General features: G+C 43.3%; 9 protein-coding genes and 1 pseudogene across 11 annotated transcripts; 6 read left to right on the top strand and 4 right to left on the bottom strand.

Annotated features, from left to right (window-relative positions):
- The first annotated feature begins 2,829 nt into the window (after positions 1 to 2,829).
- LOC123783571 (T-cell surface glycoprotein CD1a-like) lies at positions 2,830 to 6,193 on the top strand (annotated as a pseudogene). Its single transcript, XR_015726414.1, has 6 exons — positions 2,830 to 2,982; positions 3,386 to 3,652; positions 4,322 to 4,600; positions 4,799 to 5,076; positions 5,403 to 5,493; positions 5,641 to 6,193. The product of XR_015726414.1 is annotated as a T-cell surface glycoprotein CD1a-like (transcript).
- Positions 6,194 to 20,634: 14,441 nt separating this feature from the next.
- On the top strand, positions 20,635 to 25,368 carry LOC123783702 (T-cell surface glycoprotein CD1c-like). Its single transcript, XM_087855426.1, has 7 exons — positions 20,635 to 20,716; positions 20,929 to 21,078; positions 21,546 to 21,812; positions 22,486 to 22,764; positions 22,978 to 23,256; positions 23,604 to 23,694; positions 23,839 to 25,368. The coding sequence occupies exons 2-7, from the start codon at positions 21,018 to 21,020 to the stop codon at positions 23,858 to 23,860; spliced, it is 999 nt and encodes a 332-aa protein (XP_087711552.1). The 5' UTR covers positions 20,635 to 20,716; positions 20,929 to 21,017; the 3' UTR covers positions 23,861 to 25,368.
- Positions 25,369 to 33,461: 8,093 nt separating this feature from the next.
- On the top strand, positions 33,462 to 40,138 carry LOC123783349 (T-cell surface glycoprotein CD1b-like). Of its 2 annotated transcripts, XR_015721577.1 has the most exons (7): positions 33,462 to 33,618; positions 33,869 to 34,135; positions 34,753 to 35,031; positions 35,247 to 35,525; positions 35,825 to 35,918; positions 36,579 to 36,672; positions 37,451 to 40,138. XR_015721577.1 is itself a non-coding variant. In XM_045784039.2 (6 exons), exons 1-6 carry the CDS (start codon positions 33,558 to 33,560, stop codon positions 36,598 to 36,600), a joined length of 1,002 nt encoding a protein of 333 aa, XP_045639995.2. In that variant the 5' UTR covers positions 33,462 to 33,557; the 3' UTR covers positions 36,601 to 36,944. The 2 variants fall into 2 exon arrangements, 1 of the variants encoding a protein (XP_045639995.2); XM_045784039.2 differs by lacking the exon at positions 37,451 to 40,138 and having other exon boundaries at positions 36,579 to 36,944.
- Positions 40,139 to 52,467: 12,329 nt separating this feature from the next.
- On the top strand, positions 52,468 to 55,911 carry LOC123783272 (T-cell surface glycoprotein CD1e, membrane-associated-like). Its single transcript, XM_045783911.2, has 6 exons — positions 52,468 to 52,610; positions 52,918 to 53,214; positions 53,816 to 54,094; positions 54,304 to 54,582; positions 54,961 to 55,057; positions 55,170 to 55,911. The coding sequence occupies exons 1-6, from the start codon at positions 52,481 to 52,483 to the stop codon at positions 55,342 to 55,344; spliced, it is 1,257 nt and encodes a 418-aa protein (XP_045639867.2). The 5' UTR covers positions 52,468 to 52,480; the 3' UTR covers positions 55,345 to 55,911.
- A 9,845-nt stretch (positions 55,912 to 65,756) lies between these two features.
- Positions 65,757 to 66,704, bottom strand: LOC123783213 (olfactory receptor 10T2). Its single transcript, XM_045783783.2, has one exon. The coding sequence runs from the start codon at positions 66,702 to 66,704 to the stop codon at positions 65,757 to 65,759; it is 948 nt and encodes a 315-aa protein (XP_045639739.1).
- A 16,462-nt stretch (positions 66,705 to 83,166) lies between these two features.
- LOC123783501 (olfactory receptor 10K2-like) lies at positions 83,167 to 84,111 on the bottom strand. Its single transcript, XM_045784272.2, has one exon. The coding sequence runs from the start codon at positions 84,109 to 84,111 to the stop codon at positions 83,167 to 83,169; it is 945 nt and encodes a 314-aa protein (XP_045640228.1).
- A 13,470-nt stretch (positions 84,112 to 97,581) lies between these two features.
- On the bottom strand, positions 97,582 to 98,526 carry LOC123783723 (olfactory receptor 10T2-like). The gene has a single exon (XM_045784650.2). It carries the CDS (start codon positions 98,524 to 98,526, stop codon positions 97,582 to 97,584), a length of 945 nt encoding a protein of 314 aa, XP_045640606.2.
- A 12,609-nt stretch (positions 98,527 to 111,135) lies between these two features.
- Positions 111,136 to 112,077, top strand: LOC123783721 (olfactory receptor 10K1-like). Its single transcript, XM_045784649.2, has one exon. It carries the CDS (start codon positions 111,136 to 111,138, stop codon positions 112,075 to 112,077), a length of 942 nt encoding a protein of 313 aa, XP_045640605.2.
- A 13,150-nt stretch (positions 112,078 to 125,227) lies between these two features.
- LOC123783710 (olfactory receptor 10T2-like) lies at positions 125,228 to 126,172 on the bottom strand. Its single transcript, XM_045784632.2, has one exon. It carries the CDS (start codon positions 126,170 to 126,172, stop codon positions 125,228 to 125,230), a length of 945 nt encoding a protein of 314 aa, XP_045640588.1.
- Positions 126,173 to 138,781: 12,609 nt separating this feature from the next.
- On the top strand, positions 138,782 to 139,723 carry LOC148110564 (olfactory receptor 10K1-like). Its single transcript, XM_087866301.1, has one exon. It carries the CDS (start codon positions 138,782 to 138,784, stop codon positions 139,721 to 139,723), a length of 942 nt encoding a protein of 313 aa, XP_087722427.1.
- The last annotated feature ends 3,375 nt before the right edge of the window (positions 139,724 to 143,098 follow it).

Consider the following 143,098-nt stretch of genomic DNA (forward strand, 5'->3'; position numbering starts at 1 on the left):
AATGTTCATAGCAGCAATGTCCACAATAGCCAAACTGTGGAAGGAGCCGAGATGCCCTTCAAGAGATGAATGGATAAAGAAGATGTGGTTCATATATACAATGGAATATTACTCAGCCATCAGAAAGGATGAATACTCATGATTTGCCTCAACATGGTTGGAACTGGAGGGGATTATGCTAAATGAAATAAGTCAAGCAAACAACGAGCATTACCATATGGTCACTCAAATTTGGAACATAATGAATAACGTGGACGGCCACAGAGGACAGGAGGGAAAACTGAATGGGAAGAAATCAGAGTGGGAGACAAACCATGAAAGACTCTGGACTCCAGGAAACAAAGTTTGGGTGAGGATTACAGAGGGGAGGGGGTGGTCGGTATTAAGGAGGGTACGTGGTGTGATGAGCACTGGGTGTTATACATAACTAACGAATCATTGAACGCTACATCAAAAACCAATGTTGTACTATATGTTAGCTAACTGAACACAATAAAAAATAATAGTAATAATAAAAATAAAAAAATAAAGGTTATGCTGTGGAAAAAGAGAGAGAGAGTACAGGCAGTAAAGTCTCTGACCGCAGCCACAGCAACATTTTTCCAGATTGTCGCCAGAGGCAAGGGAAACAAAAAACAAAAATAAATTGGTGGGAGTACATTAAATAAAGTGCATCTGTACAGCAAAGGAAACAAGCTACAAAACTGAAGGACAATCACTGAATGTGAGTAGATATTTCCCAGTAACATATTTGCTAAAGGGTAAGTATCCAAACTATATAAAGAACTTGGACGACTCAACACCAAGAGAACAAATAATCCAATTAAAAAATGGGTAGAACACATGAGTAGACATTTCTCTAAAGAAGACATGCAGATGGCCAACAGACACAGGAAAAAATGCTCAACATCACTCACCATCAGGGAAATGCAAATCCAAACCACAGTGAGATATCAGCTCACACCTGTCACATTGGCTAAATTCAAAAACACACAGGAAACAAGTGTTGTAGAGGAAGTGGCGTAGAGGGAACTCCTGTACACTTGGTGGGAATGCAAACTGGTGTGGCCATGATGGAAAGCAGTATGGAGGTTCCTCAAAAAATTAGAATCAGAATTATCCTATGATCCAGTAATTCTACTACTGGATATTTACCCGAATAATGTGAAAACACTAAATGAAAGGAAACATGCACCCCAATGTTTACTGCAGCATTATTTACATTAGTCAATGTACGGAAGGAACCCAAGGAGTCCATAGATACATGAACACAGAAGAAAAGATGTGGTATGTACATTCAATGGAATATTACTCAGCCATAAAAATGACGGCAATCTTGCCAACTGCAACAACATGGATGGAGCTAGAGGGTATGATGGTAAGTGAAATAGAGAAAGAAAAGGACCATACGATTTCTTTGTATGTGGAATTTAAGAAACAAACAAAAGTAACAGAGAAAAAAGTGACAAAGGAAAAAACAGACTCTTGTCTATAGAGAACACACTGCTGGTTCCCAGATGGGAGGTGAGTGGGGGGATGGGGGCAATAGGTGAAGGGGTTAGCATTACACTCATATTGACGAGTACTGAGTAGTGCATAGAATTGCTGAATTCCTAAACTGTATGCCTGAAAGTAACATAACATTGTATGTTAACTCTCCTGAATCTTAAAATAAACAAACCAAACAAAGAAAAAGTAATTCAGAACAATAAAAATGTGTAGTTCTTGGGTTATGTGTTTTTCTTCTCTCAAAGCTCCTTGCATACAGTGATTGCTCTGCAAACACTGTATTTTCACGAGTGTAGCATGGTGCTTGCATCCAGGCAGGTGCTAGGTGACTGGTGAATGAATATATATTAATGCAAGTCTGAATGAAGGGAGGTATTCTGCAGATGTTTCAATGTCCTGTGGTCTCTGTGATGGCTACTTGTTCCCCCCTAAGAATCATGGTGAACTGGTGGTTGCTGATACTGTTACACAAGCAATCATGGGGGAATCTGGAGAAGCAAATAGGACAACGGTTGAAAAGAAACCCATGAGGCCAAAATGGTGCCTTGGTCCAGGCCAAGTCTCTAAACGTTACTTAATCCCTAACCTAACTACAGTTCCCATCTCCCCCTGAAATGTTCACCTGTCCCTTAAGAATTGTCTGGTCAGCCCCAGTGAGGCGATCTGTCACATGGGCCCTCTCCATCCCCAAGGAGGGGAGGTCATCTGCATGATAACACCCCTGCTCTCCCAATTAAGGAAGGTGACCTTCCCTGAAACAGTCCTTTCTCTTCTTTTGCCAAATCCCCTGCTATATAATCCTCCCAGCGGCACCACTCCTCAGAACTCCCCTCTGCCCGCAAGACAGGATGCTGCCTGATTGTTGAATCGCTTAACAAAACCAATTCGATCTTCAAATTTACCTGGTTGATTTTGGTTTTTAACACAAGCAGGGAGAAGTCAGAATGTGAATGAGCTGGGGTGGGTGTGAGATGGGGAAGGAAATACCTGGGGGGTGTCACAAGGGCAGGAGGGACAGAGTGACAGCAGGTCCTGGGCTGGGTGCTAGAAGCCACGTGTTTTCATGGGTTACTGTCTGGATGAGAAGAAAATGTAGGAGAGGTAGGGTCATTTTTCATGCCACACGGGACTCATTATGTAGCATTTGAACTAGGGGACAGGGAGCAGAATGCACCGGGAGGACTGACAGGGAGAAATTAGAGGCCAGAGAGGAGAGTCAGGCCAAGAGGGGAAGTGAGAGTCTGAGTAGGTGTCCAGGGTTGAAGGAGGAGCACATTTGCATTGTCGCAGAGACTCAGGGAAGGCTGGTGTGTGGAGGAAGTCAGAAGAGAGGTGCTGTGTGTGGGTAGGTTTGTTAGAAAAGAGGTCAAAGGCTGACTTTGTCGGAGAAAGAGAGAACATCTGCAGATACGATGCTGTTCCTGCAACTTGTGTTGTTCGTGGTTCTCCTCCCAGGTGGTGGCAGTGAAGATGGTGAGACCTCTGGCCCTGCCCAGTGGCTACGGGTGTGTGTGCGTGTGTGTACATGTGTATGTGTCTGTATCTGTTTATGTGTGTCTGTGTGTACATCTCTGTGTGTGTCTGTACGTGTGCATTTTTGTGTCTGTGTGTGTGCACTCATGGTGTGAGTTCCCCAGCGCATAACTGGGGAGACAGAGTGTCAGCCTGGTTCCTTCCTGAGTGCACCCGGCCCCAGGCCCTGTGCTCTTCTGAAGGATGTGTGTGAAGCTCGGGGCTCCAGGGCAGCACATGTCTCCCGAGGCAACTATGGCTTCCCTGTATGCCAGAGTTTGGTTCCCCTCCCTGGCACCTTCTCCAATTCTCTCTCCTTCCCAATGCTCTCCACATCCAACGTTTATCTGTCCTTTTCCCACAGACTTCCAGGAGACAATCACCTTTCGAATCATCCTGACCACATCCTTTTACAACCATTCCTGGACGCAAAATCAAGGCTCAGCTTGGCTGGATGAGCTGCAGACTCATGGCTGGGACAACAAGACTGGTGCTTTCACTTACCTGCAGCCTTGGTCTAAAGGCAACCTCAGCAACGAGGAACTGATGGAAGCAGAAAAGTTATTCTACACGTACTCCATTAGATCTCCTTCAATATATCATAACCATGTCACTGAATGGCAGCTTGAATGTGAGTCCATTTCCCTCTGGGTTGGGCTGTACATGGAGGCATGTGCGTCTCATTGAGTTCCTTCTTTCTCTAGGAAATGAACTCCACTGGCTTCTGAACCTCACCTCTCTCTAGCTGAAAACTGAATCACAGCCATCTGGGCAGGGGGTAGAAGCCAGACCCTGATTCTTGAAAAGCTTCACATGTTCTTCAGCTTTCCACTCCTCTCACTGACCACGGGCTGTGCTCTCATGTCTCCCACGAGTGTTTCCCATGACCACCCCTTTCCCTGGCCTCCAACCAGGCACCCTTGCTCCCTCACTTGTGACTGACCTTGAACTGTACTTTTCTCCCCCATTCAGTCCCATCAGCAATGTCTATGTGTTCCTTGTACCCCACTGCATTCCCCTCACCCTAGATTGTTTTTATGCCAGCTCCCCCGCTGAGTCCTTCCCTATTCTCTGATCACATTGTTCGTGTTTCTCTTCCAACATTTGCTACTTCCTCAATCATTCATCTTTGCCTCTGCCTCCTGCGACCACCCTTGGTCTGAGCCTCCCCTCAAGCCAAACTTTGCTTCATTCCCTCCAATCCCCAACTTTACCCTTCTACTTCCAGCATCCTTGGCTTGCACTCCTCTCATTTCATCTCCTCCACTCCCCCTACTATAATTCAGTATCTCTTCCCCAGATCCCTTCCAGATACAGCTGGTGTTAGGCTGTGATTCCCACTTTGGAGAAGCATCAGTCGGCTTCATGAGGATTGCTTATCAAGGATCAGATCTTGTGAGTTTCCAGAACACATCATGGTGGCCATCTCCAGAGGGAGGAAGTAGGGCTCAGCAGGTCTGCACACTATTCAATCAGTACCATGTGTCCAGCGAAATAGTACACAAACTCCTCACTGACTCCTGCCCCTGGTTCCTCTTGGGTCTTCTCGATGCTGGGAAGGCATATCTCCAGCGACAAGGTCAGTCCTGGTCTCTCCTCCATGAATTCTCTACTCTGCATTCATGAATTTGTACCATTCCCTCTAATTCAGGGTAAGGAAGGAGTCAACAGGGAGAGGGGATAATGGTAACAGGTTTCTTGACGTGGAATGATGCGTCCATCTAAAGTGATGTGAAGATCTACCCTCTCAGTCTGTGAATATCTCCTGTGTCTGCAGTGAGGCCAGAGGCCTGGCTGTCTGCTGGCCCCAGTCCAGGTCCTGGCCGTCTGCTGCTGGTGTGCCACGTCTCTGGCTTCTACCCCAAGCCCGTGTGGGTGATGTGGATGCGGGGTGAGCAGGAGCAGCGGGGCACCCAGCGAGCGACGTCCTGCCCCATGCTGATGGGACGTGGTATCTTCGGGTGATCCTGGAAGTGGAGGCTAAGGAGGTGGCTGGCCTGTCATGCCTGGTGAGACACAGCAGTCTAGGAGGCCAGGACATGGTCCTCTACTGGGGTGAGAAAGAGCTGGGACCCATCTGGGAAAGGGGTGAGTGGTGTTCCAGAGAGCAGGAGAACCAGATGAAAAATGTGGGTTGCTAGACCAAAAGTGACTCAAAAAATCGGTAATCCAAGAAATGGAAGAGCTGAGAGTGAAGTCAAACAGATGTGGGAGGATGTAGAGGGTTGGGTAAAGGGTCCATCTCTGAGGAGGGATGAGAGAAGTGAAAAGAGGAAGGGCAGTTGGTGAGGCAGAGGGTGAGCAGAGCAAGCAGGACCAGGGAGGTGCAGGTCAACCCAGGGTTGTTGGGAAATGACACCGTCTGTGCTCCAAACCCACAGAGCAGCCCCACTCCATGGGCTTCGTTTTCCTGGCGGTGATAGTGTCCTTGGTGCTTCTGGCAGGTCTGGCACTGTGGCTCTGGAAACGCTGGTAAGTCCCTGGAGCCATCTTCCTGTTCTTTCCCATGTGTCTCCCCACCTTTCAGTCTGTCCTCAGCCCTAGTGCTCCCATTGCTCTTTCCTTCTGCAGTCCTCACCGCCACCTGCTGCAGACTGACTCCTCCTCTGTTCCTCCCAGGAAAACACACTGGAGATGTCCATGCACTGACCTCCGTTCTGAGCGAGATCCCAGCAGCCCAGGCTCCAGTACTTACCTAAACCCAGCTCAGTGGTGACGTCCTTGCGGCTGTCTGTGTGCAGCTTTGTCCTTCAGTTCTGCTTAACGATCAGTTGTCAACATAAGCTCTGTGCAATTTAGGGCGATTTGTTGTTCTGACTTGGTTCTGGAACTTAAGTCTCAAAATTTAACTCACGGTAAAATGAAGTCCCAGCACTCCATGGGTCACAGGCATCAGAAGTCACATCCTCTAGCGAGTCCTCCCTGATTCACAAGTAGAAGTAGTGTCTGCCTGGTGAGAATTTCCACCGTCTTTTCCTGTGCTTTGACAATTCTATTCCTGACCCCGGAGCTTGTTTTCCCCTGTTAAGACCCGGCATAGATAGGAAGTGGGCCCGTTAGGACCCTTTTCCCTTCTAATTCTTAGGATTCTTGAGAGCAAAGACCATGTCTTCTTAATATTTGTATACATTGCCAGGGGTCTCACCGACATGAGGAAAATGCCCTTAATAAAAATCTGCATTGAATTCATGCTAAATATATAGGTTTTTCTTCTTCTGTTTCTTCCTGACAGGTTTGTAGTAGTTGAGATGGTTGATGCTCTTCTTGTTAAAGTCTCATCACATGGCCAAGGGAGTCCCCAGTTGCCCTGTCCCTGTTGACATCTCCAGGCTCCTAAGTAGAAACCCGTCTTCTGTGAAGATTTGCATTATTTAGCCACACAAACCTGTTTGTGCATCTGCTGGTCCCAGTATTCTGAGTTCAGTAGAAAGGCAGGACTCGGCCCCTTGATGTGTGTTGGATTCAGGGCAGTAGCAGAGCTCTCCCCCTGGGGCTTTTTAAAAATACAGGGTCTTGGCCTCAGCTGACTTCCTGAATCACAACTTGCATTTTAGCAAAATCAGCAGGGGATTCACAGGTGCGAAGATGTGATGTCAGAGGTAGCAGTGCAGTGTGTCGCTGAAGGGAAAGGGACGCTCTAGGAGAGAGAACAGGGGTGTCGTGGTCAGGAATGAATGGGGTCCGGCAAGGACACTGCATACAGTGCCTTCTGGCTTCCGTGGCTGCCGTGTTACTGTCCTGAGGACATGGAGTCCGTGACAGTGAGCCATTGCTCCCCGGGGGAATTGTGGGGTTGGGTTGCTGGGTGCGTCTGCTCATGACACTTGCCACCTGATGACCACCCAGCCTGGTTTCATGTGTTCCTGTTTAAAGACAGCTTCTTGGGGCGCCTGGGTGGCTCAGTCAGTTAAGCTGCTACTGTCAGCTCAGGTAACGATCTCAGGACCCTGAGATCGAGCTTTAGTCCAGGTCCCTGCTCAGCAGGCAGTCTGCTTCCCCCTCTCTGTTCCCCCTCTGCCCCTCCCCCTGTTTGTGCTCTGTCTCTCTCTTTCTCCCTCTCTCTCAAATAAATAAATAAAATGTTAAAAAAAAATAAAGATAGCTTCTTTAATATGTATGTATTTGTAAATAATTTATTGTATGGAGTATTTCCCCACACTGCAGTACCAGCTCCGAAGTGTGTAACGTTTCCCAGCTTGGCTAACGTGATTGCCAGGGTCTTTGGCTTTCAGCCCCACAGCTATGCTGCCCAAGATGGTTTTAGAGACCAACAAAAAGAAATGGTCACCATCTCATGAATCCAAAAACAAAGCTCCTTTCCCCCTTTTTCTTGGTTTCATTATGGTGTCGTCATAGCCTCCTAGACGTTCCTTTAGCGCTCTCTGGTGTGGCTCCGCACTGATGTCAGGAATGTCCTGTTCCTTTCCCTGGAGGTACTGCACTGTTCATTCATCACCACCAGACTCAGGGCCCACAGCTCTGCATCAGGGGCCCGCGCGAGTGGCTCCTGCACAGGTGTCATGAGGCACACCCCGTCTTCTGTGCTTAGGACACCAGTCAACCCTGCAGCTCTGGGCTTCAGGGCCGTTTTCAACACTGAAATCACCTAGAAAGACCACAGAGGTGCAAAAAATGTGGCACCAAATGGATCATGAAGAGGACACGTGTTTACAATGTGGGGATTAACACAGGAAGGCAGAGGGCACTTGGCCCAACCTTGGTGTGGAACATCTGTGGTTGACTCATGTCAGGCCACTCCACGTGTCCATGACGAGCGGTGAGCGCATGTGTCTGGAGTTCAAATCCACATCAGCAGGCAGCCCGTCAGCACACACAGACTCCGTGATAATGAACATGGACCTTTGTGACTGACGACGCCCACGGCAGTGCGAGTGGAGACGCCACGGCTAGACCTCAGTGACTGTCGGTTTCATTAATTAACTCCACAAACCGTTCTCGGGCTCTGACCTGCAGCAGGGACATCCCGAGTGTCAAGTAGTGGGGACGAAAAGGTCTTCCCTGTCTTTGTAGCTTGAAAATTTGGCTTTCCTGATTGGATTGTGGTTTTCATTGTTGTGTCTAACCAGTTTGCTAGTCAGCAACTTTTTTTTTTTTTTTAAGATTTCATTTATTTGACAGAGAGAGAGAGACAGCCAGCAAGAGAGGAAACAGAAGCAGGGGGAGTGGGAGAGGGAGAAGCAGGCTCATAGCAGAGCAGGGAGTCTGATGCGGGGCTCCATCCCAGGACTCCGGGATCACACCCTGAGCCGAAGGCAGACGCTTAATGACTGAGCCACCCAGGCGCCCCAGTTAGTCAGCAACTTATGTGGGTTGAGCTAGGGGACAGGGACTTAGTTCTTTTTTTTTTTTTTTTTTTTAGGGCTGAGATTGGGGTCCAAGCCTGGAAAATGTCCAGAGGGACCACATGCAGGCTCCTGGCCCTACACATGTGGACATTTCTGGAAAATAACGTTGAGATGGGAGGTGTGGCAAAGATGAAAATATGGGAATGGGAAGAGCAAATCATGGGGACTTCTGCAATCTTCCTGCCTGAATCAGACTGCTTGGCTGTTTCTCTAATTTCCAGTCACCTTGTCATCCTCACATGGCCACCATGTGGATTTTGGTTGGTTGATTCCACCCTCATGTGAAACCTTGGGCTCTGATCAGCCTGAGGACACCAGGAGAAAGAATCCTTGTCAATGAGACAGGTTAAAGGATGGACAGGTAACCTGCAGGTCAGGCCAATCATCAGATAGAGGCCACTTGTATCATTCACAGTGATGGTTCAGGGCCAGGCACCTGCTCCAGGGGGCACAGGTCACATGGAGCCTGATACTTGTGGTCCATGGAAGGGAAAGACATGTTCTCTCTTGTTTTGGATGATAAGGTCAGGGTATGAAGCCTGAAATAAGTACAATCCATTTTCAGCACCAGAGAAGCAAGCCTGAGGATGTAGTCTGCATGCAAGAAGGCAGAATAGCTGGATACATGAAATTTGCCAACAGGGTAGATCCCAAGTGTTCTCACCCAAAGAAAGAAATACAAAAGAAAAGATAAAAGAAGAGCTCCGGATGTGAGGTGGTGGCCGAGTCAACTGGCTTGGTCGTGGGCATCATGTCACCACGTCCACATACACCAAACTTCAGTGGTTACTTCTTTTTATGTTTTTAAAAGAAAATGTCAATTAAAGTGTTCCAACATGTGATGAATGCTACATAAAATATTAATTTTCATGGTTTGCTTCAAATCAAGTTTCTTGACCAATTCTGCATTTTCCTTCCAAAATGCTGCATGCCGTCACTGGAGACACTCAGGTAAGGACGTGAGCGTCAGCATCCTGCACGCCCCATGTGCCCCGGGCTCCCGTGGTTCCTCAGGCCGTCCTCTCTGAGGAGTTGCTGGAAGACTTTCCTCAGGAGGACCTTCGTTCATGTCACGTCACAGGCTCTGCTGCACCTGTTAGAGCCTGTGCGGTCCTGCACGGCCCGTGTTGCCTCCCAGCCTTCCTTCCTGGGCAGCTGGAATGCTGCATGCTGTCCAGAGGCCCAATGTTCATTTGTCACCATACTTCAGTGACGGTGAAAACAGCAGCAACAACAAAACCAAAGCATCAGAAAAGCGAAGGCAGACACACAGACCCACAGAAAGGGCTGGAACTCCACCGACCCTGAGCTCCCCAGTTCCATCGGCCAGTACAATCCCCACGAGGCTTTAGCCCAACAAGGTGGATTTCTATCCTTAGTGACTGGAAGCTGCCCTCTGATGGACGTGGATGTGGCCCATGGGGGACACTGGGCTAATGTCTCTCTTCCTTGGAAGTTTCCTCCTCACTTCCCTCTTCCTTTCCCTGGATTTTTGAAAATATTCTCTATTCCTTTTCTTTGCCTGTATGCTTTTTTCTTCATGTGTCCTCCTCTTGTGACACTCTTAGCCTGTCTTGCGTGTTAACCCTGACATTTGGATCAATCCCTGTCCTGGGTGTTTTCACGGATTTCTAGCAAACACTGGTCAGGCATCGAAGTGCTGGGTCTGCTGCTGGTTAGTGACTGGCAGAAATTCTTCCTCCAAGGTTTTCATAGAGACCAGAGGACAAGCTACACCAGCACATGATACATCGGGAAGTGTCATGGCGATGACAGTTAAATATTCAACATGCAAGAAATTTTCTGTGGAGTTCTTCCTGACCAATACATCCATTCGCTCATCCATATCATCGCGTATTCGGGCTTTCGTATTTGCATGGTAAACATATTCTCTGTGAGTGGTTCCACTGTGTATGGGAGGCAGCTCTGTGTCCAGATTTTGAAGATACAATGAATAATCTCTTCGTCCAAACTTGTTCCTTTTTTGATGTTTGCATTTAATCACGCAGGGGCAAACTTGAGAAATCTTTGTAGATTTTCTGTCCCAGCTTTTGTCTTTGCCAGGTTATTCTCTACAGAATCTCTGAAAACCATTTCTTCCCTTCCCTACAGCAGGCTTCATGAACGCCCACACGGGTGTGGACAGGGCTTTCCTCCCTCCCTGCAAGCATCCCTGTTGGTTTCCGAGATGGTCTCTACCTCAGCCACAGTGGCTCATCTTTAAGGGATGGAAATGTCCCCTGGGAGATCCTCTCATGGAAGGGTCTGGACTATAGTACAGATGGGAGGCCAGTCTGTGATTGGACATGGGAGAAAGGAGAAGCTGAAACGTTAACTTTCTGGACCTGGCAGTTGGAAGGAGGGGCAGGCTTGTCAGCTTCCAGGGGCTGACTGGACGCAGGTGAAAAAGCCATGGCAGCCACTCCCACCCTGCAGATGTGGAAGTTCTGGACATCGTGTCCCCACTCTGTGTCCCTCTCCTGACTGCCGGACATAAAAGTAATGTGATCAAGTTGAAAGGTAAGAGATTTCAAAATGTGAAGTTGTGTTGAATAGTAAAAGTGTGTGAAGCTAGTTAGTATGTGATGCTTTCCTAATTTACTCATTAGATCCTAATTTTGTTACAAACTTGTTAATGGCATGGGAGAGCCATTTTTTAAAAATTTTAGGACATTCAGATGTGACCAGATGGCTACGGTCAGCTTTGTACATGAGAGAAGAGTTAACTCATCATTGCGTGATCACATTTATGAATCTTTTTGTTTACTACCTATAATAATTTCATTATGAATCCTTTAATTTTCAATTATTTTAATTGTTTGTGGTCACCTTAAAAAAATTATTCTCTTACCTCACATGAGAGGAAGTTTACTTGGCCAAGTCCACAGCAAAATGCAGCGTCCGGGGAATTTCTTCATTCTAGAAAGATTAAGAGTGAACTTCAGAGCAAGGACGAGCACCTGCAGTGAAAAAGAAGGGAAAGGACATTTCTTCTCAAGTGAGGGCTGGACACGTCTGCACACAGATGCATGCTTCCTCATTAGCAAGAAAGGAGAAGCCACCGCAGGGCATGTATCAGTACAGTTAGTGTTAGCCTTTTGCGCCGTGAAATCCACTTTCTGTGTGACTTTAGTTTGGGGCTAGGAACACTCATTGGTGAATTTGATCCTTGCTGTGGTCTCTACATTTCAGAAATGACTTGCTTATGCTTTGTCCCCTCTTCTGTGGTGACTTGTAACTTCAGTCCTTCAGTCTTTGTGATGGGATGCAGACCTGGACCGTGACCAAGGCGCGTATCTGGCCTCACACCCATCTGTTTCTGCCTTTGTTCAGTTTTAACTATTCCGGACTTCTAAACAGTGGTCACTAAGGACTGGTTTTCACAGTCCTATTGGCAGGTGTCGCTTTTCCATTGGTAAGCACATCCTCTGTTTTTCTGGCTCAAAATGATAGTGAAGTGACAAGTATTGGGGGGGAATTTACAGCTTCAAAGGCACTAATTTGTAAACAAGACAGACTAAAACCATGAATGAAGATTTTAATTAGGAATCTAGAAAAAGGACTAAATCAGTAAAACTTTAGAAGGTAGAATTCACTTAAAAGCACTAAAAGTTAAAAGAAAAAGCAAAACAAACAAAATAAATGGTAAAAGTGACGGACAACACCAAAGATGGCCTTTTGAGAAAATTAGTAAAAATATAAAACCTCTCGCGGAACTGATCAGAAGAGTAATAAATATGAGAAAGTAGACATGTTACAGAGACGGCGTATAGATTGAGTAAGAACAGGCTATTTATGATTTACACCAACACATTTGTTATAGATAAAATTGTATCTTAAAGGATTCTAGAAGAGGGAGAAAGTCTGAATGCACCACGCTTGCTAAGGAACAGGAGGGAGGGTCAGACTTCCTGCTAGCTGCACAGGGTCCTAGGTACAAACCAGAGGAGCAGGAGGTCATCACACTCCACATGCATCGTTCCAGGCAGAGAAAAGGATAGAAAACAATCGCAACTAATTGTCCAGTGCAAAATCGTCATGACACCAAAGCCAGCAAGGCTTTTTCCAGAAAACAAAACAAAACAAAACAATTATTAAAACAGTGGCTATCTGCCAACCTCATTTATGCATATTTACAGGGAAATTAGGTATATAGACTCAAAATATTTGCAAACAGAAACCAGCACCAGATGAAGTGGGATTTATCCATAGAATGCAAGAACTGTTTACTATTAAAAATCTCTTAATAGAATCACTTACTTTAACAGATTAAGAAAATAAAGCTATATAATCATCTCCAGAGTTACAGAAAAAGAATTTGATGTATTTAAATGTCACCTCTGGTAAAACCTGACCAATGCAGAATAGAGGGAAACGTGGCTGCAAACAGCCTTTATGACACGTATTTGATTCTGAAGGTTGAAAAACATTCCAGTGAATCATGGACAGGATGCCCGCCCACTAGAATCTTCATCCTTCTGTGGAATACTACAAGCCCTTCGTAATCCAGCAAGCAAGGGAAATAAGGAGGCATGAAAATAGAAGTTAAAGAAAAAAAATTATTTGCAGATCATATGATTGTATATAAGAAAATTAAAAATAACCAAAATATTGGGAGTAATAAGAGAGGTCAGGAACTTATCTAGATAAAAATTTAACATGTAAATAAAAATTATAAGGATTTCAAGAGAGTAAGTTATCTTTTTTTTTTTTTTGAGATGATATGATTTCTACCTAGAAACTAGTGTAGTAAAAAGCAAACAATTAGGCCTAACATAAAAATGTAGCAAGTTCTTTTTTTAAAAAAATATTTTATTTATTTGAGAGAGAGAGACAGAGAGTGTGAGCAGAGAGGGGGTAGGAGGAGGGAGAGAGACAAGCAGACACTGCACGGAGCCGGGAGCCCGATGTTGGGCTCGGTCCCAGATCATGACCTGAGCCAAAACCAAGAGTCAGACGCTTAACTGACTGAGCTGCCCACGTGCCCCAAAATGTAGCAAGTTCTTTAGGCACAAAATAAATATTAGAAAATCAACAGCACTTTTTTATACAAGCAACAAGAACAAGTAAGGTAAAATGAGATCCCATTTATAATAGCAACAAAATGTATAAAAGAGCTAAGAATTAGCTAAAGAAAGAATATGCAAGAAGTCTACAGAGAAATTATAAAAACTATTAAAGATCATAAAAATATTTCAAATTAATTGGAGTTATATAGATGGAGTTATTATAAAAAATTATAATTCTCTTTAAATTATTCTATAATTCTGTAAATCCCTAATTAAAATTCCGGTTGGATTTCTGGAGGTACATACTAAGCTTACTTTTTTATATTATATAGAAGAATAGATGACTTCTAAGTCATTTTTGAAAAAGTAGAGCAAAGACTGATTGACAATGGAATAAAGTCATAAATGCAAAAGACAACACTACAAAATTAGTAGCATGTAACAAAGCAGAATATTTTTTATGACCCATTGGTGGGGAATTATTTCTTAAACTAAGTTCCCAGACTGGAAACTGCAGAGCCTTGGAAAGAAATGGCCTGTGGTAGTTGTTCACCCCCCCCCCCAATATATATATACTCCACTCCATTGAAGCAGTGGGGCCTGAGGGGGCTGCGGGGTCCCTCCCCGCCAGCTTCAGGCTCCCAGGGCTTGGTCCCTCCCAGGGCCCTGGAACTAAGTCAGGTCCTGCTGAGCAAGGGTCCTGGGCTCTCCACACTTAGGGAACAGGAATGGGCGTGTCCAGGAGGAATGGGGGCAACGTGGACTGTTCCACTGTTTGGCATATTGTCACTTTGGTGCCACAAAGTGTAAAAAGTGGATGGACTTTTTGGGGGAAAAAATTAAATAAAAAATAAAAGCTGTTGAATTTTACTTTGCAAAATTAAAACTTTCTTATTAACCAAGTATAAACCAAACAAAATTAATGGTGGAAAATTGAGACAGGTATTTGGAATTCTAAAAATAAAGTGGGTCTCTACACAGAGCACTACGGGAAGGTCTTTAAAACGGTGTTCAGTGAGATATGTTGGTGAATGAAGCATAGAGCATGACACCTTTGGTGGAAACCGAAGTTGTACATCCAAGCACCACACCTTCTAAGAACACGTGGAAACAGAAGGACAGCACATCAACAGGAGAATGTGGGGAGCAGCAGGGAATGGGGACGAACACCTGGAAGTTTACAGGGGAAGGCTGTTCAGCCCAAGGGACGACCAGGGCCCACAGACGGAGGAGAATGATTAGTTCAACCTTCCGCACGTCAGATTCTACAGACAAAACACAAAGGAGCAAAACTAACATTGGACAACGTTTTTAAATTAGGTTCCATATGGGGTGCCTGGGTGGCTCGGTCGTTAGGCGTCTGCCTTCGGCTCAGGGCGTGATCCCGGCGTTCTGGGATCGAGCCCCACATCAGGCTCCTCTGCTGGGAGCCTGCTTCTTCCTCTCTCACTCCCCCTGCTTGTGTTCCCTCTCTCGCTGGCTGTCTCTCTCTGTCAAATAAATAAATAAAATCTTTAAAAAAAAATCAGGTTCTATAGAGTGGAGACTGAATTGGGATAATGGATTGCACCATGGATAAAACACGAGGGCAAAGAAACATAAAAATATATAATATTGTATAAAATATTTCCATTTCTAAGCACAGAATCAAAGTATGTGCGACATCAAAACGCTCTGGTTGAAAATGTCAGGGTTTTTGTAATCACCGAAGGCTACAGATTGGGTTAGATTTCTATATTTTGCCTCCGGGTGGCAGTGGAGATAAAAACAAAGCTTCCGTGTTCTTGTTCCTAAAACATTGGAAGCCCCCTGGAATCAAGTGGCTTGGGAACCCATGCTTCAGTTCACAGTAACTTGTTGGCTAGTCATTGACATTACTTACAAAATCATGCATGTAAGATTAAAAGTGTATCAATAATAATACGGGAATAGAATCCAAGAAAATATATGGCTGGTAAAGGAAGATGAAGCCGAGAATGGGGTAAGTTTTAAAAGGCGTCATGATGCCCTAAAGCCTGGCCGTACGTAGGTTGTAAATTACGAGAAGGCTCTGAGGTGACTGAGACAGGGTCTAGCAGGGCCTAGAAAGATACAGACGGGTAAGTCATTCGGAAAAAGTACAGCTCTTCCTGGTCCTCAGGCCACAAAAAAATTTCTCCCATCAGTTCTTAGACGGAAGAAACTATATGGTGCTGTGAACAACGTTCTCGGGAAAGTTTGTTCCATCAGTTTCACGAGTTTCCTAGGCCTGCTTCAGTCTCTTAAATAAAGTAAGGTGATTATATCAGCCTACATGAAAAATAAGAAAGTAAGTCTATACAACACAACAGGATCTGGGCCGGCCATGCCTCTCTCCCACGTTCTGGCAAGCTCAAGGGTTGATTTGACACTCTCTGTAGGAATGAGCATATTGTCTGTGTCAAACTGATCTCATGATTTTTGAGCAGCAGTGACATTTAGACCACAAACTCTAACATACATCTCACCGACCACAATTTTATATTATCTGTTACATGCAGAACAGTAGCCAGGGATTGGCTACAGTTGAGCTGTCGGTGGGATTGGTCACTGGACATTTCTCACGGCTTTTGGAGGTCTACTCCAAGACTGTCACTTGAATCCCAGATTTGCTCCCAGGAAGCTGACGGCATCCAAGGGGAGTACCGAGATTCTTCTTGAGGTCAAATTTTGGTGCTACTCTAAGACAGAGGCACTTGGTGGCCTAATTATGACTCCTTCCGTTCCCAGCGCACGACCAATACTACTTCAGCGAGAATGCCAGATGAGACCTCAGGCAGGAATAGGTATGAGCCCTAATTTGGGTATGAAGTGTCCCTAGAAAACCACCCATGGTCGTTGGGCTTCGAGCAATGTTATTACCAATCACCTTATCCAAGCGAAATTGCTCGCCAACCATATACCCACGTGCGTAAGTGGGCAGATGACTTGTCAAATGGGGCTCCGTGGCAGAGACCAGTGGTTGTCTCCAGAATCTATTTTTCGCTTCCTCTAGAATAAATCAAGCCCCATTTATTAGCTAGGCAGAATCGAAGCTGCCTCCTTAGGCCCCCTGTGAGCTGGTGTGGGTGTGTGTCTGCGGTCTGACCTGTGAATTTAAACTTCAGTGACGTGGAATGGAACCAGGGGCAAGTGGGTGTGCCCAGCCTCCTCCTTTCTCATGTTCTCTGGCTGGATGGTGGCAACCACCTCAGAATACAGGGTGACCTTCAGAATGAGGACCAAGTGTGGTAGAGACCATAACAGGACAAAACAAAGCAAAACAAAACATTCAAACCCCCCCCCACCCGCCGAAACAAAAGAGGAAGCTAGCCACCAAGTCCCCATGCAACAGAATGCCACACCCCCTTCCAGTCTTTTCATGAGAGAGATATGCTATCTTTTTAAAGATAGTGCTAATTTGAATTTTTAATAAAATAAAAGTCAAATGGGTACTTTCAAAAATATCCTTTAAAATGATATCCTTAGCCCTAGTTTGGCACAATATTTTAGTAAAATTAATACCATAAGCAGAATGATATTAGAATCCCAGTTCAATGTACTTAATTCCTTGTAAGTGTCAAAGGATTAAGGGTTTTTTTAAATGAAAAATGAAGTGATGTCAATAAGAAGATGGTCATTGATGCAAACAAGTGGCCATTTTTAAATTTTGACTCTAAATCCTATGATATAAAGTCAGTCTTTGCTTTGCATGGGGGGTGGGACTGTAAAAATTGATACTGCAAGCCTCGCTCTTACAAAAATATCTGGCTTCTGTCTGGCAAAAAACAAACAAACAAACAAAAAAATGTACTGTTTCTACATAACGACACACAGAAATCTAAGGGTCAGGTGATAAGGCAGTGCCTTGGTTCTCAGATCTTAGCCAACGTGATGCTAGGTCTTTGAATGAATGGATGGGGAGCCAGGCAGGAGAGGTGATGAAAGAGGGGAGGTGCTCGGAGCTCAGGGGAAGGGTAAATAGAGAACAATGTGGACACGAGATAGAAAAGTGAGAAATGAGACCCCAGAAAGAGAGAAAGAAAAGGCTCTGTAAGTAAAGATGAGCGCGAACACAGACCAAGTCCGACAATGTTACAGTTGAAGCCAGATTAGAGACCATCGGGTTCTCTCCATCAGACGTGTCGTGGTGGGAAACAGACTAGCAGCAGCAGCGACTTCTGCACATGTCCCTGTGGGGTTTGTCCTGCCCTCTGTGCTGCGGATGGGGGGGGGGAGTGCATTCTGCAGGGGCCTCTGTGGGGTTTGTCCTGCCCTCAGCGCTGCAGATGGGGGGCCGGAGGAAGACACAGAACAGAGGCAGGGCTGGTGCTGGGAGCCAGGAAGGGGAGAATGACCTGAAGGCGTGTTCATGGGGAAATGAAAGGGCCGGTAAAAGGCATGTGGTTGTGGGAGGCAGTGAAATTTCTCAAACAGGGAAGTGGGCGGAGGGTGAGGTTAGGCAGGGAGGGGAGGGCAGAGCAGGGGTGAGACCATGTGAGCTGGGCTCACGGTGGGGAGCTGAGGAGAGCTCTCTTTCTGAGGGGCGAGCATCACCCATGGAGGTGACCTTGGGGGAGGGCCAAGGACGAGGACTTCTGGGCCCCACCGAGGCAGGCAGAGGGAGCCTGGGGAAGGCTGGGGCCTGAGGCAGAGCACTGGGCGCCCCCAGACAGCCCAGACCCTCTCCTCTGGCTGTGCTCTGATCCTAGAAGGCCCTGCCCGTCTCAGATCATCCTTTTGGGACTGTGCGCTTCCGCAGGCGCTCTAACCTCCTTCTCTCCCCCCTGAACACTCAGGAGGGGTTTAGATTGTTCCTCGTGCAAGTAACTGAAATAGTTTCAGCACAAGCCTGATGTGACCAGGTTTACACTTATGTGGCCACTGAGGCAGAGCGCCTAGTAGATGTGGTGGTGGGAGGGCTGCGGGGCCCGCAGGGGACTCGGCTGCCCCGGGTCAGGTCGCCCTCCAGCAGATGCGAATGAGGTCAGAGAGGAAGAGGCAGTTCACGCAGCCGAGGGCGCGGGGAGCAGGCAGGTGACGGCTCCGGGGAACGCAGGTCGCCAGCTTCTGTCTGGGTGACTGGCTGGACACGGCCCTCTTCTGGGCTAAGCTGCACCTGCTCTCCACGTTCCCCTGAGCCGAGTTTCCCCACATACTCCTGCTTCCCTTCTCACTCTGTGTCTTTTCCTGTGGCCACCACACGGATTATCACACATGGGAGTCCAGGAGAGAAACCGGGTGAAAACAGGTCTCCGCGCCTTCTTCCCATGCCCAGAGGGTTGTCCTGGTCTCCTCCGTCCTGGGCAGACTCTGGCGGGTGAGCCCGGCCTGACCCACCCAGTCACCTTCTCTAAGTTCTTGCGGCTCCAAGTCCAGACATTTTGATTTCCAGTGAATCCTCTCTTCCTGGCTTGCAGACAGCTGTCCTCTTGCTGTCTCCTCATGGGACCTTTCCTCGGTGCCCAGGGACGGCGAGAGAGGGAGAGAGAGAGCCCATTCTCTGGTGTCTGTTCTTGTAAGACCCCCCCACCCCCCATTAGGATCTTGTGTAACTGTGATTACTTCTGAGAGGTCGCATCGTGCAAAGAGAACCACACTGTGGTGGGGGGGAGGTTAGGGCTTCAATCTATGCATTTTGGGGGGGGGGGAACACAAGTAATCAGTTTATAAGACTAAGACCACTTCATGGGGAGTTCACTGCCAGCCAAATTACTTGGATTACACACGTAAGGGAAATTCTCTAGAAGCTGCAGAAGCCAAGCTGACAATTTGTCTGATAATCTTATGCGCTCTCTCTCGACCTTATGTGGTTCTGAGCTCAGGAGGGGGAATGGATACTAGTTACCTGGTTCTACAGGCTCTAGAATACTAACCAGTGTGGCTGGGTTGGGCTGCAGTCATAAGTGAACTTGAGAATCTTAGAGGACTGCTCTCTGACACCAGCACACTGCACGCGGCCTCTGTCTCGGGGCTGCCATCCGGAGCAGAGGCTCCCCCAGGGCAGGTGCTGAGCGGCGGGCAGCGGGCCTATGGCAGCCGCAGCACACATTGCACTGCCCGGACCGCGGCGGCCCTGACCGCACAGTGAGGGAGCAGCGGGGCTGCGTGTTTCCTGCGGGGAATGTGTTAATCATACAGCGTGTGTGGGCTGCGGCTTCCTAACAGCAGAGCGGCCGTGGGCAAGAAGTCAGGCCACAGCGGGATCTGGGGCGTGAGCAAGGTCTGCGTGGGGCGGAAACCGTGGATGGTGGTTCTTGGAGGAGTTCGTGGCCCGTAGAAACGGCCCCGTGTCTGTGGCCGTAGTAGAAAGAGCTCGCTGACTGGGACAAACATGAAAGAGAAACGACTGCAAATGGGATTTAAGTAAGTGTGGCTTGTGCTCAGAGAGTTCTAGAAGTTATTAAAGGGCGCTATGATGACGTATGGCTTGGGTCTTTAAAAAATCGGCACTCACGTATTCACACACATTAACCAGTCAGAACCATCACACTCCTCAAACGGGCGACCTACATATCTTCAAACATTAACACATGCCTCTCTTTTTGGACAATGCGTTTTCGTCAGATCACAGCCCTTGCCGTCCGTGAGAACGTTCACAGCCTCCCCTTGCAGGTGTCTCCCGGAAAAGCCGCACCTCCGATCCCCCCCCCCAGTCCCTCGCTGGACACATTGTCCAGCACATCCTCAGGCTGAAAAGCGCAGCCCCCTCCCAAGACTTCAAATAAGGATCACCGCAGGGGCCAGGTGGTCGGAACGCCCCCCTGGAGAATGTTGTTCTTGTGTCCGGGATGCTAGACCCTGAAACGGCGGGTATCACGACGCATTTCAAGTCTCGGTTTAAATACACTTGTCCATCTCTGTATTTTCACATGCCTACTAAGCTACTTGGTACCAAGCATGTGTTGAGGGACTTTCTGGTGAGTGAATATGCAAATTAAACTCAAGAGGAGGGCCTATGCTTTATAGTTTTGGTGGTCCTGCACACTCTGGGGCGGCCACACTTTCATCTCTAAGGACAGTGGCGACCTGGCTGTGGTTTACACAGGTGCTTGGGGAGACAGCAGCAGACCTGCGCACGCACGTTCTCCCATTTAGAGGGGAGCCAGCAACGATCAGGGAAGGAGATCAGCGGAGGGACACGGGGTGAGATGGGAAAGAGGGGGTTTTGAAGATACTGAAAAGGGGAAGAGGAGGATGGAGTGTCCAGACAAGAGGCAGGAGGGGACACTGAAGCAGAGCTGGTGGAGAAACTGGAACTCTGATATGTTAGAACAAGCAGGGCTTGGCGACACTGTGTGGTTTCTATTTGTTGTTGTAAAGGTGAGACTCGAGTCCCTGGGAGGTGCAGAGACCATCCAGTGTCACGCACAACTTCGAGGAGGGCATCAGGCAGAGGGGAGGCTGAGGACAAGGAGAGCAGCTGGAAGCCAGGCAGGAGGAAAGTCTTGGTCGGAGCTCATGGGGAAATGAGAGCACGAGTAGGAGGCTGGAGGTTGGGGGAGCAGCAAACCGGCTTTTGTTTCAATTAGCAGTTGGTGGAAAGCACGGCTTGTTGGTGGAAGAAGGAAGTCAGAACAGAAACACTGAGGGGCAGATTTGCTGAGAAACGTCTGCAAGTGACATGCTGTGTCTGGAGCTTGTCCTGCTGGGTGCTCTTCTCCTGGGGGGTGACAGCGCCGAAGGTAAGAGCTCTGCCGGCTGCCCAGTCCCTGATCCGGGTGGGGTGTTCGCTCCTTTCCCAACACAGACCACAATTCTCCGGTCATCAGACTGCTCACGCCCTGAGGGTTCCTGTCTCTAGGTACGGTTTACTCTTTGAAAGGATGGGGTGAGTATGGGGCCCCAGATGAGGGAAATGCCATCATTAACCTAGTCATAACTTGTCTCTCTCCCTCCCTCCTTCTCTCAATTCCCCTCCCTCTGTCCCTCTCTCTCCCTCTTTCTCTCTCCCTCTCTCTCTCCCTCCCTCTCTCTCTTCCTCTCTCTCTTTCTCTCCCTCCATCCTTCTCTCTCTCTCTCTCTCTCTCTTCCTCCCTCCTTCTCTCTTTCTCTCGTCTCTCTTGTAACTGGTTCACTTTCCATCTCCTCCTTCCTGCTTACCTCTGTTTCCCTTAAACTACCTGACCCTGTACCCCTCCACTACCTACAGCCCCCCAGGAACACATCCTGTTCCACATCATCCAGATCTCATCCTTTGCCAACCAATCCTGGACACAGCATCAGGGCTCAGGCTGGCTGGGTGACGTGCAGACTCATGGCTGGGAGAGTGAGTCTGGCACCATCATTTTCCTGCACACCTGGTCTAAGGGCAACTTCAGCGACGAGGAACTGATAGATCTGGAATTGCTGTTCCGGGTCTACTTCATTGGATTAACTCGGGAGACTCAAGAATATGCCAGTCAACTGCACTTTGGATGTAAGTTCAGTCCACTACATTAAGGGAAGCCCTCAGAAGGTTCTTCTGTTTCTGGGAAACATCCTCATGCCCTTCTGGACCACTGCCTGTGGTTCCTGTCCCACCATAAAAATCTTCATGCATAAACTTCTTGGGGGTCATTCCAGATGTTGACTCCTCAAGATTTCCTACACCCTTGCTTCTTCTGACTCTTTTTCTCTTGTGCATTTCTATCTTTCCCCAGTGGTCTCCCTTCTATGGTAAAACACGGAGACACACAACTGTCCCCCCTCAGTTAAACTATGGTCTCTTCCTCCATTCAGTATCTTCCAAGGTCTATGTCCACAACCCAACAACCATTATGGCCCATGTCATGTGCCCTGGAGAGCTGTATTTGCGGTTCCTTCATAGGGGTTCCTGGGCCCCTGCCCTCACCCTCCAACCTGCAGCTCACCTATCATTTCCCTGACTTCTTCAAGTCAAATTCTTGGTTCTTGGCACATATCACATATCCCTTACAGCCTCTTCCCCATTCCATCAATTCTCTTCCTTATTCCTGATCAAACACATCTTTGGCTTACTCCTACACCCCTATAAAGTCTTCTTGTTCCACTTTTTAATAAAGTTCTTCTATCGTTTTTCTCATTCCCCCCCCCCCCCCACAAATCTGTTTCTCCTTCTTCCTTCTTCCTAGATCCTTTTGAAGTACAGGTGAGAGCTGGCTGTGAGCTACATTCTAGTGACATTGCAGAAAGCTTCCTACAGGCAGCTTATGAAGGGTCACATTTCCTGAGTTTCCAAAACATGTCATGGGTGCCAGCTCCAGAGGGTGACAGCAGAGCCCAGAGTGTGTGTGATCTCATGAACCAATACGAAGGCATCAAGGAAACAGTCCACAGGCTCCTCACAAGCACCTGCCCCCGGTTTGCCTTGGGTCTCTTCGATGCAGCGAGGGTGGATTACGAGAGGCAAGGTTCGTACAGCCCCTTCTTCTAAGATACTTCCATACATGTCTTGCCCCGTCCCACCATCTCTTTCAAAGTTGGGACAAAGAGGAATTCAAGAGGGATAGGGTTTCTGAGGACACGTTTCCTAAAGCAAGGTAATACGTGCATGCTGATGTGGTTAAAGACCCCTGAGCTGTGTGTGAGAGTCCCCATCTGAATACCTCTTATGCCTTCTGCAGTGAGGCCACAGGCCTGGCTGTCCACTGGCCCCAGTCCCGGTCCCGGCCGTCTGCTGCTGGTGTGCCACGTCTCTGGCTTCTACCCCAAGCCCGTGGGGGTGATGTGGATGCGGGGTGAGCAGGAGCAGCGGGGCACCCAGCGAGGCGACGTCCTGCCCCATGCTGATGGCACGTGGTATCTCCGAGTGACCCTGGACGTGGAGGCTAAGAAGGCGGCTGGCCTGTCGTGCCGAGTGAGACACAGCAGTCTAGGAGGCCAGGACATCATTCTCTACTGGGGTGAGTAAGATGGGCGTCTGTAGGTGTGAGAAGGTGGTTCTCGAGCAGAGAGGTTAGGGAAGAGAAGGTTTCCATGATGCCAGAATGAGGTGAACACAATATCAGGAAGGAATGAGTACAAGTGATTTCAAGAATGTAGGGGTGGAACGCGAGGGGCGCTCAGATGTAAGAGGCTTAGGGAGAGATGGGGTGCCCTTCCCTGAGCAGGTGTGAGAACACAGTGACAAGGCTGGTCGAAGATAGCACTCATCCCCAATGCGTATGTTGACATGGGGGGACATCAGTGGACAGAGTAGAACTGGCGGTGGGTAGAAAATGACATCAGTATGTCTCTCCAATACCCACAGGACACCACCTTTCCGTGTACTTGATCCTGTTGGCCGTGACCGTGCCCCTACTTCTTCTGATAGTCCTTGCATTGTGGTTTAAGAAGCGCTGGTGGGTTCTTTGTGTTTCTTCCTCTCTTCCCAGTATCTTATCTCACACTCCAATTTACCTCTCTTAGCTTCTGTCTCCTGACACTCCTCTCAGCCTTACTTGCCACCTCCGACGCACCCAGTATTTCCCATTTCTCTTCCACAGCTCCTATGAGGACATCCCATGAGCTGCCTCACCACGCCTTCCCCAGTGGCCCAGGAGCTAGGACCACAGAGTGACGATACCATTCTTTCTGCCCTCCATTTATTTTTTTTTCTCCTGTTCCCGCTTTATAATCACTTGTTCGCACAGACTAGCTTAGTTCTGTAAGTCTGTATGGAATGCCTTCCTAGTAATGTCTGTCTGTTCAATAGTCCTCCACGTTTGAAGCCCATTCTGATTCCCCTGCTGCGGGGTGTTCCCCAATCCGTAGGTGGGAAGCCCTTCAGCTCGGCTGCACGTGCACCTCACTCTACCCTGCGCGGTCCCTTGGGTCTTTCTTCCCTTTCCAGTGTGCAAGCTCCGTTGAGACAATGGTCCTGACGAAGGTGCGTTTCCTGCGTGTAATTCAGTGAAAGTCAAACCCAAACAAACCATATCCACGTTGGGTTCACCGTCATGTTGATAGGCTTTCTTCGCGGTGCTCATCCCTGACATGGTTGTAGTACTTGAAGGGTTGACGTTTCCCTTCTTGTTCCAGTGTTTCTTCCTTGGCCCGGAGATCCCGCATTCCTTTAACTCCCTCACTTCCTCCCTAATTCTGAAGGAAAAATGCAGCTTTGCTCCTCGCCATACTTACTTTAGAAATACAATGAGCCGACGCTCTCCAACTTATTCTAAACACGAAGAGAGAAACAGCGCGCAGGCCACGTCTGCGGGGCAGGGGGGCAGACGTGTCGCTGAATGGTTAACAAAAAGGAACGAGAGAGCTGGTCCCCAGGATTAGGATGGGATCTAGGCAAGGCATGTATATGGGAAACAGCCCCCCAAAGGGTGGCGCTGTCTCAGACACCCGTCTGGACTTTGTTTCCTTTAAGTTTCATTCACTAATTCAAGTAATACTTGTCAAGCACTGAACACAAGACAGACATACACACTTGTAAACTGGTGGGCGAGGAAATAGTCAGGGCCGTACCCACCGGCCTGGAGGTGCGATGTCTACTTCTTCAGTCTGTCTATGTCCTTTGTACTGGGTACAATATTTTGTTTCTTTTTAGGAATTTGGAATCAACTTTATAGACAGATCATTTAGTTACAATAAAACGCATCTGTTTTAAGTGTGCAGTTCCATTCATTTTGACAAATGAATACACCTGTGTGAGCAAAACCACAATGAAGATACAGCAGATCCCATTACCCAGATTCCCCTGTCCCCACGTGCAGCTAAACCACCAACCGGGCATCCGTGCAACTACCGGGGTGCTTACTGATATGATTAAGCTTAGATTTGTCTTTTCTATATTTGTATTAAAAGGACATAATCTGTATGTACTCTTTGTATCTAGGTATTTTTTTCCCACCTAGCATACGGTTGTTAAGTCATTCCACATTCCTTGTTAATGCTCAATTGAGTCCATGTATGAATATACCACTTTTTTTTTTATTCATCCATTCCTTGATGGTTATTTGTTTTGTTTCTAGTTAGAGGCTCTTCGAATAAAGTTGCTTTGTTGTTTCGTCCCCTGCCTGGACTAATTCTGCGGATTTTGCCTGCCCTGCAGTTTGCCCTACTCACTTTGTTTTTTTACCGAGGAGACAACTGGTATAAAACATATTAGTTCCAGGTCTACAACGTAAATCTTGGGTCTTTGTCTACACTGCAAAGTGGTCCCTGCAAGAAGATCTCTTTCCCTGTTTCCCTCCCACCCTCCCCTCTTCTCTTTCTTCCTCTTTCCCACCTTCCTCCGAGTCACTCCCACCTCTACTTCCTAGACGGGATGCTGCCCAGTTCATGAATGATTCGATGAAGCCAATTACATCTTCAAATTCACTTGGTTGAAATTTGTGTTTTCACAACACCTTAAATGGGCAAGGCTTACACCTTTGGTCGAGGGGACGAGTGTGGATTGGCGCGCACGTTTACCGTTCACGCAGCTTACAAATCTGCCCTGCCTCCTGGTTTGTCTGTGCAGAGCTTCACGTCTGGCCAAGGATGAGCAGGTAACTGTGGGGCGCTGTGCTCTCTGCTTAGTATGCGCACCATCTGCCACACCTCTGGGAGTACGCGAGAGCTCGAGGTCCACCATGGCTCATCTCCCTGACGTCTGTGACACGTTGGTGGCTCTAGTCTTTGCCCCAAGTGGAATTGACCTTTGATTTCGGCCACCGGCTGCTGTCGCTTCCTACAAAGTCCCTGGACATAGGCCCTCTCTGTGGAGTTCCGAACTGGGTCTACCCTTCTGGTGACAGCAAGACTGCGGGTCCTCAGCCTCTGGAGTCCCGGCGCCAGGGGTGGGGCGGGACCAGCCTTGTGTTCGGTCGCCCCGTGGCTCTTGCTGTGAGGTTAAGGCAGCTTTTGAACAAAGTACTTCTCAATCTGTTGCACGCCTTCGGTCATTTTCCAGAATTCTGAAATGGTTTATTCAGAAAATTATGTCCAGGGGCGCCTGGGTGGCGCAGTTATTAAGTGCCTGCCTTCAGCTCGGGGCAGGATCCTGGATCAAGCCCCGCATCAGGCTCCTCCACTGGGAGCCTGCTTCTTCCTCTCCCACTCCCCCTGCTTGTGTTCCCTCTCTCGCTGGCTGTCTCTATCTCTGTCAAATAAATAAATAAAATCTTTAAAAAAAAAAGAAAGAAAATTATGTCCAGTATTATCACTGGTATTTAGGGAAAGAATGTGCTGAACCCCTTACGCAGCCGTTTGGGGTGTCCTGTTCCATGAAGACACTTTGTATCATTATAAATCAAACAAACAAGAGCTTCAGTTCCCGATCATTGAAAGCAAAACCCAACAATACCCGTAACCACTTGATCAAGTTGGGGACAAACCGTTTGTCAGGAGCTATTTCCAGCGACTTTAAAGCATAACAATTTACTTATCTCCAGGGGATATACCCTAGGGTCAGAAAACAATACTTACATTGTTTAAGGTAATCATATTGTTCATGACAGTGCTGGTGTTGTTCTAAGCCTGTCTTGCGTGTATGGTCTAGTGGAATATAGGGTAGAGTATGGGATGAGTGAATACATAATTATATTCATTCATCAGTAACTGGGATTCTCTGTAGGGGGAGAAGAGATTGATGTAAGAAAAATGAATAAAACTGTGGTTCTAGACTTGAAATGAAAGTATAAATATGAACTCATTGCAGTATTCGTTTTTCCTATGTATCAATCTTTTAATGTATAGACATTAAAAATGACAAGCCAGAGAACAGTTTTACATTGACCTAGCGGAGATCATCCGTTACGTATAGCCATGTTAGCAAACCCCATGGCCGGACACAAAATCAGGGCAGGTCCTGCTCGACCCTAACCTCAGACTGAGCTGTCCTACCCCTTTCAGGTAAAATCAGTGCACTGAGTGAGCCAAGCCAAGCTTCTCAGGCCTCCGCTTTGCCTCTTCCTTCTGAGCCAAGAGGAGAGAGCACCAAAGGTCGTGTTATCACCCTGAAGGAGATGGTGAGAGCAGCCCTGGGCGCTTCCTTTACTCCTCGGGGCTCGGTGGCCACAGAATGACTTTAAGAGGCCCCTGTGCATAGAAGTGATTGGCTCCCAGTGCAGGTATTTTGGTCTGAACTGTGAGGTTTACGGCACACACAGAATGGGTGAGTGGTAGGGAACGGCCAGAGAACATTTCAGAGAAATAAAGCAGGAGCTGCCGCCCCAAACATCGTGAAGCAGGGAGTGGCTCAAGCCGAGGTCTTGGCAAAAATACAATCTGTGTGCTGAGGGCCCCCTTCCCATGAAAGCCAAAGGCCCTAGAATAGAAGGCTGGAGAGCCTTTTGTTAATTCCCTGGGTTAAAATGACAGTTAAGCTCATTTTGGGAAAAAGAGAAACACTAACCACCCCTCCAAGCTTTAGTGGCCAACAGGATTCTGGGCTCTGAAGAGTCACAAACACCTATTTTCCCCCAGGATTAGATGCAGTGGCGGCTGCAGGACAGATGTGTTATGGTGGGAAATCCGGGGGCGCCGATGTGAGCGGGGCTCCATGTGAGCGCTAATGGCAGGAGCAGGGCCCAGCGTCGCAGCCCCCACATGGGACAGTCAGGCACAGGACCAGGGTGGGGTGCTGGGGGCGGGTGGTTCTGTGTTCCACGGACAGCAGTATGAAGGGACAGTAAAAAGGTAAGGTAACTCCCAGTGTTTGGAAACATCTCCTCCAGACTGTTAATAAAATCTTAAGAGCTTCAGAGCCTGGGAGGATTGAGAAATTCTAAAGAACTAAGCCAAACAAACAGAAAGAGAAGGTGGAAAGTGTCAAAGACGCGAGAGCTCTTTGTGGCTGTCGCCTGCCCGCCCTGTCCCCAAGTGCACCTTGGCGCTCCCGCAGACTGGGAAGGCGGGGCAGAGACATCCAGACTGCGTCAAGGCCAAGAGGTGCTGCTGGTCCTTCCTGACGCCGCGGACAGCCTGACAAGGTGTGACGATGGTGCCACGGTTTCCGGGGGTCATGCTGCGTTGTCAAGAATTCTACACGAGCGCCCACACGAGCGCCCAATCTGTGCCCGTGAACCGAAAGCCAGTCTGGGCTGTGCTGACCCTGTGACCCTCCTCAATAAAGACATGGTCTCCAACACGTAAAGGAAAGAGCGAAGCGCCTTCGCTGAATTTCTGGAATGGGGGCCTTATGACACGCTGGCTTTTCCCCACACAATGAGGTCCAGCCCTTCCACCTGCCAGGCCCCCCGGGATGATACTCGCTCATCACAGTGGTCTCACTGGTCTGTCTTCCACACACGCTGAGGGGCAACTGTGCCCCCAGATGCTGGCCCCTGGGCTCAGACTTGCCGTGGAGCCACTTGCCCAGCCCCACGGCCACCGACTCCCCTCTGCAGCTTTGTCAAAGTCGGCCAGGTGCTCCGTCTATCTGGGATTCTCCATGATATTTATTCTTTAAAAAACAAGGTTGGCGACTTAAAAAGCCCAGGAACCCAGACTAAGCTGGGTCTCAGTGAGTGGCTTCTGTATCGTATTTTCCCGCTAGGAGGGACCAGAGAGTGTGGGGAAAGGACTGATGTCTAGTTTGGGGCAGGGAGTTTCTGCCGAGTCTGGAACAGCTCTGATGGAGGGCTAGTGAGGAAGGGGCGTTGCAAATTCAGATGCAGGCCGACCTAGAAAGGGGCCCAAGCCTCAGATGGGGCAACGTGAGCCTCAGCAGGAACAATGGCTAGGATAGAGTCAAGCATTTCAAACACGAAGACGTTCGCGCATTTGCAGCAGGAAAAGGAATTCATTGGTCACCTGGGAAGCTATACAGACAATTCGTTCTCTCGAAGACTGGTAAATAAATGGAAAAATCAAGTACTTATTCTGTCTTTGGGTATTTCAGGGTAACGAGATAGTTATTTTAGGAGAATATATCTTTTTAGAAATATTTTGACTAATAAAGAAGGTAGAATACCTTTGTGTATCCCTTGAAGAAATACCAGATTCAGGCCAGTTGGTGTCCAGGTGTGTTCCGGTGTCCCTGGGAGCTCCTGACACCTTTCCAGGGGCTCCCAGAGTTCGAGACTGTTCTTGTAACAATACTACAATGTATTAGTTTTTACTTCTAATACAGTAACTGTCTAAAATTCCAGCCCTCTCGTGTGGCTGAGGGAAGGTAAAGTGGTGCAGCTGCTGAGGAAAATGGTTTGGCAGTTCCTCAAAAAGTTAACCATAGAATTAACCATTTGACCCAGACTTTTCACCTCTAGGTATATCCCCGCGACAACTGAAAACAGGTGTTCAGACAAATATGTGCACCCAGGAACTCACAATAGTGAATAGTGAGTAGGAAGAATCAACCCAAATATCCGTCGGCAGATAAATGACGAGACAAAATGTGGTAGATACATACAGTGGAACATCATTCAGCCATAACAAAGGAAAGAAAAAGTGACACAACGCGGAACCTCAGAACATGGCGCCCCTTGAAAGAACCAGACCCGAAAGAGCTCATGTTAGGTGACTCCAGCTATGACGGGCTCGGAATAGGTCAGTCCGTGGAAACATAAGGAAGATTATCAGTGCATAGGGGATTGGCATGGGGGAGGGATGCAGGTGGCTGACCGCATAAGAGATATGGGATATTCTTTTGGGGCGATAGAGATTTTTTGGAAGTTGTTAGAGCTCGTGGTCGCACAACATTATAATGTACTAAATGCCACCACATTGAACACTATATTTATTTATTTTTTAAAGATTTTGTTTATTTGACACAGAGACACAGTGAGAGAGGGAACACAAGCAGGGGGAGTGGGAGAAGGAGAAGCAGGCTTCCCACGGAGCAGAGAGCCCAATGTGGGGCTCGATCCCAGGACCCCAGGATCATGACCTGAGCCGAAGGCAGACGCTTCAAGACTGAGCCACCCAGGTGCCCCATGAACACTTTAAAATAGTTAATTTTATATTGTGTTTCACCTCGTTAAGAAAACAAATAAGCAATTAGATAGTCACACTACAATGTGAAACTTCAGAGTCTAAGTATAAGATGTTCCACTTTAGAAAAGAATGAAGGAAACATGGAAAATCTTTGGAGAGAAAAAAATTGCCTACAAAGTAATAACAAATAGAATAATAGAGGGGCGCCTGGGTGGCTCAGTCGTTAAGCGTCTGCCTTCGGCTCAGGGCGTGATCCCAGTGTTGTGGGATCGAGCCCCACATCAGGCTCCTCCTCTGGGATCCTGCTTCTTCCTCTCCCACTCCCTCTGCTTGTGTTCCCTTTCTCGCTGGCTGTCTCTCTCTGTCAAATAAATAAATAAAATCTTTAAAAGAAAAAGAATAATAGAAGTTTTCTCTTCAACAGTAGATGCGAGAAAATAAGAAGCTAGAATCTGACACTTGAATTTGAAATTCAGACATACCCGGAGCTCTACCTGCTATAAGGATTGTATGGACCCCGCCATATACACTCCTAATAGACAGACTACAGCAGAAAGCAAAGTAAACCTACAGGAACAAAGTCATGTAAAAAAAAAAAATCAAACCCCCAAAACATACGGTTTGGTTTGAAGACCAATAAGGTAAAAATGCAGTGGGTTTTCCAATCAGTCTGTCTCAGAAGTTTCAACCTGTCTGTGTCCCAGGACCTGGGATGTGGGGTCACTGTCACTGGAAACACTCCCTTATAGCTCAAATTTGAGGTTCTTTCTGACTCGTAAGAATGTGTGGGTCCTGGGCTAAGTTAAGCCAGTCAAGGTTCCTGAGCTTAAAAGGGAGTCTGTGAACTGACTTCCAAGGTTGGGATAGGGTGGGATGGGAGATGGGAATCTGGATGGTGAGGCGGTAGTGCAGAGCTGCTCCAAGTACACACAGTAGGTGCTCAATTAGTACTCGTTGGATAAATGAATGCGTCCATAATAAATAAACAGGTCAAGATACACTTGTCGTTTTTGGATCTGTTGTTAACTTTTATTCTTTGATTAAAATCACAGAATTTGAAAGAAAGCAATACAATGGGCTGCTCGTTGGCGCGATCTCCTCCATCCAGCTTAGGGCCTGCAAGGTGCTGGGACCGCGGCTCGGGCTGCAGGACGCGCACAGTGCGGGCCTCAGGCAGCTGCTGGATGCCAGCTCACCGGGCCGCTGCCTGCACTTTGGTGGAGGGGCCCCTGCTGGCCCCAGGTCTGCAGGAATCTCACGTTTGGCTCCAAGATGTTTATCTTCTTTGCTTTGGGGTAGAATTTGAGGATCTTGGAGGAATCAGAGGTAAATTTTCACCTGTTAATCCTGTTCTGTCTCTTTTTCCCCAGTGAAGGCAGGACCCCGTCTTCTGAGCTTCTCGATTGGAGTAAACTGGGTGTCGCGAGATGTGTGTCCACTCAGGCTCTTGTCTGGGAGGCACGGCCATTTGGGAGAGGAGACTTTATAGCCTGAGCATGGAGTAGCTGTGTCACAACCGAGCTCTGGGTGTGCCTCTTGCATGAACGCCTCAGGTCTGGTTTGCATGGAGCAGGGGTGGTGACAGGGACAGTGTATGTGGTGGTGGGGGGGAGCCCAGAGCACCTGTCAGGTGCCTGGCCCTGACGTGGAGGCTGCAGTTCTCAGTCTCTCCTTGAGTGCGTGCCAGGACACCGTGGGCGCTTATGCTGATGCCCGGGCGTCCTCTCCCAGCCCAGCTGCTCGGCCTCCCCCTGCTGCCACATCGCTCTCGGGGGATATCTGTCCTGGGAGAATTAATCTACTCATTATGCTCCCACACCACGAGGTTTTTAACATTCGTGCATGCCAGCGAATCGGCAGCACACCCAACAGTCTCGGGTGTCCTACCTCAAACTCAAGGCCCACAGAGAAAAGAAAAATGACACCACCAATGGCAAGTCATGTGAAGTCTCCTCTGTCTTTGGCTATGACCCAAAAAGTGAATTAGCTTGTGTGAGGTACTGGATTCCAGGAATATCGTCCTGACTCACATGCTTTGCGATTTTGGACTTTGCAATCATGCTTGGATAAAGGCCACTCTTGGTAGCGTGAGCCATTTATTTCCAGATCGTTACAATCCTCATTTTGCACTTTTTATCTACGTGAATGGATCATCCTAGTGAAAGCTCCTATGCTTGGAGAGTTTTACTACCACCTTCCTGCTAGCTGACATATATATCTATGCAAATTTGTCATGTTTTCCTGATTGGAGAAAATCCAAGGGTTATCTTTACGGCTAACATTGATTAGAGTCCCAATATTTCACGCAGCGATGCTCGCTACGTTGTTACAACGTGCCAAGGGCATTCACAGAGAAGACGGATGGCATCTTAGGACAAACACCTCTGAACTTTGGTGAAAAGTGACAAGCTCCTTGTTCACCTCGTAATCTTTTATCTGGTGTCAGAAAGGCCAAAATATAGATCGAGGTTGGGGATGTTGCAAAAGGAGGAGGGAGGCTCTATTGCTTGTGAACCTTCTACAAAAGGATGTCTCCGGCTGACTCCCCAGGTTCTCCCGGCCTCAAGAAGATTTGTTACTCCAAGCTCCAAAGCTCGAGAGCTACTGAAAAGAAGGTCCTATGCCAGTAGAAAGTGTCATTTTTACCCTCAAAGAATGGCTGTGGTATAAGATAGATTTGCTTGCGTTATACACGGCGGTGTTTATCGCATTTGATTCTGGGGTTTGGACCCGTAGCACTACAGTCCGGGTGGTGTTTGCAATGCTTTGCCTTCCTGTAAGTGCTGGTCAACATACACCCCGCCCCCAAATGAGAATGCGGGTTGGAGGGATGAGACAAGGGGGGTGAGATGAGCATGGAGGACGCTGGGAGTGGTGACGACAGAGGACCAGGGCAGGGAGGCAGGGACAAGGTCGAGCTGGATGGATAAACCAAAAGCTTCCTTCTCGATTAAAGCGAGCTGTAGGAGTCGTGCAACCTTACCCTCTTCTTCAGCTTTGTGGAAGTATGTGCCTGGGGAAGCGACAGGACCCTCCAAAATCACAAAGAGGTTCTTCCAAGGTAGTAAGTAGGGAAGGAACTGGAGACGGAGAAGCAGCTGGAAGCTGGGGAGATAGAATAATTGTTGGAGTCAGGCTGGAGTGGAAATGAGAGGCTGAGAGGCGAATGGGAGGCCCGGGGCTGTGGGCGGTGCAGCTCTCCTCTGCTGGTTGGCTTGTGTGTAACCTGCTTCTCTCAAGCCCCAAATCTCAGACCTGGAGATTGGCCAGCTAGAAGAGAGAGGAAGTCACTGCCGAGCTCTGAGCGGAGCTGCTGACGCTGAGACCTGCAGCGGTTCTGAGGGTCTCCGGGGACATGCTGCTTCTGCTGCTGGCGTTGCCCGCGGTTCTCTGCCCAGGAGGTGGCGGGGAAGAAGGTGGGTGACTGGCCACGCCAGCACAGGGACAGGGTCCAGATAAAGCCACAGAGGATCAGGCTTCCCCAGCACCCCTACCACCCTCCAGAGGTGGGGAGGGGACCTGAGGCCCTGGGGACAAATGTCTCAGGCTTTCTGTTGCTCTCCACACTCTGGGTTCCTTTTTTCTGGATCTTTCCAAGGTTCATTCTCTCATTGCTCCCCGCTTCTCCCTTTCTCCTGACTTTTCCTACCCTTCCGTTACCCACAGCCTTTCAGGGGCCCACGTCCTACCACGCCATTCAGATCTCGTCCTTTATCAACAGCAGCTGGGCCCAGACCCAGGGCTCGGGATGGTTGGGCGACGTGCAGATTCATGGCTGGGACAGCGCTGCGAACAGGGCAGTTTTCCTAAAGCCCTGGTCCAAGGGGAACTTCAGTGATGAGGAGGTGACTGAGCTGGAGGAGCTCATCCAGGTCTACCTCAATGGCTTCGTCCTAGAAGTGCAGGACCATGCCTCGGAGTTCCAGATGGAATGTGAGTCCAGTCCTCCGACGTAGGGAGGCTCTCGCTGACTTTTCTTCCTCCTGCATCAGGCTCCTATGCCTCTGATCTTCCCCCCTCCTTCCTGCATTACCCAGCTGCCCACACACACCCCAGAGCAGTTGCACCCTCTGACTCACACCCCGCAGAGCATTCCAGGTTCTTCCTGCTGTGGGCACTCTCTTGACAGGTGCCCCGCTGTAACGTCTCCTGGGGGGCTCTCTCAAACCCCAAGCAAGAAGCCCCACTTGTCTTCCACGGTGCTTGAGAGCCCTCCTCCTGCAATCGCCTCTTGGAGCCCCCTGCCTGGCCTTCTTCCCAAGGCACTGCTCTTATTCACCCTGGATGGCTGGCCCCCAACCTCCATACTCTGCCCCCCTCTCCCCTCTGCCACATACGTCATCGCAACTGCTTCTCTACCATTAGTGACACGCATGCCTCTCCCTGGTTCTCAGCTTTCTGAAAATTCTCTGGCTGCTGTAAATGAGATTTTGGCTCATCACGTCACACCTCAGACCTTTTGCATCACCCGGATCCCAAATCCACGTTCTCCCCGCATCTCTTTCTTGTTCGCTTCTTAATAACTGCTTGTCCGTCTTCCTTCCATCCAGACCCCTTCGAGATCCAGGGCATAGCAGGCTGTAAGCTGCACTCGGGTGGGGGCACCGTGAGCTTCCTGCGGGGAGCTCTAGGAGGGCTGGACTTTTTGAGTCTCAAGAATTACTCCTGTGTGCCCGCCCCGGAGGGTGGCAGCCGGGCTCAGCGCATCTGTGAGCTCCTAAGTCAGTACAAAGGCATCCAGGATATTGGGGAGAAGCTCCTCTTTGAAACATGCCCTCGGTACCTCCTGGGCGTCCTCGATGCAGGAAAGGCCGAGCTGCAGAGGCAGGGTGAGTCCTGTTCCCCCCTAAGGCTTTTCTGTTTCACTTCCCACCGCTTTCCTTAAATTCAAGAGGAGGAGGTAACTAAGAAGAGAGGGGCTTAATCAATACTTGGGTTTCCAAAGGAGAAGAAGGGGTCACTGTCCAAACTTGTGAGTTTCCAAATCCCTGTGCTCTAGAGTCGAGTCCTAATCTGACACTCTCCCCGCTCCTTCCTCCCCCAGTGAAGCCGGAGGCCTGGCTGTCCGCTGGCCCCAGTCCCGGTCCTGGCCGTCTGCTGCTGGTGTGCCACGTCTCTGGCTTCTACCCCAAGCCTGTGTGGGTGATGTGGATGCGGGGTGAGCAGGAGCAGCCGGGCACCCAGCGAGGCGATGTCCTGCCCCATGCTGATGGGACGTGGTATCTCCGAGTGACCCTGGACGTGGTGGCCTGGGAGGCGGCTGGCCTGTCATGCCGAGTGAGACACAGCAGTCTAGGCGGCCAGGACATGGTCCTCTACTGGGGTGAGAAAGAGCCGGGGCCTGGCTGGGCATGGGGGAGAGGGTCCTCAAGCATAGAGAGAGGCACTGGCCACAGGTGGGGCTTGACAGATGAGAGGAGGGTGGGGGAGGGAGGAGGGGAGGGAAGGAGGGGGAAGAAGGAGGGGATAAAGGGGCAAAAGGGGGAGAGGGGAGGTGGGGAGGGAGGGCCAGAGTTGAGGGCGAGAGACAGAGGGAACAGGAGCAGGTGACCATCACGTGCGCAAAGGAAAATCAGACAATGGGTTTTGAAGTGACATCGTGTTTCCCTCCCCAATTTCCAGGAAACCCAATCTCCATCGGCTTGATACTTTTGGCAATAATAGTGCCCTTCTTGATCCTTTTGATAGGTCTTCTGCTTTGGTTTTTGAAGCGCTGGTGAGTTTTTATTTGTAATCTTCCTTTTTGTCTACCCATCCACTCTTTCTACCATTGTATCAGTTTACATCACATTATCCTCAGTCTTTCCACCAGGCTGTCCCCTTTCTTCCCAACCCCATCTTCTTTATGTAAGTCTATTGTTTAAGTTGTAGTAAACTTACCCTCATAAAGTATAAAACCTCCCGTCTTCGCCATCTTCAAATGCACGTCTTAGAAGTACGAAGGACACTCACATTTCTGTGCAACCAGTTTCTAGAGCTCTTTTCATCTTGAAAAACTCAAACTCTATACACATTGAACAACACCTCCACCGTCGCTGCTCCCCAGGCCCCGGAACCCACCATTCTACGCTCTGTCTTTAGGAATTCGACCACCCTGGGACCTCATATATTTGAAACTTTTAGGAGTTGTCCCTTTGTGACTCAGCACAAGGTCCCTGTGGTTCATCCGTGTGGCCCCATGTGTGCCATCTCCTTTCTTCTCAAGTCTGAGTCATGATATTCTGTTGCACAAACATGACACATTGTTTATCATTCATCTGTCGATGGGCACCTGGGGTTCATTCCATGGTTTGGCTATTTGTGAATAATGTCACTGTGAACATGGGAGCACGAGTATCGATTCTGTAGAGATATTTTTTGCTTATGGTCTTCACAGGTCGTATCAGAGTATCTCATGAACCCTTGCCATGACTCCTCTTCCATTTGGAATAAGCACCCCAGAAGCCCAGAAACTCAAGTCGTCAGCCCTGGTGGGTCGATTGCATCATATTTCATCAAATAATCCCCCTATTTGGTCACATCAGAGTTTCCATAGAATGTAAGATAAATCGCTACTTATAACTAGCAGGAAAATAATAGAAAACCATCAATTTATTAGATGGTATCAATAGTACGATTCACCCTGATCTCCTACACGTGAGATGTGGAAAAGACTGTGTCTTAGAATAAATGAAATATGGTATACAACTTGCTGGTGACATCCCTTTGGTTTCTTATTTTAAAACTTTTTTTCTGCTTCTGCTGAAATGTCATTTGTCAAAGTCAGCTAACTATAATTATGCTGCGATCGTTGCCTTTGCAGAGATGCTGAGCATTTTTAATATGATGTCTCTGTCTCTACTTGGATGACTTTCTAACCCTCGAGACCCAGCTGAGATGCTTCTTCCTCCAGGAAGCCCTCCTTAGTGCTACAGTGGCAGTGACCCTCCCTTGTCTGGCGTCACGCAGAGATCTTCTTCACTCTGTACCCCTGGCAGTGAGCTATTTCGGTTTTCTTCTCCCTTTACTTGTGAGTTCCTTGAGACAAGTGCTTGCTGCGGGTGGATCTTGGGCAAGATCTCTTCTGTGTGTGCGCCTTTGCTCTTTGAAAATGGTCCAAGTGCATATAATTGCCGTGTTGATGGGCTTTTTTCAAAGTTTATAGGCTTTCTTCTCCAGCCCCTTAGTTGATACTCTCGATTTCCTTCTTTCTAAGATATTTCTCACTTACAAAAAAAATACCATGCTCTACTCTTTTCTACCCCGAAGCCATCCAGAGAAAATCACTTGTGTCCGTGCTGTGACTCTAGTCCACCTGCAGACCTTCATCTGGACGGGATCCTGTTCCTCGTGGTTCCAGTGAGAGAGAGGCAGGATGGAGGAGGGGTGATAATGCAGGTGGGCTGTTAAGTATTCACGCAGAAGAATCAAGAGGGCTTTTACAAAATGTCTGTGCTGTAGCAATTCAGTTCTTTTTTATTGACATTTATGTTTAATCATTCTTCTGCTTCCTCCATAGGTTTTCAGAAACCCCATTAAAAAAATTTGAATTCATTTTGATTAAAACAGCAGGAGGAGGAGGGAAACTTTGAGTGTATTTTTTTATAGGAATTTGGGAAGGGAAGTCAGAGCAAGCAGAGATTTTGGAGAAGCCAAACGTACTGGAGGCAGTTTTCCCAACTGGAAATTTGAGGAGAATATGCACTTTAGGGTTGGGGAAGGAGAGGAGATGGCTGAAACATACAGCCTCCTCTCCTGTCAGTACAGCTGGGTACTTCTCCACCTTACCTTAGAGCAGAGGCCCCCTCGGCTACCACCTGGGGCCCGGATGAGGGTGTTTTTTGGAGTGTGGACTATGAATTAGCAGCAGGAAGTGTACCTATGACCTTGCTAGCAACAGAGGTTTTTAGGCCTGCCCTAGACCTACCTATTGAATCAGGAAATCTAGGAATGGGAACCAGAAATCTGTATTTTAAGAAACCTTTCTGCTTATTCTGATATACAATTAAGTGTGAGAAACCCTTGTCTAAAGGTTTCTCAACACTCGCCCTATTGACATTTGGGGCCAGATCCTTCCCTGGTACAGAGGGCTGTCCTGTATGCTGTAGGATTTTGGGCAGCGTCTCACTAGATGCCAGTAACACCTCCCCAGTTTTAGCAACCAAATGCATCTTCAGACATGGCCAAACGTCTCCTATGGGGCAAAATGGACTCCAGATGAGAATCGAGGTCTGAGATAATGAACATAATTTCGATCCCCCTGCTTAGTTAGAATAATCGGTTCATAGTGCCTATGTGACCTAATTTGGTCCACTCTAACTGAAACCCGAGTTTCCATTTGGTGGTTGAGGAAGAAGGTGTTCTCTCTTTGTCTGGATGGTATGATGCCTTCACAGTTCAAAACTGCTATGGAGTTTCATTCTAAAAGTAAAGCTGACCCAGGAATGAAGTTCACAAATAAAACAGAATGATGAGAGACAGGGCCAAAGGCCAGATCAAGCTGTACCTGCAGACTGATCTACCTCTGAGTATCTTAGTTACTGGGATCTAACTTGTTTCATTTTTCCTTTTGAACCAATTGGGCTGAAACTTCAGTTGCTTGAAAATTCTAATATTCCTGTGATCTCTGATGTCTTGCAACAGCTCCTTCATTTTCTCCTTATACTTTTTATTTACTCTCCTTGTCTCCTCCCTTCTCCAAATCATCCCTCCAAGGTGGTTTCTTGGGCTTATGATTTTCCTCTGATTGTCCTTATCCTGGAAAACCTTAATGCACCCATGATTTAATTATTACCTCTGGGTGAACGACCTTCGAAAGCAGATCCTCAGCCTCAAATACGAAGGCTTTCCAACTCTTTTAGAGTGTGTGTGAGTGTACGTGTTTGTGCGATTTCTGCTAATATATAAAAATATGCTTAAAATATTTTCACCTTGTTCCTAGTAGCCATGTTAAATTAACTTAAGTTTAATATTTTATCTGTAGATCCTTTTGGATTTTCTATACATACTCTCCTGACATCTCTAAATATGAAAATTTCAATTGTTTCTTTTCAATCCTCCCATCTTTTATTGCATTCTCTTGCCCAGTTACACTGGCTGTGACCTCCAGTACACTGATGAATAGAATTATTGACAGCTGACATTCTCATCTTCTATTTTTTTGAAGATTTATTTATTTATTTTAGAGAAAGAGAGAGAGAGGGACAGCGTGCGCATGCAGGGGGGAGGGGCAGAGGAAGAGGGGAGACAGAATTCCAGCTCAGCACGGAGTCAGATGTGGGGCTCAATCTCATGACCCTGAGGTCACAACCTGAGCCGAGACCAAGAATCAGACGCTTAACTGACTGCTCTACCCAGGCGCCCCCTCATCTTTTCACTTATATCAGATAAGAATTATTCAGTAGTATCATACATTAAGTATGATAATTGCGGTGTGCTTCATGTTTACTTTTTAAAAATCAGATTGAGGACTTTTTCAAATTTGATAAAAACTTTTTATAGTCATTTTTTAATAGTCATTATTATTATTGATAGTTGTTGAAATTTATTAGGTGCTTATTCCGCATTTCTTGAAATGACAAGATGTTTTGTATCTTCTTTCCCCGGAATGTTAGGATTCACACTTACTGATTCTCAAATGGTAAAGTAAAACTGTGTTTCTGTAAATTATCTTGTCATAATGTACGTATGTGGATTCAGCTTGTTTGTAATACTTTATTCATTTATTTTTTTATAATTTTCTTGTCAGGACTTTTTGCCTCATAAAATGAGTCAGGAAATCTTTTCTCTGTATCTATTCTCAGGGATCTTTTGTGTTATTATTTTTCCCTTAAATTTTTGGTAAAATTTATCATTGAAATCCAATATGTTGTTTTTGTTTTTTTGTTTGTTTGTTTTTTGGTGTGGGAGGGATTTTAAATTTAACTGCTAATTTTTAAAAATACACATTAAAGAAAGGGGGGTAACCAGAAGGAGGGATGAACCATGAGGGACTGTGGACTCTGGGAAACAAACTGAGGGCTTCAGAGGGGAAGGGGGTGGGGGAATGGGATAGACCGGTGATGGGTAGTAAGGAGGGCACGTATTGCATGGTGCACTGGGTGTTATACGCAACATCAGAAACCAGGGATGTACTGTATGGTGACTAACATCATATAATAAAAAAATATTATTATAAAAATAAATAAATAACATAAATTACAAAAAAAATAAAAATAAAAATACATATAGGTTTATTCAAATTGTCTATTTCTTTTTGTGTCAGCTTTGGTAAGTTGTGTTTTTCCAGGATTTATCCAAGCCGTTCAAATGTCCAGTTTCTTATCAGCTTCTTCAGAATATCCTTCTTGTCATTATCATCTTTTTACAAGATCTTCGAAATTTGTTCTCTCTCTGGTTTGTTCCTTCTGTTTCTCATCTCTACAGGGGTTCATCAATTTATAAATTTTTCCAAAAACTAACTTTTGGCTTTGTTGGTTCTATGAACATATCATTTTATTATTTCCCTCCTTCTACCACAGACCCCACAGACGTTGTGGGTTTACTTCCAGGCCACCACAATAAAGGAAGTAGAATCAAGTGAGTCAAATGAATGTTTTTTTTTTTAAAGATTTTATTAATTTATTCAACAGAGAGAGAGACAGCGAGAGAGGGAACACAGGCAGGGGGAGTGGGAGAGGAAGAAGCAGGCTCCCAGTGGAGGAGCCTGATGTGGGGCTCGAACCCAGAACGCTGGGATCACGCCCTGAGCCGAAGGCAGATGCTTAACCACTGTGCCACCCAAGCGCCACCCAAATGAATGTTTTGGCTTCCCTGTGCATATAAAATTACATTTACATTATGCTATAGTCTATTAAGTACACAGGTGCATTATGTCTAAAAAAAATGTACTTACCTTAAATGAAAATATTTTATGGCTAAAAAAGCCAATCATCATCTGAACTTTTAGCAAGTAGTAATCTTGCTGCTGGTGGAGCGTTCATGTTGGGGCCCGCTGACTGATCAGGATGGTGGCTGCCGAAGGCTGGGGTGGCCGTGGCAATTTCTTAAAATGAGACAACAATGCAGTTTGCTGCACCAGTTGACTCTTCCTTTCACAAATGGTTTCCCAGTAGTGTGTTATGCTGTTTGACAGCATTTTACCCACAGTAGCACTTCTCACCAAATGGGAGTCAACCCTCTGAAACCCGGCCACTGTTTTATCAAACAAGTTTATGAAATACTCTAAATTCTTTGTTACCATTTCAAGAACCCTCACGGCATCCTTACTAGGAGTGAATTCCATCTCAAGAAAACGTGTTTTTTGCTCATCCATAACAAGCAACTTCTCATCCATTAGAGTTTTATCATGAGATTGCAGCAATTTAAATATAATAATAATGAAAACACTTGAAATATTGCAAGAATTACCAAAATGTGACACAGAGACACCAAGCGAGCAAATGCTGTTGGAAAAATGACACCGATGGACTTGCTCAACGCGGGATTCCGAAAACCCTTCGATTGTAACATCTGCAATGTCTGCAAAGTGCAATAAAGTGAAACCCCATAAAATGAGGTATTGTCCTTGCATTTAATTTGTCGTTAATAAGGATTCTGATCAACAAATTCCAATGTGTGCGAGAGGGCTTTCCCACACACAAACCCACAAGAGAGTCTCAGACACCAGCGGGGTGTCCTACAATTCAACTCAATTCTGTCTATGTGGAGAGAGATCAGGTCCCACCCATCAGACTTTTTCTTCTGAGTCCTTCTAAGACTGCACATCACACTTGGGATGTCAGTTCCAAGTTCAGGAGGTCACCTGTGTTTCCGACCAGCCAGCTATAGAGGGGAGGTTCCCATGACTTCCTCCCTGGGTTCGATCCATTTGCTAGAGTGGCTCAAAGAACTCAGATAAACGTCTTATTTACTGGATCACCAGTTTACTACAAAGGAATATCACTCAGGAATAGCCAGATGGAAGAAATGCACAGGATGAAGTGTGGCAAGTATCCCAGAGTTCTTCCATGTCCTCTCCAAGTGCACCATTCCCCTGAATCTGCATGTGCTCCCCAACCTGAAAGCACTCCAAACCTGTCTTTATGTGTTTATGGCGGCTTCATTACATAAATATGGCTGATTAAATCATTGGCCACTGGCAATTGATTAAACTTCTAGCCTCTCTCCCCTCTCCTAGGGTCTGGGGCAGTGGGACTGAAAGTTCCAACCCTCCAATCATAGGATTGGCTCCTGGCAACCAGCCCCCATCCTTAGGTGCAATCTAAAAGTCACTTCATTAGCCTAACAATTACTCTTAACACTTAGGAAACTCGAGTGTTTTAAGAGCTCCATGCCAGAAATGGGGATAAAGTCCAAATATATATTTCTTATTATAAATCATAATATTACATTATACTTCTAACTTCTTAATGTAGATGCTTAAGCAATTTATATTCCGTCCTTATTTTCTTATATGTGCGTCTAAGTCTAAAAATTCCCCTTAGGGACGCCCAGGGGGGCTCAGTCAGTTGAGTGTTTGACTCTTGATTTCAGTTCAGGTCATGATCTCAAGGTCTTGGGATCAAGTCCTACATAGGGCTCCAGGCTGAGCATAGACCTGCTTAAGATTCTCTCTCTCCCTCTCCCCCTTTCCCTCCCTGCTCTCTCTCTCTAAAAGAATAAAAATAAAATAATAAAAAAACAAACAAATAAAAAGAATTCCCTTTAAGCATGGACGTAGCTACATATCAGAAAGTTGGATAAGCTGCGTTGAATCTGTGAGTTCAACATATTGTCTCGTCACCATTAGTTATCTAGAATTTATATTTCTGAATTTCCAGACATGGAATAATTTCTGGTTCTACTATCATCATTGATTTTTTTAGTTTAATTCCACTTGTCAAAAAACATTTTGTATGGTTTTAAACTTTTGAAATTTATTCACATAGCTTCATGAACAAATGTGTTGTCATTTTTTAGCTTCTTTGAAGTATAATTGATACATAAAAAAATCACAGATGTTTAATATATATCTTCTTTAGGAAGAAACTGAATATTTTTTAATGTATTAAAAATTTAGTATTATTAAAAATGTATTAAAAATAAAACAACAGGCTGAGGGCTTCAGAGGGGAGGGGGGTGGGGGAATGGGATAGGCTGGTGATGGGTAGTAAGGAGGGCACGTATTGCATGGTGCACTGGGTGTTATACGCAACTAATGAATCATCGAACTTTACATCAAAATCCAGGGATGTAATGTATGGTGACTAACATAATATAATTTAAAAAATTATTATAAAAATAAATAAATAAATAAAACAACACCACTTACCATGAGATCTATCTTCCTAGCATATTTTAGAGTGCACAGTACCATATTGTTCGCTATGGGCAGTAGGTACAGCAGACCTGGAAGACTTATTCATCCTGCAAAATGGAAACTTTAGATCCGCTAAAAACCAATTCCCTATTTCCCCCTTCCCCCAGCCCCACCATTCTATTCTCTGCTTCTATGGGTTTGGATGATTTTAGGAGCTCCATGTAAGTGGAGTCGTGCGGTTTTTGTCCTTCTGTGACGAGTTTATCCCATTCCACGTACTGTCTTCTCGGTTCATCATTGTCACAAACGGCACGATTCCTTCTTCTAAGGCTGAATAATATTCTGTTGTATGTATACACCACGTTTTCTTTATCCATTCATCTGAATAAATGCCACATATGCACTTGAAAAGAATATATATTTTTCTATGAGTAAATTTTTGAGTTCTAAATTTATCAGCTGTGTCTTGTTTATTAAGTGTGTTGTGCAAATCTTATACGTACTTGCTGATTTGCTTTTTGTTTCATTCAGAGATGTATGCTTAAAAAAATCTCTACCATTATTATACATTCGAAACATATTTTCTTTTTATAAACATTTTCCCATTTCTCAGGTTTTGCCTTATAATTTTGAGAATATGGGTCTCGATGTGTATGAGTTCAGAAATGTGCCATCTTTGTGATGTGTTTCTTCCCTCACAGCACTGTGTCCTGGCCTGTGTGGTTACTTTGTCATCACTTAAGTGCTAGCCTTACACCAGCTTCCTTGTGACTAGTGCTGTCATAGTGTATCTTTCCCATTGTTTTAGTTTTCAAATCTCTGCTTACTTACACGCATGGTATTTCTCTTATGAGCACGATACAATATAGTTGTGTTCTATTCAGTTTGACAATCTTTGTCTTTTAGTTAGTCTACTTATTTTCAGGATAATTACTGAGATTTGGGGTTTAAAACTAACATAGACCATCTTCCTACTACTGCTTCCCTCTTTTGTATTCTTTCCCCTCCCTGACTCCCTGCCCATTTTTTGGATTAAGTATTTTTTAAGTTATATCCTCTCCCCATGTAAGCTTGCTGGTTTCATGGTCTCTTATAATTCTTTTATTCGTCATTCAAGAAACATTTACATTCATCTGAAGCTTAACAAATGTATTATAAGTTAGTATTTGACCACTTCATGCTAATGCAATGATCCCAAAACACTTTAACTGTATCTATCCTTCTCCCGACTTACATGCTACAGTTGCCATATATTTTAATTTATTTCACAGAGTAAAGTTAACATTTTAAATAAATTCAGAGTTAAATTTATTTCACACAATAAACATTTATTTTTATTTATTTGCCCTTTGCAGCTCTCAACTTGGCAGTTAGTGTTGGGGGTTAGCAGTGTCAGTTGACCCTATTTGAACCAGGAATTGCAATTATTCAAGTGTGGATTTCAATCTCCATGAAGTCTGCTCTATTTTTTTCTCTTTCTGATTCACTTGCACTCCTACAGTAGAGGACTTCAGAATGTAAGCTGTTAGGGTCTTAAACTAGAGCCTGTGATGTTTACCAGGGCTTCTCTTCCAGTTGGACCCCAAATCCCAGTGTTTGTCTCCTTTAGCTCCCTGACTCTGTGGAACTTTCTGCTCAGCTTCTTGGCCTCTCAGGTGCCACTCTTGGGATTGGCAGGCACCTGTCAGAGAAAAAAATGGCCCCAAATGCTGGCTTTCAACTCTCTGGACTTCTTTCCTTTCCTTGTTGATGGACTTCCCATTTCTCACTGCCTTGAGAGTTCTCAGATGTCTTTAAATAGATATATTTTTCAAAATCTAGGTTTCCCAGCTGTTCTCAGCAGGATAATTTTCCCTAAACAATGTAACTCATCATCACCAGTGTTATTTTAGAAGTCAGTAAAATTGGTTAGGATCATGACCTTGAAAGTACAAAGATTTAGTAATCAGGGAGGCAGATGGAAACTGATTGATCCATGACTTCGGTGCGTTTAGGGGAGATGTTATTGTCCTCAAGCTGCAGAGATCATCAATGATGATGATGATGGTGGTGGTGATGATGGTGATGATGGTCTTAATATTTTTAAAAGATTTTATTTATTTATTTTATTTTAGAGGGGGAGAGGGGCATAAGGGGAGAGAGAGAGAGAATCTCAAGCAGACTTCCCGCTGAGAAGGAAGCCTGATGTGGGCCTTGAGCTCATGACCCTGAGAGCATGACCTGAGCCAAACCAAGAGTCAGGGGCTTAACCAACTGAGTTACACAGATGCCCCAGTCCTAATAATTTTTAAGTGTTTTGTGTGTGCTCTTTTTTTTCACATTCTTTGTTTCTTCCTTACAATAAGCCCATGAGGAATGGAATGTCGCTGTTCTCATGTCACACGTGGCTGCTGTAACTCCCCAAATTTTGCAATTTCTTTGTGCTACATCCACATAGAGCAAGATGGCCTAATAATAGTCGTTTCAATTCTTTTTTTTTTTTTAAGTGACTCTTGGGGAAAAGAAGAACTTACAACACTTTTCATGTAGTATTAGAATAAGGATAAAGACAATTTCAGAGTTTGAATTGCTCTCAACTTGCGGAGCTGGTTTACAGGAAAAGTTAAGGCAATGGATAACAGAGACAGGAATGGTCACTGACATGGGTAGGAGCGGAGGTGATAGTAGGTCTTAAAAATCTTAGTAAAACCCAAAGTATAAAATAAATATGCACAAGCCCCACAAATATAATAAATGATGGGAGAATTTTAATAGAATAGAATTTTAAATGGGAGAAAAGGGATTCATATTCCTTCCAGAATTTTAAATGGGAGAACAGAATTTTAAATGGGAGAAAAGGGATTCATATTCCTTCCAGAATTCCAAATTATCAGTGTAAATATTTCCTTTCCAGGAGGTAGGGCTTGATTACCTGCCCTGGAGTGTGGGCTGGACTCACTTCCAATGGACAGAGTGTGGACAGGTAAAAGATAACTTTACAGTGGAAAAATCTGGCAGACGACCTTAGCCAAAGGATGAAGGTGAACGTTACTAGTCACAAGTCATGTTATAGCACAGTGCGCCTGAGACGGTGTGAAGGGAAGGGCATGCCGCCTCCATGGTATTTGTCCTTCAAACCCACAACCCCAAACCGGTCACGAGAAAAACATCAGACATCCCCAAAGTGAGGGAAATTCTACAAAATCTGACCAGTACTCTTCAAAATCAAGGTCATGGAAACAAGACTGAGAACCCTGAGACGTGACACTGAATACAGCATAGTTCCCTGGATTGAAACATTGAACAGAAAATAGAAATAGTGGAAAACCTGGTGAAATCCGGGTAAATCTGCCCTTTAGTTCATGATAATGATATAAATGTTAATTTCTTCATTTCAGTAAATTTACCACAGTTACGTAAGATGCTAATTTTCGGGAAAACCAGGTAAAAGATATCTAGGAATGCTCCATACCATCTTTGCACCCTTTCATTAAACCTGAAATTGTTCTGAAATAAAACGTAAAAAAAAAAGATCCTGGTAAAGTCCTAAGAAAAACCTAAGAAGTCCAGAGTTCAGAGTTCCTAAAATCTATTACCTGGTCGATGACCTACACAAGTCTCCCTCCTGAACCAGCACGTGCTCTAAGAGTACGTACACTCCAGGACAGAAACTCAGAACAGCTGAAAAAAAATTCCTGGAGTATGAGCAATAGAAAGAAAAATTTATATTAGAAACAGATGGACATGTTGAATTAATTGGAGTAAAAAATATACAGGCTGAAATTCAGTATTAAACCTGTTATTCAAATGTTTTGTCATCAGAAGTGTTCATGAGCCTACTGAGAAATGTCAGGTCTCCAGGCTGGAGCGAAGCGGCACCCGGGTCATGAGAAACCAGCCTTCCCCAATGGCTGCTCTGTCTTCTACTCTGCTTGACTAACGGTGCAGGGGATGAAGTCATCATTTTTCTTTTTTCTTATGTTATGTTAGTCACCATACAGGACATCATTAGTTTTTGATGTAAAGTTCCATGATTCATTGTTTGCGTATAACACCCAGTGCTCCATGCAACACGTGCCCTCCTTACTACCCATCACTGGGCTATCCCACCCCACCTCTCTCCACCTGAAATCCTCAGTTTGTTTCCCGGAGTCCATAGTCTCTCGTGGTTCGTCTGGTTCCGCCCTTTCATTTTTCCCTTCCTTCTCCTACCTGTCTCCCTGCTATTCCTTATGTTCCACAAATGAGTGAAGCCCTATGATAATTGTCTTTCTCTGCTAGACTGGTTCGTACATACAATGGAATATCACTCAGCCATCAGAAAGGATGACTACCCACCATTTGCATCTACATGGATGGAACTGGAGGGGATTATGCTAAGTGAAAGAAATAGTCACCGTTGGCCATTGAATATAAGACACCACGGAGTTGGTAGTGTGGATGGAGAAGTGCAGGGTGTGGTGGTGAATCCTGCAGACCCCTCAGTGAAGCACTACCGTTACCCCCCCCCCCCACCCCGTCGGGGGCTCCGCTTGGGCTGAACAGCGTCAGTCTTTAGGATTTCCGATGTGAGGGGAAGGTCTGGGTGATCTGTGGGCTGGACACATTGGAATCAGAGAAAGCCATAGGGATGTGGCTAAAAACTGCAAGTTTTACTTGTACTTTAGACACTAAAACGGCACTTTCGAAAATTAAATTAGATCAAATAATTAAATTAAATTATTAAGTTAAACGGTGTATGAGGCAGCACAGACTAGAACATTTTCATCACGCAGACGGTCTATTAGACAGCACTGCTCTAAGATGCGGTTAGCATAACTGCAAACTTCTTAAGCCACATAAATAAAATGCAACTAAAAGTGTGGAGGAGGACAAGGACTTCCATTTGAATTAAGCACCATGAGGGCCTCAGAGTGTGCTGTTCTTCAGAGCACGTGGGTCCGGTTCATGCCAACGGCCACCCCTGTCCCGGCACATGACTGGCGGTGACAAGACGACGGGGCCGAGGAGCTTGCACACAGGTTTACAGAATGTGGGAGCGACATGGACACATTGGTGAGTTCAGGGAAGCATCAGCACTGTGCCCTGGGGGGACCTGAAGGCAAAGCACCGTGAGCAAGGGGCCATGACCTGAGCTATGTGGATCAAGGCTGCCAGATTCCTTTCGTGTCCTTTTACTGCGGTTCTCTGAGACAACGTTGGCTTTCTCTCTTCACATGGATGGAATTGTTATCGAGGGAAATCTCTTTGAGAAGGAATGAGACTCAGGTAGAAAATGTCCCTGGGCTTTAGACTTAGGAAGGAAAACAGCTGCAAACCTCCGGGAAATGAGCCATAGGAAGGAGCTGACTGCGTGTGCAGTTGGAAGGTGAAGCATTTGCTGACACCTTGTAGGTGAGCCTCCCCACCCCCCAACCTTTGTCTTTCTTAGGAAGATTAATTTGCCTGAAACCACAACTTGTGATGGGTTTCCAGGGAATCTTTCAGTTTGGGCAAGAAGGTTTTCAAAAGGGATCTGGGAGTTTGAGGGGCAGACAGAAGTGTAGGAGGGGAAATTTCTTCTTAAAAGGGACCTGGCCACAAATGGTAAGTTTTTGTGTTATGCGTGTGTATGTGTGTGTGTGGTGGGGGTTTTTTAAATAAAAAATTGTGGTCATGCACTAAGGAAATTGGGTCAACTAAGGAGGAAATAATTATACCATTTTATGTAGCAAAAAATTAAAATTAATGTTGGGTATTTTGCCTGTGGCATTTATCTTCTGCATGCTTTCAATTTAGAAAGACTCTCCTTAATGATTTGTTCATTGTTGCTGGTTTGCTATCAGGAATTGATTTTGTTTTGCTCAGTTCATTCCAGTGTCTTGTGGATTCAGTAACCTCCAAATAGCAAATTGTTGTGTGGCTAGTTTTACTCACGTGACTGTGATTCTTGTGGAATAAGGCCACTGTTTTATCCCTAACTTATTTTTGCTTAATTTTATTTTGTAAAGGATCCTAAAATTCCTCAAGCTAGTACAGTTACTTGCAACATGGGTGTTTATGTCATTCCAACCGGCTAGAAGTCAAATTCATATATATGTTCATGTGTACGAGCCTTTTTATTCACACTAAACTCTACCAGGACAAGGAGTTTATAGCCCCTGCCCTACTCTTAATTTGCTCTACTGTTATATTCTCAGCCCCTGGAAAAAAGGCGTGGCATATAGTTAAGTGTTCCATCAATATTTATTTAATGAATGAAGAACAAGTAAATGACCAAACTTCAAGAGACTTGAAGATTTTCTAAGATACAGATGTAATACTTATTAAATTAAGCTTAGAAATGTAATTTGAATGAGGGACAGATGTGTAGACATCCACACTTCCGGCTCTGGCTCCAGGTGCCCGGAGGGTTCTGCAAAGTCCATCACACCCCGTGCAACAGCCCACACGCTGTGAGCCACCCCGATACCGCCCCCTGTAGCTTCAGTCGCAGTGACGCAGACCGAACCGCGCACCTCAACGCCATCCGTTGCAAACCCGTGTTGTCTGTGTCTGCCAGCGGCACCATCCATCTCCTCCCGACCACACCTCCTTGTTTGGTCCATCCTGGTCACCCCTGTGCTCTCCGTTATTCCGTTCCTCTCCATCGTCACTGCCCCTGCCTCTGTTCAGCTCCCTACCAGCCTCTGCCCTCTTGGTGACATCCTGCTTTGATACACCTTCCTGTGACTCTCGTGGGGGTTTAGGGAATTCTCCTAAATGCCATTTTAACCACGTTACTGTCACGTTCTAAATCCTTCCCTTGCTGGAAAAACAAGACAGCTCTTCAGTGTGGCCCACATCGCAGGGGTTTACCAACTGACCACCGCTGCCTTGTCTCCCGTCTGCCGTTGGCGCCCAAACCTCCGTGCCCGCGGGTCCCGTGGAACCCATGTCTGATCATCCGCCCTGACGCTAACCTTCTATCTGCCCGACTGTCGCTGAGGCGGATGCTTTCTTCACACGATCTAGCAAAGATATGTGGCATCTTAGGCTTTTCTTTTTCAAGATAAAATTTAAAATAAGGTCGTCAAATCCACCTGACTTTCTGTAGAGCCGGAAGCTGGTGCTCAGAACATACCCCGCCGACCTCCGCTCTCGTGTGTGTGTGACGCCGCAGATCCTCCGGGTTCTGGAAAGGACACAGGAGGTTCTGCTGGGGGTCTCGCAGCCCTGGTCTCGGGGGGCTTGTGCGGTGCACGTGTGCGCGTGTGCAGACACATGGCTCCACCAGGAGCGCGGACCCGGTCACCGCCGCGCACGCCCGCGCTCCTGCACCGGGCTCAACGGGCTGGAGCGCCTCTGCACCGGGCGTCCTGGGTCCGTGTCTGGCTCCGCCTTTTGCAGACGCCGCTGCTGCACCCGCGGTTTCCTCCACGTGTGTCCTGCCCTCGGCAGGTTGAACCCCTTTCACCTGCCCTCTGCTTTGAAGGACTTAAACCTTCTCTTCCGCAGTTGGATCTTTTCACCATTTTCCAGCATGAGAACGGATTGAAGTGTCTTTTTGCAACACACATTTTTAAACATTTTAAGTGTTTTGGAGATAGCTAAAAGTTCATGCTCTCTGCTACCTCGATGTAATCTGGTTTATTATAATTTTTTTATTATGTTAGTCACCATACAGTACATCCCTGGTTTTTGATGTAAAGTTCAATGATTCATTACTTGCATATAACACTCAGTGCACCATGCAATACGTGCCCTCCTTAAAACCCATCACCAGCCCATCCCATTCCCCTACCCCCCTGCCCTCTGAAGCCCTCAGTTTGTTTCTACGAACATCATGATTTAACCAATTTTCCTGACTCCATTTTGCAATGTGTTCTTGGGTTAATAAGACATGATTTGAATAAGCTTATTTCTGTCTTTCATTTCACCTCCCCACCCAGGTTTTCAGGAGGTAATATGGAATGTGATTCTTCGATTATTATTAACTCTTTTTTCTGAAATATTAAACGAATGTGTTAAATTTTACAAGTCCATGGTGAACAATTATTTAAAATGAACTATATCTTTTGAACATACTATGATACTGGTACTTCTTACATCATTTCTTGGGTGTTTCCTTCAGGCTGATTTTTGGTTTTATTCAGACAACTGGCTTCATGAAAAGAGTATGTGGCATAGGTTTTGAGTGTTCGAAGATGGATTGATTTTGGCCTCATCAGAAGAACTCCTCTCAGTCAGACACTCCCCTGGGGACACCAGTGCTCCCAGGCCATGAGCTGAGCGCGCTTCCCACCCAGAGTGAGGCCTGCCTGGAGGCTTCTAGACTAATTGGGGCCCCTGTGTTCCCTCCAGACCCCTCGAGTGAGAATTACCTGTGTGCCAGCTCCCACTGCCAGGGCAAGCCCACCCTCGGACCCCTGCAACAGTGGTAGGTGGTCTGATGGCAGAAGCTGGGCCCGAGGGCCTTTTCTTAGATTATCGGGCCACCTGCATTGCTACAGATGCCCCTTGTCATGGTGGTACAGTGGCTCTCTGGATGCCCCACGTCTTCTGAACAGCATGAAGAGACAGAGCAGGTGAGGGAAGAGAGAGAAGGCAGGGGAGCGAGAGGGGGAAAGCAGTCTCGAGAGGGAAAAACGGGGGTAAGTAGAGGATGAGGGTGGGGGGACCACAAGAGGGAGAACGCGCTGCAGCAGCAGGTCAAAGGATGGCTGGAAAGGCCACAGGTGCCAGGGCGCAGCTTCCATTCCTTCTCTTCAAGGAAGAGGACACTGAGAACCCAAGTGTGGACCTGATTCCGCCGAGGCCACAAAGATCTATATTTTCCAGCCGGCCCAGACTGCAGACTTTGTCCTGAGCCAGGACCCCTCTGACAGTGGGTGTGCACAGAAGCCGTCGGGCAATGCAGGGAGAAGATCTGGAAGCTCGAGAGTGGCGGAGAGGGAGGGGAAGTGAGAGCCTCCTGGGGCTGCTCTGAGGACGCAGGAGGGTTTCTCTGATGAGGAAGTGGGCAAGGGTGAGGTTTGCCTGACTGTGGCAGGGCAAGGCAGATGACAGCAGGAGGGTTCGGAGGCCAGTGGTTCCTGAGTCCTGTGAGGCCCCCTTCGTCTGACCGAGCTGCCATGCTGCTGCTTCTCCTGCTCTTCGAGGGACTTGTCCAGCGTGGGGCAAGCCTAGAGGGTAGGAAGAGCCCGGGGAAGATTCCTGAGGCTGGGCACAGTGGGGTGATGTTCTGGGGGAACCTGCAGGAGGGAGAGCTCCTCCCACAGGATGCCCTTGGTGTCTGCATGCCAGGCGGACTCCAGGCAAAGCATCTTGCCCCATCTCACTTTCTGTGTCTGGTCTGGGGGAGAGGAAGGCAACCCGGAGAGCAGGGAGGGCTGCGGGATCAGGTGTAGTCTGTGTAACCGTCTCCCTCGTTCCACTCTCACGTGGGCTCACCCTGGCCCATCCTTGCGTCCTCTCTCTGCGTGGCCTGGCCTCGCAGCATCCCAGGTCCCAGGACACCCTCATCCAGCCACAGAGGAGCCCCTCTCCTTCCGCGTGCTTCAGACCTCCTCCTTTGCCAACAGCAGCTGGGCGTCCTCGCAGGGCTCGGGCTGGCTGGGTGAGCTGCAGACTCATGGCTGGGACAATGCCCTGGGCACCATCAGCTTCCTGCAGCCCTGGTCCCGGGGGAACTTCAGCACCGAGGAGCTGAGGAATCTGCAAAACCTCTTCCGGCTCTACTTCCACGGCTTCATCATCGAGGTGCGGGCTTTTGAGCACCAGTTTCAGTTTGAATGTGAGTTCCTGGTTCCACGCCGATATTCGCCTGAAGGTTCCAGCCTGCTTCCAAAGGGGCTCTGACCTCACCCAGCCTTCCTGACGTGTTCCCTGTCCCTCCTTGGGCTTCTTCTCTCTCTTCTGCTTCACAATTCACCACCATCCCCACTTCACCTGCCCGCCCGCCCTAGACGCAGAAGGGCTTGCAAGGACATACCCCTTCACAGCACTAGACACCTTTGCGTCCCAGCTCCTTGCGGCAGGGTCTCCCTGTGATCTTCTGCCCACCACCCCTGACCCCAGACATGGCCTTTCCAGCCAGGATTCTGCCCTCCCTTCTCCCTGGCCTGAGAGGCTACCAGGCCCGGCCTGTACCTAACCATTCCCAAGTGAGCCCTTCCAGCCGGGCCCCCAACTTCCCAACACCTTCCCATCCAGCCCTTCAGCATCAATTATTCCTAAGTACCTTGTTGTCTTCACATTTTCTTCCTACAAATTCCCTCCCCTTCCCCACCCACGTCCAGCATGCCGTGTGATTCCAGAGTAGGTCTCCTAGACTGTTCGCTTTCCCTCCTGGTAACTGTTTCCACATGGCTTCTGTCCCCCTTGTCCACCCCCAGACCCCTTTGAGCTCCAGGTGTCAGCTGGCTGTACGGTGCATGCTGGGACGGCCTCGGGAACCTTCTTGAATGGGGCGTATCAAGGCTCAGATTTTCTGAGTTTCCGAGGAAACTCCTGGCAGCCATCTCCAGGAGCCGGGAGTCGGGCTCAGAAGGTCTGTGCGGTTCTCAACCAGTACCTAGATATTAAGGAAATCGTGCAGAACCTCCTCAGCTACACCTGCCCTCGGTTTCTGGCAGGAATCCTTGAAGCAGGGAAGGCAGAACTAGAGCGACAAGGTGAGCTTTCCCAGGGCTTTCAGCTCCATATCCTACCCTTTACCATCCCTCTGAAACATGTACTGAGAGGCTAGAGGGTGAGATATGTGGGTTTAGGATTGTTTCTTAGATGAGAGAAGGAAGGGATTACTCCAACTGCTAAGACCACTGAGTCACCGAGCTCGGACCCAGGCGCCCCTAAGTGCCTTGTCTCCTCATCTTCCCTCCAGTGAAGCCAGAGGCCTGGCTGTCCGCTGGCCCCAGTCCTGGTCCAGGCCGTCTGCTGCTGGTGTGCCACGTCTCCGGCTTCCACCCCAAGCCCGTGGGGGTGATGTGGATGCGGGGTGAGCAGGAGCAGCGGGGCACCCAGCGAGGCGACGTCCTGCCCCATGCTGACGGGACGTGGTATCTCCGAGTGACCCTGGACGTGGCGGCGTGGGAGGCGGCCGGCCTGTCGTGCCGGGTAAAGCACAGCAGTCTGGGAGGCCAGGACATTGTCATCCACTGGGGTGAGAAAGAGCTGGGGCCCTGCCGGGAAGCAACAGTGTTCCCTGAGTCCTGGGGCTGCTGAGGGAGGTGCTTGGGAGATGGGTGGGGGAACTATGCCCAAGAGGACAGAGGCGGGGCCATCCAAACAAAGAAGGGCAGAGAATGACCACCGTTACATTTCAAGAAATGGAAGGAGGGGACTGGAGTACTGAAGAGAAAAGGAAGAAGGACCTGGTGATTTGGGAAAGAGACAGGGTGGGGGATTGGGGACACAGACTCAGGAGGAATTGAGATGAAGTCTTCAGAACATGCAGATGAAAATTCTAGGAAGGGGGAGCATTGATGGTGGTGGCCGCATAGAGAGCCTTGCAGACTGACATCCTTGTTTTACGCCCAAGGAGGTAGAAACTCAGCCCTGCTGACACTGCTCTGTCTGGTGGTGATAGTTACCCTGCTTGTGCTGCTTGTAGGGCATTCCTGCTTTAAAAAGCACAGGTGAGCCTCTTCTTCTGTTTCTTCAACTTCTTATCAGCTCATTCTTCTTTCCCCTACCCTCCCACTTTCTCTCGGATTTCCCTCCATTGGCATGAAAATCCTCTTCCCACAGCTCAAATCAGAAGGCCCTGGCCCCCGCTGTCCACGGTCCTGACTTTCCCACAGGGGCCGACACCCAGGGGCCCAGGACTCCCGGACACCAGCTCTACCTGCCGCAGGAATCGTGGATCAAAAATAGATTTTTAAAGAAATGGAAAACAAGCCTAAACCAACTCTGGGAACGTTAGTTTTACCTAACACATAAAATGCTTTCCTGCTTCTTAAACATGGTTCATACCTGTAAACAAAACATGATTTTGATAAAATGGCTTCTTGTGGCAGAAATCTTGAACCCTTTAGAAACCTGTTTTATTTTCCCCCCATCTTCTAGCAATATCTTTTCTGCGTTGGCCACACGCACATTGCTTCTGGTCCTCCAGACTCTAATTCAGATGTTTCTTTCCCATGGAGGTTTCCTTGCCTTGCCCCATGGAGAGCTCTTCCAGACTTCCAAAATTGGATGGGTCATCCTCAAAACGTTCATCTCTTCCTACTCTGAACACTGGTTATTTAGATTTTCGCTTTTCTGTTTTTTCTCAGTTGCTTGAAAACAGGATGCAGGTGTTTGTACCGGCACCTATGACCGAAAGCCTGACCTGGACTCGGGGCCAGGGTCATGGGCATGTGATCCATGCTGTGCTTGCTGTCTTGAAATCCTTAGTAAAACTTGGAGATACTGTATTTTCATTTTGGACTCACCCCACAAATTATGTAGCTGGTTCAGTGTAAAATGTTTCTCATTAAATACTATCTGAAATAAATTTTTGTCAAATCGAGTGATGTTTTCTTAATCCATTCCCCTTTGACATCATTGCATCATCTGGCTGTGTTCTTATTAAAACTTCTTCCATCTCCCTGATTCCTCACCAGAGGTGAGGGGGCACTGAGTGTTCCAAACTGCACAGTGATTGGGTGTGGGTCCGTCTTCAGAGACATTTCAAGTAATATAGGAGATGTGTCCCGTCAGAGTGAGGACGGGGCATTCCCACTTCTCTGAGGTTGTGTATGATCACGTTTGTCTTCACGCGGCAGGTACTCAGGGAAGAAATTCCTACTCTGAGTGGTCAGGAAGAGGCCTTGGGGATGGAGGATGGGCAGAGCCAAGGCAGCGAAGGAAAAGAGTGCTCGGATGCTATGTGTTTACTTCTCTTTATTAGTTCAGTTTATTATCATTATTATTTACAGTTTTCCCTTAACTTTTTAAAATATAGATTTTAAAATTGTCTGCTTAATTTTGAAACACCTTGGCTGAGCCTGCTGGAGAACAGGAAGCTATAAGTTGGAGAGTTCATGCAGATGTCTAGCCGACAGCTCCATTAGGTGAGATAACTAAGCACATTGTGCAGATTTCTTAGTGGAGACGTGTCACTCTTTATACTGGGCATTTTCAAGTTAAGACAAAGGGTTCCATGACCCCTTACCCAGGCCATACTCTTACCCATGAACAAGGTCTTGGGGTCAGGCCTTCTCCCCTCCTCCCTCCCTCCATCACCTTCTGCATGACATGTTCAGGCAGCTTACATAGAAGAGTCCAGGGAGGAAGGCAGAACTTTACGTGGCTGTTTGGAGCCCTCTGTGATGACGTTCGAGGTCCCCTCATGTGGCACAAGACCACAGGTGGTGACGTCTATTAAAATGAAGAGGCTCACATAAGGATTTCTCAGTTCCTAGCACAAGCGTGTGATGCAAATATATTTTGGGTGTTTCCCATTTGGGTGGACTTTTCCCCACTAGTCTAATGTTTTGGTCACAATAATTCTTGAACCCCTAAGATGCCTTGAGCTCACTTCTCAGACCCCATGTCCAACTGCCCCCCCCCCCACTGTGTGTTGTGCTCCTGTGATGTTAGGCTTCCCCCTTCAGTTCTGCCCAGCTTCTCAGCTCAAGGCCAATACTTTAATTCTTTCCTCCACCCGGGGCCGTTCTTCATTCATCCTCATCTTCCACGGATGATTTCAGGGCAACCTTCAGCTCTCAGCTCAGGTATCATCCTCATGGAGACGCCTTAGTGGCCAGTGTAGCCCAAGTGGCCACTCTCCCTCAGTCACATTCTATCCCAATGTTCTTTAGTTGTCTGTGTTGAATACGGGATTGAGCTGAAATTATCCCATTTGCTTTTATGTGGTTAGTGTCCTTTGCACCTACAGATGTAGGCATTGTGACATCATGTATATCATCTGTCCTGATCACACGTGTATTCCAGTGCCTAGATTGTAGCTGGACATATAGTGGGTGACCAAAATTATGTTTGTTGAATGAACAGATGCCATCAATTTTGACTTTCCGGAAAAGATCTTAGATACACCAGTTCTCTAGTAAGCCATAGGTTTTCAAGAACAGACGTTTTCAAAGGGCTGGTGCCACTGCAGGATGTAAGTGATCATTGATATTGTGGCAATATGGTCCCTGGCAGCTCTCTTTCCTTCGGGTTATTGTCCTTGGGAAGGTGGCAAGAGCCTGAGATGCCGATAGGAAAGAAGGGAGGAGGGAGGAGATCTCAGAAGATCTCGTTAGAGTCTTTTACACTGTGAGTGAGGAGCCCAGTTAACCACAAAATGTTGTTTGGGTATTCTCTGCTGCTGAATTGTAGTGATTCTCAGGGAATCTCTTAGGGAAGGATGATTGTTGAACACAGCAATTTTCAGGAAACTCTGGGTTCCTAAACACACTACCCTAACATATCCTCCCTCTACTTCTGATAAGGTCCCGTAGTTGAGTGGTGGGTGTATGTTTGGGTGAAGCACAGGATACACTCCCAGAGGAGATGGACCCGGGCTGCCCACACATATCCATCCTCCCCCGCAAGTGTTCACAAATGGGCTCAGAGAGAGCCCTGAGGGTAAATGACCATGTTACCAGGTATGCTAGCTTAACAGGTTTGGGGGAGTTTTACGTATTGGTTCAGGAGATTGTCAGAAAATCTCTGTGTCACCCCCATGGTGTAGAACTTCAGGCTGGGTAATCTAATGTAATATAAGCTCCTAGGTGAGGACCTAGTATTTAAAAGCAAAGAGTGTCACCTTATCACCCCAGAACAGAGGCGTCACCAAGTACTGTTAACTGTGATTCCAGCTGAAACCCTGGAACGTGGGCTTATTTCCCTGGAGAGCCAGGTGTTCTCAATAGTGAGGGATAACCCTTTCCAGTCCTGCTAGCTCCAACACCAAGAAGGGAATCTGCTTTGCTGCTCGTACTGTATTCTGTTGTGCACACAAATCCGGTAGAAAAACTACGAGATCATTTGAAAACAGAGATGGAGGCACGATTCTTGGTTGCTGGTGAATTCTCCAGGAGTGGCCATGATTGTTGGAAGAGGCTGCGGTAGGGCTGGTGGGATCGGGGTCAAGCTCGGTAGCCATAGGCCCTCGGCCAACCGTGGCTGAGAGAATGCCCGTGTGCCGTCTTCTTCCTAAGAAATGAAGAAAGCCGAGGATATGGACAACTTGGTTCACTGGAGCACTGTCAACTGGGCAGGGATCCAGGCTCCCAGAATGTCACCTGCTGGTGAAGAAAGATACTGATGCAGAATGCCTTTGGAGCCTGTGTTCGGGGTGGGAGTGGGTCGGGGGGAGGTCATGATCTCAGGGTCATAGGATCCAGCCCCACTTTGGGCTCCGTGCTCAGTGCAGAGTCTGCTTTGTATTCTCTCTCCCTCCCCATCTGCCCCTCCCTATTTTCTTGCACATGCTCTCTCTTCCTCTTAAATAAATAAATAAATAAATAAATAAATAAATAAATAAATAAATAAGAGAAGCACCTATTTTATGGTATGGTTAAACCTGTTTGAATACTAATAAACATTCAGATGGAGCCTTTGCACAGAAGATAGTCTCCTACATGCTTTATACATATTAACTCATGTGAGCCTCACAACAATTCTGAGGCTGACACCATTATTCCCATTTTATAGGTAAGGAGACAAAGGTCACATAACTAGTAAGCAATGTAGGCAGTTTTGCCGCCAACCCATGCTTAACCACTGCACTACACGCTCAACAAATAATTATTGGAAGCCTACCTTGTGAGAGGTAATGAAATGCAGCAGAGACACGAGGTGAAATCCCTTACACACAGAACTTCCACGATCGTGGAGGGCAGGGGAGACAGACAATAAGCAAATAAAAATACTTGACGTGAGATAATGACAAATGACGTAACTTCAAACTGATGTGCAGAAGGGGATCAGAGGAAGGAAAATGGAATAGACCATATTGCAAAGACGGTGGACAGAATGAGCCACCCTGAGACGGTGGCTTTTGAGAGAAGACCTAAAACAAGAACCAGAGCCATGCCATGCAGTGTCCGGGGGAAAAGCGGTCATTCCGAGAAAAGGAACTGCAGATGAAGGCAGTGGTATACTGGGTGTGTTCTTAAAAACCGTTAGAACTCCAGCATGGCTGGTCGTATTGGAGTACGTGGTAGGGAGCATGGTAGGAGGTGAGGCCTTTGAAGAAGATTGGTAGCCTAGTTTTTTTCTTGACACAGAAAATGAAGCAAACACCTCCCTTATAGGAATTTCCATTTTTTTTTTTTTAATGTAGAATCTGGGTTCTGGGGCACACACGGCATTTTAGTGGTAAGCAAAGGTGTTGCTACTAGTGCTTGGGGAGATGCTTGCAATATGACCGAGATTAAGAATAGTTTTTAAGTCTTTTAATGTACTGAGTTCCAACTGAACTCAAAAATAAATAAACACTTTAAGCGCTACCATTTTAATAGAGGAGAAATGTACACACACACACACACACACACACACACAATATAGGCTTCTAGTAAATTTTCCTCTTAGATTTGCCTTCCTAGTGTTTTAATTAATTTTTCTGATTTCATGTATCTTATGCTTCATAATTGGTTGTACCTTTAATGCATAAATATATAGAAAGATTGCGAGTGTTTAAGGTTTGAAGAATACGGTTTTTGATGTATTATGTTGTTACTTGACAAACTTTAAGCCAGTACACATTTTAATGAGTTTTCCTATCCACACACAAAAGCTCATTGGACAATAAAAATATACATATTCTCAGGTTGAAATTCAAACTTAGCCCAAGGAAGCAGGTAAGGAACAGATGTGAAGCCATCCTCCCTATTGTCCTGTTCTCCCCTGCAGATCCCTGCTCGAGAGAGTGGCCAGAAATGAGGTCTTTGGTGGAGTGAACCTCCAGATGACTAGTGGTCTTGTAGGTCACCCCGAGGCAGATTCCCTTTCATGGAGTAGGATGGGAACTGCTGGGAGGCTTTGGCTTGAGAAGAGAGATCATCTGACTTGTTTTTCAAAGGATCATCCTGTTTTGTTGAGAATAGACAGACTTGGGGACAGGGTCAAGTAGCAAGACCTATGTCAAGCCTCCTGGAAAAAGTCAAGACGACAATGATGGTGGTACGCCATAGGGTTAGAGGTGGAGGTGGTGAACAGAGACAGAGCCAAGAGGTTCTTTCTACTGTATTATGTGTATTAAAAAGGCAGTTCGGAATGACCCTGGGTTTTGGTTCTGAGAAGCTGGAATTCCATTTGGAATTACAATGAACTAAGATAGATAAGACTATGAAAGGAGCAGAGTTGGAGGACAGGTTGAGAATTTGGCTTTGTATGTTTAATTTGAAATGCCTGTTAAAATTCAGAAGGCAGAGGTCAAATGGACCGTCGGGTGTCGGTCTAGAAACACTTATTTGAGAGCAGTAGCAAGTTAGGGAAATACTGTACAGGGCTGAAGATACAGCCATATGAACAGATCGTCCGAAGACTTTGCTGGGGCTGCGGGTCAGAAGCAAGGACTCTGCGGTGGACAGAAGAGAAGGAGGGGCCAGTTCTTCCTGCTGGATTATAAGAGAGATGTCAGGGATTTCACTGAAACTGAGAATTGGCTTGCTCTTGGGGGAACTCCATGCTGAAAAGTTACAGGCCCAGAGACAGACACTATTTTCAGTTTTGAATGTTGTGGGATTCCAAGTATTCTGGAAATACCAGATGCATTGAGCAAGGCCATTCAAGGAACAGGATGAGGAAATACTGTTACTCCTTCCTGACAAGAGAAGCTAGAAACTGAAAATAAATACTTAGAAACTTTTACAATTCAATTAACTTTCTGTATGTTAAGCTAATAGTAAGACAAGAAAGTGTCTGTATGTCCTTTTAATTTTGTTTTAAAAAAACAATAATTCACTTTCATTGTATTTTACATCACTGGTACATAATAAATTTGCAGGAGAATTAGTTTTTCACCTCAAATAGACTGAAAAGCTCAGACAGAATATGAGGAGAGCAGCTGAACATAAATAAGACTGAAAACAAGGAGGAGGACACACAGGCCTATGTGTGTCATGTTCATTACCGGGATGTGATCTCTTAAGAAAGCCAATATGTTTAAAAAATATATTTAAAAACCCTTAGAAAAATGTATCTCAAGCATGTGCCAAAATTTACTAATGTACTGGGATGTGTGGGCGACTCAGTTGGTTAAGCGTCTGCCTTCAACTCAGGTCATGATCCTGGGGTCCTGGGATCGAGTCCCACATCAGCTCTCTGCTCAATGGAGAATCTGCTTCTCTGTCTCTCCCCCTCCGCTCGTGCTCCCTCTCTCTCTCACTCGGTCACTCACTCTCTGTCTAATAAATACATAAAATCTTTAAAAATTTTGCTAATGTTGGGGCGCCTGGGTGGCACAGCGGTTAAGCGTCTGCCTTCGGCTCAGGGCGTGATCCCGGCGTTATGGGATCGAGCCCCACATCAGGCTCCTCCGCTATGAGCCTGCTTCTTCCTCTCCCACTCCCCCTGCTTGTGTTCCCTCTCTCGTTGGCTGTCTCTATCTCTGTCAAATAAATAAATAAATAAAATCTTAAAAAAATTTTTTGCTAATGTAGTAACAGTTAAATCAGCAAGTTGTTGAGACAATAAGAAATGCGGGTTTCAGGAAGGGTGTGGAACTGGAGGGGTGACAGATTTGGAAACCAGAATGTGTACCAAGTCAGAGTGATTACCATTTCATTTCACAGATTCGTAAACACACGATGGCCAAGTGCATTTTTTACACAGGAAGTCTGTAGAAGGATGCTCTGAGATGCCAGGTGTGCAGACTCAAGGTCAGAAGAGGAAAAACAATGAAGCAACGAATAGAGACACAACTTTGTCCAAAACTGGGGTAGCTTGTAACTAACAGCAAAGCACCGATGCGGCCAACAGAGGCGTAGAAGGACCCGAGCTCCGATTTCCAGCGTTGCTGGGGTTTTCCCTGCAAGCTGGCGACGCGTACGCTGGTGACACACTTCACCCATTTCTTACCAGAGGATATTTTACTTTTTGACACAAGGATGAGCCAATGTTTCATTTTGGAAAGCCGTGTAGAGGAAGGAGTTAAGGGATCAGGACACAATTTCAGTAGTTACTGTGTCAATTGACAAAGGACTCAACTAAAGCAGTGAGAGAAGACAAATCTTGGCTACACAATCTAAGCCAAATTAGGAGTTAAACAACACACCACTGGGGGGAAAAGTCAGTGTGCTTTAAGGCAAACAGGAATCGCCATCTGTGGACTTGGCTTCACTCTTCTCTGAAGCCTGGCTGAGTTCACGCCAGCAGCTACAGGGCAGGGTTGTGAATGGGAATTACAGAGGGACAGACTAAGACCTGGGAGTACACGTGTGAGGACCCTCAGTTATGTGGGGACATGGATTAACAGCCCTCAAAGAGTCACACCACCCGGGAAGCCCTTTGCGGGGCTGTGTGCACCAGACCTGCCTGTGGGTCCTGCAGGGACAGCTCTGCAAATGGCACCGGGCGTGGCAGGGGACCAGCCGCCCAGGGCACCAGCCTGCGCTCTTCCGCGTTTGTCTGGAAACCGTTCTAACTCTTAAGCGTGTGCCTCCCCAGGGTTACTGGGGAATCCCGCTCAGGTCACCTCAGGAAGGAACTAGTGAATTTCTTGCCAACAAGGCATGTGTGGGATTGGGCTGCAGAGCACAAACCATATTGTTGTGTGGCCTTGTTTTTTTTTTTTTTTTTTTTTTTTAGGATTTATCTATTTATTTGTCAGAGAGAGAGGGAGAGAGAGAGCGAGCACAAGCATGGGAGCAGCAGGCAGAGAGAGAAGCAAGCTCCCTTCTGAGCAAGGAGCCCAATGCAGGACTCGATCCCAGGACCCTGGGATCATGACCTGAGCTGAAGGCAGACGCTTAACTGACTGGGCCACACAGGCACCTGGTTGTATGGCCTTAAATAGCATTCGAGGACAATCAACTATATGCCCATCAGGATAGCACAATTTCCTTTGTTTTCTTTTTGGCTTATTACATCTCTATACCATCCACAGGAAAAAGAACATTTTTACGTTGTTGAAAACATAAAATAGAAGCCTTCTCACCTGCCCCAAATAGGATCAGATAGTTGGTTGACTAGTTCAAAAAAGTCTGGTAGAGCAGAAATCGAAAGAATGATCCTTATATAATTGAAATGTTTTATTTCAACTCAAAACGCCTGAACATACACGTACTTATAAATAGTTTCACTTAGGGATGAGGCTTTTACTTTAAGTGTTGGCCCATGTGATTGGAGATCTTCAGAGCACATGGAGCACAAGCCCACCCACAATTCATCAGAAAAATTCTCATGAATTCACAGAGGAGCGGGACCTTAGAGACATTCGCAATATAATCTAAGCAAATGACACTTCTAGGTTTTTTATGATTTTCCTTTCTTTTGTGATTTTCTTGCTCATATTTTATTTTTCCAAAACACTCCATCTCGCTATATTAGAAACAAATAACACTTCACCAGTCCACACCACAAAATTATATGTCACAAGCAGAATAATTAGAATCATAAATACAGCTGTCACAGATGGTTTTGAGAACAGACCCAGGCAGTTTAACTTGTAAGAGCTGAACCATGCAGACACCCAGGAAGTAATGCGCTGGGCACGAGCGGTTATTATGCTGTGGGAAGCAGCCGGGGAGCTTTCCCCAGGGAAGGGAGCGTGCTGGCTAACTGGTCATATGAAAACGTGTTCCCTGTTTACAAGTTATTTTCACAGTCACACAATTAATGCTAACCATTTTTCCTTTGGGTGGTGAAACATACTTTTAACAAATCAGGAGAATTTTATTCTAGTATGGGTGGGTCACTGGGCAGAGAAAAGGTCTAATTAATAGTAACTGGCTCTCTGAACTGGAAGACAAGCTCTGTGCTCATTAGATAACCCACATATTCATAGAAAAACAACCCCCAAAACCCCTCAGTTGTCCAGATGAAAAAAATTCAAGGTGCATCAGTTGGAAGAGTTTTAAATATTGTCTCAAATTACATGGCTTGAAATAATAGATCTAAAATAATAAAACAATAGATTTAAAATAATAACAGATTTAAAATAATAATAACACAAAATAATAGACAAATTAAATTCCGTTTGGTATTTGTAGTTCAAGTTATGACAAGCAAATGTTAGAGTCACGTAGGGTTTCTGCTGTGACCATCGCGGGGTCAGTGAGCTGCAAGATCTCGGCCTTCTGAGCCTTTCCAGAACGTTGTGTTCCGCTCTTACAGCAGATGTGATGTCATCACTGGCTGTTTTAGGTCCATTATCAAAATAAAATTATATCCTCTAAAAACTTGAACACATCACCATGAAAACAAAGCAAAACTACAAACAATTATTTAAATGTGTTTAATTTAGAATTAACATAGTAAGAAACTAGTTTTAAAGTTTGAAAAAAATTAACAATTCTGGTAATATTGACCGCTGTTTTCATCACTGGAAAACCCAGCTCCTTAGTATTGAAATCTTGCTCTTCATTAAAGGCCCAGTTCAATTGTTTCCCCCCTCTTCTCATCTCACTAATTCCAAACTTTTTTTTTTTCCTTCAGAAAGAATAAATATTTGTTCTCTTGGCTCTCATAACACTTAGTTTTATCGGTTTAGCGGATCTGGTCATCGTGCATTGTCATAGTTTTCTTTCTCTGTTCCTGCCCCTCCTGCACGTCTATAAACTAGCACCTTACTCGTCTTAATTTTTCCACTTTGCACGGAACCTGGTGCCTAGCGGGTTTACTACGTGCGGATGCCTGTGTCCTGGGTCAGGTGCTGCAAATAGCTTTGCAGACTCTGCTCTGTTCGGCCAGGAAAGCTAACCACGGCCCCCTTTCAACCTGAGTACTGCCTTCCCTTCAAAAGAAACATGCTTTTCTCTTTTTGCCAAGTGTGAGTTGTTTTACAGTTTGTTTGTTTTGGGGCAGAGTGTCAGCAGGGAGGGGCAGAGGGAGAAGGACAGAGAGAACCCCGAGCAGACTCCGTGCTCAGCATAGAGCCCAACGCAGGGCTCAGTCTCACGACCCTGAGATCATGACCTGAACCAAAACTGAGTCAGACGCTTAACCGACTGAGCCACGCAGGTGCCCCTGGTTTTTTGTTTTCTGTTTTTTAACCAGGAATTGGACAATGTAGCATGTAGACGGACTCATGCTATTTCTGGCCTGGGAGGAAAGAAAAAGGCAACAGCGGACTTAGTCCTTGGAAGCATTGCCCACGTCAGGACTGGATTGGTAAAAGGACAGGGAAAATATCCTGCCTTTGATTTCCGTAGCTTCCCTCATTAATTTAAGGTTTTTTTGTTAGATCACCTTGGTTGCCACAGGCATTCCCAGAACTCTTTTGAGGGCAGTCTTCACCTCCTGATTCCTCAGACTGTAGACAAGTGGATTAAGCAGGGGAGTAACCACAGTGTAGGTCACTGCCACCAACTGATCCTTGTCTGAGGCAGACTTGGATCTGGGCCTCAGGTAGATGATGGAGGCACAGCCGTAGTGCACGATGACCACCGTGAGGTGGGAGGCGCACGTGGCAAAGGCCTTCCTTTTTCCCTCAGCCGAGGGGATCTTCAGGATGGCGTTAACGATGAAGCCGTAGGAGACTAGAATTAGCAGGAAAGGCACCATGATCACCAGGATGCTGAGGCTGAATAGGGCCAGTTCCTTCACATGGGTGTCTGTGCAGGCCAACTTAATAACGGGCGCCATGTCACAGAAATAGTGGTTGACCCTGTTGGGGCCACAAAAAGGCATGTCACAGATGAGGTTGGTGGCCACCAAAGCAATGAAGAAACCCGTGACTCCGGACAGGGAAATCACCCCCCACCCTAGCCTTTTGTTCATGATGAGTGTGTACCTCAACGGGTGGCAAATTGCCACGTAGCGGTCATAGCCCATCACCGCGATGAGAAAGCAGTTGGTGCAGGCAAAGCCAAGGAAGAAGAAGAGCTGGGTGGCACAGGCCACAAAGGAGACGGTCTTGGTGGCTGAGAGCAGGTGGGCCAGCAGCTGAGGGATGATGACAAACGTGTAGCAGGATTCAGAAAAGGAAAGAATGAACAGAAAGCCGTACATGGGAGTGTGCAGAGTCCGGCTGCAGCGGATAACGGCCATGATGGTGGCATTGGCCAGCAGGATTGTCAGGTACAGGAGAAGGAAGATGACAAACAGCAGCAGCTGGAGCTCCCCCAGGCTGGAGAAGCCCACCAGGACAAACTGCGTAACCACGGTGGTTCTATTGAAACTGTGCATCTGGATGACGTCTTTCTGTGAATGAGTTTGGGAGAGACAAAATGGCAGCCATCGTTGTAGTAAGAACATTTCCCCAACGCCTTCTCTTTCAGTATCATAGTCTCAGGCCCAGATTATTGATAGCTCTCTCTCCCTCTGCCTCCCTCTTTCACTCTCTTAACAAATATACTCCCTCTGATGATTTTTACAAGAAACTATTAATCTCCAATAATGAGAGAACAATTAGCTTATATTATAGAAATATACAAAGATTAAAAGAAACAATAAAAGAAGCAACGTTCATATTCCCAAAGACTATGTGAGACATGAGAAAGTCTCCTACCATAATAAGAGAAAAAGCAAGATACCAAGCCGTATTTATAATAAGATACCAAGCTGTATCTATAATAAGATACCAAGCCGTATTTATGATAAGATTAGAGGTGATTTGGGTTTTCTTTCTGATATATTTTTATATTTTCAAATATTTAACAATAAACACATTTTAATTTGATGATTCTAAATATTTTTAGCTTTTAGCTAAAATAACTTTTAGCTCAGAATATTTCCACCTCATTTTGTTGGAAAAGATACCGTCCAAACATAAATAAGAATGATTACTACTTCCAAATATGATACTATTATATTCCCAAAATTTAAAAAAAAAGGCTTTTGGAATATCCACATATCTAAATTACACATGTCATTTATAACATCTGCTAGTGCAGATGATTACTGGTAGCATGATACGCCTGTCCTCTGACCACTACCCATCACAGTGGGTGGCCGGCTAGGATGGGGGCAAGCAAGAAAAGCACATGTCATGGCCAAATACAGTCAGCAGGTGGGTGCAATGATAAAAGCAAACATTATTTTTATTTTTTAAGTTCAAGAACAATTCCTGGCTGACAACAGCCTGAGAATCCAACTCATCATTTGACCTACATCAGAAGGCATCTTCGAAGGTTCGGAACGGGGGTGGTGAGATGAAGGAAAGGCAGATTTCTTGTGTTGGGATTGGGAAATGCGTCTCCACTATTCCTTTTGAATGGGGCTGTGTATGGCACTTCGACTGTCAGAGGCAGAACAGTGACCTCACCCGTCCTGGTTCGCTTCAGGAAATAGATCATCTCTCCAGTGTTCTGTCCACACCCTTGGAAATCTTTCTACCAGGGCATAGTCTAGCTAAGACACAGGAGGAAGGAGTAGTAACTGCCTCTTAACAGCAGAATTTCTCAGGGTCTAACGTCAAACATTTCCTTCCCTTAATTTTATAGGGTATCATTTTATAACACATGCTTTCATTCAGAGGAAGATGGCTACCATGTCTAAGCTATTTCATTGCTAGAAATGTTAGCAAAATACAAATAGCACCTAGTTCATAATGAAATAACATCCAGAGTTCTAATCATCTTACTTTCAGAATCGGGTTCAGGAACTTAGGAGAAACCCGGTATACTTGCCCCTCTCAACATCTCTCAACTTGTTGGCGCCTCCGACGGCTGTAAAGTATTAGGAGTAACTTCATGTGATGCACTGTGCATGTTCAGTCTTCATCGTCTCGGCTGTGGCTCCTCTGCTTAGGTAGTTCCACACACCTGCCATCATCACCCTTTCCCTTTGTATGGCACTTTGCAGAAAACAAGCTGTAAGCTACCTCATTTTGGCCCTCACCATGCGGTAGACGGCTCAGGTGTCTTTGTATCCTTGTTTTAGGTAAGACAAGCACACCAAGTGCCCTCTCCTGAGCAGAGTAACCTGGAAGCGTCCTCGTCTTTGCACTTAAGTTGTTAAATTGAACTCGTCTCCCATGTTTGGCTCCCTCTATAGCTTCTTATAAGCAAGGATGATTTTTTTTTTATTATTAATAGCTGAATCCCTAGCATAAAGCATAATTTCTAGTTTATTGTATGCTCATTTTAAAATCCCAATAGAATATTAAAAAACTAAATAATACGCTCAAATAGTAGAGTCCGCACCGAAATTTAAGTCTTCTAACTTCAAATCCACTTTCTACCCACCAAAGATTATTTTTAGATTTTTAAAAATTTATTTATTTGAGAGGGAGAGAAAGAGAGAGATTAAGAGAGCACAAGAGCAGGAGGGAGGGATAGAGGGAGAAGCAGATTCCATGCTGAGCAGGGAGCCCGATGCAGGACTCAATCCCAGGACCCTGGGATCATGATCTGAGCCAAAGGCAGACACTTAACCGACTGAGCCACCCAGGCGCCCCCCACCATATTTTATGCGACTGCCATTTTATGACAGAATCTGTCCCACACACTTTTCCAAGGCAAGCATGGTCCCATGCTACTTATTCAAGTAAAAACTCATTTTGCCCTTTCTGACTCTCCCGAAATATTCCGATTTTAATTTTTGAATTTTCCTAAATTACCAAATTTTATAATAGGAGATTTATCATCTCTAAACCTTAGGTTAGGAGATGAGAAAAAAGAACAAAAACAACAGGAACAAGGTAAGTCAAAGATACGATGAACACACTCAAAGTTAGGGAAGGTCAAGGATGTTGCTTAATTTTAATCAGTTTTGTGACTCAAACTGTTTACACCATCTCCCTAAAGCATCAGCCTCTTTTTCTGTGATTCAAGCAAGAGTTTGATTATATCTAAGATGGCCCCTGTTCTTGGCCACAACTATAGTGTTTATACGTTTTCTCATGCTGTTTCACATACTTGAATGGCCTGTTGTTGTCTATATCTGAATCCTCATAATGTCCCACATCCTTCAATAAACCTTCTCTGACTATTAGAGTCCACATAGATGCTTTTCCTCTTCCTAACATTTACAGATCTTGAAATCGTACTTGTATGGTGAATAGGTTGGATATTATCTTGTAGTACCATATATATGTTATATATAGTAGTATTATATTATTATATATAGTATATAGATCATTATATATACATATATTCTATACTAAATCCTATATATTATATAGTACATTATACACAATATAGTACATTATACTATATATTATATATAGTATAGAATATATATGGAGTATAGTACATAATACCATGTATAGTATAAAGAATATATATAGCATATAGTAACACACACACACATACATACACACCTTCTATAGACTGTTTCTTTGGGGCAGAGATCAGAGCAATGCATTCTGAATGACCTCACCGCAGTACAGGGTACATACTAGACCTTACAAACAAAAACTTAATAAGTGATGGCATGCTTTAATTCTCCTTTTGTTTCTGAGTTTTCTCATAGACTATGATTTTCCCTCCTAGAATGTATTCTCTACTCTTCTACTATAACCTACATCATTCTTAATTTTTTATTATTCTCAAAGTCATCTTAATAAAACATAGAAGTCTACACTGATAAACTTTCCTGCCCCACCCCCATTACTTCTTTACTTCTGAGATTTCTCAGCATTTCAATACACTTACCCACTTATGTTCAAGTGATCAAGAATGCTAACATATGACTTTGGGTTTAATGGCTCACAGTCTTGTAGATCTTTTGAATGTTGAAAGAAGCGGCAGTACAAGGTCGCTTGTAAAAGCAATGACATCTGTCCTAAAAGTTTAAGTGATTGGGAAAAAATGCACTGAAACCTTTCATGAAGAATTTACTGGACACTGAGATGTCCAAATCTTTTTGAGTTTTAAATAAAAGGCTGAAAATAGCCTATTCTATATTCATATGTCAATTCAGATTCTATAATTAAGTCGGAGAGTATTACAGCCTTCTGGGATTCTAAGGCCCAGAGCCCTCTGAGACCTCAGGGAGCTGTGGCAGAGAGAAATAAATGACTGAATGTGGACAAAGACATCTTATCTAATACCAGAAGTAATAATTCAGGTTATAAAAACTTTCCATCTCTGTAAAGCACTAAAAAGGTAAATAAGTATTCTTCTAGCAAAGGCGGAGTTTACTTTAGTTAATTTCAGTTTTTTCAGACAAAAAGTTTACAAAACACTGAGATGTCAAGAGAAACCAAGTTCTCCAACCCCAAGATTTACATGAAGACTGACTTGATAAAATATAAGAGGTAAAGGCAGTGTTGGTGACTATGTAGGAAATGTCTGTCTTACTTCTCTTCCCAAAGCCTGAATAAATCAGACAACTGGGTTTTTAAATGTCCTTCAGGGAATTATTGTTAAGGGAAAGACTTTTATTCAGCAACCATTTATAGAGTGCAGTGATTTGCAAAGCACATTAGGCATCATAGTGACTCAAAGATATAAATAGATCATACCAATCATTCTAATTTATCAGGAAAGACAATTATAAGCATAATGATGCATAACGAGAGGCACGCTGACGCACGTGCCCGTGAACATCAGGCTGGCTAGAAGGACGACCACCTCCCAATGAAGATCCTTGAACACAACCAGGGCTGAGATGCGTCCCATGACTTTATGAACAAAAACATTAGGAATAAGAAAGTTGAGTGGAAACTACTGGATGTTTTGTGCCAGGACGTTCAAGGGGGAAGGAGTGAGGAGGAAGGCTGAACACCCCTACCTCTGGCAGTAGTCAACCTGGATATTCCAACAGATCATCCTTCTGAAAAGAACTAGAATTACTGAGGAAATATTTTTAAAATTTTCATAAATAGCAAGCCGAAAAAAGATTCCTATACTAGGAATTTTCAGGTCAAAATCTGAAAGAAAGCAAGAATCTAGAGCGATAAATGGAGTGCTGGAAGTTCCTTCCACACTGAGGACATTTGCTTATCTGGACAACCCAAGTTGTTGATTTGGGGGAATCACAGGATGACACTGACAGAAATTAAAGTCCAGCACTCACTAAATGAGGGTCTAAAAGTAGATCTTCTACTTTAAGCTGTAACTGAAGGATGGTGCCTTAACATAAGAATGAAACAGAACTAAGCTCACCCATCTTCTCTCATAATCAAGGAGGTTTAGATTTGGGAATTGGTGTAGTACTGAAATGTAGGTAAATGGCCATGAATTACCATACTGTAACTTGCACAGCCATCCATCCATCAGACATAGAACATGATCAGGCAGTTTATTGATCGGCTGCTCATCTATTTTATTGCTAGAAATCCCTTGATCAGCTGTTTCCACAGATCTTTGCAAGGTCATAACATCAACCATCATCCTAAACTTCAATTTGTATTGTTTATTGTCCACATCTTATCGCTGACAGTTCTGTGTGGCCCCTGGAGTTCCATTCTCCAGAATACGATTACTCTCTTCGACATCAGTGAACTCGGTTGCTGTGCAGTATTTCCACCATGATCTCTAGTCTACAATAACAATTACCATAGAACTCTTTAAGGATGTTTATATTCCTATCACCACTGCATTTTATAAACACAACCAGGTCCCCTGGGTGATAGTGATTAGTGGTTGGATGAAGACATTTTCTATAGTTTTTCTATCCCAACACATTCATTTCCAAAAGCTTTTGGATTCTTTTATGGTGTATTACAAAAATTGTGGCATAACCAGTTTGTTAACCATATGTCAATATTTAGTTCAGACTTCAATTAGTTATTCCAGCAGAGGATTGATCCCATTTTTGGATGCGTGAGTCAACAAATTAAATTCTGTATCCCTGTTGAGTGCTACTCTATCAATGAATGAAACAGGATTGAAATGGATGTTTCTTCTCCTCTCGTCTAAGATCTTCATAATTCTCTCCTGCATAAGGACATGGCCTTCTAACTCCCTCTGACACAAATTGGCAGAACTTGCAGGTATTTGTTTTTGTTGTTTGTGTTCAAGCAACCCCAGAGCAGGCCTTGTACCTCTCTATCCAGATTGCATTGTGATCTGGTTCCTGTTGTAGGCCTAGAAACAGAGTTATGTCATGGGGCAACTAGCCCAGGTGCAACCACGGAGTCTTTTATGCAAAGGACGGTTGATTCCTTTAGATGTGTATGTATGGGGGTGGGGGTGGTATCTTCCTCAACAGACAAGGGTGGTTCAAGGGAATTGGAGGGTAAGATCTCACCCTCACTTAGATCAGCTGAAATGTGTCCATCCTGTGTCTCATGCCTTGTGTCTCATTTAGCATAAGAGCTCTGGTCAGGTTGATCTTTAAAAGCTAAATATACCTTCAGACTACGAACTTCACCCTTAGTGATCAGCTGTCCTAAGACTCCAGATGATGTGGACCCCTTCACATCGGTTAAGAGGGCATTCTGATTTTCCACACATCTTTTAAATTGTCTATTAGTTACTTATAACTTCGTTTTTGTCTGTGTTCACCCTACAATTGTAAAAATGCCAGGAGTTTAAAAATTCTTTATAGTCACTGTCATGACCATGCCATTAAGTGAAAGCACATGATTGCCTGATGCCGTGGCCTCCCTCCATAATTCGAACTAGGCCACACTGGTGCTTACCTGAGTAAGTGAAATGGTGTCAGATGTCATAATGAACTCATCCCTTTTCACACTAGTAAGGAGGTTGTCTGTGTACTCTTAAATAACAAATAACCCAGTCCTAGGACCCCATGTTTTTTCCCCTCAGGTCATTTCTGTTCCAAGTCAGTGTATTAGCCAAGGTCCCAATGCAAAATAAATGGCACATTAAAATTGAGGAAATTCAAGGCAGGGGAGAATGGCATAGACTATGGAGTTACCTGGAGTTAGCTGCATCCTAGTTTTTATATTCTTCATAATTACATTCAATTACTGTAATTCATACAGGTCAGCCTTCTGGGGAAGAAGGTAGGGTGAAAGATCTGGAGTGAATCTGTATATTTTGAACATCAGCATGATATTAATTCCTGCTCTTGGCAAGGATAGTAAAATAAAAGAAAATTTCAGGCCATTATCTTGACTGTAGGTTTGCTTTTCATGTAATAGTACTATATACATCCATGCATAGCCATTTGATCCGCCATGCTTCCTTGTGGGGAACATATATTTACCTGTCTCATTGACATCAACTTGACCACGAGATTTGCTTTGGCTGGGAAATGTCAACCTTGGTGTGGGCCACATTGTAGCAGAAGCTTCAAAAACTACGGCATGGCTCTACCTGCCACTTTCCCAGCTACAAGGAGAGCAGCGGGGGACAGATGACGGCTGTTTCTTCACCCTGGATCCCAGAAAAGAGGAAGCAGAGCCTAATGCAGAGCTGTAGCCACCTGATACCCAAACACAACGGGCTCTAGAAATAAACCTTTGAAGCTGTAAACCGTTCAGAATTTAGAAATGTTTGTCATTATAGCATAGCCTATATGATACCAAAAAAAAAAAAAAAAAAAAAAGTAGTTAAGGCTTACAAAAACCAAACAAAGAAAAATAGGGCTAGCAGTGTTAAAATGTGATATTTAGACTTTATAGCAAAAAACATTACCAATGATAAGGGGTTTGGTTTATAATGTATATAGTTTAATTCATTAAGAAGCTACCATAATTTGAATATATATTATATATTTATTATATGTACGTATTTATTATATGCATAAAATACATTATATTACACATCATATATATATTATGTATGTGTATATATATACACACACACAATATTTATGTAACATATATAAATATTAAGAAAACTAAGGAAAGAAACAGAAAATCCATAGTCATTGTGGGGAGTTTAACGCACCTTTCTTGGTCACTGATATAAAAAGTAGAGCACAGAGTAGGAAGGATACAGTAGGAAAAAAATAGCAAAATGCTTCATCTAACAATTTCAGATGTATATCCCTTTCAAAGGCACAGGGACATTTACCCCACACCAGAAAATAAAGTAATTTCAACTCACATCAAAGAAGTAAAATCACACAAAATTTGCTCTTAGCCTACAGTGCGCATATCAACAACAACGGAATAAAACCCACGAGGGCAGACGTGGATTCATTTTGCTCGCTGATCCATGTCCGGTGCCGGAAAGACGCATGGCCTGTTAACGGTCAACGAATTTGTGCTGAGTAAATAAATAAACAGAAAGTATAACTGGAAAATCCCCATATGTTCGGAAGTTAGGACGCATTCTTCTAAGTAAGAAAATATTTTTAAAATATTTCCTGGGAGATTTGTGAGATTCAGCTGTAATCATCCTTAGAAGGGAATCCACAGCCGTTAATACCCTACAGCACAAGGGAAGAGGGACTGAAGGCTGCCGGCCTCGCCTTAAAATCATTTGTTAGAAAAAAGACCTAAAAACAAAAAGTGTAAAATGAGGAAGAATGGTTGTAGTAAAGATAGGGGTTAAAATAGTTGAAATAGAAAAGAAACTTAACATACAGATGATTAGCAAAGGCAAAAATTGTTCCTCTGGGGAAAAAATGGTATGATTAATCTCCAGTAAGACTGACCAGAGACAGAGAAATTCAATAAATGTTATTAGAAATGATAAAGGAGATATGACCACAGATGCTACAGGGAGTAACGTGTTAATAAGAACATACCGGAAAGAACGTTCTATCGCCATTTATCCAAATTAGGTGAAAATCAATGATGTCTCTTAAGGTAAAATAAACCTTAATGGGATCCCTTCTGGAAGATATGAGCATTTATTTAAACATTAAACAATTGAATCATTTATAAGCCATTCGATAAAGAAATAGCCAGGCCCAAATGGCCTCAACAATTTCAATGATTCACAAATTCTTCAGAGAACATGAATAGAAAATACTTCCCAAGTCATTTTCTGAGGCCAGCGTGATCTTGATATTAAAACTCAATGATGGGTAATATAAGGTCCGGTGGGACTCGTAAGAGAAGTGGAAAGTTCATACCTGGCATGTAGAGACACACACACAGCCGTGCACCTGCACGCACACGCACGGATACACACACACACAGCCATGCACGCATATGCACGGACACACACACACACACACACCCATGCACACATATGCACAGGCACACGCACGTACATGCACATTAGCACAAAACGAATATTAGCACTATTTTAAAAGAGAAAATGGCCTCCATCGAGTTTAATTTCCAAAATGCAAGAGATTTTTTTTGACATTAGAAAAATTATATTATAATTTTATAATAATATAATAATATTATATAATATAATATATAATAATATTACAATATAATTTCCTACCTTAACTGATTAAAGAAGGACAATAAAATAATCATTCATAACAAGAACTTGTATCAAACTAGAAATGGAAAGCTAGCTCTTAATCTGGTTCATAGACCAAGAAGCCAGAGCACGTATCAAATCAAATAGTAAAATGTCAGAAATTTTCCCTTTGAGATAAATACCAATAGCCCATTAATACCACTTCTATTCGATATTTCACATGAGGCTCCAGAGAATATAATAAAAGGATAAAAAGAAATGAAGATTGGGAAAGAAGAATCAAATTCTCATTTCTTGCAAATGACATTATTTTTTTTTTTAAGATTTTATTTATTTATTTGACAGAGATAGAGACAGCCAGCGAGAGAGGGAACACAAGCAGGGGGAGTGGGAGAGGAAGAAGCAGGCTCCTAGCAGAGGAGCCTGATGTGGGGCTCGATCCCAGAACGCCGGGATCACGCCCCGAGCTGAAGGCAGACACTTAACCACTGTGCCACCCAGGCGCCCCTGCAAATGACATTATTATGTGTGTAGGAGTCCAAAAGAATTTACAAAGAATTTATTTGAATTAGTCAGAATATTTAGCAATTTTATTAGATCAAAAAAAATTGTTTTACAGCTCTCTTGCATTTCCCAACATTCTAACAAGGAATTTAAGGGGAAAAAAGACACCATTTATAAATCCTCAAAATAAAAATAAATCTAAAAAACTATCTGCCAGACTTCGGTAGGGAAAATTACAAAATCTTATGATGAGCAGTTAAAGAAGGGCTGTATTGAGAAAGACACGGCAGACATATGTATGTGAGGACACGGCACCCGATCCAAGCTGTATTTCATGTCCCCAGACGAGAGGAGGGGTCATGCTGTGATGCTTTGGACAAATTGTTAATACAGACAGAGTAATTCCAACAGCATTTATACAGAATTCATGGTCTTTAGGCACTGTTATAACCTTACATTTATTAATCCGACATAATCCTCACATCGATTCATCATACAAATAGTACTGTATCACAGCTTAACACATGAGGAAAGTGATGGACAGAGAGATTAAGTAACTTGCCTAAGGTCACACAGCTGCTAAGTGGAGGAGCTGGACCCAGACAGTAAGGTTACAGGATTCATGCTCTTACTCTGTACACTGTGCCCCCCTCAGTGAGTTAAGAAAAGTAAAAAAATAAAAATAAAAGAGTTTAAGAAAGTACGACCTAGGGAAATAGTAAAAAATTGTGAAAAAAATGCAAGAACCGTCAATCTATAGGTGAGAAAAAGGCAATAGAACAAGATATAAGTAATGATGAAAAATATTAGCTAAAGTAAAATATTTTGTCTATTTTTTTATTTTTTTAAGATTTTATTTATTTGTTTGACAGAGAGAGACAGCGAGAGAGGGAACACAAGTAGGGGGAGTGGGAGAAGGAGAAGCAGACTTCCTGCTGAGCGAGGAGCCCAATGTGGGGCTTGATCCCAGGACCCTGGGATCATGACCTGGGCCAAAGGCAGACGCTTAATGACTGAGCCACCCAGGTGCCCTATTTTGTCCATTTTACTGGCAAAAGTAAAAGAGCTCATACTTTTCATGTTGGGCAAGGATCCTGAGACTTGTTTCTCATGGATTGCTGTGGGAGGCAGACAGCTGACACTTTTCCGAAGTCACTTTGGCATTGGCTACCTAAAACAAGGACGATCCCGCTTCTCCACTCAGCAACCCTGCTTCGGTGTCTGCTAGCAAGAAAGAATCCCCGGGGCGCCTGGGTGGCACAGCGGTTAAGCGTCTGCCTTCGGCTCAGGGCGTGATCCCGGCGTTCTGGGATCGAGCCCCACATCAGGCTCCTCCACTATGAGCCTGCTTCTTCCTCTCCCACTCCCCCTGCTTGTGTTCCCTCTCTCGCTGGCTGTCTCTATCTCTGTCACATAAATAAATAAAATCTTTAAAAAAAAAAAAAAGAAAGAAAGAATCCCCGGTCACTTATGGATAAAACTGGCCATTGTTGACCTGACATGGGGTCAGGAAATTACTTACAACTTCGCACGTGTTGTCTTACGTAATCCTCATGACTATTTCTAGGTGTTAATTCAGTTGCTTACATAACTGAGCATTTTTCTAGAATTTGTTTCATATAGTGGCTGTATTTTCTTTTTTTGAATTTTTGTTCACTCATATATTTTTTTATGGTTTAATTGTTTGGCTTTATTTTTATAGTATTAATTTTTTTCTATATTTATATTTTTATAAAGAAGTAATAATTTTTATAAGTGTTTAAATGTTTTTGCTTATTTTGTCCTTTATTTTAGTTAAGAGCTAATCGATACGATAGAAATCATCTATACAGTAAATTCATTTCCTTTGTTTCTGCTTCTGTTTTCATGTTTTAGAGAACTCCTCAAGATCAGACATATTTACTTACATTGTCTTTTAAATTTACTATATTGAAAAATATTGTAACAGCTGATCAATTTTTAGAATAAATTGTGAGATGAAATCTAACTGGCAACCTTGTAATATTAAATGATGTGCATTTCTTTTAAGATAATCCTTCCTCAAGTATTTTGCTGCATAATAATATTACTTGGGGATTTTCCATCCTATGCTTTGATCCGTGGGTCTAATTTTCTTTAAAATCACACTAATTGAATGATTGTCATTCATTGTGCATTTTACTTTGTGGCAGAGAAACTCTTACCACTGTTTTTCAGAATATCCTTGGATTTTCATCTGTAATTAGTCTTCCATTAGAAATGCTGGGACATTTATCACGCTAGTGAAAAATAGATATTTGGGGCACCTGGTGGCGCAGTGGGTTAAGTGTCTGCCTGCGGCTCAGGTCATGATCTTAGGGTCCTGGGATCGAGTCCCACATCGGGCTCCCTGCTCAGCGGAGAGCCTGCTTCCCCCTCTCCCTCTGCCCCTGCACCCTGCTGGTGTTCTCTCTCTTTTTCTCTCACATGCCCTCTCTCTCAAATAATAAATAAAAATCTTTTTAAAAAACAACAACAAAAAAAGAAAAATAGATATTTGATTGGAATTTATTTGAACTTAAAGATGAAATAGGATTACTTGGTAACTGCAGAATCGGGACATCTGATCTTTGTACAAAGTGTGTCTATATTTACTCAGGTTTTATTCTGTATCCCTCAGAAAAGGGTTTTCTTTGTATTTTAATAAAGTAAAAATTTTATTTTAATAGGTCTTGACTAGAAATCGTTACATGTATTTCTGGATGTTTTGTGAGGTAAGTAATTTATTTTTCCCATATTTGAAAACATGTTCCGTCGACCTTCTCAACCGCTGTGTTGAGCTCCAGGAGGAACACATATATCCCAGACCTGCCCTTTTCCTCCTAAGATCCTCATTTGAAGGCTGTTTAAGGACTTGCCCTTAAACTTTCAGAGCCCTGTGGATGCAGACAGGGCAGCCAGCACCTCTCTCTGCTCCCCTGAATCCACCCCATGGAGCCCACATCTCCCACAAATTCAGTCTGAGCTGTTGCTCCACTGATAGCTGCCAGTGACGCCTCTTGGTCTCTTGCCAAGCACAGACACGACATCTGCTCTGTGGCTGGGTTATCATACCCCCTGGGAAGATTACTGCATTACACGTGACACAAGTTCTTTCCACCTTGCTCGTAAAGATTCATCAGGGGAAATGAGCAGCTCTCTTGACTGAGACAGAGGAGGGAAAAAGCCAAAGCTAAAAAGCAAAATCATATTCCAAAAAGTTTTCCATAAAAGAAAGTTCAAGATACAGTGGAATTGTGGGGAAAACCACCTCAGAAAGTGCAGAAGTTTTGGGGGGAAAAGATATGGGAAGTCATCTCATGGAGCATGGAATGAGTTTGAATTAACACATGACAGTTGAGTCAGTGCAGAAGGGATAGAAATAATCTGCTACAAGTTGGACGTTTCCGGATCCCTGATCTCTCTCGTCCTGTTAGACGCGCGTTGCCTGTATTTCTGGTCACTGGGCTCAGAGCCACTGAGAAGGTGAAGTTGTGCCACAGTCACATTTTAATTGCCAGGAGAGGAGGAAGAGGAGGGTGGTATGCGTGCAAACATGCACAGGGTGCTTTCCTGAGCAACTGTCTTCTCAAAGGAAAGATGTCCTGGTGAGATGTGCAGAACTAAGCTGACCCACGTAGAATTCATCTTTTATTGCATGACGGCTGGTTTTCTGAAAATGTGTGAAACTACTTGTATCTCTTTAAAATCATCAAAAGAGTTGGAAAAAGCATCAGGAGTTTAGGAAAAAATAATGTGTTGAATTTTTTCTCTGAGTGTAAACACCCAGTCAATCTGATCAACTCTCGATCCTTGTGAATGTTAATATTGTTATAAATTAATGAATAGGAAAACAAAATTTTTCATTTTAAAATAATCTTTCACTGACGTCTACGGCACAGAACTCCATGAGGTGGATCTTCGTTGTCTGGGCCCAAACTTACTCTCCTCAGCATGAATGCCTCGGTGGGGTGGGTTTAACTGCTGTCTCGCCATAATTCAGTCTCCTCTAATCTGTAGATATCTGAGGTTGCTATGCTTAAAATTACACCTTCTTGAATAGCGGTTGGCCTGCTCAGTGTTAGAGGGGTCCTAGAAAATCAGTCTGAATGCGCAAGGTCAGCCTGAGAGGTACAAGTCCACCTGTAGTGCCAAGGTCACAGAAATTCCCTGATCCCTAATTCTGCTTTAGTTTAGTTTTCCCATGTGTATTCATGGACCACGATACTGAATGGAAACAAACAAACAAACATGAATGTACTGTTACTGGCTGAATTTACGCCTGTAAACTCAGTTGAAATAATACCTTTTTTTTTCTTTTTTAATTCAATGACTTTATTTTTATTTCCAGAAGTCCTTTTCACTTCTTTTTTTTAAAAAAAGATTTTATGTTTAAGCAATCTCTACACCCAACGTGGGGCTCAAACCCACAACCCTGAATCAAGAGTCATATGTTCCACCAACTGAGCCAGCCAGGTGCCCCGTTTTTGGTTCTTTTTTTAAAAAAAGAAATTGCTCTTTTTGGAGCAATCTTAGGTTCATAGCACAATTAAGCCAAGGTACAGAGATTTCCCACACTCCCTGCCCCCATACATTCATAGCATCCCGTTATCATCGTTCTGAAGGCCCGAAGGACTTCACTTTCTCACTAAAGCCAACCCCAGATCTGAAGATCTTACCACTTTCCTGCAAGACACATAGGACTACAGAGTAGAACTACAATTAACCAGGTGTGTGTATGTGTGTGTGTGAGAGAGAGAGAAAGAGAGAGGGAGAGAGAATGTATGTGTTGGGTGTGGGTGTGGGTGTGTGTGCATGTGTGCGGGAGTGTATGTGTGTGTGAAAGTGGAAGGAGAGGGGGCGCCTGGGTGGCACAGCGGTTGGGTGTCTGCCTTCGGCTCAGGGCGTGATCCCGGCGTTATGGGATCGAGCCCCACATCAGGCTCTTCCGCTAGGAGCCTGCTTCTTCCTCTCCCACTCCCCTGCTTGTGTTCCCTCTCTCGCTGGCTGTCTCTCTCTCTGTCAAAAAAATAAATAAAATCTTAAAAAAAAAAAAAAACGGAAGTGGAAGGAGAGGATGTTCAGTTCTAACCCATGCGATCAGGCCCAAGGTCAAATGAATTCTTTGGTAACAACAACAACAAGAAAAGAGTAAGTATGAAGTGTCAGGAGAGTCATCTAACTCCACAGTGACCCTACCCACTTATCAGTGTTCTGCTATCTGACTCCAAGTCGCAGTGTCCACGAGTCACGGACAAGAGCAGACGGAAAGGGGGAGGTTTTCTCATGCTCGCACCCCGCAGTACCTCTCATGCGAGGATGGGGATGAGTGACACACTACAAGGTGAAAGCCATTCGTCTCATCCGTAGGAGTTTATCTTTTCCAAAGATGTCACCCGGCGTAGTGTTCTGCTCCTGGAGACGAATGCGTATGCATTCTACCCTCTATGAATGAAAAAGATAACATCTTCATGGGAGCTCCTGTGAGAGCACTGCAGGGACCCTAATAAAGGAAGCAGATGATGTGGGCTCAGCATCAATTCTACTCACTAGTGGGCAAGACGTTTTAATTCTCAGACAGTCAGCTTCTCACCTATAAAATATGGATCCTCCTGCGTACTTCCCAGGCTGCCCAAAGCGCACATCAAGGGACCATTTTGAAAGAACAGCCCATACGGCGGGTTTGAAGAATTAGCACATGAAACAGACTCACGTGGAGTTATCAGTTTATTTCCTTTTCATGAAACACTTGATAGACCGGGGGCCTGAGCCGAGCAACAGGCCCAAGGAAAGGAGAACTTGATGACCACAGAAATTCATTTTGCTTTAGTCTCTGCTCGTCAGGCCCCTCTCTCGGCGAGTCTCAACTCCAAGGAAATGGAAGAAGTGCACTTGACTTACGGCCTTGCAGACGAGCTCCGCATCCCACAACTAACGGGGCTCCAAATGAGACATCCCAGCCCCTCCCTCTTGCTTCAAGCCTTGGCAGGAATATGTCATTGATGAGTATCTGGTGGAAGAAAAGGGAGAAATGTGGAAACAAAACGATTTAGTCAGAAGACCTTTATTGACCAGTGGATCTTGAAAGGGGGCGTACGGCCAGGAGGCAGCTGTCTGCACGGAGCGGGTGCCCTGTTTGTTCTCACTCCTGCAGGAAGGAAAGAAAACAAAACTGTCTAACACAAATTCTGGTCTCAAATGCACAGGAGACTCTGGCAGTGCACGGAGAACAGAAACTGTTTGCTCTTCACACAGGGATTTCTATTTGCTGAATGGTTAATGAGAAGGATTAAGCTTCGCCTGCCTTTCTTGGCCATGCTGTGAGATTTTAGGTGTTCTCTTTAACCCGTGCTTCTATAAATATCTTCAAGGGACACTAACCAAATTTAGATTTGTGTCAGTGCACAGAAAGTTAGAAAAAATTTAGCTCCCATGATACATTAGAAACACATAAATGGATAACTCCTTGCATAATTTTCTTGCTTGAACTTTACTTGGATATAGCGAACATCGTCACAGTCACTGTACAGATGTCAGGTCATGTAAGCATTGTGGTCTGCCAATGTGGAAAGACTGAGACTCAGGAAACATCCAGAAAAGGAGAAATATGGAGACAGGAGCTTCCTGGGCCCCTGAAACAGAGAGAGCCTTGCAGTATTTTTCAGGGTTGGTTTTCCATCGGCTGAGACTGATTAATAGTATTTGCCTGAGCCCAGAATTCTGAACACATACAAGTGTTCCTGGAAGAGCCATCCATTATTTTCCCTCAACTGAAAAAAACCTCAATGAGCAACAATGGATGTAATTACAGCAAGATACGTTTTTCTGAATTTATATATGGAAATGAAGGAAATGCTCTCTGTTCTTGAAAACTGTGCTCTCTTGCTTGATCACTTCTGCTCTGGAAATTTTTCCTTGTACACCTTGCACTTTAGTGCTTGGAAAGAATGGGATCTCGGTTAACGTTGTGGCAGGGAAATGGTTCTTCCCACGGCTCTACGAAGCGCTGACCTGAATTCTTTATTTCTGAGGCTGTAAATCAGCGGGTTGAACAGTGGAGTGAGGACAGTGTAGGACACGGATATGACAGCATCTTGGCTTGAGGAGGAGGGAGACCTGAGCCTTAAGTAGACGAAGGAGGCACAACCATAATGGATGGTGACAACAATGAGGTGGGAGGCACAGGTGGAGAAAGCTTTGTACCTGCCTAATGTGGAAGGAAACTGGACTATGGCTGAGATGATGTGAATATAGGATACCAAAATCAGTAACAGGGGGGTAACCAGGACCAATGCACAGAGCACGATGATGACAATCTGACTCAAGTGGGTATGGTGAGATGCCACTTTGAGGACAGGGGAGATGTCACAGAAGAAGTGATGGAGCTGGTTGGAAGAGCGGAAAGGCAGGTGAAATACCAGGGAGGTGATAATCTGTGCAATAGTAAAGCCACAGGCACAGGCAGCAGCCACTAGTCCCACACACACCCGGTGTCCCATGAGCTCCGTGTAGCGCAGAGGGTTACAGATGGCCACGTAGCGGTCATAACCCATGGCCGCCAGCAGGAAGGAGTGAGAGCAGCCAAGGAAGAGGAAGGTGAACATCTGGATGGCACAGCCCAGGAAGGAGATGGTCTTCTTCTGGGCCAGCAGGTCCACCAGCATCTTGGGTACAATGACGAAGGTGTAGCAGGTCTCAGAGCAGGAGAGGACGGCAAGGAAGAAGTACATGGGGGTGTGAAGGGCTCTGTCCAGCACGATGGTGGAAATGATGATGGCATTGGTGCCCAGAGTGAACAGGTAGAGGGGCAGGAAGGCAATGAAGAGCAGCCGCTGCAGCCCGGCCAGAGAAGAGAAGCCAAGGAAGGTGAACTCCCTCACCAGGGTCTCATTGCTCCGCTCCATGGAAGGTACGTCATTTGGAGACAATCGAAGAGAGGAGAAGATAGTGTCAAGATAAACCTCTGAGGGGCGCTTGGGTGGCTCAGTCGTTAAGCGTCTGCCTTCGGCTCAGGGCGTGATCCCGGAGTTCTGGGATTGAGCCCCACGTCAGGCTCTTCCGCTGGGAGCCTGCTTCTTTCTCTCCCACTCCCCCTGCTTGTGTTCCCTCTCTCGCTGGCTGTCTCTCTCTGTTAAATAAGTAAATAAAATCTTTAAAAGGAAAGAAAGAAAGAAAGAAAGAAAGAAAGAAAGAAAGAAAGAAAGAAAGAAAGAAAGAAAGAAAGAAAGAAAGAAAGAAAGAAAGAAAGAAAATGTAGACCTCAAGCCGCAGCCCAGACTGCGGCCATCAGAATCTAAAAAAAAAAAAAAAAAAAAAAGATAAACCTCTGAAAACTAGTAGAATCACAAGAAATTGGTCATCATAGAGTAAGTGTTAAGATTTGAGTTCTAAACTCATTATTTTCCCACCACCCAGTTTATTTTTAAGACACAAAGAGGTGTCTAAAATCAGCCAAGTGCACGTCCAACTTTGCATCTCCACAGTCATTCTAACACCACAGACAAACGGTTCTTGACATTTCTTAGACCCAACTATCCCTTCATCTCCTCTTGCCAGATGCAACTGTCATTCACATTCCTCGTCCCTCACTCTGTTTATGATGCAAGCCTGGCCTTCTGGCTTGCTTGTCCTCACACATGCCCGTACGCTCAGTTGCAGAGTAAATCGTTTTAACAAGCTACATTGAGAAGCAACTTTGTTTAGGACCCTCAGCAGCTTCTCATTTGCATTCCCCTTGTACTTACAGTTCAACTCTTAGTTTCCATCTCTCCATAACCTGGACCTGCATTCTCCTTGCCCCTGTTGGGCACACTTCCTGGCGTGGTCATTGGCTCCACCTTCGCCTACTCTCATCATGCTGACTCCTGCTTCTGAACTTTCCTTCTGTTCCCCAATCTGGAAAACGTTTTCCAGGATGAAATATACCTCTGCATCCTCCATTGGCCACCTCAGAGTTCTTCCTCCCACAGAGAGAACCCTCATCTTCCCCGGGACCCTTGTCCATCTCCATCACGTCTCTTAACTCCTACTGACCCCCCATTGTGCCTGTCCTTCCCATCCCACCCACATCTCTTCAATGCATCTTGTCCCTGATGCCAGGTAAACTTCTGTAATATAAATTATATCATATTACGCCCCTCCTCAAAATTTTACTCATGACTTCATATTCCAACTCTTTGTGGTTTTTAAGGTCTTGTTTTGGAAACCAAACTATGTATCTGTGATCACACCAGCCTTTATGGAATGCAACATATCATTGAGATACATTGCTTCTTCCTTGCTTCTACTCCTTGCTGATGCTAGCTTGATATCCATTTCTTATTTGCAAGTGTTTTACCATCATTTTGAAGTCTTAACCAAATCTGCTTTTTTTGGGAAACTTCCTTGATATCTCCCCCATAGAGAGTTGTTTCTGCTTCAGAGTTTATAAAATACATTAATTGTCAATTTTTTACTTAATTTTGAAATATTGTGTTGCATTTTTCTCATCTCTCTTTTCCATTGGATTTTGTACCTTGAGGGGAAGATGTAAATTGTATGTATCTTCACCTAAATTCTCCTCAGTATTTAGAACCATATTAAGTACCTAATAGCTTCTCAATGAATAATAATCATACAAATAGAAAAGCTGAGGTGGCATGTTGTTACTTATCTCGTGATGTCAAGAAGCCTTCCTAGAATGTGCAGAGTAAGAGAATCCTCAGTGTTCTTTCCTCCTGGGCATGAGGATTGGACAAGACCAAGAATGCCTAAGGATTTCTGTACTACGAGGAACTATATAGTATCTTTCAAACCAAAAGGAGAAATCTCCGTTTACAATGAGTATATAGCACTGAAGAGAGCATCACTGGAATTCCATGTATTCCCAATTCCTTGGACATTTGTTACTCTCTAGAGAATATGGGAATATGAGTAAATGGGAGAGAGATTATAAGGTAGACTTGTGTTTATCCCATTTTTTAAAAAAAGCATATCATTCAAAATTATTATCTTAACTAATACCAATAACAAAAATTAATGTCAGTGTACCCTACCTTAGCAGAGAACCCCCAAGTCAAAAATATCAGATGCTATACAGCAAGTGTTAAGCAGTGTGATTATGGCCAGGCACTGTGTGTGAGGGACCCACATGTAAATAAAACCCTGTCCAAGACCTCACAGTTCAAGGCGAGATGTTTGCAGAAGTGATTATTACAAAATAATGTGGTGATTGGAATGACAGATTTGCACTTGCAACCGAAAGCAACGAGGAGACGAATCTTTTGTACATCCTTGGAAAAGAATATTTCTGTGCTTATTTCTGGGTCTCTTTATATCTGTTATAGAAAGGTTGAACTAAAACATTCTTGGAAAATATAATGAGACTGGGCATAATTTCGTTTCTGCCATTTTTGTCCAGATGTATAAATAGTTCCGGGAAGCGCAGTTGCTGTCCTGCCCCTGATGTTTTGTGTCCCATAGTATCACCCCTCGCCCCCATCAGACCTTCTCCCCCTCCTCCTTACTCCCCGAGTTCTTCGTTCAATGCCTGACACAAGGGTTTCTATTTCCTAGAAGGCATATTTATTACTAGTATACTGTTATCTTTCTAACTCCAGGATCCCCAATTCTCAGGACTACTAATGAATTTCCATGCACGTGAGCTCCAATTTTACCTTTACAAGCACAAGTAAAGTTGAGTCATGTAGGAATAAAGTAGGTTTTGAACTTAAACAGATTTGGGCCTTAATCCTGACTCTGGCATATCCTAGTGGTAAGATCCTAAATTCTCCAAGTCCCATTGTCTCATTTGTATGGTGAGAAAAGTAATTCCTGCGTCCCAGCGCTACAGTGAAAATTAATGGAAGTCATATATATGAAAGATACTCATTTGCTAAACAGTGACTGTTCAGTAAACACTTCCCTTTCATTACTTCATCGTAGTTCCGTGGGGATTGGGAGCAGAAATATTTTCATCAGTGAGATCATGAACATTTAACTCATGGCAAGTTGCTGAAACTGCATTTTTGTGCTTTCCAAGGGAAGGAACATTTAAGAGGGATTATCATTCCCCCGAGGCTCTCCAAGCCTGACTGAAGGTAATCTGGTTTTCCAAAGAGTCCTGCTCTGTGCTGGAGAGAGCAAGCGCTAGACCTTGAAGGACGACGCCAGCCCTTTGGTGTCTGGTTGCTCTACCGCCAGAGTCATCCGTGTAGTTACTTACACCTGGGAGAAAGCAAAGGAGTTTTCCTACATTTTCTATTGTGTTGGGGAACGGTATGAGACAAATTTAGAAAATAAACTGTAGTTAATCTTAGTCATGTATGAATATAAACGGGAGTTTCTCATTACGGATGCTTTATAGTTATCGATGCATATTTTGTACAACCTGTTTTTAGAGATCCATATATTTAGGTATCAAACTCAGCTATTCATTGAACTCCTGAAACTGGAGCACATGGTTCCATAATTCTCTCATATTTTATGGTTTCATGATTTCTATTATGTTCTAAGCACTGAAAATGTAAACGTGAATAAAATCGCCGTTCCTTTCTCTGAGAAGAGACAACTCAAACAGCAGGTCTATTTATTACAAGGCAGACCATCGTAAACATTATGAAAGAAGTACAAGCAAAATGTCCTGAAAATCTTGAGGGAAAAACAAATGATTTCCGGAAAGCTTTGAAGAACTTTAAATATCACCGATAAGCATTTTGATAAAAATATGGACATAACTGGTGTTATTTGTGTAAACATTGTGATTGAGCTGATGACCACTTTCCTTAGTGTTGACTTGCCCTTCAGGATGGAGCCAGTTCTGCTGTTTTGCTATGTCAACATACAGAGACATCATATTTGCAAAGGAAATGCGTGTTTATACAGGTCTGTGAAACAAGAGCCACTCTTTCGACCTTTCCTTTCTTCAGTTTCTGTGCTAGAAACTTCACTTCAGGGTCACAAACTAACCCCACCTCCAGCCTACTTCAGTTATTTCTTTGGGGGAATTTCATCCCCACCATTAGTCTGTCAGTATTGCTTTTGACATTTCCAGGGAGGAAAAAAAGAAAAAAAGGAACAGAATTTTGGGAATAGTTTACCAACCAAAATTTAGAACCATCTTGTAGAAATATAATGTGAACTAACATTTATTACAAGTTCACCATATTCAGGATAGAGTGAAGAAATATATATATGTATTGTCTCATTTGGTGTTCGTAATGAGCCCTTGAGATACATATTACTTTTATTATCTTCATATAAAGATGAGAAATTTGATACCCAAAGAATTTGAGGACACTCATCAAGTCCACACAGCCAGGAGAACGAGTACTAGATCACAGATCTTCTGATTGCCGTAGGAGTATTGCTCATGTCTGTGTGTCTGCGTGAGCCCACCCACACACGTGTTGGCAAGAGGAAGGCAGAATTCTGTCACTCTCCTTCTATAAGAAAGTCCTTAAAGACGGGATTTCAGTCACACCTTTGCTGTGGACTCAAGTTCCGACCCCACCATGCATTGGCTCTGGAACGTGGATGTGTCTGACTCAATTTTCTCATCTTTATAATGGAGTTCACTCTGATACTCAACTAATTTAACTTTCAAACTTTCTCCAAAATGAGTGCGAAAATACGACTGCAATGGTTAATTGTTATGCAAATATTAATCCTGTCATTAGCATTTAGGATCAAAAGGGGGCAGATGCTTTCCAGAACATGATGTCGACACTGCTGGGTGCACTCCACCAGATTCAGAAAGGGTTTAATAGGAAAAAGACAGTATCTTTTCACAGGACAGGGAAAGGTATCCTGCCTCAGCCCTGTCTCTTACCCAGGAGGATCTCCAAAAAGTCTGAGTCATAAATGTTATAGTCATAGGAGATCTTCAAGCTCTAGCCCAGCAGTCTCATCTGAGAGATGAGGAAATTGAGTGTCAGAGAGTACTGTGAAGACCCCAAGACCAGAACGCAACCAAGAGAATGTGTTAGCAACAGAAGAGTGGTATCTATGAGAGACTATGGACTCTGGGAAACAAACTGAGGGCTCAGAGGGGAGGGGGTGGGGGAATGGGATAGACCGGTGATGGGTAGTAAGGAGGGCATGTATTGCATGGTGCACTGGGTGTTATACGCAAGTAATGAATCATCGAACTTCACATCAAACACTTGGAATGTACTGTATGGTGACTAACGTAACATAATAAAAAATTATTATTAAAAAAAAAAGAAGAGTAGTATCCGTCTTCCAGAATGTTATTATGCCTCCTCGAAGGGTGTATTACGTAGATACTAACTCCCTCTTTGTGCATCTTGTGCAGACACTCCCATGTTCTGTTCCTGAGCTCACCTGGTCTCATGAGCCTGTGCTAGTGTTTCTGACTGACTCTGATTTTGTGTTCTTTTGGGTTTCTGTGTCTTCCCACCTGTCAACTATCATTGTTTGCAGGGACCTCACTAACTACTAGGACCTGTATTAGTTATCGTAATAGTCTAGATGCCACACACCACGATCATCTCTGAAAAAAGTTGTTATTTGAACTTTGTAGGTATATGTATATACACAACGGGATGTTATTCAGACTTAAAAAAAAAAAAAGAAAGAAATCCTGCAATTTGCAACAACATGAACGTGGAGGACATGATGCTGAGTGAAGTAAGCCCGTCACAGAAGGGCAAATTCCACTTACAGGAGAAAGCGAAAGACTCAAACTCATAGACATAGAGCAGAATGGGGATTGCCAGGGTCAGGGGAAGGGAAGTGCAGAGGGGCTGTTCAGTGGGTATGGGTGTCAGCCACAGAAGATGAACACGTTTTAGACATCTGCTTTTCAGCATAGTGTCTGTAGTTAACACTACGGTATGAAGTACATAATACTTCACGTTTATGAAGAGGGTAGATTTCATGTGAAGTATCCTTGCTATAATGAACAAAAGATTTTCTGATTAAAAATACTGTTGAGTGCCCTTCTGAATTAGATTAGAACCAAGACAGTGTCAGTGTATATTGAGGAAGCACGCTGAGTCAGTTAATTTAGGGTATGCAAAAAATTTGTATGCACAGTTTTACAGAAATTCACTTAAAGCTTAAACAGTCCTGGTTACTATCATTTGGAAACCACATCCTTACTTGTGGAGGTCTCTGTTTTAGTGGCACTGCACCTGCATGGGCCCGTCACCCTTCTCTGTCTCTTACCTGAGCTGTAAAACCATAGAACCCACTGGGAGCTAGATGTTTACTCTCACCTCCTGTCCGTTGTCCAGTTTCTCAGTTGGAGAGGGGTTCAGTCCCAGATGGATGTCTGTTATTCAGTGATGGTCTCCCATCTTCCCTCCCTCTTCCTAAGAGGAACAGAGGCACAGAGGCTGCTGGAGACAGAACCCAAGCTGAGGTTGAGAAAGGGGAAACATCAAAATGGGACAGAGGATACTGATCTCTACTCAGGGACTGAGATGTGATGATGGTCTGGGGACTTAGACCCCGACCAAATGCAACCAGTTTCCTCCTGCCATTTTGTGCCAATTGACCAGAGTCCACAACCCACATCAAACACTGACCACAGAAGAGTTGGCACTTTCGTTGTATTTATTGGTAGTGGGCGGCTCTTTGTTGGGTCTCCTGATGCCAGTGTCATTGTCATGGAGATGTTGCTCTGGGTTTAACTAACAGCTGAGTTGATTGTGGAAAATAGAGGCAAGTCACCAAACACCAAATTGTTCAAAATTGGGGCCAGACAAGAGGGCTGAGGGAACAGAGGGCTCTCAGCAAATCTCAGATGCAGCATGCAGCAATTCTAGAAAATTTGAGTAATTTTAAGATGCTTTCTTGATGTTACAAATTACCAAAGGGACAAAAGGGAAATTTATACAGAGAATACATGATGATAGCTACATTACAAAGCATGTTTGTTTGCTTAAAATGTGCTTTTGTACTTACAATTAGGGAAGTCTTTTCTGTCAGGCTGAGAGGGTGGATTGAGCAATGTTGCTTTTTATAGAGAAGGCCCTGGTGGAAGTGTGCTGAAAGGGCACACAGTCACCACCCAAACTGAGTGCATTTTTCCTACCTCTCTCCTCCACTACCCAGAAACAAACATAGCATACTGCTGTGCATAGGGGACATGAAATCAATGTGGGAAGCGAGTTGGGTGGGTGAGTGGTCACAGACAGCTTTACCCAATGATACAAATGACCTCTCAGTTTACATAAAAATACCATCACTTATTTCCTAATCTCCAAAATTCCTGGTTTCCTCTCGTCTTGTGGCCACAGGATGAATGAATGCAATTTCAGCATCAGGTTCCAACCATACCTAGATGGATGTTGAAAACCCCTAACATTGACATGGGCACAAAGTAGGAACTCATCAAGTGTCCGGTAAAGGAAGAAATAATGATACTGAGAACAAAAGGGAGAATAAGAAATAGTGCAGAACAAGAATAATGCCCGTGAAGAAGTAGGAAATAAGAAGGGTGAGTTTAATGTAATTTAACTGGAATGCCCAACTTTGTTTTGTCATTGATGCCCATCGCTCACTTCCACTAATTATCAAGGTATTAGTGACCTGTGAAAACTGTGTATATTTAATGTAGGCACCTCGATGAGTTTGGGGATGAGTACACACCCATAAAACCATCACCACCACCAAGGCCATAGACCTATCCACCAGCACCCAATGTTTCCTCCCATCACTATTATTATCATTGTTCTTATTATTGTTTTGTGTCAAAATAACAAACATGAGATTTATCCTCTTAGCCAATTTTAAGGACCCAATATTGTATTGTTAGCTGAAGTACTATGTGGTATAGATCTCCAGAACTTATCTTCCATAACTGAATTTTTATACCCTTGACCAACATCTCCACATTTTCCTTCCCCCTGGCCTATGGTTACCATTATTTTGTCTCCATTCTCTTCTATGAGTTTGGCTATTTTAGATTCCAGCTATATGGACATCGTGTACAATTTGTCCTTCTGTGACTGGTTTATTTTGCTTACCATAATGTTCTCTAGGCCCATCTGGATAGTGGCAAATGACAAGACTTTGTTCTCTTTCAAGGGTGAATAATATTCCATTGTATGTATATACCACCTTTTCTTTATCCATTCATCCTTCCATGTGGGCCTTCAGTTTGTTTTTATATCTTGATTATTGTGAATAGTGCTGCAATGAACATGGGAGTGCAGGTATCTCTTTGATCTCCTGATTTTGATTCCCCTGGGTAAATACTCAGAAGTGGGGATTGCTGGAATATATGATATTTCTATTGTTAGTTTTTTGAGGAAACACTAGTCTGTTTTTCATCATGGCTATAACAAGTACAATTCTGCCAACAGGGTCCCATAGTTCCCTTTTCTCCTCTTCCTTGCCAATACTTACCTTTTGTCTCTTCGATAAAATTCATTCTTATGAACATTTAGTCTAGATGTGAGCTGATATCTCATTGTGCTTTTAATTTACATTCCCTGATGATAAGTGATGCTGAGCAATTTTTCATATACCCGTTGGCTTTTTGTGTGTCTTCAACTTGGGAAAAGGACAGTTTCTTCAATAAAGGTGTTGGAAAAAACTGATTGTCTCCATGCAAAAGAATGACATGGACCCATATATTATACCATACACACCAATCAACTCAAAGTAGATTAAATAGAAGATTACAGATTATATATAAATAATAGATCAAACATAAGACACTATAAACTTCTCAAAGAAAACACAGGGAATGTTATCTTGATATTGGTCTTGGCAATAATTTTTTGGGTCCGACACCAAAAGCACAAGCAACAAAAGCAAACATCTACTATATCAAAATAAAAAGCTTCTGCACAGCAGAGAAACAATCCACAAAAGAAAATGCAATTTACAAAGTAGGAGAAAATTTTTGCAACGTATGTATTTGATAAGTGGTTAATGTTCAAAATACATAGAGAACTCATACATTTCAAAACAAAAACCAACAAACAAAAACCAAATGACTTGATTAAACAAAGAGTAAAGGACCTGAATAGACATTTCTCCAGAGAAGATTTACAAATGGCCACTCCTACTACCTTCATTTTGTTTTTTTTTTTTCAAATTTTGGCCTCAATCTCAACCAATTGCTTCACTTCAATGTTCCAGAGAAGAGCAGGTGACACATACTATGTCAGTCAGCCCCTGGCTCTCCTCTGACTTCAGGGTTTGGTTCAGGATGGGCATGGGATCCAGGTCTGGACAACCAGGAAGAGCAAGATTCAGTGTCTTAACTTTTGTTTTCACATTTGAAGAAGTGAATTCTCTCTTCCTTTGGACTGGATTGTGTGAGCTGGAGTTGTCAGAGACTGTAGAGTTTAGGCTAAAAACGAAGCCAAGATTGAAGAAGCAGAGCTTTGAAACGCATCTCAAAGACTGTGTGAGGATGACTGTTGGAACTGTTACATCAGCCTGCACCCAAAACTATTGCAACACTGGACTTTTCAGCTTTAGTTTTCATTAATACCGGTTTGAGTTGGATTACTTTTAATGTGTAACGCAAACAATCTTTAATTATAAGCCCTTGTCACCTTCTGGGATGGATTAGAGATGATTTAGGTATGTGCTGTGCAGGCAAGTATAAATATATTAACATATAAGAAATTAGAGCAAAAGGAAAGGAAAAATAAAGTAAGGTGAATTGGGGAGGAGTCATTAAGGAGTCCTTTGGAAGTAGGTATAGAAATGTATACCCTGAGGTCAGATATATGTATTAAATTTAGTCTCAAAGTTTCACAGCACAGTTTACACTGCATAATTCAAAAGACAATGAAAACAGTTAAGAGTCATGTAGTTCACAGATACAAAACATGTGGGGGATGTGATTTCCAAAATAGAAGGACTGATCATATTAATAAAGCCAGAAATAATTTTTGGATATCTAAGCAGAATGGAAGAAGGTCTGCAAAGCAATGTGACCATATCCCACCTAAAATCTCAGACTTACAGCCTAAATGGAAAATGTGGATTTATTTACTTGGTCTCAGCCCACCCAGGTCATGAGCCTGGACTAAGACTGTCCAGACCCTCCCCCAGTGCTGTTCCCTCTCAGCAACCTCTTCAAGGCCTCGTGGGTGAAGGACGACAGAAGGAAGCATCCCTGCCCACTCACTGTCTCTCTTTGCCCTTCACACCACAGATGCCGGCGTGGCATCTCCCACTCCCTTTCTCCCATGTGGCCCATCCCCCAGCCCTCCCACCCACAAGAGCATAAATGTTTCATGATTCTAGAAAATGTACTGCTTGACCTTAAACATTTAGTTCTAATATCCATCTGGAATTGATTACGTGTATGATATGAGATAGAGGTAGATTCTCCATTTTCTCCTGTGGATATCCTTTGATCCTGCCCTATTTCTGTAAAGATTTTCTTTCATTCCAGATACGAGAGAATGCACTCGAACTCAGTGTCAGCTTTGCCATAACCAGATGCATATATGTATATTGGATTATTTCTGAGTGATCTTTTGTCTTCCATTGTTCACGGTGTATATTTTTGCACCAGCATTTTACTACCTTTTTTTTTTTACTGTAACTTAATTATAGGTTTGATATTGGAAATGTATGTCTTCTGGACTAGTGCTTTTTATTTTGTCGTTGTTTTTGTTTTTAATTTAAATTCAATTAATTAACATATAGAGTATTATTAGTTTCAAAAGTAGAGGTCAGTGATTCATCAGTCTTATATAATACCCAGTGCTCATTAGATCGTATGCCCTCTTTAATGTCCATCACCCAGTTACCCCATCCCCCACCAACCTCCCCTCCAGCAGCTCTCAGTTTGTTTCCTATGATTAACAGTCTTTATGGCTTGTCTCCATCTCTGACTTTGTCTTGTTTTATTTTTCCCTACCTTTCCTTATAGTCCTCTGTTTTGTTTCTTAAATTCCACATATGAGTGAAATCATATGGTGTTTGTCTTTCTCTGACTGACTTATTTTGCTTAGCATAATACCCTCTAGTTCCATCCATGTCATTGCAAATGGCAAGGTTTCCTTTTTTTTTGATGGCTGAGTACTATTGCATCGTACCACACCTTCTTTATCCAGTCATCTGTCAATGGCCATCTGTGCCGTTTCCATAGTTTGGCTATTGTGGATATTGCTGTTATAAACACTGGGGTTCAGTGTAGTGAACACTTGTGTTCACTACATTTGTTTCTTTGGGGTAAATACCTAGTAGCACAATTGCTGGGTCGTAGGGTAGCTCTATTTTCAACCTTTTGAGAAATCTCCATCCTGTTTTCCAGAGTGGCTGCACCAGCTTGCATTCCCACCAATAGTGTAAGAGGGCCCCCCTTTCTCTGTATCCTCACCAACATCTGTTGTTTCCTGACTTGTTAATTTAGCCACTCTGACTGGTGTGAGGTGATATCTCATTGCAGTTTCGATCTACAGATCTAATTTAATCAATAAATCTATCAAGCTGTCCCCTTTTTATGCCAAAAATGTAGCAATTTTGAAATGTAAAATATGTTAAGTCAAGTCAAACCACCCTTGGATAAACCCATTTGTTCATATAATTGAGTTCAACCTGTCTGCCTGAATCTAACCTACAAAGTGCCTCCTGTGAGATTCTGTTCTCCTTATCCTTATCACCTGTCACCCTGGAGGTCTATTTTGGGTACATGGAACACTGAAACGGACTCATCTAAGCTATGCGATCCTTCTCTGAGTGTGCACCTGCCCGAAACACTCTCCACCACTCTTTACTTCCTTAGTTTTTAGTTATTTTTCAGATCTCAATTTCAACGTTATTTACTCCACAAAGTCTTCTTTGGTCTCTCCAAGACTGATGAAGATCCTCACACATACAAGCCATTGCATCCCAAGTTATTATTTATCACACTGCGGTGTACTTCTTTTTAGTCCGCAGTGTTTCTCACCTCTCTTAGCTACTCTCACTGTGCCTATTGAATGAAAGATGCTAAATAATTATTTGTTAGATAAAGGAATGATAGTAGAAAATACATTCTGAGTCAAGCATATAGAAAAAATCTTTATTCAGTATCTCATTATGTCAATATTAAGGTACCACTGAAGAGCCAGAAAAAATCGATTCCATTTTGCAATTATTTACATTTACAGGTAAATTTCAAAAACTCAATGACCTGCCTTTGATCATCATTTATTAATTTAAAAAATTTTTTGAGGGGCGCCTGGGTGGCACAGTGGTTGAGCCTCTGCCTTCGGCTCAGGGTGTGATCCTGGCGTTCTGGGATCGAGCCCCACTTCAGGCTCCTCCACTATGAGCCTGCTGCTTCCTCTCCCATGCCCCCTGCTTGTGTTCCCTCTCTCGCTGGCTATCGCTATCTCTGATGAATAAATAAATAAAATCTTTAAAAATTTTTTTTGAAAGCCTAGTGTGTGCGCAGTGGAAGGCTGAGAAATGAATATTTAGGAAATTATTATATAAAATGCAATTGTTTTCTTGAAACACCCCTTTAACAAAACCCACAGTAACCTCAGTGGAATACGTATGAGGTACTGACGCAGGTGAGCGAAAGTTGGTCATTTCTCACAACGCGGTCGAAAGAAAGAAGGCTGCGTGTCCCTCTTCGCGACAGCACTTACTTTACTCCTTTGCCCCTGCTGGAGCAGTAGCAGGTGCATCAACAGAGCTCGTGATTAGTCAACTTACTTTCCCACTATATCTGGCATTTACTACAATCCTAGTTTATGGAACGAAGAAGGAAGAGGTAGGTGGGGTGAAAGAATGATATGTTGTAATGCCTGTGCCTTCCAAGACAAGCACAGGATTGTTTTGCATCTACTAATTTACTGAGTTCTTAAAACACTTCACTGAGGAGGTATTGGGACTCTCACGTTACCCAAGGAATAACTGTTCACAAGAGAGGTTAACCCAGGCTCATGGCATTTAGCCGGAAAATGATCCAAACCAAGATTCAAACCATGATTCTGTGAGTCCACAGTCCATATTTTCTACTCTACCATCAGCCTTTTAGAACATGAATTTCCTCCTCATTGAACCATAAGTGAATTCATTCTTTTTACCTATAAAATATTTATTTATTGTAAGTATTTCTTTGGAAACCTCGAAATATAGACACAAGCATTCAGAAACTTTAAAGTCCTTCAACATGGTGTCCTTCAGTGTGAGAAGAGTCTCAGGGGCTAGGCATTCTCGGAAGGATAACGCATCATTTCTGGCGTCACCTGAGAACACCTACATTTCCAGTGCATGAAGATAGCATCACTTGAGAACCTGACAGTTTCCACATTCACATAACTTTCTAGGGACCAAGGGGTATAACCTCCACAGCTGATATACGAAACACAAAGAAAGACTTCCCAATAAAAAGAATCAAAGTAACTTGAAGTCCTCATTTCTATCCTGAATATAACGCTCCCGACTTGCCAAGTCACTCACACAGTTTTGGGGAATGAGTACCTGCTGAGAACCTTACTCAGAGCGCTCTTCACTTCTTTATTTCTCAGTGTGTAGACAAGGGGGTTGAGCAGTGGGGTGAACACAATGTAGGTCACTGCCACGAGCCGGTCCTTATCTGAGGAGTATAGGGATCTGGGCCTGAGATAGATGAAGGAGGCGCAGCCATAGTGTACGACGACCACCGTGAGGTGGGAGGCACAGGTGGCAAAGGCCTTCCGCTGTCCCTCAGCTGATGCGATCTTGAGGATGGCGGAGACGATGAAGACGTAGGAGATGAAGATCAGCACAAAGGGAACCAGCAAGACCAGAATGCTGAGGAAGAAGATGACCATCTCCTTCAGGCTCGTGTCAGAGCAGCCTAGTTTTATGACCGGGGAAATATCACAGAAGAAGTGGTTGATCTGATTGGAGGCGCAGAAGGGCACACTGAACACCAGGACATTGACAACCACAGAGATCAGGAAGCCACAGCAGCTGGAGGCCAGAACTAGCAGCACACAGGTGGCTCGGCTGACAACAAGAGTGTAGTTGAGAGGGTTGCAGATGGCAACGTAGCGATCGTAGCCCATGGCGGCAATTAGAAAACAGTTGGTACAAGCCAGGCCCAAGAAGAAGAAGAGCTGAGCAGCACAGCCAGAGAAAGAAATAGTGTGACTCGTGGAAAGCAGGTTGGCCAGCATTTTTGGTACAGTGACCAAGGTGTAGCAGGTTTCAGAGCAGGAGAGGACAAAGAGAAAGAAGTACATAGGGGTATGCAAAGTCCTGTCCAGACGAATGACAGTCATGATGGTGGCATTGGCCATCAGAGTGGCCAGGTAAACCAGGAGGAAGGTGAAGAAGAGAGGTACCTGCAGATGCCCCAGGTTTGAGAAGCCTATAAGGATGAACTCAGTGATCACGCTCTGGTTCTGCCTCCTCATTGGTCAGCGGGAGTCGGATTCACACATCCTGAAATCGTGAACAGAAAGAATTTGACAAAAGGGAAAAGCCCCAAAGAGGCCACATTTGTGTTTCTGCACAAAGCTGAAAATATTAGTTTGAAAAACCGAGTAGCAAGCTCTTAAGCACAGTGGTCATAGGATGGGGGAAGCAGGAGGCAGGAGAAGTGACCTAAGAAGATATGGTCCAATTCAAGGACACCGGAAGGTTCATACACAGTCTGCTAAATCAAGTAGTGACTTAGAGCTCATCTCACCTAATCCTGTCATTTTATGGAAAAGGAAAAAGAGAGAAAAAATGTCAAGCCATTTATTTAACCCACATGAGAGCAACAGCCGTCAAAAATCGCTTGCCTGAAAAGCATTCTTATGACAAACTGATTCAGAAAACAACGAAAACCAATGAAAAGGGTTCTATCCAGCCCCTCCTAAGTTTGACTCAAATAGTGTTTGCTTACATGTAATGAAGTATTTTATTATTATTATTATTTAAAAGTGTGGAGATTTATTAATAATAATCAGTTGTGAAGCCTTTGGCACAGGCGTAGAATGATCCCACATATCAGGGTTTTCCTTGTCATGATCACACGGGAATTTGGGAATAAGTGGCTAAGTAGAGCTCCGACTTAGTGCAGAGGGTGATGAGGCCTCCTCTATTCTGGAATGTTATAAGAACAACTCTCCCCATTATCTTTGGGAAAATCTGTCATTTGATCTGAGAGCAAGTAGTGCTGAAACCTTCCTAATAGACTGAGACAACCAGACAGTCTTTATATTAGCAGAAGCTCAGGAATCTCCTTCTTCAATTTGGACTCAATTCTGTGAACTTTTTATATAAGCCTGGGATTTATGTCTAGTCCCCACAGTCAAGATCCAGGTATAAGAAATCCTGAGACACAGCACAGGCTGCTCTCTTGCTACATGTCTCGATTGTCGAGAACCTTCGTATTCAGAGATGAAGCAGATATGCCTCCTTGACGCGCCCTGCCCTAGCTCTGGAAGACTCCCCTGCCGACACCTGCAAGGGGTTCTTTTCATCACGCCAGCCCTTTAGTTATTGGAGAAGTGATCATATCCCTTAAGGGGTCTCATTTTCCTCCTGACCAACACTCTCAGTTCTCTCAATTATTTCTCATGACATTATTTCGGGAAGTCTCTGTCCTCATCCTCCCCTCAGGTGCTTTACTCCCGAGCCTTACGGCCCCCTTCTGGTCTCTGCTGTAGACAAGTGGCAATCACACATCACTATTTCCGTCCTCTGACTTTACAATTAACGTTCATTTCCTTTCCTACCGTTCTGTGCCCCCCACAGTTAACATCTATCCCGGCTACAAACCCCAGCTTGATACTGATCTCCTGAAAGGCTTCTCTGAGTAGCTGTAAGGCTTTGATTACTCTGTGTGTCAACTTCTCTGTCCGTTTGCTCCAGGACCATGTGCTGGAACCGACGCAGAGCAAGGCCGGCAGGGACAAAGAAGCTAGACTGTGAGGCTGGGACCATGACTCTGACACTGACCAGCTTTATGACTGTGGAAATCACTTCTTTGTGCCTCAGGCTTCCATCTGAAATGGCGATAATATGAGCAGAAACCATTCCATGAGCACCAAACGTTCACAATTAGGTCCCCGACTCGGAGTGAATACTCAGCACCTACTAGCCGTAGCTCGCCCACCTGCCTCACTCACCAGTTAGGACGCTGAGGCCCAGAGACGTGAGGGATCAAGTTCTCGGTTGTGTAGCGTTATAGCGGCAGAGGTGAGACTGTGTCCCAAATACCTACAACTCTCCCGTCCTGGGCTGTCTGCTCGCTAACCCGGGTCCTACTGTTGAGATAGTCTCTGCACTGTGTGCTTACATACCCGAGCCTGAGGAAACGGATCGGCGTGTCCTTGCTCTGTGTGACCCCATAAGGCAGGCGACCCCCTCACCTCTCCTTCTTCCACCTTCGCTGTGTCACCAAAGCTTTCCTTCCGCTGAAGGACACATCTGTCCTGTCCTATTTCCTGGTTCAGGTCCGTCTTAAAAACAGTTGGCTGTTTTACACTCTGAACCTTCTCTCCCTTTGCTCTCTCCATATTCAGATGGCAGAGCTTGCTCACTGGACCATCTTGTCTCTTTTCCCCGAGTTGCCCCCTGGATCGCGATGCTCTGACCCACTGCACCTGTGCACGGGGTCCACCAGTTGTTCTGCCTCTGAGGCTTTCCTTGGCGCCAGGACGTTTGTAGAGGGATTGACAGAGGACACTGCGAAGAGGACAGCCTGCGGCTTCGGCCACCATGCAAGGGAAACACTTACATTTAGAGGCAGAGTTCCTGCCCAGTCCCAGGTTTCCTTCTGTGTCCTGTCACAGTGTAAAGGGGAGACAAACAGGCAACCTTCGTAAGAACATCGAGCAGTATTTTCTTTGCAGAATTAATTGGGGGAGGTTGGGGGGCTATGAGCCTTTCAAGAGGAAAGAGAGCTCTGATTGCTGCATGGACTAGAGCTCAGTGGACAGCCCGATTCTCACCAGCCCTGTGTGCCCGGTGGCAGGGGTGCCGGGGAAATCCCTGGGTCTTATACAAGTAGCTACTCCAGGGGATTGAGGCCTTGGGGGGAAGTAGTTTTTGGATTCTGGGCAAGAAAAACTTGAGATAAAAAGAGTGAAGTCAATTCTGTACTTTACTTGATCTGTGCAGAGGGTGAAATGATTTTTTTCACAGGTCATTCATTTTAGCTCAAGGTTCCATTTGCTGAATGAAGTAATGAGCTGTCTCTCCCTCTATCACTGGCCCTATAGATTCTGCGTCTAGGTTAACTGTTTTAAGGGATTACATAAATGCCTTCTTTGACAAATGTCATAGTTTCCTTCTTTTTCACGTTGGTAGTTGAATACACCAGATAATTATTTTCTGTAGCTCTCCTGCTTCATACATCTTTGCTATGCTTGCATTCCAAGGGGGCACAAATTGTAAACTTTTCTACATTCCCCTGTTAGAGTCATCTTTTCAAAGACATGAATTAATTCAGATGTTCCCCTCTGCATCCATGAATCCATCAGTTTAATCATTATGCGTTGAGTACCAGTGTCGTTCCAGGAATTCTGGGGATGGTTCTGTGGGGAGGGCTTCACAAAGAGGGGAATGACACAGCCCATGATGGTGGTGGTTCACGGGCCACATACACATGAGGTGCATGGACAGGTGTCTATCATTGGATTTACCCAGGATCCTCTGCATAGAAGTATTTGGGGTGGGGTCTGGGAATACCTGACCTTGGTGATTCCATTTCCTCTTAGCATGTTTACCACTACAGCCCTTTGTCTGAAAAGAGTGTGGTGTTTAGAAGGGGAGATGCAGAAATAAGACAAGGAGGGCCAAGACCAAGGCCCACGGAGGATACTACAGCGTTACCCATGCTCAGGGTCCAAACAGTGGCTCTCACGCTCCTCAAATTCCCCTTACACATCTCTCCCTTCCATCGGATGCCTCTTCCTGAAGGAGTCAATGTTTTTGTGCTCTGGAAGGAGGGAAGAAATCACAGATGTCTTTCTTGAGTTTTCATTTTTTTTTTTTTTGGTTTCTTCATTCTCAATTTTATTTATTTATTTTTAAAGATTTTATTTATTTTATTTTATTTTATTTTTTTATTATGTTAGTCACCATACAGTACATCCCTGGTTTTTGATGTAAAGTTCAATGATTCATTAGTTGCGTATAACACCCAGTGCACCATGTGATATGTGCCCTCCTTACTACCCATCACCAGCCTATCCCATACACTCACCCCGCTCCCCTCTGAAGCCCTCAGTTTGTTTCTCAGAGTTCATCGTCTCTCATGCTTCATTCCCCCTTCTGATTTTTAATTTTTAACTCTGAGAAATATAAGGTTCTTATTGATAGAAGTCTGCTCTGGGCTCCTAGAAATAGAGTCTTGTCAGTGTTGGTCTCATTTCTGAGGAGGAGGACACAGATACTGTAAAGAATTGTTTAAATCGGTAGGTCATTTAGATCGAGGGGCAGAGGATTGTACCGTGCAGGCTGCCCTGCTGCTCGCTTCTGTCCTGCAGCTCGGATCCTGGAAAGTACCAAGATACAAAAATGAACATATTGTTTGATTGCATTTATATGAAATTATGGAAAAGACAAAACTTTATGAACAAAATGCAAGATCCGTGTTTTTCTGGGGACTGGGGATGGGGGGACTGACCACAAAAGTATTAAAGGGAGCTGTAGGGGTTGTAGAAATGTCCTGTAACTCGATTGCGTGGATGTCTTTTGGATTTATACATTTTTCAGATCTCACCAAACTGTACATTTATTTATTTTTTATAATAATATTTGTTATTATATTATGTTAGTCACCATACAGTACCCCCCTAGTTTTTGATGTAAAGTTCCATTGTATATTTAAATTGAAAACATTTTAAGGTATGTAAATTAAATCTCCATAAGGTTAGTTTTCGATGTAGAAAGTATTTTAATAAAACGAAAGACTAGGTGGAACCTTTTGAGTTCAAAGTGTCAATTCAACAGGAAGGTAGAACAATATAATTATACGTGCATCTTACATCAAAGCCCCTAAATATATGAAACAACTATTGACAGATCGGAAAGGAAACAGACAGAAATCCATTAATAGTAGGAGACTTCAGTATCCCACCCTCCATGAAAGGATCATTCAGACAGAAACTTGGCAAAGAAACAGATGAATGGAACAAAGGTGTGGAACAAATGGATCTAACAGACATGCACAGAACTTCCAACCCAATTCTAGAAGAATGCACTTGCTTTTCAAGTGCACATGGAACATCCTCCAGGATAGATCCCCTGTTAGGTCACAAAACAAGTCTTAGCAAATTCAAGAGCAAAATCATTCCAAGTATTTTTTCTGACGACAATGGAATGAAACCAGAAATCAGTAACAGTAAGAAAATGGGAAAATTCACCAACATGTGGAAACTTAACAATGCACACTCACAATCATTGGGTCAAGGAGGAAATCCAAAGGGAATTTAAAAAATATCTTGAGACAAACAAAAAGGAAAATACAACATACTAAGATGTATGGGATGCAGGAAAAGCAGCATTAAGAGGAAAGCTTATAGCCATAAATGCCTAAAGAAGAATGATCTCAAACAAACAACCTAACATGACACCTTCAGGAACAAGAACAAAAAGCAAAAACTAAGCCCACGGTTAGCAGAAAGAGTGCAAAAATAAGCATTTGAGAGGAAATAAATAGATACTAGAAAAGGAACACAAAAGAAAGATCAACAACAATGAATGCTACTTCTTTTGAAAACCAAAATCAAAACAATCTTGATAAAACCTCCACTGGACTAATTGGAAAACAAAGGGAGAAGACTCAAATAAATAAAATAACGAATGATAGAAGAGAAATATCAATGTGTGCCTCAGAATCAGAAAACATAATAAGGGACTATTATGAGCAACTGTACAACTACGAAGTGGATAATCTAGAAGAAATGCATAAGTTCCTAGAAACATGTAATCCAAAAGTGTATCAAGAAGAAATAGAAAGCTTGAAAAGACCAATTACAAATAAAGAGATTTATCAGGAATCAAAAATGGCCCAACAAATAAAAGCCCAGGACCAGATAGTTTCACGGGTGAATTTTCTACCAAACATGCAAAGAATTAACACCAATCTTTTAAACTTCCAAAAAATAGAAGAGAGAAGGTTTTCAGACTCATATCATGAGGGTAACATTACCCTAACACTGAAGCCAGAGACAGCACAGAAATACAATCGGCCAAAATTACTGCTAAACACAAACGCAAAAGTCCTCAGCACGATACTGGGAATAGTATCATCACATCATCATCATAAATACATAATAGTATACATAATATAATAAATATAAAATAAGACTTTGAAATTACTACATATTAGGATCAATATAATAATCAACATAATCAATAATATAATATATTCAATATTCAATAACATAATCAATATAATCAATAATAAAATATATAATAATATAAAGAATATGAAAATAAATATAATAATAATAAAATAAGACATTGAAATTATTACATATTAGGATCAATTGAGACTTGTCCTTAATATACAAAGACAGTTCAAGGTATACAAATCAATGTGGTAGACTGCGCTAACAGAAGGAGTGAGGAAAAAAACACATCATGGGAAGAAAAATGCAAAAAAAGCATTTGACAACATACAACATCCATTCATGATTAAAACTCTTAACAAATTGAGTCGATAGGAATTTGCTTTGACACAATAAAGGCCATATATGAAAAGTCCACAGCTAAATTATAATCATTGATGCATGATTAGGTGAAGATGTATGTATTCTTATATACATATATACATATATGTATATATGTATACATATATAATATACATATTATATACATATATAATATATATATTAATAATATGTACAAAATATCTGTATAATTATAATCATTGATGCATGATTAGGTGAAGATGTATGTATTCTTATATACATATATACATATATGTATATATGTATACATATATAATATACATATTATATACATATATAATATATATTAATAATATGTACAAAATATCTGTATAAGTATATATATATATTTATGTCTAATGGAATATTACTCTATGATGGTTTCTTTCATCTATGGAACATAAGAACTAGGAAGATCTGTAGGAGACGAAAAGGATAAAGAAAGGGGGGTGATCAGAAGGGGGAATGAAGCATGAGAGACTATGGACTCTGAGAAACAAACTGAGGGCTTCAGAGGGGAGGGGGTGGGGGAATGGGATAGGCTGGTGATGGGTAGTAAGGAGGGCACGTATTGCATGGTGCACTGGGTGTTATACACAACTAATGAATCATCGAACTTTACAACAAAAACCAGGGATGTACTGTATGGTGACTAACATAATAAAAACACATTAAAAAATATAATGAGAAGGAAGGAAATTATCCCATTTGTGACAACAAGGATGAATCTGGAGGACATTGTGTTGAGTGAAATAAGCCATTCACCAAAAAACCACATAATGATGTGGAATCTAAACAAGTCAAATTCATAAAAGCAGAGACTAGAATGGTGGCAGCCAGGGGCTGGAGGGAGGGGAAATGCCGTGATGGCAGCCAGTGGGAACAAGGGAACAAAGGTTGGTTACCATAGACGGATAATTCCCAAAGGTCTAATGTAGAGCATGGTGACTATAGGTAATAACTCTGTATTGTATATTACAAATTTGCTGAGCCAGTTGAACACAAGTGTTCTCCCCTCACACATAGTTCATAACTAGGTGATGCGATTGGTATGATAATTAGTTTTATTGTGGTAATCACTTCACAATACACACATATATCAAACATCACATTATATGCCTTAAATATGTACAACTTTGTGAAGTTGGAAAACATTTTAAAATAAAAAATGAAAATGGATTAAAAATATTTTAAAGAGGAAAAAAACTAATGGCTCTGTCATCAAGAAAGTCAATATACTTAGATGGGAAAAAAAATGCTATGTAAACTCTGGAACTGAAAACCTCAAAACTTAGAATACGTGTACCTTTCAGAAGTCGACATATTCATTGACAGATTGAGCTGTGTTCCTCACGCTAAAGGATACTCACAAAAATGATCTACCTATAAGCTAAATTTACATTTTGACATCAAGGAAATGTTTTCAGAAAAATAAAGTCAATTCTGTAGCAATCACAAAATAGTAGGAACAATGACCCTAGCCAGTGTAACGAGACCCTTTCTGCCTGCAGATCACGTGCACAGTAGAACAAAGTAGCTCAAGTGGCCACGGGCAAGTCTCAATTTCCAGTTTTGTGCTTCCTGGCAAGGGCAACACTCCTTTGAGAAATAATGCCTCTAAACGACGAAGCTCAACCTTACGCGTGTCCGTCATTCAGGGTGTAATGGAAGGAGTGGTGTCTAACTCCTCCCACACTGATTCCCAGACGCACCTGACCTTGGTGCTGGAGAGTGGGCACAGTACCTTGCTTGGAGGATGGAGTAGATTCATGGGGCTTATCAGGGGTGGTCACACACTCGGTGCTTCTGCTGAGCCTTCCGGAAGCCATTTCTTTATTCTACCAGGATACCTCCATCGAGGGATGGGATACATCACTGGAAGGGAGCCCGTTTCCCAGTATTATTCACTAAATAATCACAGGTTTCTTACTGACATGTGAGGTCGCTTCTGTTGCCAAAAATGCACAGATGCATTTCTGAGTCCGCCTCTCTGTCTCTCTGGACTGTTCATCTCTCCTTGTTCCCACCATGTGCTTTCTATTACTGAGCGTCTTACTCCTTGGAAGAGTGAGCCTCTATACGACCCATGTTTGTCAAAATTCTCTTAATTCTTCCATGTAAACCTTAGAAATTTGGTTGTCAGTTTGCCTTCACAATTCATGCTGGGATTGGACTGGATTTACTCATTTTGGATTCACTTGATTGAAAGTGAGAACTTGATGTTTAGTCAATCTACTAAAAACCATTCGTAAACAACAAGCAATTTAATGATAGAGCTCAACTAGACCGACGATGCTTGAGAAAATTTAGGTTTGGGCAGAGTATCTCGATGTCCCTAATGAGAAGTTCTCTGGACAAGAACCTGCGAACATGAATTTGTAATTAAGCCCTCTTTTGACTCTTAGAAAAACTAAAGTTGAGAATCACTGGACAGATACACTCTTACCCTGACTTAAAATTCAATGAAAAATTCCCACATGGTCTGTAGAATACAGTTTCAATTGTGGTGATTTCTCCTGCAGAAGCCACCACACGTGGACTCAACTTCCAATGCAGACTCGGGCTAATTACGCTCCTGGCTCCTTCTCCCCAGGTTCCTCAGAAAAGGCTACCGTTGAGAACCTGGTGACATTAATTCTCCAAAATAGACTTGACTACTAATTAACCCCAAGACAATGTCCCCAGTAGTAGATCTAGCCTCAGGAGCCCAACGATCACAGTGCTTGCTTCTAATAACCACACGGCACGTTGGTCACCAGAACTTCTACACACACTGACTTTGGCTGGAGGGGCCCATGGTCCTCATGGGTGGCAGAGGCTTCCTCTATTGATGCAGATGAGAGCTTCTACTTCAGGGCAGGTTCACTCTCTTCTGGTGTCATTTCTTCAGTTTCCGATCTTTGGCTTAGAATCTACTTGTCAAGGGACCCCACATACTGAATAGCTCCTTCTGTCTGAATGGAAAGGAGGAGAGCGATGTAGGTACTTACTGAATAGCAGGGATATTGGTGTAGTCTGGGGCTGGGTGGGGTGTGAACCCGGGTAGCGCTTGTGAACAGCCAGCTCCTCAAGCAGATTGGTGATGGCAGTCTCAGTACGTGGCAGCGTTGAGAAGGAAAAACAGGGGCTACTTTTAACTCGAGGTCCTAGGAGTGATTAGGTGTGGTCCATAGAGTTCTATGAATTTTCACAATGATCAGACTGGGTCAGTTTGGTTCCCAGATAGATTTTTCTTTTCTTTTCTTTCCGACTGGTTGGCTCATGGATTAAAAGAAATAGATCTTGAATCTCCACTTCTCTCTCTGCCATGTACTCATGGATGAGTGGTTTTTGCTATAATTGACATCCAGTGCTCAGATTCCATTTTAATAGGGTATGTTCAGGGTTCTCGTGTGTATCTAAGAAGATAAAAGTTTTACTTCTTTACTCTCTGAGGCTGCTCGGTTTATTGATTGATGCTTTCCTTAAGATAACTATCTGGATATCTCAAAAGTTTTGCATCTGAAAAATGTGTAGATTTGCCCCCTTTTTGTAGGTACCCAAGACCCTCTCATGCTGAGTCACTATTTAAATCCAGATTACATAATATCCCAATGGGGCATCTAAGGAGTCAGAAAAATAAGGTATGCAAGTGTCATCTCCTAGAATTGCAACCTGAATGCCATGCATAGGGTCTAGAATATAAGGGCACATCAGGGATCATCGTTTAGAGAATCTTGGACTCCCTGAGTTGAAAAGACTCTTGGGGTCAGTACTCCACTCTGGCCCTAAGTCAAAACTCCTTCTGCAAGAGAGTGTTCAAGGAGCTGCCTAAGTACTTTCCCATGCATCTGGCCAGTTTATTACACTTGTTGCTTCCTCTAGCCCCTTTAATTTTAAAGGAAGGAGATGGACTGTGCTTACTTTATGTGTGACTTCGATGAAGTGTCTTACTCAAAGTTACACAAAGCTACTTAACACAGGGATCTTCTCATGTCAGATGGAGGCATCTTTTACCTTATTTTTATAGCCTGTGGGTATTTGGCCAGAAGATCTTTTTAATTTTTCTGCTCTTCTATCTTTCCATGCAGAGTACAGATTTAACACACTGTAGTGGTCTCTGATGTTTTCTTGAGCAGATGAGGGCTGCCGCCTCAGATGGACTGTGCTTCTGGGTTCCCAGACACCACAAAAGGGCCAAATACACCAATAACACAGTCCATTAGATCCTGGGCTTATATTAATAATATGTAAAAGAAAAATTCCACTTAACTGAACTCAGCTATTTCATGGGTCTGAGTGACAACTTAGAGAATTATTTTGGATTTGGGAAGATACATGTAGTCCTTCAGAATTGAGAGAATTCCAGCCTCTGTGGCCTAATCCATATGTTATACTCAGTGGAGTGAGGATATGGTGGGAATTAGATGTGGATTATGTGAAGAAGATCAAAAAAATCTTTGGAAAGTGCTAAAACAAAGTTAAAGCAATGAATATAAGCTTGGATTTTCCTCAGTGTCTTAAAATAGATATTCATTCGTCTTTGGGAGAGTGTTATGTTAGCACACTGTCTCATTGGTTTGTTTTTCTAAATTTGGAAAACATAACTATTATGCACATACCTATTTATATAATGAGGATAGACATGGTAAATATAGAGTTTATTTTTAACACAAATATCTATACAGTTACAGAATGAAAAATGCCTATTAATTTGTAAAATAGCTTTTAAACCAGCCTATGTGATTATCCTCATATTAACTTCAAATAAATGAATAATTATGTCTATTTAAGTTTAGGACCAGTTTCTAGCTAGTAAGAAAGAAAAAAAATTTATCTCCATTTTCTAGGGACAGATAAATGAGTTTCAGAAATTTCCCATCATTTGGGGCACCGACATGGTACATAGGTTAAGCGTCTGACTCTTGGCTTTGGATAAAGTCATAATTTCAGGGTCAGGAGATCGAGACCCACATCTTAAGATTCTCTCTCCTTTTCCTACCACTTGTGCACTCTCTGTCTCTCTCTCTCTCTGTCTCTGAGATAAATAAAACTTTTAAAGAAAAAAAAAAAGAAAATTTTCATCATATACCTTAAATCTAGAAATCTAAGATTTGCTATTGGCTAGAAGAATGTAAAAATGAACAATTCTGGTAACAGATGCAAATGATTCCTGAACAGAAAATGATGTACAAACATATAAATAGATTGAAAAGTGTGTAAATAAAGACTGGGTGCGACCAACAAATGATGGCTGGAATTAAACTAGGTGATTTTGCTTACAGAGAACACTTTCTTTAGTTCCCAGGCATGGACAATTGGGAAATACACCCATGAAAAAATTGTCTGATATTAGTCCTAAAAATAGCTTTAGAAATGATCCTTTCTGCAGTTTGCAGACTGTGTTTAGTAGCAGAATATTCAAAAGGAATATTGTTGATATAACAGTGTATAAAACATAGAGACTGTGATTTATGGCAGGGCACTAGAACCTGGAGCACTGACTGATTGTCCCATTCTTTCTCATGATCTGTGACAAGCTCTGAGCCATTTTTGGAAAAAACTCTTCTCTGAGGCACAGAAAATGGGAAAAGGGAGGTGAGATGCATACCACACAGGTAATGAGTCTCTTTCTAGCACCCTGGTGACTCTTCTCTTCCTGGAAAAGGGGACATTCTTCTTTAAACTAATGTTGTCATCTGTTCCACCCTTCTCTCAGGACCCCAGTGTGGAGCCTCCAGAAATGTCCCTAATTATTCTCTTAGTCAGTCTGTCAGAAATAACACCAAAGGTGTCTGTGTTTTTGTTTTTGTTTTTTTCTTATTGCTTTGGTTACTGCCATGAGTTTATGATGTTCTTCCCACATATCCTAGCATATAAGAAGTCCTCAACAAACACAATTCCCCTCACGTTTGCTGGAGAACTCTTCCTCTCTCTTCCCACCTTATGGCTGGATAAACAGGTTCATATGTTGTGTCTGAACCCGCTCACTCCTTACTCATTCCACATCCTGGTCAAGTTATGATGGCTGGAATTAAACATACTTTTCCACTTGGAAAGCTAGTTTCCTTGGGATGCCAGTGAAAGGACAAACACGATAATCCCTAAGTAAGATACAGGTAAAACCAATGAGACAGATCCTTAACCCTTGGTAGAAGATACCGTGGACTTGGTCTTAAAGAAAGCCTCCTAAATGGCCGTCAGATCCTCTGTTGTATATTTAGCCTTAATTCTTTTCTTAGCAGACCTTTCTGAGGGGGAATGAAGGACTTGCCTGCCTCCAGACTTTGTGCTGATTTTCCCATAATTTCTACTCTCCTTCCCGGATCCGGGCCTCTGTCTCTGTCTCTGACTCTCCTGGGGGTGCTCTGCATGGAGTGGGGCAATGAGACCCTGGTGAGGGAGTTCACCTTCCTTGGCTTCTCTTCTCTGGTCGGGCTGCAGCGGCTGCTCTTCATTGCCTTCCTGCCCCTCTACCTCTTCACTCTGGGCACCAATGCCATCATCATTTCCACCATCGTGCTGGACAGAGCCCTTCACACCCCCATGTACTTCTTCCTTGCCGTCCTCTCCTGCTCTGAGACCTGCTACACCTTCGTCATTGTACCCAAGATGCTGGTGGACCTGCTGGCCCAGAAGAAGACCATCTCCTTCCTGGGCTGTGCCATCCAGATGTTCACCTTCCTCTTCCTTGGCTGCTCTCACTCCTTCCTGCTGGCGGCCATGGGTTATGACCGCTACGTGGCCATCTGTAACCCTCTGCGCTACACGGAGCTCATGGGACACCGTGTGTGTGTGGGACTAGTGGCTGCTGCCTGTGCCTGTGGCTTTACTATTGCACAGATTATCACCTCCCTGGTATTTCACCTGCCCTTCCGCTCTTCCAACCAGCTCCATCACTACTTCTGTGACATAGCCCCTGTCCTCAAGGTGGCATCCCATCATTCGCGCCTCAGTCAGTTGGTCATATTCATGATTGGGGTGTTTGTCTTGGTCGTTCCCCTGCTACTTATCCTGGTCTCTTACATCCGCATCATCTCTGCCATTTTGAAGATCCCATCTTTCACCAGCAGGTACAAGGCCTTCTCCACCTGTGCCTCCCATCTCATTGTGGTAACTGTTCATTATGGTTGTGCCTCTTTCATCTACTTAAGGCCCAAGTCCAGCTACTCTTCAAGTCAGGACACCCTCATATCTGTGTCCTACACCATCCTCACACTACTGTTCAATCCAATGATTTACAGTCTGAGGAATAAGGAGTTCAAGTCAGCCCTTCGAAGAGTAATGGGCCAGACTTCATATCCTTTTAATTAAATTAATTCATTAAAATTAAATTTTAACTATTCAGTGAATTGTATGTATTTTATTTATATATATAATTATTCTGTGACATTTCTTCTTATCTCTACTTTAAACTTAACCCACATATTCTGCTACACAGAGTGTAATTGATATTATTTCCTGGAACTTATTTCATTTTGCTTTTATTTCCCTTTTGACCCAAAAATTATTTCACAGATTTTAAAATTCTCAGGTGGAAGACCCTTCTTACGTTTTCATTGGATAGTTTATTATGCTGGTATTGGGAATATTGTTTGTATTCTTACCACTTTGTGACCTTGGTTCAAGTTTTTTTTTATAATAATATTTTTTATTATATTATGTTAGTCACCATACAGTACATCCCTGGTTTTTGATGTAAAGTTTGATGATTCATTAGTTGCGTATGACACCCAGTGCACCATGCAATACGTGTCCTCCCTACTACCCATCACCAGCCTAAGCCATTTCACCACCCCCCTCCCCTCTGAAGCCCTCAGTTTGTTTCTCAGAGTCCATAGTCTCTCATGCTTCATTCCCCCTTCTGATTACCCCCCTTTCTTTATCCCTTTCTTCTCCTACCGATCTTCCTAGTTCTTATGTTCCATAGATGAGAGAATCCATATGTTAATTGTCTTTCTCTGCTTGACTTATTTCACTTAGCATTAACTCCTCCAGTGCCATCCATGTTGCAGCAAATGTTGAGAAATCGTTCTTTTTTGATAGCTGAGTAATACTCCATTGTATATATGGACGACATCTTCTTAATCCAGTCATCTGTTGAAGGGCATCTCGGATCCTTCCACGATTTAGCTATTGTGGACAATGCTGCCATGAACATTGGGGTGCATATGGCCCTTCTCTTCACTACGTCTGTATCTTTGGGGTAAACACCCAATAGTGCAATGGCTGGATCATAGGGTAGCTCAATTTTTAACTTTTTAAGGGACCTCCACACTTGTTTTTCAGAGTGGCTATACCAACTTACACTCCCACCAACAATGTAGGAGGGATCCCCTTTCTCCACATCCTCTCCAACAATTGTTTCTTGCCTTGTCAATTTTTGCCATTCTAACTGGCGTAAGGTGGTATCTCAGTGTGGTTTTGATTTGAACTTCCCTGATGGCTAATGATTTTGAACATTTTTACATGTGTCTGTTAGCCATTTGTATGTCCTCATTGGAAAAGTGTCTGTTCATATCTTCTGCCCATTTTATGATTTGTTTATTTGTTTCTTGTGTATTGAGTTTGAGAAGTTCTTTGTAGATCTTGGATACCAGTCTTTTATCTGTAGTGTCATTTGCAAATATATTCTCCCATTCCGTGGGCTGCTTCTTAGTTTTTTTGACTGTTTCCTTGGCTGTGCAGAAGCTTTTGATCTTGATGAAGTCCCACAAGTTCATTTTATCTTTTGTTTCTCTTGCCTTTGGAGATGTGTCATGAAAAAGGTTGCTGTGGCCAATGACGTAGTGGTTGCTGCCTATGCTGTCCTCTAGGATTTTGATGGATTCATGTCTCACATCGAGGTCTTGCGTCCATTTGGAGTTTATCTTTGTGTATGGTGTGAGAGAGTGGTCAAGTTTCATTCTTTTGCACATAGCTGTCCAATTTTCCCAGCACCATTTATTGAAGAGACTGTCTTTTTTCCACTGGATGTTTTTTCCTGCTTTATCAAAGATTAGTTGCCCAAAGAGCTGAGGATCCATTTCTGGGTTCTCTATTCTGTTCCATTGGTCTATTTGTCTGTTTTTGTGCCAGTACCATGCTCTCTTTGTGATCACAGCTTTGTAGTACAGCTCAAAATCCGGCATTGTGATGCCCCCAGCTTTGTTTTTCCTTTTCAACAATTCCTTGGTGATTCGTGGCCTTTTCTGGTTCCACACAAATTTAAGGGCTGTTTGTTCCAGTTCTTTGAAAAATGTCATTGGTATTTTGATCGGGATAGCATTGAAAGTGTAGATTGCTCTGGGTAGCATGGACATTTTAACTATGTTAATTCTTCTGATCCATGAGCATGGAATATTTTTCCATCTTTTTGTGTCTTCTTCAATGTCTTTCAAGAGTAATCTGTAGTTTCTAGAATATAGATCTTTTACGTCTCTGGTTAAGTTAATTCCAAGATAATGTATGATTTTTGGTGCTATTATAAATGGAATAGATTCCCAAATTTCTCTTTCTTCAGTCTCATTGTTCGTGTATAGGAATGCAACTGATTTCTGAGCGTTGATTTTGTATACCGCCACATTACTGAATTGCTCTATAGCTTCTAGTAGTTTCGGGGTGGATTCTTTTGGGTTTTCCATATAGAGTATCATGTCATCTGCAAAGAGAGACAGTTTGACTTCTTCTTTGCCGAACTGGATATGTTTTATCCCTTTTTGTTGTCTGATTGCTGTTGCAAGGGCTTCTAGTGCTATGTTGAATTATAGTGGCAAGAGTGGGCATCCTTGTGTTCCTGCTCTTAAGAGAAAGGCTTCCAGTTTTTCCCCATTGAGAATGATATTTGCTGTAGGCTTTTCATAGATGGTTTTTATGAGATTGAGGAATGTACCTTTTATCCCTACACTCTGAAGGGTTTTAATCAGGAAAGGATGCTGTATTTTGTCAAAAGCTTTTTCCGCATCTATTGAGAGGATCATATGATTCTTGGCTTTTTTCTTGTTGATATAATCTATCACACTGACAGATTTGTGAATGTTGAACCACCCTTGCATCCCAGGAATGAATCCCACTTGGTCACGATAGATAATCCTTTTAATGTACTGTTGGATCCTATTAGCTAAGATCTTGTGGAGAATTTTGGCATCCATATTCATAAGGGATATCGGTCTATAATTCTCCGTTTTGTGGAATCTTTGCCTGGTTTGGGGATCAAGGTAATATTGGCCTCATAGAATGAGTTTGGTAGTTTTCCTTCTGTTTCTATTTTTTGAAATAGCATTAGGAGAATAGGTATTATTTCTTCTTTGAATGTTTGGTAGAATTCCCCGGGGAATCCATCAGGCCCTGGAGTTTTGTTTTTTGGAAGGTTTTTAATCACTGTTTCAATCTCTTCATGATTAATTGGTCTGTTTAAAAAAAATCAATTTCTTCCTGTTTCAGTCTTGGTAGTTTATAGGTTTCCAGGAAGGCCTCCATCTCTCCCAGGTTGTTTAATTTATTGGCATAAAGCTGTTGATAAAAGTTTCTAATGATCCTTCCTACTTCATTGGTGTTGGTTGTGATCTCTCCCTTTTCATTCATAATTTATTAATTTGGGTCCTTTCTCTATTCTTTTGGATAAGTCTTGCCAGTGGCTTATCTATTTTATTTACTCTTTCAAAGAATCAGCTTCTAGTTCTGTTGATCTGCTCTACTGTGCTCCTGGTTTCTAATTCATCCATCTCTGCTCTAATCTTGATCAACTGCTTTCTTGTGCGTGGATTAGGCCTGTTCTTCTGTTGCTGTTCCAGCTTCTTGAGGTGAGAATATAAAAACTGCATTTTAGATTTTTCTACTCTTTTGAGTGAGGCTTGGATGGCTATGTATTTCCCCCGTAGGGCCGCCTTTGCAGTGTCCCATAGGTTTTGGACCATTGTGTTTTCATTCTCGTTGGTCTCCATAAATTGTTTAAATTGATTTTTGATTTCCTGGTTTATCAAATCATTTTTGAGCAGAATGGTTCTTATTCTCCAAGTGTTTGAGTTTCTTCCAAATTTTTCCTTGTGATTGAGGTCCAATTTCAAAGCATTGTGGTCTGAGAATATGCAGGGAATAATTTCAGTCTTTTGGTATCGGTTGAGACCTGTTTTGTGACCCAGAACATGATCTATTCTGGAGAATGTTCCATGTGCATTAGAACAGAATGAATATTCTTTGGTTCTGGGGTGTAGTGTTTATATATATCTATGAGGTTCAACTCGTCTAGTATGGCATTCAAGGCTCTTGTTTCTTTGTTGATTTTCTGCTTAGGTGATCTGTCTATTGCTGATAGTGGAGTGGTGAGGTCCCCTACTATTAACGTATTTTTATCTATATGTCTCTTTATTGTGGTTAAGAGTTGGCTTGTGTATCTTGCTGCAACCCTGTTGGGGGCATAGATATTTATAATTGTCATATCCACTTGTAGGATACATCCTTTAAGAATAGTATAGTGCCCTTCTGTGTCTCTAACTATAGTCTTTAGCTTAAAATCCAATCTGTCTGATATGAGAATTGCTACCCCAGCTTTCTTTTGAGGTCCATTGGCATGAAAGATGGTATTCCATCCCTTTACTTTCAGTCTGAATGTATCTTTAGGTTCAAAATGAGTCTCTTGTAGACAGCATATGGATGGGTCATGTCTTTTTATCCAATCTGCAACCCTGTGGCATTTATGGGAGCATTTAGACCATTTACATGGAGAGTGATTATTGAGAGATATGATTTTAATGATGCCATGTTGCCAGGACAGTCTTTGTTTCTATAGACTGTGACTTTCTGTTCTGTATCACTCTTGGGGCCTTTTTACTTTTATACAACCCCCCTTAATATCACCTGTAGGGCTGGTTTCGTGGTTACGAAATTGGTCAGTGACTGGCGATTCTGGAACGTCTTTATCTCCCCATCACTTCTGAATGACAGCCTTGCTGGATAAAGGATCCTTGGCTGCATGTTTTTCTCTGAAAGTGCTTTAAAAATGCCCCCCCAACCCGAAAGCTTGAATAGTTCTAGTTACTATCATTTGGAAACCGCATCCTTACTTGTGGAGGTCTCTGTTTTAGTGGCACCGCACCTGCACGGGCCCGTCACCCTTCTCTGTCTCTTACCTGAGCTGTAAAACCATAGAACCCACTGGGAGCTAGATGTTTACTCTCACCTCCTGTCCATTGTCCAGTTTCTCAGTTGGAGAGGGGTTCAGGCCCAGATGGATGTCTGTTATTCAGTGATGGTCTCCCATCTTCCCTCCCTCTTCCTAAGAGGAACAGAGGCACAGAGGCTGCTGGAGACAGAACCCAAGCTGAAGTGGAGAAAGAGGAAACGTCAAAATGGGACAGAGGATACTGATCTCTACTCAGGGACAGAGATGTGATGATGGTCTGGGGACTTAGACCCCGACCAAATACGACCAGTTTCCTCCTGCCATTTTGTGCCAATTGACCAGAGTCCACAACCCACATCAAACACTGACCACAGAAGAGTTGGCACTTTTGTTGTATTTATTGGTAGTGGGTGATTCTTTGTTGGGCCTCCTGATGCCAGTGTCATTGTCATGGAGATGTTGCTCTGGGTTTAATTAACAGCTGAGTTGACTGTGGAAAATAGAGGCAAGTCACCAAATGTCAAATTGCTCAAAATTGGGGCCAGACAAGAGCGCTGAGAGAACAGAGGTCTCTCAGCAAATCTCAGATGCAGCATGCAGCAATTCTAGAAAATTTGAGTAATTTTAAGATGCTTTCTTGATGTTGGGGCGCCTGGGTGGCTCAGTCGTTAAGCGTCTGCCTTCGGCTCAGGGTGTGATCCTGGCGTTCTGGGATCGAGCCCCACATCAGGCTCCTCCGCTGAGAGCCTGCTTCTTCCTCTCGCACTCCCCCTGCTTGTGTTCCCTCTCTCACTGAATGTCTCTCTCTCTCTCTCCGTCCAATAAATAAATAAAATCTTTAAAAAAAAAAAAAAGATGCTTTCTTGATGTTACAAATTACCAAAGGGACAAAAGGGAAATTTATACAGAGAATGCATGATGATAGCTACATTATAAAGCAAGTTTGTTTGCTTAAAATGTACTTTTGTACTTACAATTAGGGAAGTCTTTCCTGTCAGGCTGAGAGGGTGGATTGAGCAATGTTGCTTTTTATAGAGAAGGCCCTGGTGGAAGTGTGCTGAAAGGACACACAGTCACCACCCAAACTGAGTGCATTTTTCCTACCTCTCTCCTCCACTACCCAGAAACAAACATAGCATACTGTTGTGCATAGGGGACGTGAAATCAATGCGTGTAGCGAGTTGGGTGGGTGAGTAGTCACAAATAGCATTACCTGATGATACAAAGGACCTCTCAGTTTACACAAAAATACCATCACTTATTTCCTAATCTCCAAAATTCCTGGTTTCCTCTCATCTCTTGGCCACAGGAGGAATGAATGTGATTTCAGCATCAGGTTCCAACCATACCTAGATGGATGCTAAAAACCCCTAACATTGACATGGGCACAAAGTAGGAACTATCAAGTATCCAGTAGAGGAAGAAATAATGATACTGAGAACAAAAGGGAGAATAAGAAATAGTGCAGAACAAGAATAATGCCCGTGAAGAAGTAGGAAATAAGAAGGGTGAGTTTAATGTAATTTAACTGGAATGCCCAACTTTGTTTTGTCATTGATGCCCATCGCTCACTTCCACTAATTATCAAGGTATTATTGACCTGTGAAAACTGTGTATATTTAATGTAGGCACCTCGATGAGTTTGGGGATGAGTACACACCCATAAAACCATCACCACCACCAAGGCCATAGACCTATCCACCAGCACCCAATGTTTCTTCCCATCACTATTATTATCATTGTTCTTATTATTGTTTTGTGTCAAAATAGCAAACATTAGATTTATCCTCTTAGCCAATTTTAAGGACACGATATTGTATTGTTAGTCAAAGTACTATATGGTATAGTAGATCTCCAGAACTTATCTTCCATAACTGAATTTTTATACCCTTGACCAATATCTCCACATTTCCCCTCCCCCTAGCCCGTGGCTACCATCATTTCATCTCCATTCTCTTCTATGAGTTTGGCTCTTTTAGATTCCAGCTATATGGACATTGTGTACGATTTGTCCTTCTGTGACTGGTTTATTTCACTTGCCATAATGTTCTCCAGGCCCATCTGGGTAGTTGCAAATGACAAGACTTTGTTCTCTTTTAAGGGTGAATAATATTCCTTTGTATGTATATACCACCTTTTCTTTATCCATTCATCCTTCCATGTGGGCCTTTAGTTTGTTTTCATATCTTGATTATTATTAATAGTGCTGCAATGAACGTGGGAGTGCAGGTATCTCTTTGATCTCCTGATTTTGAATCCCTTGGATAAATACTCAGAAGTGGGCTTGCTGCATCATATGATAGTTTTATTTTTAGTTTTTTGCAGAAACTCCATTCTTTTTTCATCATGGCTATACCAAGTACAATTCTGCCAACAGGGTCCCATAGTTCCCTTTTCCACTCTTCCTTGCCAATACTTACCTTTTGTCTCTTCTATAAAATTCATTCTTTTAAACATTTAGTCTAGGTGTGAGCTGATATCTCATTGTGCTTTTAATTTACATTCCCTGATGATAAGTGATGCTGAGCAATTTTTCATATACCCGTTGGCTTTTTGTGTGTCTTCCACTTGGGCAAAGGACAGTTTCTTCAATAAATGTGTTGGAGAAAGCTGATTATTGCCATGCAAAATAATGTCATCAGACCCATGTATTATAACATACACATTGATCAACTCAAAATAGATTAAATACTTAAACATAAGGCCTGACAGTATAATCTTCCCAAAGAAAAGAGAGAGAGTGTCATCTTGATATTGGTCTTAGCAATAAACAACACCAAAGGCACAATCAGCAAAATACAAGTGTATCAAAATAAAAAGCTTCTGCACAGCAAAGAAACAATCCACAAATGAGAATGCAATTTACAAAGTAGGAGAAAATTTTTGCAAATTTTGTGTTTGATAAGTGGTTAATGTCCAAAATACGTAAAGAACTCATGATTTCAAAACAAATAAACAAATAAAAACCAAATGAGTTGATTAAACAAAGAGTAAAGGACCTGAATAGACATTTCTCCAGAGAAGATTTATAAATGGCCACTCCTACTACCTTCATTTTTTTTTCCTCAAATGTTGGCTTCAATATCATCCAATTGCTTCACTTTAATGTTTCAGGGGAGAATAGGTGACACATACTATGTCAGTCACCCACTGGGTCTTCTCTGACCTAAGGGTTTGGTTCAGGATGGGCATGGGATCCAGGTCTGGACAACCAGGAAGAGCAAGATTCAGTGTCTTAACTTTTGTTTTCACATTTGAAGAAGTGAATTCTCTCTTCCTTTGGACTGGATTGTGTGAGCTGGAGTTGTCAGAGACTGTAGAGTTTAGGCTAAAAACGAAGCCAAGATTGAAGAAGCAGAGCTTTGAAACGCATCTCAAAGACTGTGTGAGGATGACTGTTGGAACTGTTACATCAGCCCGCACCCAAAACTATTGCAACACTGGACTTTTCAGCTTTAGTTTTCATTAATACCGGTTTGAGTTGGATTACTTTTAATGTGTAACGCAAACAATCTTTAATTATAAGCCCTTGTCACCTTCTGGGATGGATTAGAGATGATTTAGGTATGTGCTGTGCAGGCAAGTATAAATATATTAACATATAAGAAATTAGAGCAAAAGGAAAGGAAAAATAAAGTAAGGTGAATTGGGGAGGAGTCATTAAGGAGTCCTTTGGAAGTAGGTATAGAAATGTATACCCTGAGGTCAGATATATGTATTAAATTTAGTCTCAAAGTTTCACAGCACAGTTTACACTGCGTAATTCAAAAGACAATGAAAACAGTTAAGAGTCATGTAGTTCACAGATACAAAACATGTGGGGGATGTGATTTCCAAAATAGAAGGACTGATCATATTAATAAAGCCAGAAATAATTTTTGGATATCTAAGCAGAATGGAAGAAGGTCTGCAAAGCAATGTGACCATATCCCACCTAAAATCTCAGACTTACAGCCTAAATGGAAAATGTGGATTTATTTACTTGGTCTCAGCCCACCCAGGTCATGAGCCTGGACTAAGACTGTCCAGACGCTCCCCCAGTGCTGTTCCCTCTCAGCAACCTCTTCAAGGCCTCGTGGGTGAAGGACGACAGAAGGAAGCATCCCTGCCCACTCACTGTCTCTCTTTGCCCTCCACACCACAGATGCCGGCGTGGCATCTCCCACTCCCTTTCTCCCATGTGGCCCATCCCCCAGCCCTCCCACCTACAAGAGCATAAATGTTTCACGATTCTAGAGTATGTACTGCTTGACCTTAAACATTTAGTTCTAATATCCATCTGGAATTGATTACGTGTATGATATGAGATAGAGGTAGATTCTCCATTTTCTCCTGTGGATATCCATTGATCCTGCCCTATTTCTGTAAAGATTTTCTTTCATTCCAGATACGAGAGAATGCACTCGAACTCAGTGTCAGCTTTGCCATAACCAGATGCATATATGTATATTGGATTATTTCTGAGTGATCTTTTGTCTTCCATTGTTCACGGTGTATATTTTTGCACCAGCATTTTACTACCTTTTTTTTTTTTTTTACTGTAACTTAATTATATGATTGGTAATTGGAAATGTACGTCCTCTAGCCTAGTGTTTTTTTAAGATTACTTTGACTTGTCTTTATTTTTAGGTTTGTATTTATTTATTTATAACTTGTTGGATACATATTTTCATGCATTTTACAATCCTGCTCCTCAACAAAGTACTGCTTATAAGCTAACGAAAGTGAAGTTTGAACGGAAGTTAAGAGTGAAGTCAACACCTAGATATAAAAACTGTGAAAAATAAAGGCAGTGTATCATTTTATAAGACTACAACAGGGCTTTCCTTCATGATCTGAGTTGTGTATAAAGAAGTTGATAAGTACAAAATGAAAATTTTGTCCTAGAGAAATGTATTTTTCCACACTGTTTTTCTGTAGGGTAGTGCTATTGTCAACTACAGTAGTCTTCAGTAATTACTGGGACGCACGATATCATTAGCCATCAGGGAAATTCAAATCAAAACCGCATTGAGGTACCACCTTATGCCAGCTAGAATGGCAAAAATTGACAAGGCAGGAAACAGCAAACGTTGGAGAGGATGTGGAGAAAGGGGACCCCTCTTACACTGTTGTTGGAAATGCAAGCTGGTACAGCCACTCTGGGAAACAGTGTGGAGTTTCCATAAGAGTTAAAAATATAGCTGCCCTATGACCCAGCAATTGCATTACTGGGTACTTACCCCAAAGATACAGATGTAGTGAAAAGAAGGGGCACGTACACCCCAACGTTCATAGCAGGAATGTCCGCAATAGCCAAACTGTGGAAGGAGCCGAGATGTCCTTTAACAGATGAATTGATAAAGAAGACGTGGTTCATATATACAGTGAAATATTACTCAGCCATCAGAAGGGATGAATACCCACCATTTGCATCAACATGGATGGAACTGGAGGGGATTATCCTAAGTGAAACAGGTCAAGCAGAGAAGGACAATTATCGTATAGTTTCACTTATATGTGGAATGTAAGGGATAGCAGGGAGGAGATCAGGAGAAGGAAGGGGAAAATGAAGGGTGGGAAATCAGAGGGGGAGATGAACCATGACAGACTATAGACTCCTGAAAACAAACTGAGGGTTTCAGAGGGAAGGGAGTGAGGGGATGGGTTAGCCTGGTGATGGGTATTAAGGAGAGCACGTATTGCATGGAGCACTGGGTGTTATGCGCAAACAATGAAGCCTGGAACACTACATCAAAAACCAATGACTTTACTTGTTCTTTTGCATTTCTGTATTCCATATTCCTAGACATAGGGATTTTCTTTTCTGCTGATTCAAAGAAATATAATTTATTTTTTTATTATTGACTTTGTATCAGGCAACCTTGTAAATATGTTCATTTACTAATTTTCATTTTTATCTGTATATTCCTGTGTGATTTCTATGTCCCTAAGAATATTTTCAATGACCACAGTTTAATTTCTTCCATTCAAACTACCATTATTTTATTTGTTTCCCTTAAAAAGGAAAGACCTCTAGTACAGTGTTACATAGAGAGTGGACGTCATTATTTTATTCTTGCTATCAAAGGGACATTCCCCTATTTTATTATTAAGCACAATATTTGCTCTCAATTTTTTAAAGATATGCTATCAGTTAGAAAAGTCTACTATTTTTAGTTTTATATGTTTTTATTTATAATTGCATGTTAACTGTTTGAATTTTTCTGCACCTCTCAAGATAATCACGTCTTAAACATGTAAATCAAATTTCGAAGTAAATTGTATATATAATTGTCTATAAAATGAATAAAATTATATATATCTAATTTATGTCCTGTATATATTCCCATCTCTTCTATCTACCGATCTAACATAATCAATAAATCTATCACTTCATCTATCCTGTTTTGCCATACATATAGTAATTTTGAACTGTAAAATATGTCAAGTGAAGCCACTTTTGGATAAACCCCATTTGTTAATATAATTGGGTTCAATCTGGTTGTCTTAATTTAACCCGAAAGTTCTACCTCATAGGATTCTATTTCTGCCTTATATTATCACCTTTGTCTGTCACCTAGATTTCTATTTTCAGGCACAAGGAACACATAAATATACTCATCTAAGCTATGCAATCCTTCTCTGAGTCCGTGCACCTGCCCAAAACACTCTTCACCACTCTCTACTTCCTCAGTTTTTACTTATTTTTCAAATCTCAATTTCAATATTACTTACCCCACAAAGTCTTTTTTGATTTCTCTAAGATTGAGGTAGATCTTCACTCATATAAGCCATTGTATTCCAAGTAATTACTTATCACACTGCATTATAATTCTTTTAGTCTGCAGTGTTTCTCACCTCTCTGTCTTAGTTACCCTCACTGTGCCTATGGAGTGACAGATGTGAAATAATTATTCGTTAGATAAAAGAATAACAGTACAAAACATATTCTGAGTTGATCATATAAAATAAATCTTTATTTGATATCTCATGAAATCAATATTAAAGTTACCACTGAAATGTTGTTGGGTGGCTAAGTTGGGTAAGCATCCAACTCTTGATTTTGGCTCAGGTCATGGTCTTCCGGTCATGAAATCAAGCCCCACTGCAGGCTCTACACTTGGCATGGAGCCTGCTTAAGATTCTCCCTCTTTCTCTCCATCTGGCCCTCCCACCCTACTCACACATTCTCTCTCTCTCTCTAAAAAAAAAAAAAAAAAAAATGCACCACTGAAGATCCAGAAATAATCCATTCAGTGTTGTGATAATTTATGTTTACAGGTAAGTCAGAAGATCTCAACAAACTGCCTTTGATCGTCATTTATTAATTGAACAAAGATTTTTTTTTGAAAGCCTAGTGTGCGCTCAAGTGAAAGGCTGAGAAATGAATATTTAGGAAATTATTATATACAATGCAATTGTTTTCTTGAAACACGCCTTTAACAAAACTCACAGTAACCTCAGTGGAATATGTATGAGGTACTGATGGAGGTGAGCGAAATTTGGTCACTTCTCACAACGCGGTCGAAAGAAAGAAGGCTGCGTGTCCCTCTTCGCGACAGCACTTACTTTACTCCTTTGCCCCTGCTGGAGCAGTAGCAGGTGCATCAACAGAGCTCGTGATTAGTCAACTTACTTTCCCACTATATCTGGCATTTACTACAATCCTAGTTTATGGAAGGAAGAAGGAAGAGGTAGGTGGGGCGAAAGGGAACGATACATTGTAATGCCTGTGCCTTCCAAGACAAGCATGGCATTGCTTTGCATCTACTAATTTACTGAGCTCTTAAAATGCCCCACTGAGGAGGTATTGGGAGTCTCATGTTACACAGGGGATTGCTGACCGCAAGAGAGACGAACCCTGGCTTATAGCATTGGACTGGAAAATGATCCAAACCAAGATTCAAACCCAGGTTTCTGTGAGTCCGCAATCTATATTTTCTTCTCTACCATCAGCCTTTTAGAACTTGAATTCTCTCCTCATTTATCTATAAGTGAATTCATTCTTTTTATCTAGAATTTACTTATTAGAAATATTTCTTTGTAAACTTCAAAATATAGAGACAAGCATTCAGAAACTTAAAAGTCCTTCTCCACGGTGTCCTTCAGTGTGAGAAGAGTCTCAGGGGCTAGGCATTCTCAGAAGGATAACGCATCATTTCTGGCGTCAGCTGAGAAAACCTACATTTCCAGTGCATGAAGATAGCATCACTTGAGTGCTTGAGAGTTTCCATATTCACATAACTTTCTGGGGACCAACTGGGATAACCTCCAGAGCAGTTATAGGCTAAGCACAAAGAAAGGCTTCCCAATAAAATAACCAATATAAATGAAAGTCCTCATTTCTACCTTGAATATAACGCTCCCGACTTGCCAAGTCACTCACACAGTTTTGGGGAATGAGTACCTGCCGAGAACCTTACTCAGAGCGCTCTTCACTTCTTTATTTCTCAGTGTGTAGACAAGGGGATTGAGCAGTGGGGTGATCACAGTGTAGGTCACTGCCACGAGCCGGTCCTTATCTGAGGAGTATAGGGACGTGGGCCTGAGGTAGATGAAGGAGGCACAGCCATAGTGCACGACAACCACCGTGAGGTGGGAGGCACAGGTGGCAAAGGCCTTCCACTGTCCCTCAGCTGATGTGATCTTGAGGATGGCGGAGACGATGAAGACGTAGGAGATGAAGATCAGCACAAAGGGAACCAGCAAGACCAGAATGCTGAGGAAGAAGATGACCATCTCCTTCAGGCTCGTGTCAGAGCAGCCTAGTTTTATGACCGGGGAAATATCACAGAAGAAGTGGTTGATCTGATTGGAGGCGCAGAAGGGCACACTGAACACCAGGACATTGACAACCACAGAGATCAGGAAGCCACAGCAGCTGGAGGCCAGAACTAGCAGCACACAGGTGGCTCGGCTGACAACAAGAGTGTAGTTGAGAGGGTTGCAGATGGCAACGTAGCGATCGTAGCCCATGGCGGCAATTAGAAAACAGTTGGTACAAGCCAGGCCCACGAAGAAGAAGAGCTGAGCGGCACAGCCAGAGAAAGAAATAGTGTGACTCGTGGAAAGCAGGTTGGCCAGCATTTTCGGTACAATGGCCAAGGTGTAGCAGGTTTCAGAGCAGGAGAGGACAAAGAGAAAGAAGTACATAGGGGTGTGCAAAGTCCTGTCCAGACGAATGACAGTCATGATGGTGGCATTGGCCATCAGAGTGGCCAGGTAAACCAGGAGGAAGGTGAAGAAGAGAGGTACCTGCAGATGCCCCAGGTTTGAGAAGCCTATAAGGATGAACTCAGTGATCACGCTCTGGTTCTGCCTCGTCATTGGTCAGCGGGAGTCGGATTCACACATCCTGAAATCGTGAACAGAAAGAATTTGACAAAAGGAAAAAGCCCCAAAGAGGCCACATTTGTGTTTCTGCACAAAGCTGAAAATATTAGTTTGAAAAACCGAGTAGCAAGCTCTTAAGCACAGTGGTCATAGGATGGGGGAAGCAGGAGGCAGGAGAAGTGACCTAAGAAGATATGGTCCAATTCAAGGACACCGGAAGGTTCATACACAGTCTGCTAAATCAAGTAGTGACTTAGAGCTCATCTCACCTAATCCTGTCATTTTATGGAAAAGGAAAAAGAGAGAAAAAATGTCAAGCCATTTATTTAACCCACATGAGAGCAACAGCCGTCAAAAATCGCTTGCCTGAAAAGCATTCTTATGACAAACTGATTCAGAAAACAACGAAAACCAATGAAAAGGGTTCTATCCAGCCCCTCCTAAGTTTGACTCAAATAGTGTTTGCTTACATGTAATGAAGTATTTTATTATTATTATTATTTAAAAGTGTGGAGATTTATTAATAATAATCAGTTGTGAAGCCTTTGGCACAGGCGTAGAATGATCCCACATATCAGGGTTTTCCTTGTCATGATCACACGGGAATTTGGGAATAAGTGGCTAAGTAGAGCTCCGACTTAGTGCAGAGGGTGATGAGGCCTCCTCTATTCTGGAATGTTATAAGAACAACTCTCCCCATTATCTTTGGGAAAATCTGTCATTTGATCTGAGAGCAAGTAGTGCTGAAACCTTCCTAATAGACTGAGACAACCAGACAGTCTTTATATTAGCAGAAGCTCAGGAATCTCCTTCTTCAATTTGGACTCAATTCTGTGAACTTTTTATATAAGCCTGGGATTTATGTCTAGTCCCCACAGTCAAGATCCAGGTATAAGAAATCCTGAGACACAGCACAGGCTGCTCTCTTGCTACATGTCTCGATTGTCGAGAACCTTCGTATTCAGAGATGAAGCAGATATGCCTCCTTGACGCGCCCTGCCCTAGCTCTGGAAGACTCCCCTGCCGACACCTGCAAGGGGTTCTTTTCATCACGCCAGCCCTTTAGTTATTGGAGAAGTGATCATATCCCTTAAGGGGTCTCATTTTCCTCCTGACCAACACTCTCAGTTCTCTCAATTATTTCTCATGACATTATTTCGGGAAGTCTCTGTCCTCATCCTCCCCTCAGGTGCTTTACTCCCGAGCCTTACGGCCCCCTTCTGGTCTCTGCTGTAGACAAGTGGCAATCACACATCACTATTTCCGTCCTCTGACTTTACAATTAACGTTCATTTCCTTTCCTACCGTTCTGTGCCCCCCACAGTTAACATCTATCCCGGCTACAAACCCCAGCTTGATACTGATCTCCTGAAAGGCTTCTCTGAGTAGCTGTAAGGCTTTGATTACTCTGTGTGTCAACTTCTCTGTCCGTTTGCTCCAGGACCATGTGCTGGAACCGACGCAGAGCAAGGCCGGCAGGGACAAAGAAGCTAGACTGTGAGGCTGGGACCATGACTCTGACACTGACCAGCTTTATGACTGTGGAAATCACTTCTTTGTGCCTCAGGCTTCCATCTGAAATGGCGATAATATGAGCAGAAACCATTCCATGAGCACCAAACGTTCACAATTAGGTCCCCGACTCGGAGTGAATACTCAGCACCTACTAGCCGTAGCTCGCCCACCTGCCTCACTCACCAGTTAGGACGCTGAGGCCCAGAGACGTGAGGGATCAAGTTCTCGGTTGTGTAGCGTTATAGCGGCAGAGGTGAGACTGTGTCCCAAATACCTACAACTCTCCCGTCCTGGGCTGTCTGCTCGCTAACCCGGGTCCTACTGTTGAGATAGTCTCTGCACTGTGTGCTTACATACCCGAGCCTGAGGAAACGGATCGGCGTGTCCTTGCTCTGTGTGACCCCATAAGGCAGGCGACCCCCTCACCTCTCCTTCTTCCACCTTCGCTGTGTCACCAAAGCTTTCCTTCCGCTGAAGGACACATCTGTCCTGTCCTATTTCCTGGTTCAGGTCCGTCTTAAAAACAGTTGGCTGTTTTACACTCTGAACCTTCTCTCCCTTTGCTCTCTCCATATTCAGATGGCAGAGCTTGCTCACTGGACCATCTTGTCTCTTTTCCCCGAGTTGCCCCCTGGATCGCGATGCTCTGACCCACTGCACCTGTGCACGGGGTCCACCAGTTGTTCTGCCTCTGAGGCTTTCCTTGGCGCCAGGACGTTTGTAGAGGGATTGACAGAGGACACTGCGAAGAGGACAGCCTGCGGCTTCGGCCACCATGCAAGGGAAACACTTACATTTAGAGGCAGAGTTCCTGCCCAGTCCCAGGTTTCCTTCTGTGTCCTGTCACAGTGTAAAGGGGAGACAAACAGGCAACCTTCGTAAGAACATCGAGCAGTATTTTCTTTGCAGAATTAATTGGGGGAGGTTGGGGGGCTATGAGCCTTTCAAGAGGAAAGAGAGCTCTGATTGCTGCATGGACTAGAGCTCAGTGGACAGCCCGATTCTCACCAGCCCTGTGTGCCCGGTGGCAGGGGTGCCGGGGAAATCCCTGGGTCTTATACAAGTAGCTACTCCAGGGGATTGAGGCCTTGGGGGGAAGTAGTTTTTGGATTCTGGGCAAGAAAAACTTGAGATAAAAAGAGTGAAGTCAATTCTGTACTTTACTTGATCTGTGCAGAGGGTGAAATGATTTTTTTCACAGGTCATTCATTTTAGCTCAAGGTTCCATTTGCTGAATGAAGTAATGAGCTGTCTCTCCCTCTATCACTGGCCCTATAGATTCTGCGTCTAGGTTAACTGTTTTAAGGGATTACATAAATGCCTTCTTTGACAAATGTCATAGTTTCCTTCTTTTTCACGTTGGTAGTTGAATACACCAGATAATTATTTTCTGTAGCTCTCCTGCTTCATACATCTTTGCTATGCTTGCATTCCAAGGGGGCACAAATTGTAAACTTTTCTACATTCCCCTGTTAGAGTCATCTTTTCAAAGACATGAATTAATTCAGATGTTCCCCTCTGCATCCATGAATCCATCAGTTTAATCATTATGCGTTGAGTACCAGTGTCGTTCCAGGAATTCTGGGGATGGTTCTGTGGGGAGGGCTTCACAAAGAGGGGAATGACACAGCCCATGATGGTGGTGGTTCACGGGCCACATACACATGAGGTGCATGGACAGGTGTCTATCATTGGATTTACCCAGGATCCTCTGCATAGAAGTATTTGGGGTGGGGTCTGGGAATACCTGACCTTGGTGATTCCATTTCCTCTTAGCATGTTTACCACTACAGCCCTTTGTCTGAAAAGAGTGTGGTGTTTAGAAGGGGAGATGCAGAAATAAGACAAGGAGGGCCAAGACCAAGGCCCACGGAGGATACTACAGCGTTACCCATGCTCAGGGTCCAAACAGTGGCTCTCACGCTCCTCAAATTCCCCTTACACATCTCTCCCTTCCATCGGATGCCTCTTCCTGAAGGAGTCAATGTTTTTGTGCTCTGGAAGGAGGGAAGAAATCACAGATGTCTTTCTTGAGTTTTCATTTTTTTTTTTTTTGGTTTCTTCATTCTCAATTTTATTTATTTATTTTTAAAGATTTTATTTATTTTATTTTATTTTATTTTTTTATTATGTTAGTCACCATACAGTACATCCCTGGTTTTTGATGTAAAGTTCAATGATTCATTAGTTGCGTATAACACCCAGTGCACCATGTGATATGTGCCCTCCTTACTACCCATCACCAGCCTATCCCATACACTCACCCCGCTCCCCTCTGAAGCCCTCAGTTTGTTTCTCAGAGTTCATCGTCTCTCATGCTTCATTCCCCCTTCTGATTTTTAATTTTTAACTCTGAGAAATATAAGGTTCTTATTGATAGAAGTCTGCTCTGGGCTCCTAGAAATAGAGTCTTGTCAGTGTTGGTCTCATTTCTGAGGAGGAGGACACAGATACTGTAAAGAATTGTTTAAATCGGTAGGTCATTTAGATCGAGGGGCAGAGGATTGTACCGTGCAGGCTGCCCTGCTGCTCGCTTCTGTCCTGCAGCTCGGATCCTGGAAAGTACCAAGATACAAAAATGAACATATTGTTTGATTGCATTTATATGAAATTATGGAAAAGACAAAACTTTATGAACAAAATGCAAGATCCGTGTTTTTCTGGGGACTGGGGATGGGGGGACTGACCACAAAAGTATTAAAGGGAGCTGTAGGGGTTGTAGAAATGTCCTGTAACTCGATTGCGTGGATGTCTTTTGGATTTATACATTTTTCAGATCTCACCAAACTGTACATTTATTTATTTTTTATAATAATATTTGTTATTATATTATGTTAGTCACCATACAGTACCCCCCTAGTTTTTGATGTAAAGTTCCATTGTATATTTAAATTGAAAACATTTTAAGGTATGTAAATTAAATCTCCATAAGGTTAGTTTTCGATGTAGAAAGTATTTTAATAAAACGAAAGACTAGGTGGAACCTTTTGAGTTCAAAGTGTCAATTCAACAGGAAGGTAGAACAATATAATTATACGTGCATCTTACATCAAAGCCCCTAAATATATGAAACAACTATTGACAGATCGGAAAGGAAACAGACAGAAATCCATTAATAGTAGGAGACTTCAGTATCCCACCCTCCATGAAAGGATCATTCAGACAGAAACTTGGCAAAGAAACAGATGAATGGAACAAAGGTGTGGAACAAATGGATCTAACAGACATGCACAGAACTTCCAACCCAATTCTAGAAGAATGCACTTGCTTTTCAAGTGCACATGGAACATCCTCCAGGATAGATCCCCTGTTAGGTCACAAAACAAGTCTTAGCAAATTCAAGAGCAAAATCATTCCAAGTATTTTTTCTGACGACAATGGAATGAAACCAGAAATCAGTAACAGTAAGAAAATGGGAAAATTCACCAACATGTGGAAACTTAACAATGCACACTCACAATCATTGGGTCAAGGAGGAAATCCAAAGGGAATTTAAAAAATATCTTGAGACAAACAAAAAGGAAAATACAACATACTAAGATGTATGGGATGCAGGAAAAGCAGCATTAAGAGGAAAGCTTATAGCCATAAATGCCTAAAGAAGAATGATCTCAAACAAACAACCTAACATGACACCTTCAGGAACAAGAACAAAAAGCAAAAACTAAGCCCACGGTTAGCAGAAAGAGTGCAAAAATAAGCATTTGAGAGGAAATAAATAGATACTAGAAAAGGAACACAAAAGAAAGATCAACAACAATGAATGCTACTTCTTTTGAAAACCAAAATCAAAACAATCTTGATAAAACCTCCACTGGACTAATTGGAAAACAAAGGGAGAAGACTCAAATAAATAAAATAACGAATGATAGAAGAGAAATATCAATGTGTGCCTCAGAATCAGAAAACATAATAAGGGACTATTATGAGCAACTGTACAACTACGAAGTGGATAATCTAGAAGAAATGCATAAGTTCCTAGAAACATGTAATCCAAAAGTGTATCAAGAAGAAATAGAAAGCTTGAAAAGACCAATTACAAATAAAGAGATTTATCAGGAATCAAAAATGGCCCAACAAATAAAAGCCCAGGACCAGATAGTTTCACGGGTGAATTTTCTACCAAACATGCAAAGAATTAACACCAATCTTTTAAACTTCCAAAAAATAGAAGAGAGAAGGTTTTCAGACTCATATCATGAGGGTAACATTACCCTAACACTGAAGCCAGAGACAGCACAGAAATACAATCGGCCAAAATTACTGCTAAACACAAACGCAAAAGTCCTCAGCACGATACTGGGAATAGTATCATCACATCATCATCATAAATACATAATAGTATACATAATATAATAAATATAAAATAAGACTTTGAAATTACTACATATTAGGATCAATATAATAATCAACATAATCAATAATATAATATATTCAATATTCAATAACATAATCAATATAATCAATAATAAAATATATAATAATATAAAGAATATGAAAATAAATATAATAATAATAAAATAAGACATTGAAATTATTACATATTAGGATCAATTGAGACTTGTCCTTAATATACAAAGACAGTTCAAGGTATACAAATCAATGTGGTAGACTGCGCTAACAGAAGGAGTGAGGAAAAAAACACATCATGGGAAGAAAAATGCAAAAAAAGCATTTGACAACATACAACATCCATTCATGATTAAAACTCTTAACAAATTGAGTCGATAGGAATTTGCTTTGACACAATAAAGGCCATATATGAAAAGTCCACAGCTAAATTATAATCATTGATGCATGATTAGGTGAAGATGTATGTATTCTTATATACATATATACATATATGTATATATGTATACATATATAATATACATATTATATACATATATAATATATATATTAATAATATGTACAAAATATCTGTATAATTATAATCATTGATGCATGATTAGGTGAAGATGTATGTATTCTTATATACATATATACATATATGTATATATGTATACATATATAATATACATATTATATACATATATAATATATATTAATAATATGTACAAAATATCTGTATAAGTATATATATATATTTATGTCTAATGGAATATTACTCTATGATGGTTTCTTTCATCTATGGAACATAAGAACTAGGAAGATCTGTAGGAGACGAAAAGGATAAAGAAAGGGGGGTGATCAGAAGGGGGAATGAAGCATGAGAGACTATGGACTCTGAGAAACAAACTGAGGGCTTCAGAGGGGAGGGGGTGGGGGAATGGGATAGGCTGGTGATGGGTAGTAAGGAGGGCACGTATTGCATGGTGCACTGGGTGTTATACACAACTAATGAATCATCGAACTTTACAACAAAAACCAGGGATGTACTGTATGGTGACTAACATAATAAAAACACATTAAAAAATATAATGAGAAGGAAGGAAATTATCCCATTTGTGACAACAAGGATGAATCTGGAGGACATTGTGTTGAGTGAAATAAGCCATTCACCAAAAAACCACATAATGATGTGGAATCTAAACAAGTCAAATTCATAAAAGCAGAGACTAGAATGGTGGCAGCCAGGGGCTGGAGGGAGGGGAAATGCCGTGATGGCAGCCAGTGGGAACAAGGGAACAAAGGTTGGTTACCATAGACGGATAATTCCCAAAGGTCTAATGTAGAGCATGGTGACTATAGGTAATAACTCTGTATTGTATATTACAAATTTGCTGAGCCAGTTGAACACAAGTGTTCTCCCCTCACACATAGTTCATAACTAGGTGATGCGATTGGTATGATAATTAGTTTTATTGTGGTAATCACTTCACAATACACACATATATCAAACATCACATTATATGCCTTAAATATGTACAACTTTGTGAAGTTGGAAAACATTTTAAAATAAAAAATGAAAATGGATTAAAAATATTTTAAAGAGGAAAAAAACTAATGGCTCTGTCATCAAGAAAGTCAATATACTTAGATGGGAAAAAAAATGCTATGTAAACTCTGGAACTGAAAACCTCAAAACTTAGAATACGTGTACCTTTCAGAAGTCGACATATTCATTGACAGATTGAGCTGTGTTCCTCACGCTAAAGGATACTCACAAAAATGATCTACCTATAAGCTAAATTTACATTTTGACATCAAGGAAATGTTTTCAGAAAAATAAAGTCAATTCTGTAGCAATCACAAAATAGTAGGAACAATGACCCTAGCCAGTGTAACGAGACCCTTTCTGCCTGCAGATCACGTGCACAGTAGAACAAAGTAGCTCAAGTGGCCACGGGCAAGTCTCAATTTCCAGTTTTGTGCTTCCTGGCAAGGGCAACACTCCTTTGAGAAATAATGCCTCTAAACGACGAAGCTCAACCTTACGCGTGTCCGTCATTCAGGGTGTAATGGAAGGAGTGGTGTCTAACTCCTCCCACACTGATTCCCAGACGCACCTGACCTTGGTGCTGGAGAGTGGGCACAGTACCTTGCTTGGAGGATGGAGTAGATTCATGGGGCTTATCAGGGGTGGTCACACACTCGGTGCTTCTGCTGAGCCTTCCGGAAGCCATTTCTTTATTCTACCAGGATACCTCCATCGAGGGATGGGATACATCACTGGAAGGGAGCCCGTTTCCCAGTATTATTCACTAAATAATCACAGGTTTCTTACTGACATGTGAGGTCGCTTCTGTTGCCAAAAATGCACAGATGCATTTCTGAGTCCGCCTCTCTGTCTCTCTGGACTGTTCATCTCTCCTTGTTCCCACCATGTGCTTTCTATTACTGAGCGTCTTACTCCTTGGAAGAGTGAGCCTCTATACGACCCATGTTTGTCAAAATTCTCTTAATTCTTCCATGTAAACCTTAGAAATTTGGTTGTCAGTTTGCCTTCACAATTCATGCTGGGATTGGACTGGATTTACTCATTTTGGATTCACTTGATTGAAAGTGAGAACTTGATGTTTAGTCAATCTACTAAAAACCATTCGTAAACAACAAGCAATTTAATGATAGAGCTCAACTAGACCGACGATGCTTGAGAAAATTTAGGTTTGGGCAGAGTATCTCGATGTCCCTAATGAGAAGTTCTCTGGACAAGAACCTGCGAACATGAATTTGTAATTAAGCCCTCTTTTGACTCTTAGAAAAACTAAAGTTGAGAATCACTGGACAGATACACTCTTACCCTGACTTAAAATTCAATGAAAAATTCCCACATGGTCTGTAGAATACAGTTTCAATTGTGGTGATTTCTCCTGCAGAAGCCACCACACGTGGACTCAACTTCCAATGCAGACTCGGGCTAATTACACTCCTGGCTCCTTCTCCCCAGGTTCCTCAGAAAAGGCTACCGTTGAGAACCTGGTGACATTAATTCTCCAAAATAGACTTGACTACTAATTAACCCCAAGACAATGTCCCCAGTAGTAGATCTAGCCTCAGGAGCCCAACGATCACAGTGCTTGCTTCTAATAACCACACGGCACGTTGGTCACCAGAACTTCTACACACACTGACTTTGGCTGGAGGGGCCCATGGTCCTCATGGGTGGCAGAGGCTTCCTCTATTGATGCAGATGAGAGCTTCTACTTCAGGGCAGGTTCACTCTCTTCTGGTGTCATTTCTTCAGTTTCCGATCTTTGGCTTAGAATCTACTTGTCAAGGGACCCCACATACTGAATAGCTCCTTCTGTCTGAATGGAAAGGAGGAGAGCGATGTAGGTACTTACTGAATAGCAGGGATATTGGTGTAGTCTGGGGCTGGGTGGGGTGTGAACCCGGGTAGCGCTTGTGAACAGCCAGCTCCTCAAGCAGATTGGTGATGGCAGTCTCAGTACGTGGCAGCGTTGAGAAGGAAAAACAGGGGCTACTTTTAACTCGAGGTCCTAGGAGTGATTAGGTGTGGTCCATAGAGTTCTATGAATTTTCACAATGATCAGACTGGGTCAGTTTGGTTCCCAGATAGATTTTTCTTTTCTTTTCTTTCCGACTGGTTGGCTCATGGATTAAAAGAAATAGATCTTGAATCTCCACTTCTCTCTCTGCCATGTACTCATGGATGAGTGGTTTTTGCTATAATTGACATCCAGTGCTCAGATTCCATTTTAATAGGGTATGTTCAGGGTTCTCGTGTGTATCTAAGAAGATAAAAGTTTTACTTCTTTACTCTCTGAGGCTGCTCGGTTTATTGATTGATGCTTTCCTTAAGATAACTATCTGGATATCTCAAAAGTTTTGCATCTGAAAAATGTGTAGATTTGCCCCCTTTTTGTAGGTACCCAAGACCCTCTCATGCTGAGTCACTATTTAAATCCAGATTACATAATATCCCAATGGGGCATCTAAGGAGTCAGAAAAATAAGGTATGCAAGTGTCATCTCCTAGAATTGCAACCTGAATGCCATGCATAGGGTCTAGAATATAAGGGCACATCAGGGATCATCGTTTAGAGAATCTTGGACTCCCTGAGTTGAAAAGACTCTTGGGGTCAGTACTCCACTCTGGCCCTAAGTCAAAACTCCTTCTGCAAGAGAGTGTTCAAGGAGCTGCCTAAGTACTTTCCCATGCATCTGGCCAGTTTATTACACTTGTTGCTTCCTCTAGCCCCTTTAATTTTAAAGGAAGGAGATGGACTGTGCTTACTTTATGTGTGACTTCGATGAAGTGTCTTACTCAAAGTTACACAAAGCTACTTAACACAGGGATCTTCTCATGTCAGATGGAGGCATCTTTTACCTTATTTTTATAGCCTGTGGGTATTTGGCCAGAAGATCTTTTTAATTTTTCTGCTCTTCTATCTTTCCATGCAGAGTACAGATTTAACACACTGTAGTGGTCTCTGATGTTTTCTTGAGCAGATGAGGGCTGCCGCCTCAGATGGACTGTGCTTCTGGGTTCCCAGACACCACAAAAGGGCCAAATACACCAATAACACAGTCCATTAGATCCTGGGCTTATATTAATAATATGTAAAAGAAAAATTCCACTTAACTGAACTCAGCTATTTCATGGGTCTGAGTGACAACTTAGAGAATTATTTTGGATTTGGGAAGATACATGTAGTCCTTCAGAATTGAGAGAATTCCAGCCTCTGTGGCCTAATCCATATGTTATACTCAGTGGAGTGAGGATATGGTGGGAATTAGATGTGGATTATGTGAAGAAGATCAAAAAAATCTTTGGAAAGTGCTAAAACAAAGTTAAAGCAATGAATATAAGCTTGGATTTTCCTCAGTGTCTTAAAATAGATATTCATTCGTCTTTGGGAGAGTGTTATGTTAGCACACTGTCTCATTGGTTTGTTTTTCTAAATTTGGAAAACATAACTATTATGCACATACCTATTTATATAATGAGGATAGACATGGTAAATATAGAGTTTATTTTTAACACAAATATCTATACAGTTACAGAATGAAAAATGCCTATTAATTTGTAAAATAGCTTTTAAACCAGCCTATGTGATTATCCTCATATTAACTTCAAATAAATGAATAATTATGTCTATTTAAGTTTAGGACCAGTTTCTAGCTAGTAAGAAAGAAAAAAAATTTATCTCCATTTTCTAGGGACAGATAAATGAGTTTCAGAAATTTCCCATCATTTGGGGCACCGACATGGTACATAGGTTAAGCGTCTGACTCTTGGCTTTGGATAAAGTCATAATTTCAGGGTCAGGAGATCGAGACCCACATCTTAAGATTCTCTCTCCTTTTCCTACCACTTGTGCACTCTCTGTCTCTCTCTCTCTCTGTCTCTGAGATAAATAAAACTTTTAAAGAAAAAAAAAAAGAAAATTTTCATCATATACCTTAAATCTAGAAATCTAAGATTTGCTATTGGCTAGAAGAATGTAAAAATGAACAATTCTGGTAACAGATGCAAATGATTCCTGAACAGAAAATGATGTACAAACATATAAATAGATTGAAAAGTGTGTAAATAAAGACTGGGTGCGACCAACAAATGATGGCTGGAATTAAACTAGGTGATTTTGCTTACAGAGAACACTTTCTTTAGTTCCCAGGCATGGACAATTGGGAAATACACCCATGAAAAAATTGTCTGATATTAGTCCTAAAAATAGCTTTAGAAATGATCCTTTCTGCAGTTTGCAGACTGTGTTTAGTAGCAGAATATTCAAAAGGAATATTGTTGATATAACAGTGTATAAAACATAGAGACTGTGATTTATGGCAGGGCACTAGAACCTGGAGCACTGACTGATTGTCCCATTCTTTCTCATGATCTGTGACAAGCTCTGAGCCATTTTTGGAAAAAACTCTTCTCTGAGGCACAGAAAATGGGAAAAGGGAGGTGAGATGCATACCACACAGGTAATGAGTCTCTTTCTAGCACCCTGGTGACTCTTCTCTTCCTGGAAAAGGGGACATTCTTCTTTAAACTAATGTTGTCATCTGTTCCACCCTTCTCTCAGGACCCCAGTGTGGAGCCTCCAGAAATGTCCCTAATTATTCTCTTAGTCAGTCTGTCAGAAATAACACCAAAGGTGTCTGTGTTTTTGTTTTTGTTTTTTTCTTATTGCTTTGGTTACTGCCATGAGTTTATGATGTTCTTCCCACATATCCTAGCATATAAGAAGTCCTCAACAAACACAATTCCCCTCACGTTTGCTGGAGAACTCTTCCTCTCTCTTCCCACCTTATGGCTGGATAAACAGGTTCATATGTTGTGTCTGAACCCGCTCACTCCTTACTCATTCCACATCCTGGTCAAGTTATGATGGCTGGAATTAAACATACTTTTCCACTTGGAAAGCTAGTTTCCTTGGGATGCCAGTGAAAGGACAAACACGATAATCCCTAAGTAAGATACAGGTAAAACCAATGAGACAGATCCTTAACCCTTGGTAGAAGATACCGTGGACTTGGTCTTAAAGAAAGCCTCCTAAATGGCCGTCAGATCCTCTGTTGTATATTTAGCCTTAATTCTTTTCTTAGCAGACCTTTCTGAGGGGGAATGAAGGACTTGCCTGCCTCCAGACTTTGTGCTGATTTTCCCATAATTTCTACTCTCCTTCCCGGATCCGGGCCTCTGTCTCTGTCTCTGACTCTCCTGGGGGTGCTCTGCATGGAGTGGGGCAATGAGACCCTGGTGAGGGAGTTCACCTTCCTTGGCTTCTCTTCTCTGGTCGGGCTGCAGCGGCTGCTCTTCATTGCCTTCCTGCCCCTCTACCTCTTCACTCTGGGCACCAATGCCATCATCATTTCCACCATCGTGCTGGACAGAGCCCTTCACACCCCCATGTACTTCTTCCTTGCCGTCCTCTCCTGCTCTGAGACCTGCTACACCTTCGTCATTGTACCCAAGATGCTGGTGGACCTGCTGGCCCAGAAGAAGACCATCTCCTTCCTGGGCTGTGCCATCCAGATGTTCACCTTCCTCTTCCTTGGCTGCTCTCACTCCTTCCTGCTGGCGGCCATGGGTTATGACCGCTACGTGGCCATCTGTAACCCTCTGCGCTACACGGAGCTCATGGGACACCGTGTGTGTGTGGGACTAGTGGCTGCTGCCTGTGCCTGTGGCTTTACTATTGCACAGATTATCACCTCCCTGGTATTTCACCTGCCCTTCCGCTCTTCCAACCAGCTCCATCACTACTTCTGTGACATAGCCCCTGTCCTCAAGGTGGCATCCCATCATTCGCGCCTCAGTCAGTTGGTCATATTCATGATTGGGGTGTTTGTCTTGGTCGTTCCCCTGCTACTTATCCTGGTCTCTTACATCCGCATCATCTCTGCCATTTTGAAGATCCCATCTTTCACCAGCAGGTACAAGGCCTTCTCCACCTGTGCCTCCCATCTCATTGTGGTAACTGTTCATTATGGTTGTGCCTCTTTCATCTACTTAAGGCCCAAGTCCAGCTACTCTTCAAGTCAGGACACCCTCATATCTGTGTCCTACACCATCCTCACACCACTGTTCAATCCAATGATTTACAGTCTGAGGAATAAGGAGTTCAAGTCAGCCCTTCGAAGAGTAATGGGCCAGACTTCATATCCTTTTAATTAAATTAATTCATTAAAATTAAATTTTAACTATTCAGTGAATTGTATGTATTTTATTTATATATATAATTATTCTGTGACATTTCTTCTTATCTCTACTTTAAACTTAACCCACATATTCTGCTACACAGAGTGTAATTGATATTATTTCCTGGAACTTATTTCATTTTGCTTTTATTTCCCTTTTGACCCAAAAATTATTTCACAGATTTTAAAATTCTCAGGTGGAAGACCCTTCTTACGTTTTCATTGGATAGTTTATTATGCTGGTATTGGGAATATTGTTTGTATTCTTACCACTTTGTGACCTTGGTTCAAGTTTTTTTTTATAATAATATTTTTTATTATATTATGTTAGTCACCATACAGTACATCCCTGGTTTTTGATGTAAAGTTTGATGATTCATTAGTTGCGTATGACACCCAGTGCACCATGCAATACGTGTCCTCCCTACTACCCATCACCAGCCTAAGCCATTTCACCACCCCCCTCCCCTCTGAAGCCCTCAGTTTGTTTCTCAGAGTCCATAGTCTCTCATGCTTCATTCCCCCTTCTGATTACCCCCCTTTCTTTATCCCTTTCTTCTCCTACCGATCTTCCTAGTTCTTATGTTCCATAGATGAGAGAATCCATATGTTAATTGTCTTTCTCTGCTTGACTTATTTCACTTAGCATTAACTCCTCCAGTGCCATCCATGTTGCAGCAAATGTTGAGAAATCGTTCTTTTTTGATAGCTGAGTAATACTCCATTGTATATATGGACGACATCTTCTTAATCCAGTCATCTGTTGAAGGGCATCTCGGATCCTTCCACGATTTAGCTATTGTGGACAATGCTGCCATGAACATTGGGGTGCATATGGCCCTTCTCTTCACTACGTCTGTATCTTTGGGGTAAACACCCAATAGTGCAATGGCTGGATCATAGGGTAGCTCAATTTTTAACTTTTTAAGGGACCTCCACACTTGTTTTTCAGAGTGGCTATACCAACTTACACTCCCACCAACAATGTAGGAGGGATCCCCTTTCTCCACATCCTCTCCAACAATTGTTTCTTGCCTTGTCAATTTTTGCCATTCTAACTGGCGTAAGGTGGTATCTCAGTGTGGTTTTGATTTGAACTTCCCTGATGGCTAATGATTTTGAACATTTTTACATGTGTCTGTTAGCCATTTGTATGTCCTCATTGGAAAAGTGTCTGTTCATATCTTCTGCCCATTTTATGATTTGTTTATTTGTTTCTTGTGTATTGAGTTTGAGAAGTTCTTTGTAGATCTTGGATACCAGTCTTTTATCTGTAGTGTCATTTGCAAATATATTCTCCCATTCCGTGGGCTGCTTCTTAGTTTTTTTGACTGTTTCCTTGGCTGTGCAGAAGCTTTTGATCTTGATGAAGTCCCACAAGTTCATTTTATCTTTTGTTTCTCTTGCCTTTGGAGATGTGTCATGAAAAAGGTTGCTGTGGCCAATGACGTAGTGGTTGCTGCCTATGCTGTCCTCTAGGATTTTGATGGATTCATGTCTCACATCGAGGTCTTGCGTCCATTTGGAGTTTATCTTTGTGTATGGTGTGAGAGAGTGGTCAAGTTTCATTCTTTTGCACATAGCTGTCCAATTTTCCCAGCACCATTTATTGAAGAGACTGTCTTTTTTCCACTGGATGTTTTTTCCTGCTTTATCAAAGATTAGTTGCCCAAAGAGCTGAGGATCCATTTCTGGGTTCTCTATTCTGTTCCATTGGTCTATTTGTCTGTTTTTGTGCCAGTACCATGCTCTCTTTGTGATCACAGCTTTGTAGTACAGCTCAAAATCCGGCATTGTGATGCCCCCAGCTTTGTTTTTCCTTTTCAACAATTCCTTGGTGATTCGTGGCCTTTTCTGGTTCCACACAAATTTAAGGGCTGTTTGTTCCAGTTCTTTGAAAAATGTCATTGGTATTTTGATCGGGATAGCATTGAAAGTGTAGATTGCTCTGGGTAGCATGGACATTTTAACTATGTTAATTCTTCTGATCCATGAGCATGGAATATTTTTCCATCTTTTTGTGTCTTCTTCAATGTCTTTCAAGAGTAATCTGTAGTTTCTAGAATATAGATCTTTTACGTCTCTGGTTAAGTTAATTCCAAGATAATGTATGATTTTTGGTGCTATTATAAATGGAATAGATTCCCAAATTTCTCTTTCTTCAGTCTCATTGTTCGTGTATAGGAATGCAACTGATTTCTGAGCGTTGATTTTGTATACCGCCACATTACTGAATTGCTCTATAGCTTCTAGTAGTTTCGGGGTGGATTCTTTTGGGTTTTCCATATAGAGTATCATGTCATCTGCAAAGAGAGACAGTTTGACTTCTTCTTTGCCGAACTGGATATGTTTTATCCCTTTTTGTTGTCTGATTGCTGTTGCAAGGGCTTCTAGTGCTATGTTGAATTATAGTGGCAAGAGTGGGCATCCTTGTGTTCCTGCTCTTAAGAGAAAGGCTTCCAGTTTTTCCCCATTGAGAATGATATTTGCTGTAGGCTTTTCATAGATGGTTTTTATGAGATTGAGGAATGTACCTTTTATCCCTACACTCTGAAGGGTTTTAATCAGGAAAGGATGCTGTATTTTGTCAAAAGCTTTTTCCGCATCTATTGAGAGGATCATATGATTCTTGGCTTTTTTCTTGTTGATATAATCTATCACACTGACAGATTTGTGAATGTTGAACCACCCTTGCATCCCAGGAATGAATCCCACTTGGTCACGATAGATAATCCTTTTAATGTACTGTTGGATCCTATTAGCTAAGATCTTGTGGAGAATTTTGGCATCCATATTCATAAGGGATATCGGTCTATAATTCTCCGTTTTGTGGAATCTTTGCCTGGTTTGGGGATCAAGGTAATATTGGCCTCATAGAATGAGTTTGGTAGTTTTCCTTCTGTTTCTATTTTTTGAAATAGCATTAGGAGAATAGGTATTATTTCTTCTTTGAATGTTTGGTAGAATTCCCCGGGGAATCCATCAGGCCCTGGAGTTTTGTTTTTTGGAAGGTTTTTAATCACTGTTTCAATCTCTTCATGATTAATTGGTCTGTTTAAAAAAAATCAATTTCTTCCTGTTTCAGTCTTGGTAGTTTATAGGTTTCCAGGAAGGCCTCCATCTCTCCCAGGTTGTTTAATTTATTGGCATAAAGCTGTTGATAAAAGTTTCTAATGATCCTTCCTACTTCATTGGTGTTGGTTGTGATCTCTCCCTTTTCATTCATAATTTATTAATTTGGGTCCTTTCTCTATTCTTTTGGATAAGTCTTGCCAGTGGCTTATCTATTTTATTTACTCTTTCAAAGAATCAGCTTCTAGTTCTGTTGATCTGCTCTACTGTGCTCCTGGTT

This window comes from Ursus americanus, chromosome 2 (genome assembly GCF_024610735.1).
Source record: "Ursus americanus isolate L20-20 chromosome 2, mUrsAme1.1.p, whole genome shotgun sequence".
In the NCBI taxonomy this organism is placed as follows: domain Eukaryota; kingdom Metazoa; phylum Chordata; class Mammalia; order Carnivora; family Ursidae; genus Ursus; species Ursus americanus.

What these genes read in the sequence shown, in the direction of transcription:
- LOC123783721 (XM_045784649.2), top strand. Translation starts at nt 111,136, where the DNA reads ATGGAGTGGGGCAATGAGACCCTGGTGAGGGAGTTCACCTTCCTTGGC.
- LOC123783501 (XM_045784272.2), bottom strand. Translation starts at nt 84,111, where the DNA reads ATGGAGCGGAGCAATGAGACCCTGGTGAGGGAGTTCACCTTCCTTGGC.
- LOC123783723 (XM_045784650.2), bottom strand. Translation starts at nt 98,526, where the DNA reads ATGAGGAGGCAGAACCAGAGCGTGATCACTGAGTTCATCCTTATAGGC.
- LOC123783349 (XM_045784039.2), top strand. Translation starts at nt 33,558, where the DNA reads ATGCTGCTTCTGCTGCTGGCGTTGCCCGCGGTTCTCTGCCCAGGAGGT. An exon ending in GGACATGGTCCTCTACTGGG is followed by an intron (nt 35,526 to 35,824) that starts GTGAGAAAGAGC and finishes CCCAATTTCCAG; the next exon opens with GAAACCCAATCTCCATCGGC. An exon ending in CTTTGGTTTTTGAAGCGCTG is followed by an intron (nt 35,919 to 36,578) that starts GTGAGTTTTTAT and finishes TGGTCTTCACAG; the next exon opens with GTCGTATCAGAGTATCTCAT.
- LOC148110564 (XM_087866301.1), top strand. Translation starts at nt 138,782, where the DNA reads ATGGAGTGGGGCAATGAGACCCTGGTGAGGGAGTTCACCTTCCTTGGC.
- LOC123783702 (XM_087855426.1), top strand. Translation starts at nt 21,018, where the DNA reads ATGCTGTGTCTGGAGCTTGTCCTGCTGGGTGCTCTTCTCCTGGGGGGT. An exon ending in CAGTCAACTGCACTTTGGAT is followed by an intron (nt 21,813 to 22,485) that starts GTAAGTTCAGTC and finishes CCTTCTTCCTAG; the next exon opens with ATCCTTTTGAAGTACAGGTG. An exon ending in TTGTGGTTTAAGAAGCGCTG is followed by an intron (nt 23,695 to 23,838) that starts GTGGGTTCTTTG and finishes TCTCTTCCACAG; the next exon opens with CTCCTATGAGGACATCCCAT.
- LOC123783213 (XM_045783783.2), bottom strand. Translation starts at nt 66,704, where the DNA reads ATGCACAGTTTCAATAGAACCACCGTGGTTACGCAGTTTGTCCTGGTG.
- LOC123783710 (XM_045784632.2), bottom strand. Translation starts at nt 126,172, where the DNA reads ATGACGAGGCAGAACCAGAGCGTGATCACTGAGTTCATCCTTATAGGC.
- LOC123783272 (XM_045783911.2), top strand. Translation starts at nt 52,481, where the DNA reads ATGACAGCAGGAGGGTTCGGAGGCCAGTGGTTCCTGAGTCCTGTGAGG. An exon ending in GCACCAGTTTCAGTTTGAAT is followed by an intron (nt 53,215 to 53,815) that starts GTGAGTTCCTGG and finishes GTCCACCCCCAG; the next exon opens with ACCCCTTTGAGCTCCAGGTG. An exon ending in TCCTGCTTTAAAAAGCACAG is followed by an intron (nt 55,058 to 55,169) that starts GTGAGCCTCTTC and finishes CTCTTCCCACAG; the next exon opens with CTCAAATCAGAAGGCCCTGG.